Source organism: Cannabis sativa, chromosome 8 (genome assembly GCF_029168945.1).
Source record: "Cannabis sativa cultivar Pink pepper isolate KNU-18-1 chromosome 8, ASM2916894v1, whole genome shotgun sequence".
Classification (NCBI taxonomy): domain Eukaryota; kingdom Viridiplantae; phylum Streptophyta; class Magnoliopsida; order Rosales; family Cannabaceae; genus Cannabis; species Cannabis sativa.
The window spans coordinates 41,569,993-41,714,171 of NC_083608.1; the positions used below are offsets into that span (position 1 = coordinate 41,569,993).

Here is a 144,179-nt window from a genome sequence, read left to right on the forward strand (position 1 = left end):
TTATTTTTTAACTAATATATTTATATTGGGGTTATCTGCTAAGAATTACGGTAGAGCAATTTATGAATGTCTTCGCGGTGGACTTGATTTTACCAAAAATGATGAGAACCTAAATTCTCAACCATTTATGCGTTGGAGAGACCCTTTCTTATTTTGTACAGAAGTAATTTATAAATCATAGGTTGAAACAGAGGAAATCAAAGGACATTACTTGAATGCTACTATGTGGTAATGGTATCTATATTGACTATACAAATTTTACCCCTAATAAAATTATAAAATTACAATAATACTAATATTTTGAACTTCTCTCTTTATAGAAGTTTATCTTGTTTTGTATCTATTAAATGACAACACACTTTTTAATAACACATAAACTATTATTATTATTATTATTATTATTTTGAAATAAAGTGTGTTAATGGTATTTTTATTTTTTTTTTGAGTGTGTGGTAATGGTGTCTAGAGTATTAATTGCTATTAGACACCAGTGCATAGTATCTCTAGACATGTTACTTTGCGATTGGTCAATACAGACCGTTTAAAATTCTCAAGTTCAGTCACAGTTTTAAAAATCTCGGTAGCGATAATAAAATTATAAAATTACAATAATATTAATATTTTTAAACTTTTCTCTTTATAGAAGTTTATTTTGTCTTGTATCTATTAAATGACAACACATTTTTTACTACAATACCCGTTCATAGTATTACAAATTTTCTCTTAGTTTTTTTAAAATGATTACAGGTTAAAAATTTAATAATATATATCGCAGGAAGCTATTCTATGGTGCACTCCCTAAAAAGAATGTATTGATGTACCCCCTTCTAATTTTTTTTCATTGGTCGTGTATATAATAGTTGTTAAAAATATTCTGCAAAATTTTAAGAAATTCAAAATAATTTAGATTATAGAAAGGAGTGTTCAAACAAACTACAATATCTACTTTAATACTTGTTTCTTACTATTCTATCTCCAATATAATAATAAAATATATATTTTGCAACTTGTACTATAATTATAATAAGATGTAAAAATTAAATTATATAAATTTTTGTTATAATTATTTGTAAAATAAAAATTAAACAAATTAAAAAAGAGTAATTTGTAGTATAAATACGTAAGTTTAATTTGCAGTTGCAAATAAATACCTAAATTTATAATTTTGAAACTTTTGTATGTACATGTCTGTTAAATATTAAGTAAATTGCCTCGTGGCAATCCCTGATTGGTTCAAGTCATTAAATTTTTATTTTTTTAAAAAATAGTTTAAATATACCAATAAGAAAATGACACGTGGATAATAAATTAATATTTAATGGTCAGGTACTATAGAGTTCCAGAAATATAACTTAGATATTATTACCGTCAAAAATTAAATTTAGATATTTATTTACAACTAAGAGTTAAAGTTAGATATTTATGTCACAAATTACTCATTAAAATATAAATAACATGAAATAAAGAGAGTGAAACACGTGGAAATTCACTCTGAAGTGACTATTTCCTAGATACACACGTCATAATTTATTTATTTTATTTCAAAAAAATAATAAATAAAAAGGTAATCGATTTAAAAAAAACCTAAAATTAGGGATTTATCAGTAGGTAATGTTGCTCAATTGTTTTTTCCTTTCCATTCACTCATATGTCTTCCGTTTCATCGATTTTTTCTGGATCCTCCTTTTCTTCAGAAAAAAGGGAAGGAGAAGGATCTTCTTCGGTGGATCCCCCTTGTTCTCGTTTAGTCCCCGTTTAGTCCCTTTCGTTTCCGTAAATGTTTGTTGTAAATGGTTTGGATAAACTTTTGCAATCAACATCACAAACATGTACTTAACATTTTTGGTTTGTTGTGATTTTTTTTCTTTCTTGCAAAGAACTATTAAACGAAGGTTATTTAATACTAGAGCAATTTGCGGTGAAACCCGCTTATGTTTTAATTTTTATATACTTAATTTTTTTTATTTTTTTTAGTGGCAAAATCTATTTATATTTTAATTTTTGTATACTTAACTTTCTTATCGTTTTTTGGTGGCAAAACTCTCTTAAGTTTAATTTTCTTTGCAAATTTACCATTAAATATTAATTGGGTTACTATTGTATTGACTTTAAAGTTTTACTGTTACATATACACAAGTATATACAGTGGTCGTCCAGTTGATATTTAACGGTAATATTTAACTGACGTGTCAAATTTACAAAGAAAAATAAACATAAGAGGGTTTTACCACTAAAAAAACATAAGGAGATTAAGTGTATAAAAATTAAAACATAAGAGGGTTTTGCCACTAAAAAAAAATAAGTAGGTTAAGTGTATAAAAAGAGTAATTTGCGGCAAAAATATCTAAGTTTTATCCCTGAGTAGCAGATAAATACCTAAGTCGTACTTTTGGCGGTAAAAATACCTTCCGTCATACTTTTGGAACTTCCGTAGGTACCTCTCTGTTTTCTTCCAGGTAAGTGTCCACGTATCATCCTTTTATTAGTCCACATCATTAATTTTTATTTTTCATTTTAAAATTTATTAAAACTTATTTAAAAATAATTTAAAAATAAAAAATATTTTAAAAATAAAAAATATATATTTAAAATGTATAAAAAAAATAAAAATAAAACTTATTTTTTAAATTAAAAAAATTACAAAATTAAAATACACATAGAACTTAAGTATTTTTATTGAATTAAATTTTTTTAAAAAACTAACCTCTAAATCAGAGAGGAAAGAGAGGAAATAGATTGAATATAGGATTGGTTTTCAAAAAAAAAAAAGAATACGATGGATTTGGGAGAGAGAGATCGAGAAAAGAGAGAGAGAGTGCATGTGACCAACCAAGAACGATTGAGATTGAGAGGAGAGAGAGAGGGAGATCGAGAAAATACAGAGAGAGAGAGAGAGAGAGAGAGAGAGAGAGAGAGAGAGAGAGAGAGAGAGAGAGAGAGATTGAGAGGAGATAGAGGGTAAGAGATTGAAACAGATCTGAGATTGAGAGGAGAGAGAGATCGAGTAAAATAAAGAAAGGGAAAGATGAAGGAGGCCTTAGATTTGATCCAGCGAGGAAGATGACATGTTCTAGCCATAAACGACAGACTTGAAGGAGTTGGGATCGAGGTTTGGCCACTGGCGAAGGGTTGAAGAAGATGAAGATGAAAAAGTAGGTGAAGAGTTGGAGGACTTCAAGAGATCGGCGGAGCACCGACGACGGAGGACGAGATCTGATAAAAGCAACTCGAGGCCAGTAGAAATCTCTCCTTCCAATTTATTTTCATCTTGTAAATATGTTTGGCTATTGGAAAAATGCAGGAAAAAGAATAAGCAAAAAAACTATTTTTTGAGATTTCTGGATTTGTATGTCCTAGTTTTTTTCTAGGTTCTCTTCTGGTTTTGGAACGTTTTTGTTGTTGTTGCTGCCTTGTTTTGGGGTTCTTTAGATTCAGATAAGAGAGAGAGAGAGAGAGAGAGAGAGAGAGAGAGAGAGAGAGAGAGAGAGAGAGAGAGAGAGAGAGAGATTTCTGGGAAAATATATCATTTTTTTGAGATTTTTGAAAACTGCAAATAAAGTATTAATTATGTATGTGATTGTTAGAGTTTGAAGATGAATATGAATTTTAATCTATGTTTTAATTATGTATGTTCTTGTTCATTGTTCATACCCATATTTTTGTGGGATTTTATTAATTGTACGTTTATGTTAACACATTGTTAATCTAATATGTTTAATCAGGGGTTAATTAGAAATTTAAAAATTTAATTGATGAATTTTAATTTTAATTAGTTAAAATATGAATTTCTAAATATCTTTTTTTTCTTTTATTAGATTTTAAATGAATTTATAGATTTTTTAAATAAAAAATAAAAAGTTAATGACATGGACCAATGAATGAGTGACACATGGATACTAATCTGGCACATAACAGAGAGGTACCTACGGAAATTCCAGAAGTGTGACGGAAGGTATTTTTACCGCCAAAAATACGACTTAGGTATTTATCTGCTACTCGGGAGAAAACTTATGTATTTTTGCCGCAAATTACTCGTATAAAAATTAAAATATAAAGAAGTTTTGCCACAAAAAAAAGAGAGTTAATGTATAAAAATTAAAAATTTCACCGCAAATTGCTCCTACTACTATAATATACTTTGTTTACGGGTAAATGTTACAACATATTACTCTACTTAGTATCAAGCGTTAATTCTCATAAAAGAAAAACCTTATTACAATTTAAAAGATAGGCTATAAATTTTTATTATTTTTGCACACATGACACATGCCGGGAGTGGGTGGCTAGGATGGATGACCCAAAGACATCGAATGTTTCGCTGGGTGTACAAATTTGTTTTTAGGATAATTACACAATGCATTTACATTTTTACATTTAATGAATTTTCTTTTACATTTTTACGGTTTTCCGTAAAAACAATACGAAAAAACAAGAAAACTACATAAAAGTAACATGAAAATAACATCTAAATAACATCAAAACAATAATAAAAAATAACATACATATAACAAAAATCAACAACAAATTAACATGAATACAATATAAAAAGACCGTATTTTTTGTAAATAAAATCAAAAAATTCGTAAAAATATTTAAAATTCCGTGAAACCGTATTTTTGTTATTTTTGTGTATTTGTGAAATTATCCCTTTGTTTTCTGTATAATAACTTAATTTTGGGATTTGAATTGATTTTGTGGTTGTTGCCCTTAATTTTGCCCAAAATACGTGGACCAATGTGGCAACGACACGTGGATCCAAGAGGTGTGACTCTTGGATCAATCGACTAAGTCTCTTAGCTTCAGGAGTGTCAAACAAGAATGTACCCTCCCGGAGGAGAGGTAAAGGCTCCACGTACTCCCGGAGACCAGGGGAACGCCAAGGGATCTCCAGGAGGAACAGGACCTTATTCGAACAGTCACCTCTCATTTAATGCCGTATGGGAAAAAACGTATTGGAACTGCCATAAGCAATAATTCTGACGGCGTAACCCCTCTTATACAACTATTACACTATGATTAATAAGGCTAGTAACGACTACTTTATGAGAGATCACATCAATCAAGAAGGGATAAAAAACTATATCCACCTAACCCCTAAGATACCTAAGGTATAGGTCATGTATTTTCTATCCAAGCCATACGGAGCCGCTCACCTCTCTTTTATGTTTTTGGGAATTTGGTTCAAGATTGTATTTCACTTATGCTTTCTTTGCCTTTTGTTAAAATCCGTTTTGTTGAACAATTAACAAAACACCTAGCACATGCTGTTGCTTGGATGTCACGGTCTCTCTCTGGTCGTCTTATTTCTGTGTCTAATGCTCCAGTTTCTATGCTAAATATTTTGTACTCAGAGAGTTAATTTAATGAAGTTGACATTTCATAAAAAAAAAAAAATAGAAATAAAAAATTACAAGTTACAAAAATACCTTTATATAAAATTAATAGAAATAGAGAAATTCATTAAAAGAAAAATAATGTCTAACAATTCCATGAAAATAAAATAACTTTCTATTTGTCCAAAAATCCGAAACATAATAAAAAAAAATATTGAATTCTTGTCTATGACCAAAAAAAAATAAAATAATGCATGTCTATAGAATTTAACCCCACCATGATGAAGCATTTAAAGAATACCTCATTTTTTAAATGATCAAGCATGGTAAAAAATACTCGTAATAAATCATGCTTTGTGGCCAACATATTAGTAGTGTTTACCGAATTTTTTCAAAAATCAATTAAGAAATAGATTGAGCTTAAAGAAAATAAGTAAATATAAAATAGATAAAGATTTTTACGTGGTTAGGATATTAATAAGTCTTACAATATTTAATGCCCAAATATGACTTCTACTAGCGGTGGTTGTAGTATATATCGGGCGGCCGATTCCACAAGAAGGTGATTATGAATAAAAACGTTAGTAGAAAAATAAACACAAAATATTAATAAGAAGTAACAAATAAGTAACCAAATGAGTTTGAAGATTTTTATTTTGGTAATTAATATTAAAATAAAGCAAATAAAAGTGTAATCAATAGTAAAAGAGAGAAAGACTTCAAGAATCATCCATATGCTTGTTTAACTAGTTTGTACATTTAATTCATAAAGTTGACATAAATAATGTAACATTAAAAATCATTATATTTTGAGTATACAAGTTCTTAAAAGAAATGATTTAATTTTACGTAGAACCTAAGAATGACATTATACATCAAGCAATAATACAATAAAAGATTAAACACAAAACTAAACATCAATATTATTTTTACTAAATAGTAACACATAGAAAGAGCATGACTAATCATATAGTAAAAATAATATAACAAAGAGATAGAGATAGAGATGGTGGTGATAGTGAAGGAAATGAATATTAATATTACTTTTTTTTCTGTTAATTTTTAGACACATAAGAAGAGCATAACTAAACTTATATGTTTAACAAAGAGTAAATAAAAATGAATATGATAGATAGAACATGGGCAATACTACCATTAATATAATCACTAAATAAAAATATATAAAAAGTATGACTACAATATCATATATAGTAATATAGATGGACGAAGAACATAAAAATAAAAATGGAATGAAAACTTGCATTACTCAAATAAATATTACAACAAGTGAATCGAAGATATAAAATAACCTCACTTTGCATATGCAATCATCCCTAACATTCAAAGGAATATTAGGCCATTATACTCAGCATTCTCATAAAAATTCTAGAAAGAAATATGAGAAAAAAAAATGAAGAGAGATTTTGCTATAATTTTTTCACTCTAAAAATTACCCTCTCACTACTAAAATGAGCTCCTATTGTTAGAGTCATAAAAAGACTAAAAATAAATAAAAGAAAGTTTTGGATTATAAAATAAATATTAATATTAAATTTGACATTTGAAATTTTAAAAAAATTAATATTATTTATGTTATTATTGCTATTTTGTCTTCTAATATTTAGATGAAGATTGAGTGTGAAAGAGAAAAATAGAGTTGATGATGACCTATAGGAGTGTTCATTGGACCACATCTAATGTTTTTAGGCATATCCAGATCCGATCAAATTATATATTGGATGTTAGATTTTACCATCCGATCCGATCCAATTAATTTCAGTCATCCAATCGATCCAACATCTATTGGATTGGATTGGTTCTATCCGTTGGATGTATTTCATATATATTTATTAGTTTAATTTGAGTTTATTTAATTTTTTAGACATAGTATTTTTTGGATCGGATCGGATCCATCCAATATTTTAGGTCTAGTATGTATTGGATTGGATTGGATCCATCCAATTCAAGAAAAAAAGAGTAAAATTTTAATATTAATTTTTATATATACATATATATTTTACGTATAACAATATAAAATTTAATTATTCATTCAAACTAAATGAAAATATTAATTAATTCGATTGGATGTTGGATGTATTAGATTTTTGGACACCCCATCCAACATCCGATCCGATCCAATTGGGTAATAAAAAATAACATACGATCTGATCTGATCACAATTTGATATCTAATGTTTGACGGTCGATTATAATTGGATCGGTCGGTTGTCATTGAATTGGATCAATTTATGCACACCCCTACCTAGATGACTTAGACTTGTCATCATTGCATCACATGCTTTGGAAGAGAGAAAATTGATGATGGGCTTCATGGGCTAGGCTTGGCCTTTTTGGGTTGGGTTGCTTTGGACTTCAACAAAAATGTCATTTTTTTCTTCTTTTCTTTTCAACTTTGCTTATTTTTCTTTCTTTCAGCAAAAATACAACTTAATTCCTATAAGAAAATCATAAATTGAATCAAAATTAAATATTTTCATTTATAAAATATATTACAATAATTTCATGAAAATATCAACTAAATCTTAACTTATTTTATCATTTATAATAAATAAAAGTGTATTTTAACCACTAATCACAACTCTCAACTAGCTTATTGCTAGTTCTTAGCAATTCAAGCAGAGAAAAATAATTATCGAGTTGAATAAACAAATAAATCAAGCAAAAACATCCAGGCATTTTAAAAATATAAAGTAGAGAGTCAAAAATTACTATTAATGTTACTTCAGTTGTAACTCCAGAGTAGTTGTGTGTGTGCACCAAAGTTTATCCATTTCTTTATTTTTTAAAGTCATAATAAATGTGTCAACTCCAATTTTCTCTCAGGTATAAAGTATTTATAAAAAGAAAGATGACACTTGTTGGAGTTAGAAATGTTGCAATTAACGCACAAATGAGAAAGGATAATTTTTTTAGGACAAACAATTTGAATAAATATTGACCACAAGATAAACATATCAAACCAAAAAAATTTCAATGACAAACAACCTTTAGGATTTACATGAAAAATTTACAAAATAAAGAGCCAACTAGCTAAATAAATAAATACAATAACAATTTATGGAATCAGAGAGTTGAGTTGTTAAAAATATGTTAATTGTATAAAAAATTCATTAAAAATAGACTTGTAGGCCTTGATTCAAAGATTATTGCACTCATTGATAAGGAGTGGATAAGAGTAATTTGCGGCATAATCTTTATAAGTGCCTAATTTATTGCAACTAACCTTCAATTCTAAATTTTTGGTAGTAAAACCCCCTAAACTCATGTTTTATTAGCACTTAGCCATTTTCATCTATTTTTGGTAGTTAACTGTCATGTAAGGATGTCCATGTGTACACATACTATTGCTCACATTGACACAATGTACACATGACATTATATTATTAGCCCACCTAAAAAATATTTAAAAATAAAATAAATTAATTTAAAAATAAAAATAAATTACAAAAAATTTAAAATAAATAAATAAATTTACTAAAAAAATTATTTATTTTTTCTTTTTTCTTTCCTTCCCTCCTCTTTCTTTTTTTCTTTTTTTTTTGGAAACTCTTTCTCCTGCTTGCGCACGAACCATCTCTGCCAAGCTTTTTTTTTTTTTAATCTACTCCATGGTCACCAGTGACCTCTCTCTCATCTCTTTTCACGCCAGTGACACACTCACGCGAGCCCCGCCTAACACCTCACCCATGCGAGCCTTGCCTGCCCAATCAAAGTCTTGGCTCCGAAACCTCTAAATTAATTTTTGGGCGTGATTTTAACACTATTTCTCACAGTAAGCGGTACGGTTAAGCTCATGAGCTATTGGAGAATAAAACCCCTCTAAAAGTTGAGCTTGACGATCATTGGAATCAAATCTAAATGTTCGTTGAAATCCACAGAATCTGAGATATTCCACTCCGATCCAATGGCTTTTTTACCTCCTATTGACAAATAGACTCTAGATTTGTGTTCTCCTTGGAATGGGCTTCTCGATCTCACGTTTCACTACTCATTTCATCATTGTCAAATTTGGGCAGCACCGCACGTGGTGGTTCGATGGTCGTTCTCCAGTGATGGACCTGATGTCGAGTAAGCTGTCTCTCTCTCTCTCACCTAGATCTGGATTTCAAAATTTCTCTTTTGGTCTAAGATTTTTCTCTTGTGGATTTTAATTAGTTTTTTTTTTTTTGGGATATTTGGATGTGAGATTGTGGCAAGTGTTTACTGTTTTAAGTTTTTTTTTATTGTGTTTGTATTTGAAATGTGGGGTTGTGGTGGAGGTGCGGCAGGGCCGGCCCTGAAAATCAAAAGATGAGTATTATGAGATTTGATCCCATGACCTTAGACATTATGCCATCTACCTCAACCAACTAAGCTATTAATATTTGTTGCTTATAATACACTTAAATTTTACTTAAATAAAGCCTAATAATTTTTTTTATTTTTTTATTTTGGGCCCCCGGAAAGTGTGGGCCCTAGGCATGGGCCTAGCCTGCCTATGCCTAGGGCCGGCCCTGAGGTGCGATAGTTGTGGTTGTTTTGGATCTGAAAAAGAAGTTGAGGTACTGGTGGTGTCGGGCAATTGTGGTTTCGGTTGAGGTGGATGGTGGTGGTGGTAATATTTTTGATGAAGAATGAGAGTAAAAAAAATCTGGCGGAACAAAAAATATGAAATGAAATGAAAGAAAGATGGTGGAAGAAAGAAAAAATTAATTGTTTTAATTTTTTTGTAATTTAATTATTTTTATTTTAAAATTAATTTATTTTTATTTTTAAATATTTTTTAGGTGGGTTAATAATATAATGTCATGTGTACATTGTGTCCATGTGGGCAATACTCTGTGTATACATGGACATGCCCACATGGCAGTTAACTTGTAAAAATGGATGGAAAAGGTTAAGTGCTAACAGAACATGGGTTTAGGAAATTTTACTACCAAAATTTTAAAATTGAGAATTAGTTGTAATAAACTAGACACTAATAGGAGTTATGCCGCAAATTACTCAGATAATGCAACTCTAAATAGTTAGAAACTTATGTTGCACGCATGAGCAAGGTGGTGCTTAGTTTTGTAAATGTTCAAAGTTAGTAATACAATTTTGTGATTTATAAAAAAAAATCAAATTTTATATATTTGTATATATATATTTTTTTTATTTATAAATAATATAAGAAAAACCACGCTAAAAAAATATTATGAAACAACATTATACACAAGACAAAAAATAAAATTATGTATTAGAAAAGAAAGTAAAAATGAAGAACTAAATCATATCAAATAATTACTATATTAATTAAATAATTAAAATTATTTTTGGCAAATAATTACACAATATAATTAGAATTAGAGAGTAATTGAGACCTTTTAATTATATAATTAATGTGAAATTACTTCCAATTATGCCAAACTATATAATTATCTTCACTTATATCTAATTCCAATTCTCAGCGGCTTTTCAAACAAACTCCAAATAAAATATTATAGTAAAGTAATTTGTATATATTTTTTCATCACATGAAAAAATGAATTGTCATGGTTTTCATTATTTTCAAATTTACCCATGATCCTAATGAAAGGGACGATTCGTAAAGCAGAAGCTATTATATACATTGAAATGAAACGAAGAGAAAAAGAATTAGAGGCGTTTGGTTAGGAGGAATGAAAATATAGGAATAGAAATGAGAATGGGAATAAGAATAGGAATGCAATGGAATAAAATTTGAAATGTATAAAAAAAAATTGATAAAAAAATAATTAAATTTTTTTTCTTGTTATCATTCCTTCCTTTTTAAAATGGAATAACCATTCTACCAAAATGGTGGAAAGAGCATTCCATTGCAATGCCATTCCAATACTTTAAAATGCAACCAAACAAAGGAATGGAATGAAAATTATTTACTTTCTATTCCATTCCATTTTATTACCTCCAACCAAACGCCTAAGTTCCAAAACCTGTTCAACCAAATGCTTAAGTAAACTAATCAGCCATTCAGCCAATGATCCAGAGACACAATATTTTGTTTTTTTTTCTTTCTTTTTTTGCTTGACGAGACACAATATTATTTTGTTATGTCTCAGAATTTGGTGTAAACTAATAATTATTTGATTCGTCTAAATATGTCGTGACAACTTATATAACATTTATTATTTAATATGACTCAAATCGTTAATAATGACATTATGATAACTCTGAAGTAGTATAGTAGACTAGTAGTAGTAGGTACTAGGTGGCAAACGGAGATTTGGCAAACTACCAATTTTTAGAAGTATCATTTTACAATTAATTAGCGTACTCTTTAAAAATTATTACATTAAACTACATGGACGATAGACACCAACAATCCCTTTTAACATTCATCATAAAAGAGTGCTCATAGATAAAAGCTGACTCATCTTTTTGGATACGTGAATTTGAGGCAATAATGTTTGCGTGCCTCAACTGCTTAAAGTTGGCTATTCATATTTGATTGATAGTGAATTTTTTTTAGTTTCTTTCTTCACACATTATATTTTAAGTTACTTCAGTCTTTCAGAGCCAATAAAGATTAATGTTAAATAGCTAATATTAGATTGAAATAATTAACGAATATATCTGGGCATCTCTAAATTTATTTATATTCATTCCTATATATGATACATATATTACAACATAAATTCAATTACATAAAACAAAAAGCCACAAATTAAACTCAGAAGACGAATGGTGTAGGTGAGAAAGCTGGAACGATCACCGGTGCAGAGTTTGTCCTGATATAATTAACCAAAATTAAATTAGTTGAACCAAAAAGTGATAATTAAGACACAAAATTAAAACTAATTCTTTTCGTAGATCATTAAATATTTTCCAAAAATTATTAACAATAGACAAACAAACAAACAAATATATAAACCGAAAAAGAGTTGTATTAATAAATATCCAGAAAAGAAAGTAGTTTCACCTTGAGTCATTACGAGAAGAAGTGTCACTCCCACGAGCCTTATGAATGGGCCTAGGCCCAGATTTAGGCCCATCTTTGCTGGAAGATTTGTTCTGAATCTTCTGCTGATTAGTAGAATGATCTTCCGAGATGGCATGGAGGCCCGGCCGCCAATGCGTCGCCGAATTACACCTTCTGCGCTTGGAAGAAGACACGTGGCGGCCACTGTTGGTAGCCACGTGGACGTTAGTAGTCTCCTCCGGCGGTGGCGCTGCCCGGCAGCAAGAACCCAGCTCCGAGAAATTGAAGAACTTCATATTTTGTAAGGTACTTGCCTTAGATCCCACGTAAACTAAAGTTAATAAATTAGGTGTAGATGAAAAATGTGCTCTTTTTTTTCTCTTTATTGGGTATGAACTAAAGAGGTAAAGGTAAGGGTGGTAGTTTATGAATCATTTTCTTTTTCATTCTTTTATTCCTATTTATACATATAAAAAGTCTAGGTCATCACTCCAATTTATTTATTTATTTATTTATTTTTGTGATAAATACGTAACGGACGTGTATCAGTGAAGCCAAAGAAAGTAGTTCGTCCTTATCTGAACTTTTGAGTAGTGTTAACTAATTATCAGTTACACAAATTATATGGGCAGTTTTATTATCTGTGGGCGTTATTATTATTATTATTTGAAAGGATTATTTGTATTACTAGTATTCGATAAATTGTTTATAATAATGTTCTCAACTGTAACATCTCCATTTAATACCTGAACCCCACAACATTAACTAGTGAAAGCATATATAATTTTCAGCGTCACCATCTACTTCAACCAATTTTTTGTGTTTGGTCATTTTCTATTTATGAAATAAATTGTAATTTTTTTATTTTGTGGCAAAAATTAATCGCAAATGAAAAATCTAGAACATGGACAAATATTTTGGAAAACTTGTAGAAATTAAAGCATATAAAAACGGTGAGCATCACTCTAGATTAATGACTCATCGCGGTGGAGGAAAATACCAACAATTCTCTAAAATTAACGAAAATGAACAAAGCAAGAACACATGGGTTGAGAATTACAGGTATTTTACTCTCCACGATTGATCAGTTTATGGCTTCAAGATCTCTCAGCCCAGAGAATTACTTTCCAACAATGGAAGCCAATCAAAAATATTGAAACAATAATTTATAATAATGAGTTGTTGTTAATTATATAATAAAGTATTATATAGTATAAAATTATTGTGAATAATATAATAACGAGAAACAGAAAAAGTAGAAGAAATGAAGATATATAGAAAGAGAAAGTAAAATGAGAATTTCTAACTCTGAGGTGAATCCTATATACACAAAATATGAAAAAAAAAATTAAGAACTAAATTAAAAAATTATATTGATAGTCACTTTAATAATTTTATATATTTTAATTTTATTTTTATTTCTATATTTTTTAAAATATACCAACTTTTATAGATAATATTCCCATTATACCTCTAGATCAATACAAATTATGTGTTATGCTTAAGTAGAAGGTGAGAGTATATTGAGCAACTCACTCATAAAAGGGTATATTTTAATGAAAAATAATTTGAAGGTATTTTTGATTAATAAATACAAGAATTAATTTAGAAATTTAACTTGGTGATTTGAACATTCAAATATATTATTTATAACACGCAGGGCCGACCTTAAAATTTAGTGGGTCATAGGAAAAAAATTATTTTTGGGCCCTTATTTAGAAAAAAAAAATGGTATTTCTCAAAATTAGCAAGAAATTGTATAATTTTAAAAGGAGAAGATTTTTTGGGCTCCTAGACTAGGTGGACCCTACGCACAGACCTAGCCTGACTATGCCCAAGGTCGAGCTTGATAACACCCTTCCATGAATGTTCATAATAATTGTCTCATTAAAAATGTTATTAGAAAACACAATAGGACAAAAAATTGGTTGAGGAAAAAGGAGTGCAATTTGTATTTACTCCCCCTTATTATGGCATTCCTAGATATCCTTTAGTTGATGCATTCTCATCTTGTGCGCGTACCATCTTTTTGAATGTTGATGTTGATAATTACTTTGTGAATAACTTTATAAGATTGACACTTGATTTAATATATTGGACAACAATATAGTTATTCTCTTGAAGATCACATGGGAATTTAGTGAAAATGTATTTGGTTCTATCTCCTTCATTGTAACTTTAGATGAGCAATGCATTTCGTATCATCTTCATTGAGAATTTTTGATGTTGATACTTCATTAGTATAATTTATAGTTTTTTTGAATATGTTGTGCTAATGATTTCAGTCACACACATTCTCTACTTACTTTATGAATTACAAATGTGTTAGTATGATTTCAAAATTGTCTCATTAAAAACTTTGTTAAGAAAACTCAGTAGGAGAAAATCTAAACTAAGGTAAAAAGAGTGTAAGATGAATATGTTTCTTCCTCATGTACGTAACTTATAAGATTATTGTTATCACTTTTAAAATATCGCTATATTATCTATGACCATATATATTATAATTATTCAGGAGTATGTGTGGACTTCTTAATTATGGATGAGGGGCTCTTAGAATATCAATATTTATCAAACTTATTGAATCATTCATGTGTGTGTATACAATATCCTTCATACTAAAGTTTGTAATTTTAAGTAGATATAGACAAAATACATTGACGATAATAATATAAATTTTTATTTGTGATAATGATAGTATTGCAAGACCAGGCATATATTCTATTCTCATTATATGATTTTAATTTTTAAATCAAATGTTCATATATCTGAAAGTTTTGATGCATGTGATGTACTTTAGGATTTTTATACAAATATTTATTATGAACAAACTACATACATTTAATATTTTTCAATATATAAAAACAAATAAAAATTTTGCTCTTTAGTATTTTACAATATAATCAAAAACTTTTAAAAGTCTATTACAACATATAATTTATGAATTTATATTGTATAGACAATTCTACTTGTATTTTCAAATAATAATTTAATTATATGTTTTTATTAATTTCATACAAATATATTTGTTATATAGCACGGACAACTTTGAATTTATATCTATTAAGACACGTATCAAAATTATTTTTTAGATAAGATATTTACAATTTTTAATATATTATGGGAGCTCCAAATAAATAATTTTTGTTGCAACATTTATGTGATGCTTATAAATTCTCATAAAGTATATTTCAGGTTATAATCAAATCATGATTATATTTTCTCAATATATAAACCTTATTTCAATCAATCTCATGTTTATGTAAATTTATACAACAATTCACTTTGTGTACAAATATGTAAATATGCAATTTTCTCATTAGAAATTCATATTATTGTACAAATATTTATTTGCAAACCCTATAAGTTTTACTTTACTTTATGTGAGTAAACTTGCCTAGACTGCGTCATATTATTTTGGCCAAAAATAAAATGTATGCTGGTAATTTTTAACACATTTAATATGATGATCTTTGCTATCTCATATTAATTATTGCATATGCTAACTTTAGTACTATTATTGACAATAATTTTATAGATGATAATTTTCTCCCATATTAACATAACTTATTGAGATCTTTTATTTTACTTATTTATTTATTTTTGAAAGTAATAGACAAATCTATTGAAAATATAATAACGCCATCCATACTAGTTATGAATACTATACATCTCATGTTTATCAAAGAAATCCTACACATGCCATGATCTTTAAAATAATACTAAACATCCTACAAAAAATATGAATATTCATCTAGCCAAACAAAAGTTGTTCATCCATCTAAAGAACATGTGCAACTAATTCATGAGCAACACAGATTAGGGACACTCTTAGAAATCTATATACAAAATTTGTAAAAACTTCTTACAATGATCTTAAAGTTATTAGAGTAGGGAACTCTGGTTTAGTAAAAGCAATCACATTTGTAAAATCATGGTAACAATTTCCAATCAATACCATCATCAGCGTCATACAATTTGTTTTAAAAACTCATTATCATTTCTCTAAAAGCTTGAAGGAACAATAGTATTTTAACTACACATAAACAAATTATATATTAGTTGGATTAAAAAATAAATATAATAAATAAATAAATATTGTTGCAAATTTATACTTTATTTTTACTACAAATAAACAAAATAAGCATGGATTACATAGAAATTAGGGGTTTTTTTTTTTATTTTTTTCAGTTTTAACAAAAAAAAATAACAATATTATAAAAAATACTTTTAGCTGGCCAAATAAACAAATATACAACCCAAATAATTTTTTTTACACAAATACTACTTACACACATTTTCAACCTAGGATCCATACTTCCTGGGCAACTATCGCGCAACCACGTAGTAACTCAACACAACCGAAATGAAAATTCAACCAGAAAGAGAATCACCATTAATTCTTGCGATTTTACATGAGAAGACGACCAAAATCAATCAAAAATATGGACTGTTTCAAAAAAAGTGTAGAAAAACTTCTACAAAACTAAAATTTAACCGGAAATCCAGTTTAATTTGCATAAAACTAATGTCCTAACTTCAATTTTTAGATCCATGAAAAAAATTAGGGGCTTTTTCATTTTTACACTTCAAAATAGTTTTTTTTTTTTTGCATGCTTACGAAATTCTACTTGCAACTAGCACTGTAACTTAAATTGCAATAAAAAATCGTATGAAAACCCCTATTGCAACTAGCGCTGCAACCACTTTAGAAACTCAAACCGTAAATTTGAAAACAAAAGGTTAAAAAAAATAGTATATGGGGTAATTATAAGGAAAATATAAAATGATTTATCTTGTCAAATACAATTACTATATGTATAGATCTAATTATTATAACTTCAATAACGTTAATAACTTTATAACAAATAACTAATAACTTAAAATTGTTTAATAATAAAAATAATAAAACAATTACTACCTCATGTAACAATATAAAATATAAATATACTATGATTAAGTAATTTAAAATAAATATTATTATATAAATAATGAATAAATTAATACTTTTTAAAGGCTAGTTAAAAATAATAATAAAAAAAAGGCTAGTTAATTGAAATAAATTATGAGCAATAATATATAATATAAGATATATACATTAATTCATTATTTTTTAAAAAGTTTGGCATAGATAAGAATTTAATTGAAATTATGCATATGTTATAATTTCAAACATAGAGATTGATAAAATAAAATATGTATTAATTTAGAAAAAAAAGTAAAGGAACTTCAACAAACAATGTTTTAGAGATCAATTTTCATTGGAGGTTTTAAAAAATAAAACAAAATAATATAATTAAAATAACTTTCACCAACTTTTCTTGCCGCCAAAGTTTGGACATGTCCAAACAAAACTTTTCCGATGATCAAGTCCACTACTATGTTTGGAGGAGAAAATGAAGGAGATAGATAGAGCAACAATAAATCAATGTTAAAATAATGAAAATGCAAGCCTATTTTAAAACCAGATCAACAAATGAAAAAATCATTTTAAAGAAAGAAAGGTTGAAAGAAAAAACCTGTAAAGCCATATGGATCTCCTTGCATATTAATTTTTATCCAACTTTCAATACACGAGACATAATTTTCATATAAAAGAAAAATACAAGACATAATTTAGTAATAAATAAATGGTATCAAACTCAAAAGCTCACATGGAGAAATTTCCTAAACCAAGAAAAACCACCACAAAACCATCTCAATCTCCATTGGCAAACCCACCCATTTCATAACCCATCAGCATCAACCCCACACATTGGCCCAGTTCCAAAAACAAAATGATAACCAACCCCATATCTCTTGTAAACGCATATCAAAATATCTTCTCCGTGACTTAAGGATTATACATTTTAATTTTAAAAGCTGTATAACTATATTGATCATGAGACCCAACTAATGAAAATAATCATTAAAAGATAGAAAAAAGTCAAAAAAAAAAAAAATGCTAAAATCAGAAAAAAATCAAAACTTTAAGTATGGATCTTAGTAAAACATGTTAAGGAACATAGTTAATTATGGTTGTTAAGATTGGTTATTTTCTGTTAGTTAGTTTCTGAGCTGTCATAACAAACTCCTTTACTTGTTTTGCTACTGTAATTGTGTATATAAACTCATCTCTTGTAATCAGTTCATTTTAATGGTTGAATAACAGAATTCCTTTCTTGAGTTTCTTTCTCTCTTTCTCTGTTATTTTACCTTGTCATGGTATTAGAGCTTTTTCGTTCTTCTTCTTCGTCTTAACACAGCTGCACAAAAATGGGTTTTTAAAACAGTTTCAATCTTTATTGGATTAAAGAAATTTGAAGAAAACAAACGGGGACTCAAACAAATTTCAAATAAAAAATCAACAATTATTACAAATAGAAATTACAAAAAGATTAAAAATAGTAAAAAATCAAAAATTTATTGCAAAAAATAAAAAACTTGAACCTTACATATTTAATATGAGATTAAAAAAAACTAACAATTGTAAAAAATGAAAAAAAAAAAAAAATTTCAAAATTAAAAATTCTTGAATAAAATTAAATAAATGAGTTCGATAATGTAAAAATTGTTAATATATATAAAAATTAATATTAACTATAATAATAATAATAATAATAATAATAATAATAATAATAATAATAATAATCAATTAACGCAGTAAAATGAAAAATCAGAAAAAAATGGAAAACTTATCAATAAATTAAAGATTTTGAAATGTGATTGTTGAATGCATGTGATTGTGTCTCCGATAATGATCACCATTGGCACCATTTTTTCCGACTCTAGAGTGTCCCCTCCTAACGCCAAAAACAGAGTACGACTCGACAACTGCAATAGTAGTTCTTCAAAGTTGTGTCTCCTCCCTAACTACAATACAACAATGATCTTAATGTGAGAAAATGCTACATGAAGAATTTGAGAGATAAAGAGAAATTTGAGAATATATATATATATATCCAAGTGGGCGTCTATGAAGTAGAAATTGCTTTGGTACATGTTATGACATTCTTGCAATATAGTTAGACATATATGTAATAACTAGTAAAAAGCTTGCACCGATACTAAATTTTAATTTGCTTTTTATTTTATTTAAAAGTGATACATTTAAAAATTAAAAAAAATATATATTATTAGTTATAATTAGATGAGATTATTTTTATGTATATTTAAATAATATAATTTATAATTTTGATAAATTAAAAGTAAATACTAAATGCAACATATTAGTGTTTAAGAAAGTTGATAATTTAAATATGTTCCTAAGATAATCCAAAAATAAATTAAAAATTGATGTTCAAATACTTAAGAATACACAACTTAAATTGTGTGTAAGATAAAAAAGAAAATTAAAAATCAATCTCTAAATTATTGATAGTTGAAGATAACACCTGTCTAAAAATTGTAGATAAGAAAAATAATGATACTCATGAGTGGATTTTAATCTTCCTTTACTTCGACATAGACAATAGTTTAATTTATGTATTTTGTACTTTTCATGTAAAAAATGAGAAAATAGATGAATAGATATTAAATAATTAAAAGTAGTTGAATTTACTGATATATAAAAAAAACCATTTATTTCTTTTATATAAAAAAAAATAAAAACATTGCAAAAAATCGTTAAAACAAGAATTTGCAGCTGCAAAAAATATGAAATGACTTATCTTGTTAAATGCAATTAGTAATTGAAGAAGATTCACGAGCACTAATTCAATCATTTAAATAACTATTATAACTTTAATAACTTTATAGCTCAAATAACTAATAACTTAAATTATATTTGTAGTAATTTAATTAAAACTACTTTAGATAAAAAGATTTAATGATGAAAAAATATTTTAAAAAGAATATACAATCTCAAAAAAAATTCAAAATGATTGATAGGAAAAATATATCTCTATGATTGAAAGGAAAAACTATTTATCATTCAATCCTTTTTATAAAAAATAATAATAAAAAAATAATATTATAGTATTAAAAAAAATTAAATTAGCCGCACGAGAAACAGCTATATTACTTAAATGTTATTATAAATGCATTTCATTAAAAAATTGAAATACGTAACTATAATTTAAGTATATACATTATAAAAATAAATGAAATAGAAAATCAATTTACAACATTTTAAACGATCAATAAATATATATTCAGTAGACTTTTTAATGAATAGCAAATTCAATAAGAAACTAGTACAGTAGAACCTCTATTTAAGAATACTCTATTCAACAATAACCTCTAATTTGTTATAAAAAAATTAAGTCCCAATTTGGGCCAGTTATAAATAAGAATAACCTCTAAATTGTAATTAGTTATACATTTTCTAAGTCCCGTATTAACAAAGCATACCTTTATATAGGAATAATTACATCTTTATAAAATATATACATATATTTTGTAAATTTATTTACATAAAATTAATAATTTTATTCCAAATTGTAATATATGTATTAACATTATATTTACTTTAAAACAATTCTATTATAATATAGTATTAATAATTATTTATTGTTACATTGATATTTTTTGTTATTTTAATTTTTTTTTTCTAGGGTAACTTTATTTAGTTATAACCTCTCAATTAGAATATAATTTGCTTAGTCCCAAGTGTATTCTTAAATAGAGGTTCTACTGTATTAATAATAATAAACACAACTACAAAATAATTTAAGAAACAGATTATATAATAATTATAGAAATAATTTAAAAATAACATAATTTGCGCTCATTATAACAGCTATCACACCCCTCATTGTTGATCGCTGATGACGAAGCTTCCTAGCTCTCTTGACCGACTTCTGATTATATATATACTCTTGACGAATGAATTCTTCAATGGCTCTGCTCATGGAATCCAGCCAGGCATGATCCAGCTAGGTATTTGAAACCATTCAAGACTGAAAATTTTAGAACCCTTCCGCATTCAATATACAGACAAACTCTTAATCGCCGTGATGAGGAAATAATTATATGCACAATAACATGTTTATCCAAATTACATATTTTGTATAGTTGGCAAATTACACAGAAAAAAAAAATTAAGTTTTTACACAAAAGCATAATTAACAGATACAATATAATACAACTCTAAATTAGGGGAAAATCAATCTCAAAATCAAAATTGAATACCTATTGGAGTTTGGAGGAGTACCAAAATTTCTGAAACGGAAACAAATGTGAAATCCTTGCTAATGATCCTGAACTCAAATCCAAAGTACCCAAAATTAACTCAGTGCCAACTCTTCAAAGTTTAATTAGACAAATCAATACTCAAAACTTTCTCAACGAATTACATCAATAAACCCAAACTAAAACAAAATAATAAACTCTACTTACTCAAACATTGATTCAAGCATAAAAAAAAAATGAGATTATAATTATAATATTCAAAATAATGCGATTCATGAGACGGAGGCCGGATGAGAGAAAAGAAGAAACAGAGGAGAGAGAAAGGTGGATCGAGAGATGAGATTATAATTATAATATTTATTTCTTTATTTTTAAAATAAGATTATAATTATTTTGAATTTACATATTTGTTAATTTATATTCAAGGGTTAAAGAATATTTTGTTAATTAATAGTATATTCTGTTAAAGTTAATTTGGGGATTTAACCCCGTTAACCTTAGCCAAAAAAAAAAAAAACTATTAGTTTTGAATAGAAAACATTAAAAAAAAAGTCACCCAATAATTTTTCATAAACTAAGAATTCTCACTACTACAAAAATGGGTTTTCCCGACGTTTTTAAAATAGTCGTTTAAAGTATTCCTATCGGTTTGTATAACCGTCACCTATACGACCGTTGTAAAACGGGCATGTAAAAAAAAAAAAAAAATACAAATTTTTTTGCCATATATTTTCTCCCATTTTTTTTCCTCCATTAGCTTTATAATTTTACCTAAATTAAAATAAAACAACTAATTAATTTTATTACAATAACAACTAACTTTAAAACACATTAAATTTATACAATAACAAAATAAATATATATAATAAAAATAAATGTATTTATACCGAGCTTGGAGAGAGAGAGAAAGAGAGAGGGAGACGGGCGAGAGGTGGTGGTGGTCCGACGTATGAGACGAAGATGAGAGGGACACTAACGGGAGGTGGTGGTGGTCCGACGTATGCGACGAAGAGTAGATAGACTGACGGGAGGAGGGGTGGGTGGAGATCGATGGACGAGAGAGACAAGAAGAAATGGAGATCGAGAGAGGGAGGAAGACGGCGAAAGAGGAGGGCGATGGTGCGAAGACGTGGGTGGGGTTTTGGAGAGTTAAGATTTTCGTTTTAAGGTGTGGGAAATGGAGAAGAAACAGGTGAGAAGATATAGGTGGGCATGTGGGAAATAGAAAAAAAAAAAATAGGTGGGTACATGGGAAATGTGGCAAGAAGTAGGTGATGATTTTTCAATGGGCCCTTATAGGCGACGATTTTTAACTGTCGCCTATAAAGGACCATTAAAAAATTGCATTTTATTAAAAAACGTCGCCTATTTTGTTTACTACAATTTTAAACCGTCGGGAATACTAAATTTTTCCCGACGATTTTAAATAGTTACTTAATTCTTTTAGCAATGGTCCCCGAAAAAAATCGTTTTTAGGACCGTCGCGAATTCTGATATTTGTAGTAGGGGTGAGCATAAAATTTAGAAAACCGAAAAAACCGTTCAAACTGACCTACCGAACACCGTTAGAATCAAAAACTGAAAAAGCCGCTAACGGTTAAAACTGCCATTAACCGGTCGGTTTTTTTTTTTGGTAATAAACCTACCAAAAAAAACTGAAACTGACAGTTATACATATATATATTAATTTATTAAGTTTTTTTTCATTAATTATGGTTACTAATAATATAAAAAAAATACTATATTATTTTTTTTATTCATATTAAAGTTAAAAGAATAAAATAATTAGTTTTTGAACAATTAATTTGTATGTTTGTAGTTGTAAAATGTAGAATAATATATGTATAAAATAAATTGGATTTTTTTTTTTAAAAAAAAACGTTCGGTTTGGGTGGTTTAAACCGACCAAACTGAGGTTCAAAACAGTTGGTTTTAATATAAGTTCTGGATTGGTCGGTCGGTTTTCGGATTGCACCAATCCAAACCGAAAACTGAATTTCAAATTTTTATATAGAAAAAAATCAACCAAATCGACCGATGCTTACCCCTAATTTGTAGTAGTGTCTGTTATATAGCCACATTTTATATAGAATAGATATATGTGTTCTTGACCTTGCTAATCAACAGTCACTTAATGCAATGAGATAATAGATAATAAATAATATAATTAAGCAATAAGAATACAACATTTATAGATGTTCGACCTTATGATTATGGTAATAGTCTACTCTTCTTTTTCTTATATCAATTTAAAGAATTAATAAGATTACAAGGAGCTTACTAAGTAAGTTTCTTAACAATTCTTAATAAAAAATGCTTACAATTATTTGACAACGTAAGAACTCTCAAGAATATGAAATTTCAAATTTCTGAACAATGGAATGACTCCACTATTTGTAGGATAAAAATACAATAATTAGGTTTCCCAAAATAGATGAAACTAAAAAGGGAAATTAGGAAGGTATTCTATTATATCTTGTCGGTGCAAGTCAATTCCACAAAATTAGGGATTTGATTGAGATGTAAATGCTGGATCATTTATGGAAAGTATCTCTGAAGATCTTCTTATGCCGAACTACTCTGCTCGAAAGACTCGACATTTCTAGATAGTGAGGATCTGCGCAGACAATTAAGTACAAATTCTATCTGGATGATCCCTACTAAAGGTGTAAACTTGATAGTTTTAATTATAGGATTCTTTGGTCGAGTCATCACTACTACAAATATCAAAATTTTCGACGGTCCTAAAAATAATTTTTTCTGAGGACCGTCGCTAAAAAAAATTAAGTAACTATTTAAAATTGTCGGGAATACTAGGTTTAAAATCGTAGTAAACAAAATAGGTGACATTTTTTAATAAAATGTGATTTTTTTAATACCCTTATACTCGTTGGGTATAAGGGTCCATTAAAAAATCATTACCTACTTCTCGCCATATTTCCCACGTAAACCCCACCCACGCCTCCGCACCATCGCCCTCCTCTCTCATTGTCTTCCTCCCTCTCTCGATCTCCCTTTCTTCTCGTCTCTCCCGTCCATCGATCTCCACCCATCCCTCCTCCCATAAGTCTCCCTCTACTACGTTGCACCACCACCACCTCCCGTCTGGCTCCCTCTCCGAGCTCGGTATAAATATATTAATTTATTTATATACTTTTTTTTTTATTTATTATAAATATTTGTTTTATTATTGTATAAATTTAATGTGTGTTAAATGCTAAAATACTACATATTTTATAGTGTAAAAATACAAAATAAAATTAATTCTTTATAATATTTTCATGAAATTAATACAATATATTTTTATATTGAAAATATTTTATTTAAGATTAATTTTATCTTTGTTTATAAATAATAATAGTATTTATGGCATAATAGAGAAAAAGAAATAAAAAGTTAAGAAAATGCATTGTTTTTATTTAAAGAAATACAAATTAATTAGATTTTAAATAAATATTTTTCATTAAAATTATTATGATATATTTCATGTTGAAAATATTTTATTTGGATTTAATGTTGTTTGTGTTTGATTGAAAAATAGCATTATTAAAAGAAAAGAAAAGAAATAAAAAATGACAAAAATAAAGCCCAAAGCTATAAAATTGGTATTTTTGAAGCCCAAAAGAGAGCACAAAAGGACAAAAGCCCATTTGGCCCTCTTCTTCTCCCCTGCCGACATCAGCGCCACGTGGCGCTCTCCCATTGGCTCGGAAAAAGCAGCAGCAGCCCCTCTGCTCACACGGGCGCGTGACGCGCACGGCTTCTCCTTGGCCGTGCGTGCGCGCCACCTTCCAGGCGTGCGAGTGGGCCTCGTCCCACCTTGTTCACCAAGCTTCAAAAAGGAAGCTTTCTCCTCTTTTCTGCATGCGCCAAGTGTCACTCAAAGGCTCAATTTGCTATTTTTTCAGCCAACAGAAGCTTGCCACGTGGCACCGCCTTGCCCAAGTCAGCCAATCAAAATGCGACACGTGGCACTCCGATTTTAATTATTTGTATTTACATTTTTACCCACATGCAATTTGTAATAAGTTTAATTGCACATTAGTCCTTTTACCCTTCTATAAATAGAAGCTTAGGATTTTAGAATTCAGTTACAGTTTCAGTTTCAGACAGAAAAATCCAGAGAAAACGCTCAGAGCGCTCAGTGTTAGTTTACCGTTTTCTTAGTTAATTTTCTTATGGGTTTCTAAGTTCCCTTATTATTAAGGAGGACGATGAAACCTAGTGTATTTAATTAAGTATTTATTTTTATTTTGATTCTCAGTACAATATATGCTTATGATTTTCGCTTCTTAAAATAATTTCTTTCATCTTTAATATCAAGTATTTTTTATAGTTAGAAATTATTTATGCTTGGTTCCATATTTTATTAAAAATAATATTCTTTGATTTTTTGTATTTACATTAAATTGTTTCACATTTAATGCTTAGAAGTTATAATTTTAAAGCGAAGGAAAATCTATTTTTTATTAGAAAATAATTGGTTTGATTACTGATTAAATTATGAGAATCAATATAAACATAAATATTTTTATATACACTTAAGTGGATTCTGAACCCTTAATAATATCCCAAAATATTTCTGAAAATATCTGTTACTGTCATTTTTATCATTTAAACACTTTATTTTATTTTGTTACCAAAAACCTCACCATTTTCGGAACTAGGTTAGAGTTTTATTAGCTTAGATTAAATAAGTATTTTCTTCGATTTCACGCAATTCCCATGGGTTCGACCTCGTTCTTCACAATCTCCATACTACAATAAAGATTCGTGCGCTTGCGAGTTGATAAATGTAAAACGTACCATTTTGGTATACAACAATGTGTTTTAAAATTAGTTGTTATTGTAACAAAATTAATTAGTTGTTTCATTTTAATTTAGGTAAAATTATAAAACTAATGCAGGTAAAAAAAGGGGGAAAATGCAGATTTTTCTGCCATTAATGGCAGAAAATTTGGTATTTCTCTCTCTCTCTCTCTCTCTCTCTCTCTCTCTCTCTCTCTCACTCTCTCTCTCTCTCTCTCATTTTTTTTATAATCCTGACAGTTTAAAACTGTCGCCTATACCCTATTATAGGCGACAGTTTCAAACTGTCAGGAAGTCCACATTAGCGATGATTTTTAACTGTCGCCTATTTTACCCGTTATGCGACAGTCATATAGGCGACGATTATTGAAACCGACGGGAATAGTTTAAATGACTATTTAAAAACGTTAAGAAAAACTATTTTTGTAGTAGTATGTTGAGGGAAAATTACCGGTTCTGAATTCTCAATGTTCTCCATGTGTCATCATGCTGGATGCCACATCACCTTGTACAGAATTTAGGACTAACTAGTTATACAGCAACAGTTTAGTCCAAAACCATGTAAATTATCACAAAGCTATTTTAATTGGAGTTCGTTACTTGTGCCTAAACACAGATTTATCTTATGACAAGTGATGAACTCCCACTGTCTCACAAGGGACAAGTTGAGTCGGTTTCACATTGAGCTGAGATCTGGGTATTTTATTTATTTTATTTGTTGAACAATCTTTACTTTTAGGCTTTTCGATTTGAACACTCTATTTATCACTAAAATTATTTCTTTTATAATGGGGGTTTCTATATATGAAAATTTGTAAGAATTATATGAAAACTTGTTTATGCCACAAATGTTTAACAAAGTCCAACAATAATTCAACAAGAATACATAACCGTAAAACACATAATAATATTAACTTCAACATTCATTTTTAACCTTGGTAGGTGCAAGTGCTTCTGTTGTGCCCCTTGGCACATCACTTGCCACAATTTCGTGGTATGATAATCCTTTCACCATTACAAGAAGTTTGGTTTGACTTAATTCTTCCAACCTTTTGCTTCTTGGGTCGCCCTACTGGTTGCTTCTCAGCAAGCACTCCAACTGTCATGTTCTATATGTCATCAGGCAATTCCCAATCATCCTCGTCACTAACTGGCATAATTATGCCTTCATATGTGCTCCTCCAATATTTTGTTGTGTAATATGGCGAGCATAGCGCATACATGCTAATACTTTATTGTTGAGCTGCAACACATGCATGAAGAAGAAAACTTCATGATTTGGAATAAACCGCAAGTGCAAGTCTATTCCTGCAGGTCCACCACGCCACCAGTCTCAATTTTTTCTCCAGGGTGAACCTGCAACGTGTAAGGTCCACATGTGTCAACGTTCAAATACTGAGATTTTTCAAAATGCAATGCCAAATCCTCCTCTATTTCTGGTGCTAGGGTTTTTGTCCACTTGTCAGCTTTTTCTTTTCACGTAGCAAATCACTGTTGGACTTTTGACCTCGGGAATGCTACAACAGCAGTGATCAAAAAGCCTCTTGCGTTCTTAGTTGTGTTGTTGAAGCTCTCAGCCCAGGTACTCGTCATTACATTGTAATGTACCCCTAGAAAGTACGACCGAACCCATTTATCAAATCCAATTTCCTCAAGATATTGTGCAATTGCAACATTCATTGCTCGAATGTTCTCAAATTCTCTGTGAAACTCTGATTTTGAATACTTGTAGGCACTTGTGTAAATATAATTTGTCAAGACATCAGTCTTGAACTTGTGGTTGACGTTCATAATAATGTGGTGGTAGCATGCACCGTAGTGTGCATCAGGGAACACGGTCTCCAAAGCATGAACAATGTTTTGATGCCTATCAGACAAGAAGGCTAATTTCTCAACATCAGCAATCGCTTCTTTCAATTTTCTCGTAGAATAGGTCCAAGAATTATGGTTTTTGCTGTCAACTACAACGAAATCTATCCGAAAAATATGGTTGCCTGCATCTAGTGCCACTGCACATAACATTTTCCCACCATACCTAGTCTTCAAGAAAGAACCATCAACGCATACAACAGGTCGGCAAAACCTAAACCCACGCCTACAAGGACCCAGAAGGAAGAAACAATACTTAAAGCGACCATCCTTTACCACAAAATTCATGATGCTACTTGGATTTCTCAACTGTAGGATGTGCATGTAATAAGGTAATTTCGAGTATGAACCTTCAGGTGTACCTCGAACTAGGTGTAGTGCCTTCTCTCTGCACCTCCAAGCCTTTTTATAACTTATTTGGATCATGTAATCCTTTTGCATATCTTTCCTTATATTAGAGGCCAAATGATCCGAGCCGTTAGTTGCGAACTTATCCTTAATTAGATGCGCAACTATCAAAGGTGATGCTTGACAGTTATCTTTTCCTCGAAATGTAGTCACATTAAACATGTTAGAAAATACGTTCTTCTTCGCTCTTAATCTCCACCCACAATCTGTATCCTTACATGTAATGTACCAAATAGTAGTACCGGACTTCCTAACGAAGTAGTCAAACCCTTTCTTCATTGCATACAAGCCAACAACCATTTTTAAATATTCTTTGTCTCTAAAAAACTTTCCTACATGTAACTCCCCGCCTGGTATGCCACCCATAGATATATAATGACTATAATCCTCAATATCTTCTCTTGTAAACATTTTCTCCTTGAATTTATAGTAACTTGTCAAAGAAAAAAAATGGATCGTTGAATCCAGTCTCATTGGTTCCTCTAGCATCATTAGGACCACTAGCATCATTGGTCTCTATAGCATTAATAGGACATGTACCGTCAGTGGTCTGTCTAACTTCACTGGTTCTTCTAGCTTCATTAGGACCTCTACCATCAGTGGTTCCTCTAGCATTACTGGTTTTGCATGGACGACTACTACTAGTACTAAGTGTTTTGGCGATTTTCTCTACGGGGCATTCTTTTTCGTGTCGATGGCCTGGGTGGTATTTGGTACAATAGTGGAGTCAAGTTCAAAGCTACAGCAGTAGGGACTTCTGTATCTTGGTCATCTCTTACGTCATCATTGCCCTCAACATATCATTCAGGGTCTGGACCATCAAAAAACCATCAATGAAGGGAATTTATGCTACAATGTCAGCACTCAGCATCTTAGTGTTTAATTCAGGTAACATATCGGCAACCAAAATCTTTAGATTTATATCTGGAACAAAACTCCCGACCTCGCTACGAGTGTCCTTAACAGTACTTGGTGTGGGACTAGGATCGATACAGACATTCTTCTTTAACAAAATCATAAACAAGGGTGTAAATTCATCTGGCTTCTTCGCAAGTGCAGACAAAAAGAACCTTGCACGCTAATCATTTTTAATAACTTCAGGGCAATACATTATGTAACACCCTAACTATTTTAGGCGTATTACGTGATTTTTGAACGTACTGTGCAGCTCGTTGCTAATCAACGAGGTTTATGGAAAAAAACGTGATTAATTAAAATTTTGCTTTTTCATTAAACTTATAAACCATTTTGCAAAAAGTCTCGGGATCCCGATTTATAAAAATATTTACAAACGTTTTTACTGTTCAACTTTTACATCAAAATAAAGTCGTCTAACGACAGTTACAAAATCTCGGCCGTCGTCCCGAGGATCGTACGCTCCAGGCCTAACCGCCCCGACATGTACAATCTCATATGCTCGGTCACGGTCCATCGGCATACGACCTTGCCTTTACCTACACATGAACATAAACTGTGAGTCGACAGACTCAGTAAGAAAAGCATAATAATATCATACATAAAACTGACTGCCGTGTCCAACACGATACTGAGTCCCGCTACTGCCATGTCCAACATGGTACTGAGCACTACTGCCATGTCCAACATGGTACTGAGTTTTGAACGTTCAGGGGACGGTACTATTGACAAGTATCCTCCTGATCGGTCGAACCGGTCATACTCCGCCGCCGGTCATACTCCGGCTGTACCGACGGGATAGGTCAATAGCACCGAACCACCAACCAAGTGTCGGCTGATCGGTCAAACCGGTCATACTCCGCCGCTTGGTCATACTCCAGCCTGTACCGACGTGACAGGGTTGGATGGTTCGAAGCCTAAATACATATCTAATGTAATCTAACAGGCTTCCTACATGCACGCTAAACATGTAATCTACATATGCATACTGTTATACTAATCTTACCTGGATTCCGATTTCGTGTGTCTTGCCAACCCGACCGGAATCCGAAGCTGAACGGCGGATTACTGGCTCCTAAACCATAAAAATCACAACGCTATAAGTGACACGCTAAATCACTTCCCGGGGACTAAAACTTGAAACTAAAAGTTTCCCTATCGATAAAAAGCATGGCAATACCCCTAAAAACCCAAAAACGAGGAAAACTAGGGTTCTGAAAAATCCCCAACCGGCAGACCGGTTGCCCAACCGAATTCGGTTCGGGAAATTCTGAACCCCCATCCGGAATTCCGGATGCTCAACCGGAATTCCGGTTCCTCGCAGGCAGCAACCATAAAATCTCATAACTTGACCAATTCGACCCCAATTGGTCCCAAACTTTCCAGACCTGTTCTATATGCCCCAAATAACAATTCTAGAGCATCAAACCTACCCAGAAACCACATAAGCAAAATTCACCATTGGAGCTCAAGCTTTGAGTTCCAAACTCAAGCTTGAGCAAAACCACCTAACATGCATCCTAACCTATTTAATTCTACTCAAGTAAGCATATAATCATCTCTGAAAACAAGCAGAAACATCCAGCAATTCACAGAAACAAAACATAGCATTTTCCCTCAAAAATCACATATTTTAACATAGAAATTAAAAGCTTTGGACACCCTATCTAGCATGCTTCAAACAACTCAATTAACATCACATACACATGCTTTGATCCTCATAAATCAACAACAAAAGACAGCAGCAACAATCACATGGAAATCCAACATGCATCATCATTTTTTTCAAGAAATTTAAAGAGAAAGGAACTAGGGAGCACATACCACAACAAGGGATCACTAAAGTTGCAATCTAGGGCTTGAATCACCACCAAAAATCCCAGCTTTTGAACCCTAAGTCTCAGCCGAAAGTGAGAGGAAAAGAGAGAGAGTTTTTCTATTTTGAAATTTCTAACTTTTGACTAAGTGTTGAAAAATGAGAGAAAAAGGATTTTCATGCATATAATACCATTTTATTAAATCCATTTCAGCCAAAAAGATTATTTAAAAATAAACATTTAATTCATTTATTAAATCATATAAGACAAAACACTAATGGGGCAAAAAGACCATTTTGCCCCTCCACCATAAAATCACATAAATCATACTAAAGGGGTATTTTTGGGACATTCTAAATTCCCGGCCATTCCCGACATTCCCAATGTCTAACACCCGTCCCCAAAATACTAACATACTAAGTTGTGATTTCTACTGAGCCAAACGCCGCGTTCCAAAATACCGGACACCGGAAATGCGAAATATAAAAGCTACTGATAACATACTCATGCATATCTGAATTCCATAATAAACTATTTAAATGGCTATAAATAATTTCATGATTAAACATAAACAACTGCTAATTTCCAAATTAACTAAGCGGGCTTTACAACTATCCCCCCCTTAAAAGGATTTCGTCCCCGAAATCTAACCTGAATAACTCTGGATATTGAGCTCGCATAACTGATTCTAGCTCCCAGGTGGCTTCTTCCACCTTACTGTTTCTCCAGAGAACCTTGACCAACGCTATGGTCTTATTCCGAAGGACTTTATCCTTTCTATCCAGGATCTGCACTGGCTGTTCCTCATAAGACATATCCGATCGGCGAAGGCTCTCATAACCGAGTATATGAGAGGGGTCCGAAACGTATTTTCTCAACATTGAGACATGAAATACGTTGTGCACTCGTCGATAAGGCTGGAGGCAATGCTAACCGATATGCCACTTGACCTATCTTCTCGAGAATCTCGAAAGGTCCTGTAAATCTAGGGCATAACTTGCCTCTTTTCCCGAAACGTTTAATCCCCTTCATCGGAGATACTCGCAAAAACACATGGTCCCCTACTCGGAACTCAACATCCCTACGTTTCGGATCTGCGTAACTCTTCCATCCGCTCCGGGAGGCAAGCATTCTAGCTTTAATCTTCTCTATTGCCTCATTGGTCCGCTGAACTGACTCTGGACCTAGGTATTTCCTCTCCCCTGTCTCATCCCAGTGGATAGGGGATCTACATTTCCTACCGTACAACAGTTCGTAGGGTGCCATCCCTATCGTACTCTGGTAACTGTTGTTGTATGAAAATTCTATTAACGGTAGATATTTACTCCATGAACCCTCAAAGTCCATAACACAGGCTCTCAGCATATCCTCCAATATCTGAATTGTCCTTTCGGACTGACCGTCTGTCTGAGGATGAAATGCTGTACTGAATTTTAGTTTCGTACCCATTGCCCGTTGCAAACTCTGCCAAAATTTGGAGGTGAATTTCGGATCCCTGTCCGACACTATAGACTTCGGTACCCCGTGAAGTCTCACTATCTCTTTGACGTACAGTTCTGCCAACTGATCCACTGTAAATGTTGTTCTAACCGGCAGAAAATGAGCAGATTTCGTAAATCGATCCACCACTACCCAGATGGAGTCATACATACCCGTGGTCCTAGGTAACCCGACCACAAAATCCATCGTAATATCCTCCCATTTCCATTCTGGTAGGGTTAGAGGCTGCAACAACCCTGCTGGTCTCTGATGTTCAGCCTTGATCTTCTGACACGTGAGGCATCTCGAAACGAATTCTACCAAATTCTTCTTCATACCGTTCCACCAGAAGTACGGTTTCAAGTCTTGGTACATCTTGGTGGTGCCGGGATGCAGAGAATATGGAGTAGAATGAGCCTCCTCAAAGATCTCGTTTCTCAAGTCCACACTGTTCGGGACACAAACCCTGGCTTTATACAAAAGTATCCCACTGTCTGACACTGAAAAGTCTTTGGCTTGACCAGCCAATACCTCATCTCGGATCTTCACTAACTCCGGATCTGTTGTCTGAGCAACCTTTATTCTTTCTAACAGATCAGATTGCAGCGTTAAGTTGTGAAGTTGACCTACCACAAACTCAATGCTGGATCTAACCATATCCTCTGCTAGCTGAGGTGAGATCTGAACCATGCTATCTACTTGCCCGGGACCCTTTCTGCTCAGGGCATCGGCCACTACATTGGCTTTCCCGGGATGGTAAAGGATCTCACAATCATAATCCTTCACTAATTCCAACCAACGCCTTTGTCTCATGTTCAAATCTTTCTGAGTAAAGAAATACTTGAGACTTTTATGGTCGGTATAGATCTCGCACTTCTCCCCATACAAGTAATGCCGCCAAATCTTCAGTGCAAAAACCACTGCGGCTAATTCTAAATCATGAGTCGGGTATCGCTGTTCATAATCCTTTAACTGACGGGAGGCATAAGCGATAACCCGATCGGCTTGCATCAATACGCACCCCAAACCCTGTTTGGATGCGTCACAATAGACCACGAACTTCTCCTCGTCCGCAGGCAAAGCTAGTACCGGAGCAGTAATCAATCTCTGTTTCAGCTCCTGAAAACTAGCTTCGCATTTATCTGTCCAGATAAATCGCTGATTCTTCTTTGTAAGCTCGGTTAGGGGCATTGAAATTTTGGAGAACCCCTCCACGAACCTACGGTAGTACCCAGCTAATCCCAAAAAGCTTCTGATCTCTGTCACTGTCTTCGGTCTCGGCCAATCCCTGACGGATTCAATCTTCCCGGGATCCACCTTGATCCCATCTTTACTTACAATGTGCCCTAGGAAGGACACCTGAGACAACCAGAACTCACATTTCTTGAACTTGGCGTAGAGTCTATGTTCTCGAAGTCGTTGCAGTACCATCTGCAGATGTAACTCATGCTCCTCTTCTGATTGAGAGTACACGAGGATGTCGTCGATAAACACAATCACACAGATATCGAGGAAATCCTTGAATACTCTGTTCATCAGGTCCATGAATGCTGCAGGAGCGTTGGTTAGTCCGAATGACATAACCAGAAACTCGTAGTGTCCATACCTAGTGCGGAAAGCCGTCTTTGGAATGTCCTCCTCTCGGATCCTCAACTGATGATAACCCGAACGGAGATCAATCTTAGAAAAGACCGTCTTCCCTTGAAGCTGATCGAACAAGTCATCGATCCTAGGTAATGGATATTTATTCTTCACCGTCAGCTTGTTCAACTCTCTGTAGTCGATGCACATTCTCATAGATCCATCCTTCTTCTTCACGAATAAAACCGGGGCTCCCCAAGGTGACACACTGGGCCGAATGAACCCTATGTCAAGCAACCCTTGGAGCTGAATCTTCAATTCCTTAAGTTCAGCTGGAGCCATCCTATACGGGGCTTTAGAAACCGGATCCACCCCTGGTGCCAAGTCAATCACGAAGTCAATCTCCCGATGAGGTGGTAACCCTGGAAGTTCTTCGGGAAAAACGTCCAAAAATTCCCGAACCACTCTGATGTCCTCTGGCCGAATGGTGTCTGGCCGAGTGGTGTCCACCACCACGGCCAGAAACCCTAAGCACCCACCGTGCAGTAATTCTCTCGCTGACATAGCCGAGATCACCGGGATCCGAGATCCCTGAACCGAACCCACAAATACGAATGGTTCTTTACTTTCCGGTTGGAAGACCACCATCTTCCTCTTACAATCAATGCTCCCCGAATATTTAGATAGGAAATCCATTCCTAAAATAATATCAAATTCGACTAAGCTCATCTCTATCAGATCAGCGCTTAACTCTCTACCATCTATCGTGATCGGCATAGATCTAATCCACCTATTGGAGATAACCAATTCTCCGCTGTAATGTGGTTCCAAACCCCGATTCATATCTATCAAAGTGGTCTACCCAACTTACTAAAGACTCGGCCGCCACATAAGAATGCGTAGCCCCGAATCAAACAAAGATCGAATAAAACGAGTTGTTAATAAAGAGCCGACCCGTAACAACCGATGGGCCGGCATCCGCATCGGCTGCGTGATAGCGAATACCCCCTGGAGTGGGTATCGCCGGAGCTCTCGGTGCCTACGGCGGAGCCGGGGACATTCCCTCTTGAAGTGCCGGGCATGCCACAATGGAAGCATCCCCGCCGCACTCGCCCCGATGGTGCCTCTTGCGGTAGGGCACTCGGGATAGGAGAATCGGGTCTCATTACCACCAGACGACTCCTCTCGTTCGGTTCCCCCGAACCTCTTGTTCGACTCGAGCCGCCGGAAGCGGTGGGTGCCCTCTTCCTCGATCAATGGCCGAACCACTACTCCCCGCCGAAGCCCGATGCGGAGGGGTAGGAGCTCCGCCACTAACCGAGTACCGGGCCGATTCCCGACATACACCCCACTGCGCCCTCAGCTCGCAGTGCCTTCTCCACCATCTGAGCATAGGTGGTGCTGTCGTCAGTGGTAATCATCAGGTCATGCCTGATCTTGGGACTCAACCCGTCCAGATACTTCTCCTTCCTACTGAAGTCGGTCGGCACAATTCCCGAGGCTAACCTCGCCAACCGGTCAAACTGAGTAGTATACTCAGTGACACTCATGTTCTCCCGCTGGGTCAGGTGAACGAACTCTTTCCTCTTGGCGCTTCTGACCGCCTCATTATAGTATTTCGCATTGAAGAGTTCCTGGAACCTTTCCTGTGTCATGGTGGTGACATCGTGAATCCGAGACACCATGTCCCACCATACTGTGGCATCCTCCCGGAACCGGAATGTGGCGCACACCACTTTCTGTCATTACGGTGACACCCATGAAGTTCAAAATTGGGTGATCACCGTCGGCCCACCGGCGGCTTTCGACACATCTGGACCTCCCAGGAATACCGGAGGTGCTTGTTTCCGGAACCGCTCATACCAAGGTTCCAATCTATGGGCCGCCACTACCATCTCGGCACAGGCGGCGAGGCGGGTGCCACCGGAACTGCGGCAGGGCTGCGGGAGCACCCCGCCGTCTCAACCTCTCGAATCTCGAGGTCTTGTTCTTCGATCCGGGCTTGCATCTCCGCAAACCGCAACTCCCGATTCGGGGCTCCCCGATCGGGGGGAGCACAGGCGACTGTGGCGGGTCCTCAACACCCCGACCACGAGCCCTGCCTCGGGGACTTCTACCTCGGCCCCTAGCAGGTGGGGGAAACCGAGCTCCCTCTCCCTGATTCGACCCCACGGAGTTGCCCCGACTCCTGGTAGTCCGCCTGGCGTCCATCTAATTAGAACCGCCTGCGAAACCAAGAGTTGGCATATCAGGTCGTATTCAAGGCGAGCTTACTAATGCCGCTTAATTTGGAAATTAGAAATGAAACATGCGCCTATTCTACTATCAGGCTACTAACATGCTTCCTAACAGGCTTTTCTTTTTCATAACTGAATAAAATAAACTACTAAAGCAATAAAGGCTTACTGAACCGTGAACCGAGCTAACTGCTGATGATGATTGTACATGTCGTGACGATCTTCGGAAGACAACCTGGCGGCTCTGATACCAAATTGTAACACCCTAACTATTTTAGGCGTATTACGTGATTTTTGAACGTACTGTGCAGCTCGTTGCTAATCAACGAGGTTTATGGAAAAAAACGTGATTAATTAAAATTTTGCTTTTTCATTAAACTTATAAACCATTTTGCAAAAAGTCTCGGGATCCCGATTTATAAAAATATTTACAAACGTTTTTACTGTTCAACTTTTACATCAAAATAAAGTCGTCTAACGACAGTTACAAAATCTCAGCCTCGTCCCGAGGATCGTACGCTCCAGCCTAACCGCCCCGACATGTACAATCTCATATGCTCGGTCACGGTCCATCGCCTACGACCTTGCCTTTACCTACACATGAACATAAGCCGTGAGTCGACGGACTCGCAAGAAAAGCATAATAATATCATACATAAAACCGATCGCCGTGTCCAACACGATACCGAGTCCCGCCATCGCCATGTCCAACATGGTGCCGAGCACTACCGCCATGTCCAACATGGTACCGAGTTTTGAACGTTCGGGGGACGGTACTATTGACAAGTATCCTCCCGATCGGCCGAACCGGTCATACTCCGCCGTCGGTCATACTCCACTGTACCGACGGGATAGGTCAATAAGATCGAACCACCAACCAAGTGTCACTGATCGGCCAAACCGGCCATACTCCGCCGTCGGTCATACTCCACTCGTACCGACGTGACGGGGTTGGATGGTTCGAAGCCTAAATACATATCTAATGTAATCTAACGTGCTTCCTACATGCACGCTAAACATGTAATCTACATATGCATACTGTTATACTAATCTTACCCGGATTCCGATTTCGTGTGTGCGTCAACTCGACGAACCGAAGCCGAACGGACGGATCGGCTCCTAAACCATAAAAATCACAACGCTATAAGTGACACGCTAAAATCACTTCCCGGGGACTAAACTTGAAAACTAAAGTTTCCCTATCGATAAAAAGCATGGCAATACCCCTAAAAACCCAAAAACGAGGAAAACTAGGGTTCTGAAAAATCCCCAACCTGACAGACGGTTGCCCAACCGAATTCCGGTTCGGGAAATTTCGAACCCCCATCCGAATTCCGGATGCTCAACCGAATTCGGTTCCTCGCAGCAAAGAACCATAAAATCTCATAACTTGACCAATTCGACCCCAATTGGTCCCAAACTTTCCAGACCTGTTCTATATGCCCCAAATAACAATTCTAGAGCATCAAACCTACCCAGAAACCACATAAGCAAAATTCACCATTGGAGCTCAAGCTTTGAGTTCCAAACTCAAGCTTGAGCAAAACCACCTAACATGCATCCTAACCTATTTAATTCTACTCAAGTAAGCATATAATCATCTCTGAAAACAAGCAGAAACATCCAGCAATTCACAGAAACAAAACATAGCATTTTCCCTCAAAAATCACATATTTTAACATAGAAATTAAAAGCTTTGGACACCCTATCTAGCATGCTTCAAACAACTCAATTAACATCACATACACATGCTTTGATCCTCATAAATCAACAACAAAAGACAGCAGCAACAATCACATGGAAATCCAACATGCATCATCATTTTTTTCAAGAAATTTAAAGAGAAAGGAACTAGGGAGCACATACCACAACAAGGGATCACTAAAGTTGCAATCTAGGGCTTGAATCACCACCAAAAATCCCAGCTTTTGAACCCTAAGTCTCAGCCGAAAGTGAGAGGAAAAGAGAGAGAGTTTTTCTATTTTGAAATTTCTAACTTTTGACTAAGTGTTGAAAAATGAGAGAAAAAGGATTTTCATGCATATAATACCATTTTATTAAATCCATTTCAGCCAAAAAGATTATTTAAAAATAAACATTTAATTCATTTATTAAATCATATAAGACAAAACACTAATGGGGCAAAAAGACCATTTTGCCCCTCCACCATAAAATCACATAAATCATACTAAAGGGGTATTTTTGGGACATTCTAAATTCCCGGCCATTCCCGACATTCCCAATGTCTAACACCCGTCCCCAAAATACTAACATACTAAGTTGTGATTTCTACTGAGCCAAACGCCGCGTTCCAAAATACCGGACACCGGAAATGCGAAATATAAAAGCTACTGATAACATACTCATGCATATCTGAATTCCATAATAAACTATTTAAATGGCTATAAATAATTTCATGATTAAACATAAACAACTGCTAATTTCCAAATTAACTAAGCGGGCTTTACACATTAAGTCTTTCACGTACTTATAATTTACTTCTAATTTTAAGTCATACTGCACTTTGTCAACATTGAGTTCTTCGCACAAAAAATCAACCAAACCTGAGTAGTTTATGTTCGTATCAATCTCAAATGTCAAATTTTTAGCCTGGTTATAAACTCAATCTCTACCTTCAAGCTCTTAAACACTATTATACATAACAACTGCATCAACAGTTAAACCTGTCACATATATTAAAAATAAAATATAATTACAATTTAGAACAAATATCTCACTATAAAGCAATAAAATTCTTGAAAATGCCATAAATATGTAAACCATCAGACAATCATCGGGCCCCAATCAGGCCAATATCTGGCTCATCAAAAATCAAAGTTCCCAACCCCATATTGGACAACCATTGGGCCCCTATTGGGCCCATTAAAAATCAAAAATCCCCAACCCGATATCGGACAACAATCGGGCCCCAATCAGGCCAATATTAGGCCCATCAAAAATCAAAATCCCCAATCCCATATTGGACAAAAATTAGGCCCCAATCGAGCCAATAGTAGGCCTATCAAAAATCAAAGTGCCCAATCCCCTATCGGACAATCATTGGGCCCCTATTGGGCCCATCAAAAATCAAAATCTCCAACCCCATATTGTACAACCATCAGGCCCCAATCGGGCCAATATTGGGCCCATCAAAAATCAAAGTCCCCAAACCCCATATCAGACAACCATCGGGCCCCTATCAACCCATATCGGGCCAATAAAAAATCAAAATCCCCAACCCCATATCGAAAAACCATTGAGCCCCAATTGGGCCAATATCGGGCCCATCAAAAGTTAAAGTCCCCAACCCCATATTGGACAACAATCGGGGCCCATTGGGCTTACATCCCTGTCATGATACCAAGTATGGTATCGAACCACCATCGGGGCCACATCAAACCCCATCGGACTAAACTAAAAAAATCGCAAAACTAGAAAAAATACAGTATTCACAGACAACACCTATTTCAATACGCAAAATAGTAAAATAACAGCAAAAACCCAAGATCAAGCATCAAAATAACATTCTAAATTAAATATAACAACAACCAACATGATTACACAAAAAAAAAAAAAATTACCCATCAGCTATATATGTGTATAATCCTCCGTCCAAAAATGAGAGAAAATATGTAGCTTGTAGTGTAGTAGCTTGTGGCGTAGTGAAGTGAAGAGAATGAATGAAAAGAAGAAAAAATTTTGTTTCTTTGTGGTGGTGGAGGAGTGCTTGGGCATTAGACAGACTGAGGGAAAGAGAGAAGAGAGAGCTCTGTTTTTGCACCAAAAAAGTCTGTCTTTTCTTTTTTTTTTCTTTTTTATTATGAAAGAAAAAAAGGAAACAAGATCTGTAAACATCTCATTTTTATGTATAAATAAGAATATGGTTCTGGGCAATTCAGTTTCTATTTTAACTTTACTAAAAAGCTAAGTTTGATAATATATATATATATATATTTTTTTATTATAGAAAATCTCAAACACAAAAAAATCAAAGAATTCCACACTGTGGAAAATTTTAACTCAGAATAATTAGCATAGATAAGTTGGGAACAAATGCTAACCTCTTCGTAGCACGAACGGATTTATGTGCGGAGATGCTTCGTGGTCGTCGTCATGGCCGGAGAGGGAACAAATCGGGGTTGGGCGATGCCTCCGACGAGATGAGAATGAGATTGGTTCGTGCATGGGATTGGTTTTGTATAAGGGGCTAGCTGATGGATTTTTTAGAGCTGATGGGTTTTTTAGGGCAACTGGGGTTTTTTTATTTCAAGAGAAAAAAAAATAATAGAGGCGGGAGATGAAAAGTGATAGAGGCGGGGCTTTGTTATTTTCATTTTGGTATATAATACCTTTTTGGCCTCGGTTTATAACTGAGACTAAAGGTGTTTTTAAACTTTTAAATTTCAGTTATTAAGTGACACCATAAAGGCGGGACTTTGTTATATTTTTTATTTTGGTATATAATACCTTTTTGGTCTTGGTTTATAACTGAGAGTTAAGGGGTTTTTAAACTTTTAAGTCTCAGTTATTAACTGACACCATAGAGGCATTTGGTTTTTTTTTTTAGCTCTTTTAATTTCAGTTTAGCCTTTGGTCTCAGTTAATTACCTGATACCATTGCTTTTTTTAAGTGTCAGTTATAAACCGACACATTAAAATTGAGCTACACTATGGTGTCAGTTTTTTTAAATTAAATGATACCGAAACTGACACCAAAAGTGTTTTTGTAGTAGTGGAGGGAGGTGATGTAATGGAGATGATATTTTGGGGATAATACAAATGTTTGCATATGCTATAAATATTGGGTATTATATAAGTTTAGAAAATTAATTAAACTAATGTATATAAAAATTCAAATTTTCTTATTTTTATTTTTGTATTTGCATGCATACTACGTACTATATAATTATTTTAATCAGAATTATAGAGAAAATGACTTATAGTATCAGACAATAACCAATGGTTTTTAACTTATTTCTAACCAAATATATAGAGATTAATATAAATGTATAGATAAAAAAATTGTCATTAAATAAATATTCTTTGTATGTCTTTTTTTGGGGAGAAGAGGTCTAAATTGTCTTATCTAGTGGCATGGGTTGGCACAAGCAACCAAGTTGATCTCTCTCATAGATATCGTAATGTGACATGATCAGAATGAATGGTGACCATCAAACTCTGAACTTAATCATCAACAACTTAAGAATATAATTAATTAGTTAAATATAAAATTTGGTTTTGTCACAAAGTGCATTCCTTTATAATTAATTATTCCATCATGATCAGTAGAGAGATTAGACAAAAAAAAATTTGCCGGCAAAGGCAGCTTGTTTAACCTACTCTTTGCTAGGTTTATATGTATAGGAATTGAGAGTGTGATGCAATTACTATTGAACAGTCAAAATTAGCTTAAATTATATATTGCATATATATATTTATATAATACATAAATAAGATCAATTCATGCGCTAAAGTATAATTAATAATATTAACCTCATCATACAAATCAGTAAACATATTATAAGTGTTGATTAACTGACCATGATACGTACGTAGTAATATATTATGTACAGACCGATAAAAAGTTCAATTATATATACTACTTAATTAAAATAAAATGTGTTATATAAGTAAGATACTCAGTACAAAATGTTACTAACTACTGTTAGTTAGTTGATTACCTAATTCAAATTTAACCACGCACGAGGGATCAGTTGGAATTTATTTACATTTTTCTGTTTTGGTACAGTGGTCAAATTGGTCTGAACATAAGCTTCTCAGAAAAATAAGACATATATGCCACCCTACGTCCGTATATATGTACTTCGAATGACACAAATATATATATATATTATTTATATATATGCCACCACTGGTATCTGAATTAAATTTCACCTTGTTGTGATTTATATTCTAATTTAATAAATAATATAAAAAACCGTTAAATATTCCTATCCCGCTATGTAGGTATGTAAATATCCCTGGCCGGATATATATGGATACATAAGTCATACAACAAAATCACTCAAAGGCAAGCTTTCAAGTTCAATTTAAAATAATCAAAGGTGTACTCGTGAGGAACTTTTTTTTTGTCATTTTATTATCCTTACTCAAATTTCGTTTTAAAATACATTTGTCTTCTTTTGGATTATTTTTATGTGTATATCTGGATAACTTGCTCAACAGAGACCTCTCACTTGTATATATATATACCCACATAGTTGGCAGAAACTATGAACTAGCTCTCTCTCTCTCTCTCTCTCTCTCTCTCTCTCTCTCTCTCTCTCTCTCTCTCTCATTACATATTTAAAACGAGCTAGCTAGACTATATAGTGCCATGAAATTAAAAATCTCCAACATGTACCATGTTTTCTCAATCTGAAAATTTCAGTCTCCAATAGATAAAACTACCCTAGCTTCTTCAATATCCTAATCACCAATATCAAGAAGACGCGTGTAAAAAACCCACAAAAGAAAACAAATTTAGATATAGCTACTCGATATCTCCAAAGCTTTACTTTCCCTCTTCTTTAATTCTCATTCTTCACTATTCTCTCCCTATTATAATATCATCATCCTCGATCCGCCTCTTAATTTGTGGCTCAAAAAGTGAGAAAGCAAAAGAAAATAAACCCTAATTACTTTCTCCCTTGGCCATGAAAACCGAATTAAGAGGAAGCACTTCAACAACTTCTGTTTCTCTACAAAGCCCTAATAACACTAATAATGTGTTCATTAACAGTACTCCTCAAGGGTCTCTAGCTGGGGCTGCCCTTAGAGGATGTCTAGGAAGCCTTGATGGGGATTGTATAGAGAAGCTTTTGCTTCACTGTGCGAGTGCTTTAGAGAGAAACGACGTCACTTTGGCCCAACAAGTGATGTGGGTTCTCAACAATGTGGCCTCTTCAGTGGGTGATCCTAACCAAAGGCTCACCTCTTGGTTTCTAAAGGCACTAATCTCAAGGGCATCAAGGATTTGCCCTAGTACTAGTACTACCACTACTACTACTCCTTCTACTACAACAAGTACAGATATGTCAAACGGCGTCGTTCAGAGTACGAGGTTGATGTCGGTAACTGAATTAGCTGGCCGGTATGTTGACCTAATCCCTTGGCACCGGTTTGGATATTGTGCTTCAAATAGTCTCATTTTCAAGGCAATTCAAGGCTACAATAAAGTTCATATATTAGATTTTAGCATCACTTACTGTATGCAGTGGCCTACTTTGATAGATGCCTTAGCTAAAAGGCCTGAAGGCCCTCCTTCCCTTAAAATTACCGTCCCTTCATTCCGGCCACCAGTCCCTCCTTTGCTCAATATATCTTCTCATGAAGTTGGCCTCCGTTTAGCAAATTTCTCAAAGTTTAGAGAAGTACCCTTTGAATTCAATGTTATTGGAAATGTTATACACTCATCATCATCACCACCTAATTATTATAATTCCTCTCCTGTTGAAAATACTACTAGTCATCATGATAATGAAGAATATAACTCTTCTACCTTTCAATTTGAATTGCTTCTAACTCATCTCAATGCTTCTTCACTAAACCTCCAAGATGATGAAGCTTTGGTTGTAAATTTCCAGAACTGGCTACGATATTTGCCTGACAATAATGACAATAACAGCAACTCTTTACGTGACAGTTTTCTCAACACGATTAAAGGCCTAAACCCAAGAATTGTAGTGGTGGTTGATGAAGACTCTGACCTAAACTCCTCAAGTCTCTCATCAAGGATAACAACATGTTTCAACTATCTATGGATACCCTTTGATGCCTTGGAAACTTTCTTACCAAAAGACAGTTGCCAGAGGATGGAATACGAGTCGGATATCGGTCACAAGATCCAAAACATCATCGGCTTTGAAGGGTTCCAAAGAATAGAGAGGTTGGAGTCCGGTGCTACATTGTCCCAAAGAATGAGAAACGCTGGCTTTTTGAGCATTCCATTTGGTGAAGATACAATTAAAGAAGTAAAGGCTTTGCTTGATGAACATGCAAGTGGGTGGGGGATGAAGAAGGAGGAAGAAGATCATATGTTGGTGCTCACTTGGAAGGGTCACAGCTCAGTTTTTTCTACTGCTTGGGTCCCCATAATCACTAACTTGGATGCTGATGATGAGGATGATTAAATTAATATGGGCTAATATATTTGTGGCCTGTATATATAGCTAGCTAGTGTCTTATATTAATTAATTGAAAAATGTTCACACATGTGGGATTAATTAGTAGTGACTAGTAGCTAATGTATTCTTCATTTGTGGTCCATAATCTTGGTAGAGGAAATGACAATGTAACAAGTTTGTCTAATTTTGGTTAAATTGTCAGGAAAAAGAGAAAGGAAAAAAAGCAGTACAAAAGGCCAGTTTGTAACGAGTTATGTTCATTTGCTGTGTATATATATGAGCATATATATGAAATGGAAAGAAGAGAGATTACACGTCTTCTAATATAATATTGTATAAGTATATATTGGATGAGATGAGACAAATGGAGTCATATAGGCATGCATGTATATTTTGTCTGTTCATGATCATTACTGTGAAGTGTGAGTAGTAGCTTTTTTTGTTTTTCAGTTTTCCTATTATCTTTCCGTTTTTTGTATTTTTGTTTTTTGTTTTTTCGGTTTTCCTATTAAGTAATGACGACATAGCCATATATAGTCCTTATTACATTTGTCAAACTATTTTAGGCATTACATTGTTAAGTGGAAATATATTTCTAAATAAAGTATATAAGATATTTATACATATGATGAAATGACATTGGAATGGACCGATTTTTCAATTACCATTTGGGAAATTTGATTTTTTATACTTACATCTATTTAATATTTTATTTCTAAACTAATACATATCATCATTGAAAATATATGACCACTTTATCTAAAACCCAAAAATACCCCTCTCAAATTTCTATTGAACCTCAAAGTTTATGTTTTTATGTGATCGCAGCATCAAAAAGAAAGTCTGAATTTTCCACGATACTTTTTTTTAGTGCAAAAACATAAAAAAAAAAAAATTGGTAGTCTGATGGGGTCCGATGGTAGTCCGATGGTTACCTGATGCTACTTTTGTATGTACAAAAACATAAAAAAAAAAAAAAATTAGTAGCGGATTTAGTCCGATAGTAGTCAGATGATCACCTGATGCTAATGTATTCTTCATTTGTGGTCCATTTTCATTCCACTAGGTTAATTATAGTCATGCATATCCGCTCAATCATGTGGGACGGTGCATGCATTTATGTTAACCAACAAATAATTAAAAATAAAACTCTTGTGATTATAAATTTAATTTTATATATTTGTATAATTTAAATTAAAAAGAAATAATATATATTAACCAAAATTTTAACCACTGCTTAATCATATCTGATATCTCTATCCAAGGAATTATAAGATCCTGTGGTTTGAAAAAAAAAATAAAAGAAGATGTATCCGACCTGCCGGATTCGAACCAGCGACCTAAGGATAGCTTTCAGGATTAACCAACTACAGTCCTCCGCTCTGCCAACTGAGCTAAGGTCGGTTCTCTTGATTTGTTACTAGAATTAAATATCTATTACTATCAATAATACTAAGGGCATATCTATTTTTCCTATTTATTAATTAATTTCTATATGCTGTATGTATGCTTTTCACTCTTAGTGTGAGAACTTAAATATAGTCCTTAGTGGAAAATCTGCCAATTTAGGAGAAGGAGACTGGTATGGAAGAGATCAATTTGAGAAGGGCCCAATTTGAAAGAAAAAAAATAATGTCACTAGAAGAGTATCACATGTGAGGTTGCCTGTTTCTCAATTCACGTGTCTTTCAAGCTTCAACCCCCAACAAACACCACAACTTTTTTTTTTTTTGGTTAGCAAAAAGATAACAAAAATTTCAAGTAGGAAAAAATCATCCTATATTGAGACATCTATGTCACCCGGCTATAACGTCTCTCACTTTCATCGTTTATAATTTTTTATTATTTTTTAGTTTTGATAAATATTATCTATTAATTGTTACTAAATAAATTTAATTATATATATTAATTTTAAAAATATTAAATACATATTTAATTGGGAAAAAAACAGAAAAATACAAAAAAGGAAAAAAAAAATTTACAAAAATACTATGGGCCGGCCCATTAAACATTTATACAGTCCACATATAAATATTTACAAAAATACCACATGCACTAAGCCTTCAGCTGTACAGAGCGAACGTTGAAGATGAACATACCTCGATCGTTTCAAAACCGCAAAACAACTAAAATGAAACCAAAACGAGGAAAATACAACCATTAATTCTAGCGAAATCAACTGGAAAAGAAGACCCTCAATAATCTAAACAGAAAATAACGAAAAAAAATCAGAAAAACTGTGAAGAAACTGAAATTACACATTTATTTTCTGTTTTATTCGATCAAAACAACTCCCCCTAATATCGAAATTCAGATTCATGAAATGTAGATCTGTAACAAACAGATCTGGAGCTCCCACCAAATCCAAAACAATGTATGATGTGAATTTTTTTAAAAAAAACTCATGAATAATACATCTACGTTATATACAGTTGCATTTTGATTGATTACTGGTTTCTAATATAAATATATTTTCTTAGAAACACAATAAGAAGAGTAAAACTGAATTAAGGTACAACCAGTTACGTATAAGTCTGTTTATTTTTTATTTTGGTTGCCTTATAGTTGCATTATCGTTTTATGATAATTTATATATTATGCAAGTAGCAAAACTATAATAAAACTACAAAACAACTGTAAACAAACTAAAATACAGAAAAAAAAAATTTGAACATCAACATCCATGATAAATCAAATTGTTACCTATTTATGATATAAAAATGGACAGGAAACAACTAGACAAAAATATATTAAAAAAAACACATACAGAACGTGTTTACACTATTAAAAAACTATGAAAAAACTAATACAAACCGAGAATAGATCAAATGAAGAAACTAAAATGAAAAACAATAAAACATCTGGAAAAACAAAAAGAGGAAAAAAAAAGACACAAAATGAAACAGAAATTAAGACTAAATAAACGAAAATGAAAAACCCATAAAAAGAACAAATAAATTAAACTAAAAAAATAGAAGTCCTAAAAAACCAAACGAAATGCTAAATTGAATAAAAACCTAGAATAGTACAAGCGAAAAACACAAGACACACAAATGGAAAATACAAACAAATTTTAAATAGGGGCGAAACCAAAAAGAAACTAAAATCAAACCTTATACCGAAGACCAACTCCATCTTGATTATTTTTTTGAGCATCATCTTGAGGAATTTTTTCATGGGCAGCCACCTTTGATTTCTTCTTTAGAGGAGCTCGCCCATGTTTCGACAATTAATGGAGGAGCGAAATCAGAGTCATCCTCCTCAACAACAGTTCATTTACCCTTGTTCCTATTAGCTAAAGATTTCAACTCCATTTTAGAATTTTTTGTTTGAATAGGGGAAGGAGTTGATGAAGAACAAGTTACAGCCATATCTATAAATGGATTAAGAGAAAAATTAAAAGATGAAAAATGATTATGAAATTCAGTTAATGGGAGTTGAAAAAAAAATTGAAGAACAAAAAAAAAAAAGAGGGAAAATAGAGTTGGGATTGTGGAGAATAAAATATTCAGCTATGGAGGTTACTATTTAAAAAAATTGAAAAGAAATGGAAAAAAAAAAGAAAAAAAGGGAGAAATGATGGATGGTTGATTGATAGGGGTCATATAGGTCAGCACGTGAACCGATGCTTTGAATGAGTGTGCATGTGGAAAAATAGTAATAAAATAAAGAAGAAGAGTAAAAAAGTTGATATAGCCGTGTAGTGGTATTGGTGTAATAAAGATTGCATTTTGTATTTTTGATGTAAAAATTTCTATTTAATTATACATATTTAAATGCATACACTGTGAGCTTCTCTCTGAAACTCCTTTCTTCTGGCGATCTATTTTCAAGTTGAGGTTATGGCTAAGACAAGGGCGAAGATGCAGGGGAAGCTGAATCATGACGCGAAAAATCCACGGAAGACAAAGAAGAAGGGTCATGTTAGAGATTTATTACAATGGAAGAAAATTAAGATGTACTACAACTCTATTGTAAAATAATACAAGGATCAACAAAGAGATTAAATAAATGTTACAATACATAATATACAATATATATACTATATATATTATATATAAAAAAGTAGAAAAAATGAATAAATTACACAATATTATAGCACATATATATAATATGAAGAAGAAAAAAAATCACTCACTCACAACCTTGAGTGTAGAATAGTGGGGATTATCATGACTTGAACAAAGTATTACATTTTTATCCAAAAGCTTATTTACCCATACCTCTAAACACTGGCGTTTGGTTGGAAGTAATGAAATGGAATGGAAAGGAAAGGAAACAAATTCCTTTGTTTGGCTGCACATTAAAGTGTTGGAATGCCATTCCAATGTAATGGCCTTTCCACCATTTTGGTGGAATGACAATTCCATTTTGAAATGGAAGGAAAGACCATTCCAATGCATGATGAAAAAAAATTTAATAATTTTTTTATCAATTTTTTTATGCATTTTAAATTTTATTCCATTCCATTCCTATTCTCATTCCCATTCCTATGTTTTCATTCCTCCCAACCAAACGTCACCTAAGGAAACTCTCATGTAAATAGCTTTTTGGGAATTATCATGCCTTTTAGGATTTTTTAGCAAAGTGATTTCTTGATAGAAAATATGATCTCTCTTACTCCCAAATGAGCACCAAAGACCTCCTTTTATAATGTATAGGTGACCACACTAAGAATTCAAATACACAACACCTCATTTCTCTCATATAAATGAGTATTAATATACTTTGTAACAATTATATTTCATAACATTTGAATTCCATCATCAATTGTGTAACATCTCTTTTATTACACAAAATATGACCAACCAAAAGAAGTTACAAAAATAATTAATCTTGTAACTCCTCTCCATATTACAAAGTATAAGTTACAATTTTAGGTTAAATAAATTATATGTTACACAATTTATTTACCAAACACTTAATATATATTATTCACATGATAATATATATTACCACATTTTAATCTACATATTATATTATTAAATTATATAACAGGTCCTACATCCACGACTGATGTGAGGAAAACTAAGAGGATTGAAGAAGTTCTTGAAGTCGAACCTAAGGAATTCTCGGAGGATGAAGATGACATTCATGCTCTAAGAACTGCGAAACTGGACGAGGAAGACTTATTCCGACCTCCATTATCACCTAGATCGCCTCTACACCAGATCAAACTACAGGAGGAAATTCAAGCTGATTTTGATTTCTTCCTTTCAGCAAATCGGAGGCGTGCCACCTCAATTGCTCAAGGTAATTCTAATACTCCCCTTGTTTTGCGATCTGGCAGTGTGGTTAGAAATCTGGAAAATTCTTTTAAGAATTCTGAGCAGGATACTAAAGCAAAAGTAAAGATCACAATGGAGGACATAAAAGATGAGGTGGAATTTCGGAGACATTCCATAGTTTGCTATGTGTTAGGAGCCATCTTCCTTTATCAGTGATAGAGGGCTTTATTCGAAGGGTTTGGAAGGGAGAAGTTGATATAGTGGGAATGCTCACTTATGGAGTATTTCTAGTGAGATTTGGTAGAGAGTTTGTGATAGCTATTCAATGGCGATGGACCTCAAAGTCTGTGTTGTAGTAGGATGGGATTAGAAGGAGCTTAACGTAAGTGGCTATGGTTAAGAACCACCAAATCCCTAAAATGGGGTTCTTTCGGTTGCTCTGTTCTTCTATGGAGCTAAAGTATTGAGAAAATGTGTACAATGAAGAAGAAAGGTTCCATTTTTCTATATAGTTTGGTGGTTGGTTGGCAAGATGGGGACTGGGAGTGGGTACTCAGGTTTGGGGTGGAGATGAAGATGGGTTGGGGATGGAAATGAAGACGACGAAGAAGAATAAAGAAGAAAAGAAAAAAAAAGAGAAGAAAAGAGAAAAAGAAATCATTTTCAAATAATTTATTTATTTGCTTATTTTTTAAAATTAAAATAATAATTTGGACCAATAATATTTCAACACGTGGCAATTTTAAATAAGTAAACGGAACAGTTAAAATTAGGACTAACGGACAAAAAAAAGGATGACCTTGAGGACTATTGCCGCTATTTCTGGAGGTTGTGGACTAATCTGCATCAAAGTGACTTTTTTGGGGATTTTTGCTGCAAATTTTCCTAACCTAAAATCATCAATTAATATACATAGTATGTTCAATCAAACCGACGGGTTAGGAATTGTGTAACCAACGGGATAGTCCATTCTGGCCAAAAAAACAAGGTTGGTCCATTAATTACCCTATATATTAACTTTTGTTTTTTTAAGTTTACAAAATTTTAACATTTATACTTTTTCTTCTTAGGGTGTTCTTTCAAATTAATCTATATTATTTTGCTTATAGTGTATTTGTATTAAGTGCGGATTTCATATTTTGATCAAATTCAACTCGCATAGTAATTCAAATCTAATCAAATTCAATAGATAAACTAAATTATTTTTTTAGGAAAAAATTTCATCCACCAAACACCTAGAGCAACGAGCACTCAACAAAAGTGAAGGTGAGGGTTTATTTTATTCAAAGATAGCATTCACTATCAATATGTTCTGAATAAAACAACAAATTAAAAAAAAAAAAACAAATTCAAGTGAAGAAAAAACATATATGTATAAAAATGTTTAATTTTATTTTAAATTATATTTTTTTTTATAAATAAGAATGGAATATACATTTGTTTTACTAAGTTTCAAAATTGGTATCATATGTATTAGATTTTAAAATTACTATAATTAAAATATTAATTATATATATAATTTTTTAAACTATATAAATATACGAAGATTAAATTATATCAGTTAGTTTTACTTGTTAATTAATATTTAATGTAATTTAAATTTTCTAATTAAATTTAGAAACATTTACACCAAAAATACAAATTATACACTTTATTACATATAAACCTACACACGGTCAAATCAACTTTTTTACCTTTTCTCAATATTTTATTACACATATACCACATACACATCACATCTATGCACCAGTCACGTCAACTCACCTATCAACCATCATGCATCCCTCAATCACTTCCCTCTCTCTTTTTCTTTTGTTTTCCTTTGATTTTTTTATTTCATTTCAGTTTTTTTTTTTTTTTTGAAATAACAAATAATAACATTTTCTCTAAACCATCCCATAACATTTTCTCTAAACCATCCCTCAATCACGATTCCTCAACCATTTTCCCTCTCATTTTTGTTCTTCAAAATTTTTTCAACTCCCTCTAAACCATCCCATAACATTTTTCTCTCTTTCTTTTTGTTTCTCAATCTTTATATAAAATGGATGTGACCCGTTCTTCTTCATCTCCTTCTCCTGTTCAAAAAAAAAATTCAAAATGGGTTTGAAATCACTAGCTAATAAAGCTAAGGGAAAACGTCCTTTTATTGAGGAGGAAGACTCTGATTTTGCTCCTCCATTAACGAAGCGTGGGAGAGCTCCTCCTAAGAAGAAAACAAAGGTCCGTGTGCAAGAAAAAATGGCTGAAGATGTTTATGGGAAAAACAATAATGTTGGTGTTGCTGTTCGAACCGAGGTTTGTTTTCGGTTTCATTTTCGTTTCCCCCCAGTTTAAACATTTTCTTGTATTTCCATTTCATCGTTTTGGTTTTTTCTGGTTTGTGATATTTTAGGTTTTTCATTTTAAAATTTCGTTTGGTTTTCTTTGGATTTTTAGGACTTTAATTTTCTTTAATCAATTTTATTTTGTTCTTGGGTTTGGCATTTTAGTTTGTTTCTTATTAGTTTCGTTTCATTTTTGTTGTGTTTTATGTTCTGTTTGTGTTTCTAGTTTTTTTTAGATATTTTGAAACATTTGTTTTTGTTTTAGTGTCTCTAATCAGTGGGTTTTAGTTTTTTTTTTTCTAGTTTTTTAATAGTTTAATATGTTTATGTATGATGTGTTTTGGGAATATTATTAGGTATAGTTGTTTGCTGTTCTTTTTTAAGTAACAATTCGATTTAGATGTTTGTATTTTATATTCGTAGAGTTGTTTCTGCTTGTCAGTTTGTTTTTAGTTTTTTTATAGTTTTATTATAGTTTGTATACTTGTTTATTTACAATTTATATTTATTGCTGTTAATAAACTATAATAAAACTAAAATGAAACTATTAAGAAACGTTTAAATTTATTTCAGAAACTAACTATTTCTCAAAGTGTTTTCTCCTTTTCTTATTTCCAAAATAAATTCTTGCAAACAATTGAATTAAACTAATATAAAATAATGATGCAACTGTAAATCAACTTGAAAAGCCACAACACTTAATTCAATTAAATATAGTTGTGGTCATTGTGCTTTTTCATCAGTTTTATTTGAATCAGATCAATTGAATTAATAGTTGTATTTTTCTCGTTTTGGTTTCATTTTGGTTGTTTTGCAGTTTTGAAACGAGCGCGTATTTTCATCTTTATGGTTCGCTCTGTACAGCTGAAGGCTTAGTGCATGTGGTATTTTTGTAAATATTTGTATGTGGACTGTATAAATGTTTAATGGGCCGGCCCAAAGTATTTTTGTAATTTTTTTTCCTTTTTTGTATTTTTTTGTTTTTTTCCCTTAAATTTAATCTAATTAGTGCAAGTGCAAATTAAATTAGATTCAATATTTTACGAATACTTCTAATTCTGAAATTTATATGTTGGGGACAACAAATTAGGGCTGAACATCGGGCGGGTTTACCGGGTTTTGGGTTGGCGGGTTTCGGGTTCACGGGTTTCGGGTTCAAAAAATTGAAACCGAACCCGGACCCGAATAGGGCATGGGTTGGCGGGTTGGCGGGTCACGGGTTGGCGGGTTTCGGTTGGTCGGGTTTAGCGGGTTGGCGGGTTGACCCGGTCAACTCAGTCAACTTGGTCAACTCTTTAAAAAAAATTAATTTTTTATTCAAATAATTATTTTTTTTTTATTTTTTTTATTTATTAAATTAAGCATATATAATATAACAATTTGTTCATAGTATCTATTATTGAAGAAAAAAATACATAATCAATCCAACCAACAAACAAACAACCTATTTATCAAAGATTCAAATCAAACTTCATATTCATGTTCATGAATCATGATAAAAGTGAAAACTAAAATATTTCAAAATACATCCATATCCAATATTCATAGTCCATAAAAATCTAAAGTCCATATTACATATATATATATATATATAAAAAGAGTAATAAAAGAAATATATATAATATATTTATAAACCGGGTTGGCGGGCGGGTTCGCGGGTTCAACCCGAAACCCGGTACCCCTAAAATCTCAACCCGCCAACCCACCCGAAGGGTACCGGGTTGAACCCAACCCGCCCGAAACTTTTTTAAAAAATTTTTTTTGCGGGTTCACTAGTTCGGGTTCGGGCGGGTTGCTCGGGTTCGGGTCAAACCCGTTCAAAATGTTCAGCCCTACAACAAATAATAATTATTGTATGAATTCTAATTAGTAAAAGTGAAAAATTTGCTACAACGTTGGTACTTTGACGCAAGAGAATGGTCGAAATGGGTAATTTAGTAATTGAACCAAAATGGCAGTAAACTATTGGGTGGGGGCAGGTACGGTAGTGGTGGGTGCACAGCCACAAATGACTCTCTCTCTCTCTCTCGTCGCAGCGATGAAGCTGGAACAAAATCAATTATAAACAATGTTAATCTAAACTAAACAAAGACAGCCATAAAGCTTTAGACTTAAGCTTATTCTTGTTCCTTGTTTTGCTTGTCCCCAAAATAAAGAGAGATTTTTATTTTTTATTTGACAAGAGTATACACCTCTTCATTTTCTGTATTAAACTATATGTTGTTTCTGGAGAATGTCAGATTGAGCCTGGTGGTCACTCACAAGACATAGCAACACACACTCTCTCTCTCTCTCTCTCTCTCTCTCTCACTCTCTCTCTCTCTCACTAACTGCTTCAACAGGAATATTATATGATACTTGTTTGTCTTTATTCTCCTTGTTCTGTTCTCATTTTTTCTCAACACTCTTTTTCTGTTTGTTTTCTCTGTATAATATATCTCAGTTGAAAACCACATTGCCTACTCCTTCTCTACAATTAGATAGAGACTATACATTGAAGAACCAAGGTGGTGACACACCTCTTTTGTGCTTGTCTTCTTCTCTTTCCTAGAATATGGACTTGTGTTCTCCCCTCAATTCCTGTTATTAGTGTTCTTTATCTCTATGATTTGTTCTTCTTCTTCTGAGTACTAATACAGATTCCCAAAAAGTTATAAAAAGCGAATTTTGGTCTAATTAGTGGGTTTTGGATTGTCCCTTTTTCCTTTTCCTTTCTTGGGTCATGGAGATTTGCTGTGACCTCGAAGTTGATGTTAATGGAGAAGAAACTTTCATGGTGGAGAAGGTAAATCTGAGTTTCTCCTTCCTAGTGTGACTGTTAGTTTTTTCCATCAAGGTGGGCTGATTTTAATTATCATATTTCTTGAAAAATTGGAATGTTTGGATGTTGGTGCCAATTCTCAGGCTCCAATTTGTGATGCTAGTAAATGAACAATGAACATTGATATTTTTTTGGTAACTTTTTTATGGTGTCATACTTTTTTACATGCTCTAATAATTTCTCTGTAACTTTTTTCATGTCTTATGATTTTTCCCTTCTCTGAACATCATTAATTTCACACCTGTATAGCATTGATGTGGGTCATGGTGAGTGATAACCATAGCTTTTGCTTAGATGTTGTCTGTCGCCGTTTTCACAAACTGCACACCGAGTGGCAAAGCATTCTCTTTTGTTTCTTTTCTCTCATTTAATGCTTGGTGTGTTATGGGGTTCAAACGTTTTATATCTTTACTTGTTTTATTCACTCCTTTTGAGAGGGACTAAAGGGTTGCTTTCATTGCCATTTAATAATTTTATTTACTTATTTTTTTCCTTTTTAATGAGCTGATTAGCAAACATCTTTTCGGATTTGCCCTTACTCCAATTTATTACATATAACGACTTCTCACCATTCTTTTGCAGGTTCTGTTGTAGATTCCTACTTTTAATCCCATCTTTTTGTTTTGTTCCCTTGTTAAGAAGTTCATTCTTTTGGTTCCTCAATTTGTTCTACCGTGGAGTTGATTAATGTTTTGTCTTTATCCCTTGAATAGTTGAATTTGCTATATTCTCTTCTACTTTGCTAGGTGAAAAAAACTTGTCCTTTAGTTCCTTTTGCTGTATGTTTGAATTGGTTTTTTCTTTTCCTTTATGAAATGGCTTGATGTTAGAACCTTCTTGTCTTGAAGAATTCTAATCTGTTTTCTCTTGACCATTTGTAGAATATAATAGCTTCATATTCAGGAAGGTTGAATAAATTATTTGGCAAGTCCAAAGGTACAACAAGTAGTCTAAAAATAGTACTCCATGACTTTCCGGGTGGGGCAGAGTGTTTTGAGCTGATGTTGAAGTTCTGCTACAGCACCGGTATGACTCAGATAACCCCTACAAATATTACCCCTCTGCGTTGTGCGGCTGAGTTCATGGAGATGAAGAGTTCTGTGTCTGGAACAGGTAATTTGATGGAACAAACAGAGAAATCTTTTGAAGATATGAGATACTGGTCTTGGTCTGAGCTTCTTATGGTTGTGAAGCAATGTCAAAGCTTACTTCCAGCCTCAGAGTCTTCAGGAGTACTTGAGAGATGCTTGGATTCTCTTGTTGGGAGACTGTCTTTGACAAGCGAAGCGAGTCCTTGTCCATCTACTTCTTCTCCAGACAGCTCCGGGGTTCGGTTTTCATGTGACTCTAAAAGCACCGAGAGTTTAAAGACAGTCTTTTCAAGGGCCTCTTGGTGGTTTGAAGATCTTATATTTATGAGTCCTGTTTTGGTTGAAATGCTGGCCAAGACTATGGTTTCTCGAAAATTTGACCATGCCCTTCTTAGTAGATTCCTTTTTTACTACCACAAATCAAAGCTTTACACTGTCTCATCCAGTGAGAAGTGCAAAATTGTGGATACCGTGGTTGACATGCTTTACATTCTTGATCAAAGCTGTGTATCCTGCAAAAGTTTGTTTGAGATTCACCGGGTTTCCCTGAATTTGAAGATAGCTAAAAGTAGCAGAAACAAGTTGGAGGATATGATTGGTTCACAGTTGGATCAAGCAACATTAGATAATTTGCTTGTTTCATCCCCTCATGGAGCAAATTACTTGTATGATGTGAATCTTGTTCTGAGATTATTCAAGGCATTTCTGCGTGGAGGGTTGTGTCAAGCATCTGCTATGAGGTTGAGTAAGGTTGCTAGCTTGATGGATTTGTATATTGCTGAAGTGGCCCCGGATCCTTATTTAAAACCTTCAAAATTCTTGGCTTTGATCATGGCCCTGCCAGAATCTGCTCGAGACTCTTATAATGAGGTTTATCGCGCTGTGGACATGTATCTAGAGGTATTGCATTGATCTCGAAACTCGTTTACATTTCTCCATTTTTCCATAACCTTTGAATTAAACTTGAACTAGTTATCCTAGTTCTATGTTCCTTTTCTAAACTTTATGATGGATCTGTTTATTATAGGTTCATTCAGGATTGTCTGAAGAAGAAAAGACGAAAATATGCTGTGCATTGAAATATGAGAAGCTCTCAGCCGAAATCTGCATACATCTTTCTCAGAATAAGAAATTTCCATCGAAAACTGTGGCTCAAGCTTTAATATCACAGCAATTAAAGCTTAAAAGTTTACTCCATGCCACCAGCAACACCAATATTTCATGTCCTGGCTCACCTTGTAGAGCCATAGAAGTAAAAAATGCTACGAAAAAGGACAAAGAATCTGAAGAACAAGTTATCCTCTATGCAGGCAAACTCGATCTTCCAACCGATAACAAAAATCTAAGAGAACATTTGCAAGGAATGCAATGGAGGGTGATGGAGTTAGAAAAAGTATGTAGGAAAATGCAAATTCAAATGGCAAAGATTATGAAGTCAAGATCACCAAGCCAAAGTCATACAAGATCATTGCCTAGACTTTGTTCATAATTTTATAGTTTTTCATTTTACATTGTTTTTTGTATTTTAAAGAAAATTAGCTTCGTATTTGTATAGCACAAGAGAATGAGATTTTGTTCGCTGTTTCTTTTTACATATTCTGCCCTTTAGTTACTTTTTTCCTCTCTTTACTTCTTGGCTCAACTAAAGGCATATGATGAGTTGTTTCTTACTTACTTTTAACAGAGATCGAATCTTTGTTGTACAGTTATGAAAGAAAACTTTAGTAGAGGTTTTATTGTTGGTGGTGAGGGAGTGGTCCCTCACTGCTAAAAAATACTTAGGTAGTATTTTCGATAAAAGATACATTTCTTCTAAAGTCTTTTTCAACCTTCACTATTGTTTGTAGTAGTAGTAGTAGTGGGCCATCTTCTTTCTGCAACTGCAAGCTGGCAATCTGTGTGTGTGTGAAATGAATAAAACTAAAAGTGTTGTGGACTGTGAATCAATCAAATGTCAATGTTTATTTTATCTTACAAAATTAATCAATCCTTAAACTACCACATTTTGACAGAAGGAACCTGTCTTTTGCATATTCTATTTCAGCATTGTTCTTACTTTTATTAAAAATATTAAAGCTGTGGGAATTCCATTCCATCATATCATCATGAGTCAACTCATGAAACAAACTCAACAACTATTTACCATTATTAAGTTTTTAAGGGTCAATGAAAGTGGTTAATATCAAATTATATATGGAAGTTTCTTTCATTGACTGCACTGTAAATCCCCCACTACTACCCCCCATGACTTGGTCCTTAACTACTCGGTAATTTTTCCTCAAAAAAATAAAAGGTTATAACTTATAATGGAAAGAAAGAGCAAAAAAGAAGAAAAGGGCAAATTTGACGAGTTTGAATTCAATATTAATATGGGGCTAAGGTATCTTGTTTTGTTACCTCCAATCTACTAATGACATAACGTAACATGCAGGTTTTATTTTGCGTGTTAATCACAAAATAAATAATATTAGTATTCACTCTACATGTGCCTAGTCGAACAAAATGGTATACTATTCATCAACTTAAGATCGGTCCAAATCCAAATGAAGTGTTTAGTACTGATTTTGGTTGAACCAAGACAAGAGATTTCATATTAAATATTAATGACTAGACAAAATTCCCAGAAGCCAATTTTCCTTAGACGCCACTCTTCTTTTCTTCTTATATTTCTCACTCACTCTTCTTAATTGACTTTCCAAAGTCTTTCGTTTATGCATTGTTATATTATTATAATTAATTATTATTATTGCTCCAAACTACGATGTTTAGTTAAACCGAACATCCCGACTTATCAAGTTAGCTTTTAATTCTACAACTTTACATTACACGAGGATTACGAATGAAGGAATGAATTAGATTTCTTCCTTATTGCCACGTGTATAGGAATATATTGGAATGATGCAAATTAACCAACCATATCTTTGACCATTTCAACTCTTTGTTACGACCTTTTTTATATATGCAAGGTTCTTAGTTGAATGAAAGAATGAAATGATGAAGAAAAATGTCAGTTTAATTTGGTTAGAGGATGGGGAAACATCATATGATGGAAGCCAGGCTGCAAAGTACAAAACCTTTTTTTGGTTTGGTTAGCTAAATAATGTGTGACAGCAGTGAGAATTAATTAATTTCTTAAGTGGTTTTTATTGGCATTGGTCGATGGTGAGTTACTATTTTAGTCTTTCTTAATTACGTGAAAGTCTTATACTTTTTAATGACTCCTCTCCCTGGCTGGCTACTTGGCTAGGTAGGGACCAATCATGCATTATGCCCTATTGCCTTGTACTATGCCTGAAAATATGTACTGCTTCTTATTTATTGGATCAAAATGGCAAAAGTTATTTTGGTTGGGCAACTATAGGTAGAATTAGTCTGTCTCTTGGCAGCCGTGTACATATTTGATTAAAATTTGTGATTCCACTATTGTTGCATGAAGTGTTGAAAAAAAAAGCTAAACTTCAAGTTCAATAGAATAATAAAAAAAAAATGGGAACAAAATAAAAAACATATTTGGTAATTATATGTCAATACTATCAAAAAATTCACAACACAATCAAATAAAGGGAAATTTACACCCTATACTGATTTTTTTCATTTTATTTCTTTTTTACTGTCACACGGCAATTATAACAATTTTACTGTGTATATATATATCTTTTTTTTTTTTGAATTTTAAGCAAGTCTATTTAATTTAGCTTAATAATATATATGTGTATATACATAAAAAAAAGTTTTCAAAATTGATTGATGATTTTATGTCACTTTCATGTCAGATTTTTTATTTCTTTTTTAAACTTAAATTTAAAATTTAAGTCCAACGTGAGTGATCCCATTCTTAAAAATTGTAATATGTGTTTATATATATATGACTTTTTACATGTGTTTAGTTGATTGATGTGATAAATTATTTTTTACTTAAATTTAAAATTAGGAATAACCCACCCACGCCCCATTCTCAAGTTTATATATATTTTGTTTCTATCTCTTTCTATCTCTTTTGTGAGTTGTGTCTGTAAAAAAATTTTGGAGATTGGTGTCTAAAATAAAGTCCATCAACCAAGGACTTTACATAAAACCCATCTCTATTCTTCACTGTTTCAAAAACTTACAAAATTTGCTCATTTCATTCATTTTTTACTTGAGTTTTGAGAGAGAAAAACAAGATATACATAGAGAAAGTTTTTGTGGGCGTGCTGAGAGAGAGAGAGAGAGAGAGAGAGAGAGAGAGAGAGAGAGAGAGAGAGAGAGAGAGAGAGAGAGAGAGAGAGAGAGAGAGAGAGAGAGAGAGAGAAAGAGAGAACTTGAAACATGTTGATGAAGGAGTGTGGAGGCTCTCTTGGTGAAGAGAGTCTATCCCGTGAGAATATCTTCAAGAAGAACAATATAGAGGAAGAAGAAGAACAACAGACAACTCAAATTTTCTAAGTAAAAAAATTTCTTTTTTTCTTTATTTATTTTTTCTAGAACGACATAAATTTTAATGGGTTTTTGTTGTTATTACTAATTATGTTTTTTTTTTTTTTGGGTTTATAGTTAGCTCTGATTTTGTGAGTGGTGATGTTGTATCGTTTAATGGCTCTTATGGCTTATTTTGTTATTGTTTTATTATTGTTCTGATGTTGTTTTATTGTTGTTTTCTTTCATTTTTTTTATCACATTTTTTAAAATATTATTGTACTGCTCTATTTTTAATAGTAATAGGGAAATAATAAAATTTGTATGTAAGTTATTTTCTTCACTATCATATGCTCCAATATATGTTTAGTTTTCCTTTATTGTTCTACTGTTGTTTTTTAGTTGTTCTCCTTCTTTTCATTTTTGATGTCTTCTCCTGTATGTTCTTTTGTTGTGCCCTAACTTTCCACATTTGCTGCATTTGTTATGTTGTTTTTTTTCCCAGCACGCTTTCATCCTCTCTTTTTTTTTTTGTCTTCTAGATTTCACCACTTTAATAGAAGATAAAACTATTTCTGTCCATGATTCTTTCACTATGGTTACCTCAAATAAATATTTAGTGGTTGATTTAACGTGTGTAATTTAAAACCAACATTTGTTAAACATACAAAACAATAGTGGAACAGCCAAAAATAACATTAGAAAACCATGACAGCCCCAACATTAATGGTTTTAATACTTTTGCTTCATCTCACCGGATTTAATGGTTATTTTTTGGTTGTTCTGGTATTGTTGTGGTGGTTCTGTCTGTGGGTGTAGAAGATAGAGACCTTGTTTTTTATTTTCAGTGTTTACAGTATAAAAGAAAAAAAAAATCCCAAGGCAGTATAAGAGTTACTTTTGTCGTGTGACAGTATTTTTGTAAAAATTGAGTCAAAATCCAGTATTTTTGTAAATTACCCTCAAATAAATGGGTAATTCTAGATAAAACCAGGCGGCATTCCTTTGTTCTATTTTAGTCACCTAACCATATGTCAAAATTAAGACAAACAATTCAAATAATATGCAATATTTTTTTTTTCTCTTAAATATATTTTCACCACATATGAATATTTAAAATATTCAATTATTCTGTATATATATATATAAATAATTATTATATATACTAGTTTATTCACTACTACAAAAAATATTATTATCTAATAGCATACCCGATGGTTTTAAACCGTGGAGAATAAACCCAAAATTTTATCATTTTGTTCAAACATTCAGATTTTGCTCCCTCTCCCTCATCTTTAAACTCGCGATGGAACCCACCACCACCATGGATCTCTCTCTCTCTCTCTCTCTCTCTCTCTCTCTCTCTCTCTCTCTCTCTCTCTCTCTCTCTCTCTCTCTCTCTAAGTCACACCGTCTCCACCTCGAAGTCCCGAAATCCATGAGCTCAACTACCCTGAAATCCCCACCCATCGCCGGATTTCTTAACCCATCACTCATTTTCTGCGCCTGTTTTTTCTCATTTTCTAATTTTTTGCGATATTTTGCAATATTTAGTGATATATTTGCAATGATAGATCAATTGATCAAATTTGAGGTTATGGGTGAAGTTTAGCGATGATTAGCGATGTTTAGTGATCTTTTGTGTATTTAGCGATGTATTTGCGATATCAAACTACAAAATACATAGCACATCACTAAACATTGCTAATCATGGTAAAAACTTGAGTGTGGTTTAACGACATTTAACGATGTGTTAGCGATTTAGTGACATTTAGGATGTTAAGCGACATCGTGAAAACCAAAAGAAAAAAAATGCAGAAAATAAGAGATGGGTTGAAAACTCTGGCGATTGGTGTAGATTTCAAGGGTTTTGGAGTGGTTGAGCTTGTGAATTTTGGGGCTTCGGGGTGGAGACGAGGAGACTTATTTAGAGTAAGAGAGTTAGAGAGAGAGGTTTTTTTCAAATGTAAGAGTAGTTTTGAGAGAAAAAGATATTAAAAGTATAGATACTATATTTTTAATTGGATGGTATATTAAAAGACCATACTTTACATTTAGAAGATCTTACAAAAATACCCTATTTTTTGTCATTTTTACTGCTACACTTTTTTTTGTATACATTTTTACTGTATCAGGTTTTAAAAAATATTGTGTTTCAATAAAATAAAAAATAACTGTAAAAAAACTTAACATATAACATGAAAACAACTATAAAACAACAAACAAATAACTACAAAGCAATAAAAAATAACAAATAATGACCTAATTGCAATATGCAAAACAATATCAACTCCTCAATATATTTTTTGTATTACGATTTTTTTTTACTTAGTTTTGACAACTTGATTATCTTTTTGTACTAATACACTATTTTTTCATGGAATTTGTTGTTACAATTTCATACTTTAAACTTTTTTTTTCTCTTTTTCTTTTTGAGTTAGTGGCAGTTAAAATGATAATTTAATTTTTAAAAGTTAAATAAATAATTACATTAATAATAGAAATAATAAAACCTTATGATTTCAAAATGGAGTATATAGTATAATGGGTAATATCTTTATGTATTAAAAGTGTTTATCTAACGACATTTCTGGTTTAACAGAATTTATTGGTTTAACAGAATATACTTTAAAAATAAAAGAATATTCTGTTAAATTTAACGATTCCCGTTAACAAATAAACCCAATAATTAAACAAAAAAATAAGCACTCTTTTCTTTTAAATTAAAAAATATTTGATCCTAAATATTTGAGATTTTACCAATAATTCCTCCGTTAACCCTAAGAAAAAAAAAATATAACCAATCAATAAATCTTCTAACCCTAAACTATCAAAAACTAATCAGATGGTTCTGATCCTAATTTCTCTCTCAATAACAATAACTTTAATATTCTTCCATTGCAGACACCAAAATTTCATGTTTATTGCAGAAAAAAGGAGAAAAACAGAGAATTTCCACTCTTATAAAATAATCAAAGGCTTTACAATCTATGTTACCTACTATACATTTCTCACACCATGGTTTTTATTTGACCATTTTCTATTTAGGAACTATCTTTATTTGTTCCTACTATATATTGGAAGCTTTACAAATTTGAAGAGCACTGTAGGTTCTATTTTTATATGGGAATTGTTGGTTGTTTGGCTTATTTTCTCAGAAAATTTGGATCTTTCCTTACACTGTTTCGTCAGATATTTTTATTTTAGAGAAACTGGTGAAAGAGCAAGCTTCCGTGAAGACAGATCTAGACATGGCGGTACCTCTCTTTGTTTCTCCCTGTGTCTGTCGATGCTTTCGTTTAATTTGTTCGATCAAGCTCGCACACAAGAATTTTTTACCAATATATGATCGTTATTAAATTAAAATTATTGAAAGAAAAAGAATGCTAATTGTAGTTTCCTTCTTTTAATAGCTGAGAAAGATAAGGAGTTATTTGAAGGCAAACTGTCTGCAAATGCAAATGTTCTTGATGATTTGAATCAGCAAGTGAATCAATTTGTTGCAAAATTATCCAATATAGGTTATGATACCACTGATTTTGTAAATTATTGGACGAATTTTTAATTTTCTCTTAATTATTGCTACTATATATTTGTGTTTGTTGGGGGAATAACTTCCATGGTTGTTTTTTATCCTGTTTCATGATTGGATTAGATGTAATTAGAATATTTATGATCAACTTTCTTCTGCTATATATCTTTGCCAAAGTATCATTTTTTTTCTTTTTAGTTTTTGCTTGCTTTAGATGGAAACTAGGAAGGTAAAAGTTTCCTTTAGTTTTTGATTACTTATTTCTGTATCACCCACTAATTAATATTGTTTGTATTATAGAGGGAGTAAGAGAAGAATCACATCTTTTAGTTTTATAAGATTTGTTTTTGTATTAGTCACAATGGTGTTTTTCTGATATAGATTCTTGGATAAGAGTCATTAGACATAATTTTTTGAGTATTTCATTTCAGATTGAAGAAAGTAGACTACATCAATGATGACTCTGTTGGCTTAAAAGAAACAGTGTGTTGAAGCATAATATTGGAACTTGAAAAGCTTGTCCCTTCAATCTAGGTATTATATTGCTCTAACTATAAGCATTTTTACTCTATATTTGTGCTTAGTGCTGTGAACGTTTGGCTTACTATGTGATTTCGACTAATCTTGTTACTTATCTTATGAAAAAGCTGCACGAAAGAAATGTCTCGGCAGCAAGAAATGGTACCACTTGGGGAGGAACTTGCTACCTTTCACCATGGCAAATGCTTATGGGAAAAAATATTGGACTATTTTACTTTATTCAACTTTTTTTCAATCTAAAACCCATGTACCTGTATGCTTTGAGGACACTTATATCACATGCTGTCATTTTCATTCCAACATTGAATATAATAAATTCTCCAACTTATTTTATGATTATGATTATGATTATGATTCATTAAAATTAATTCTCAAATTAACAATCATCAATATAAATATTCAAGTATGAATAAATCAAAATAATTCAAAATCAGAACAAATAAATATTCAAGTATTTCAATAAATTCATAAATAAATAAATCTGAACAATTCAAAATCTCAAATCAAGAAAATTAAAATTTTAGATTTATAATCTTTACAAATATAAAAAACTTAAATAGATCTATCTACCATTGTTGTTGCCGTTGCTTAGTTACTGAATTCTTAAACAAAAACCACTAGAACTTATATAAAACTAATATTTACGTGGCTCGCCACGTAACTCACATCTAGTATAATTAATATGTCAATATCTACTATCATTGTGTCAATTAAAAACACAAAAAATCTTATCATTTTATTTTAATAAAATGTGTCAAAAAATAAGGACAAATATCATTTTAGACCCTGTATTTTGTAAAAGTTACTAATTGGATCTTCTGTTTTGTTAAATGATAAAATAGACCCTGTAATTTCTAAAATTATACAAATAGGATCCTGAACTGATTTTTTGTCAAAATAAAACTCAAAGATAATCTAATCTAAAGATGTTATGACAATTGAGCTAAGTGTCCTATTTTTACCATTTTGGATAATAGGTTTACAAAAATATGACACATCAAATGCCATAAAAAGTCTTAAATGTGAAAAAATGCCATAGAAAAGTGAAACCTATAAATGCCATATTTTTGTAACTTTTTTACAAAATCTCATATTTCATGTAATTTTCAAAAAAAAAAAAAAAATAGATATGTGAATGTGTACACATATTGTGATTTAGTTTTCGGTGAAAGTTATGCTTATTTTTGTTAGCAGTGTAAAAAACATGGTATATTTGAAAGACACAAGTTCTATGAGGATCAAAATATCATTATGTTCTGTCCAACAATACTAGGGCTCTATTAGGCCCAAAAGGAAAAGGGCAATCTGGTAAAATAAGATTACATATAAACCCTAGCTTCATCACTCTATTTCTTCAAGCAGCGAGGTGTCTCATTTCTTAGTCGCCGCCCAAAAAAACCTAACTCTCAGAAATGGGACGAGTCATTCGTGCGCAGCGTAAGGGTGCGGGGTCAGTCTTCAAGTCCCACACCCACCACCGTAAGGGTCCGGCCAGGTTCAGGTCTCTCGACTTCGGAGAGCGCAATGGTTACCTGAAAGGTGTGGTCACTGACATCATCCACGACCCAGGAAGAGGTGCCCCACTGGCCCGAGTCACCTTCCGTCACCCTTTCCGGTACAAGCACCAGAAGGAGCTTTTCATCGCCGCCGAGGGTTTGTACTCTGGTCAATTCATCTACTGTGGAAAGAAGGCCAATCTCGTCGTGGGTAATGTTCTTCCTCTCAGATCTCTCCCTGAAGGTACCGTCATTTGCAACGTCGAGCACCACGTCGGTGACCGTGGTGTCCTTGCTAGGGCTTCTGGGGACTACGCCGTCGTTATCAGCCATAACCCGGATAATGGAACCTCAAGGTATCTCAGTACTTATTTTTTATTTTTTAAATTTTAATTAATACTAGTTTCAGCTGTTTATGTACAAATTTATTTAATGTAATTACTTGCTGTTTGTCTAAACATAATCTTGTATAGAAATTGAAAGTTCTAAAAAGATTTATGCTTTGGTCCATTTCCATAATAAATAGGTTAGGTGCACATGTTTATCTTGTTAATTAAATATGAATTTCTCATGGGGTCGAATGATGTTTTGTTTAGATTTGAACAGCATGCTTTAATTTTTATAATACTCAACTTCGACATTTGATGCTGAAAATGTAGTCAATTTTGTCATATTGTAATATATGTTATTTGTTGAGGTTATCTTTTTTCATTGTGTATTTGAAATTAGCTATTAAATATTCATTAGACTCTCGTAGTAAGTAAGCTGAATATGGTTTTTATTACATTGATGTTGGAAATGTGTAGAGTTAAACTTCCATCTGGCGCCAAGAAGATTTTGCCAAGTGGTTGCAGAGCTATGATTGGTCAGGTTGCAGGAGGAGGCAGAACTGAGAAACCTATGTTGAAGGCAGGAAATGCTTATCACAAATTCAGAGTCAAGAGGAACAGTTGGCCTAAGGTTCGTGGTGTTGCTATGAACCCTGTTGAGCATCCCCATGGTGGTGGTAACCATCAACATATTGGTCACGCCAGTACCATTGCTAGAGACGCTTGTCCCGGTCAAAAGGTTGGTCTCATTGCTGCCAGGAGGACTGGTCGTCTTAGAGGACAAGCTGCTGCTGCTGCATCGAAGTCCGACTAGGGTTCTTAGACATTGTCCAGTTTTATTTGCCTATGAAAATCTTTCATTGTGGGCATTTCTATCAAATCGATACAACTATTTTATTAGTCTACTTAGGATTGCATTTCTGTTTCTGGATCAGAACTACAATTTTGCATTATGATAATCATTTGTGTTTTATTGTTTTGCTTTTGTTGGAAATTACTGTTGAGCTAAAATATTTTTTTGCTTTATGCCATCTTACTTATTATATGAATGTACTATGAGTTTTGCTAGTTGTTCCAGTTTATAATACTCTGCTCTGATTTCTCGTTCGCAATTTTGCACCAATTGAAAGCTTTTCGTGAGAATCATAATCATGTTTGTTGAATTGCTGAAAAATTATTTGAAACCTACTTCTGAGTGCTTATAAGTAGTAGAAGGAACCTAATTTGTCTGAGAACCTAATTTGTCGGATTATCCATGGGCTTGTCTTAAGCTATTTAGCCAACTTCTCATTCACCTTTATTCAAATTTCTACTTTGTTTGTCTTCAGCCATTAAAGGATTGCCCCATTGATTTAAGTTAGGCTTTCATTGATTTATGTTGGGATTTAGGCCAGGCTGAGATGAGTTGCTTATCTCTCCAAATCATTCATAGGACAAATGAGAATAACAATTTACAATTTGACATGTATATGCTTTATTTTTAGAGTTTTAAATACCTTGGCCTGAAATTGTCCATATCTCATTGAAATGTTTGATTTTATAACTTAAGAACTGTTTTTAGTTTTTAAAAACAAAAAATAGCTTTCAAAAGCTAATAGGGGTTTTTGATCAAATTTTTTAAAAATAGTTTTTTAAAAATTGAATTTTTTAGAACTAGAAAATAAAAAGCATCCAAAAACATTTTTGCCCACATACTCAAATCCTACACCGAAACCATGGAACCTAGATCCGGGCGTGGACCTGGACCTTGACCCCGGACTTCGACCCCGACCCGGACACAAACACAGACCCAGACCTCACTTGAACATCGAACCCCGACCTCAGATCCCAACCTAACCCGCATCAGGACCCTGACCGTGAAATTGGACCCCGACCCAAGTTCGGGTCTGGGGCGAGGGCCGAATTTGGGGGTTTGGGACTGGATTCATGTTTGGGTATGGGTCTGGGTTCAGGCTGGGGTTCGGGTTCGAGTTTTGGTTCAGGATTGGATGGGTTTATGTCATGGTATTGTGTAGAATATTGATTTTTTAAAAATAGTTTTAAAAAATCTAAGCCAAACACCATTAAATTTTAAATATGATAAAAAATTATTTTTTATTCTTATTTTTAAAAACATGATACTCACAACTATTGACAACTTTATAAGGGTAGATATAAGCGTATAAATAAGTAAGTGGATAGTTTGGTACGCCGTATAAGGGTCGTATTGTATTAAATACTAAATAACACTATGTTTGAATAAAACAATGTATTGTATTAACTATTACAACCTGTATTATTTCTTAAATACATAACAAATAGTCCGTATTAGCTTGTATTATAATATTTACAAAAGATTTGGGGTCAACACCAATCTCCGACCCGGACCGAGACCCGGGACCCGGACCCGGACCTAGACCCGGACCAGAACAGACCTGGACTCGGACCCCAAACCTCGGACCTGAACCCCAGACCTGAACCCTAAACATGGACCCGAGACCCGGGACGGGGACCCAGACCCGGACCCGGGACTTGGGACCCGAGCTGGACCCAGACTCAGACCCAAGACTCGGGACCCACACCCCGGTCCCGGACCGAGATTCGGGACTCAAGACGCGGACTTGTAGTTGGTGTTGGGATCGAGTGTATTGAAAATATATTATAACTTTACACAATCTATTAATACAAGTCAATATCAAACATAGTATTGTATTAAATAATACTAATACAATACAGTACAACAAAATCCAACACAATACAATACAATACAACATACCAAACGAGCTCTAAGGGTATTATTGTCATTAAAATTATTATCCAAACACCACATTTTTATAATAGTAAGATATGTTTTTTTGGTAAGGTACTACACTAAAATATATTTACTTTGATTTTATTTTTATTTTTTGGTAAGAATATTTACATTGATTTTAGGTTTCCAAAGAAAACTCATTTTATTTTTCATTATATAAATATATAAATATATATATATATATATATCCACTTTGCTTTCAAATACACTTATATTTATATATACACATTTATCCAATTAATTAAGGGACATCATATTCTCTCAAAAATAAAAAAAAAATTAACATCATATTCTTATTCTACTTCTTTTTATGCATCCCTCTTTCTGAAAAATAAAAAGTGATAATAAACTAATTTGAAAGAACTTTGTTGATATAAGTGAGACGGGCCTTAGCTTTCTTAAAAGTATTTTCACTAAACAGGTTTAGAGAATCTATAATCATCTTATCTCGTTTGTTGCTTAGGTTCTAAAAGGTTTTTATTTCTCCAACTCTTCCTTTCTCCTCAAAATGAATGCATTTTTCCTTATATCCTTTACGCATATAGTTGATGTAAGAAATCAATATTTGTTATAATTAATGGATCCCAAGGAGGAAAGGTTTACTATTGACTTCTCGAATAGTTCTACCTCTTTAAGCAATAGTTGATTCTTTGATGAATTGGAATAGTATTTGGAACTGAGTATTGGTGCGTAGTGCTTTAAATAAATAAGAAGCAGATGATGTTGTCTCATTTGCTAAGATAGCTTTATTATTTTTTTTTTATTTAAGCGTTTATATATTACAATCATGTTTTACTTGGGACTCGAACCCAAGACTTTCAACATACACACCCACCTAAGATAGCTTTATTTGGCATCATATATAATAGTTCAATGTGGAATATTGTGAAGAGTTGCTATTGGTTGACTGCATGAATAACCGTCATCTTCGCCAAAGGGTTCTTGTTGGTGAACAAAATTTTATAAGCTTAATGAGCCAACCAAAGTGATGGATATGTCATAAATTGTCAAACCTCTGCTGAGTTCTGGAACACCTTCAATCAATTATTCATCACAAGATCCAGAGCTTGACTACTTCAGATTCGAGGATATCTCGAATACACCAAGAAAGGCTAATAGTTTGGAGATGATCTAGCTGCTTCTGGCCGACCAATCTATGATGAAGATTTAATCCTATCTTGAATTTGAATACGAAGTTGTTATTGTCAATCTTACATCTCGATCTGAATCTTTTGATTTGCAAGAAGTTTAATTCATACTCCACAACCAAAAAATGAGAATAAATCAACACTCCACAAATTCTCTAGTCAATGTTATCATAAACTTACTGTTATATCTTTCTAAGTCAATATCAATGGTTGATCTTAGGTCAATAGATCTTAATCCTGAGATGGTTAGGTTCAATCTTAATTGTATTATTTATGTTCTTCAATTTGCTCGTTAAAGTCGACCAATTGGATTTTCTCGTGACATACAGATTAAGGACATGGTAGTTCAATTAAGTGGGAGCGCTAATCATAGATATGGAATCTATAACTTCTATAAGTATTTAGAAGTGAAACGATGATTTCTTTCGAGCTTAGCTTGATAGAGATAAATGATTGATGTCTCATTTCAGTAATTATATTAGTTTACTGAAATATCATTTATATGTAGCTAAGTATTTTAAGGATAAAATACATTGAAGGGTAGAACGGTAAATTTATCCCTATCCGATGTAGATCATCTATAGAGGATCTTTGACTATTTGGATTGTAACAATGAATAATTCATAACATATCTATATCTTGGTACATATAGAGTGTTTATGCAATTCTGAATCTATAGTGGTGCAAGGAAGAATTAATAAGTTAGAGAATTTACTTTGTAAATTCTAGTTCTACTTATTGGAAGTTTGATTATATAGGCCTATGGTCCCCACACTAATTGAGATAATACTGTTTGTAGACTCAGTTAATTGGTTTTAATTAATCAATTATAATTCTAAAGTTAGACTGTCTTATTTCACCAAGAGCTTAATTGTGAAGAAAAGATATTTTAGGATTAATTTATTTATTAGGAGACTTTGTTAAGTCTAATTAATAAATAATATAAATGATAATTTTATTTGATAATTAATTATAATTATTAAGGGTGTGTTTGGAAGTAACTGTGTAATTACTAGGGATGGTAATTACTGGGGTAGTAAATACACAGTTGAGTAATTACACTATATTTTAAAATGCAAGGTGTGTTTGGATATGAGGTGATAATTACATATAAAATCCTAATATCTTATTTGGCAAAACAGTTAGTAATTACATGGGAAAAAATATTTTTTAATAACTAATGTTTAATGGTCATGGGGGCCATGAGAATTGGAGGGTGTAATTGGAACCCCCAATTACTTCCAATTACACAGTTACAGTGTAATTATATGGTCAGACAAAAATACTAAATTGTATAATTACTTCCAATTACACACAAATCTAATTATATTGTGACTTTCTAAACGCACCCTAAATAAATAGTTTTGAGATATATGAGATTGAAATTGAAAGAAGAATAAATAGTTTAAATAAAGTGACAAAATTATAAGGGAGGCCTATGATATCACTTAAAATTTATCCATTATTTTATTTTATTTTAATCCATATAATTAAATTTAGTTGAAATAATATAAAAAGGACATCCTCTCCAAACCCAACTCCTTTATATAATCACTACGGTCACCATTGATAAACCCTAGCAACCTTCTCTTCGGTTCTGTAAAACCCTAATTCCTCTGCGGCTTCAGTCTCTTTTCTCTTCAACGAAAATGAGACCTCCAAGAGGTAATTAATTAATTTCACTCTTCCCATTTCGATTACTATCCAATAACCCTTTTGTATTGTACTAACGGTTTTGATTTTCCAGGACGTGGTGGCGGTGGATTCGGCGGTGGCGGCGGTGGATTCAGAGGAGGCCGTGGCGATGGAGGAGGTCGTGGAAGAGGAGGAGGAAGGTCATTTGGGGGTTCCAGAGGAGGACGTGATGGTGGCCGTGGAAGAGGAAGAGGAGGACCAGGCCGTGGTCGTGGAGGACCTGGTGGAATGAAAGGTGGTAGCAAAGTTGTGGTTGAGCCTCATAGACATGAGGGTGTGTTCATTGCTAAGGGTAAGGAAGATGCTCTTGTTACTAGAAATATGGTTCCTGGTGAGGCTGTGTACAATGAAAAGAGAATCTCTGTTCAGAAAGAAGATGGAACTAAGATTGAATACAGGGTTTGGAACCCTTTCCGTTCTAAGTTGGCTGCTGCTATTCTTGGTGGTGTTGATGAGATTTGGATTGTAAGTATAGCTTTTATGATTTGGGTTCTACTTATACTTCAGTAAAGTTTTTATCTTCTATGAATTGGGTTTTGTTTATTGTTCTGTAAAGTTTTAATTTTTATTGGTTTTGTTGAATGTTTGTAATGTAGAAACCTGGAGCTCGTGTTCTATATCTTGGAGCTGCTTCTGGGACCACAGTTTCTCATGTGTCTGATGTTGTTGGACCTGTAAGTATTTAATTTAGTCCTTTTTATTGTTCAGTTCATGTTGGAAGAGAAGAGAATAAATTTGTAGTTTTTTTGTAGTGTTAACTTTAAATCTTTGTTTTTTTTTAGGAAGGATTGGTTTATGCTGTTGAGTTTTCACACAGAAGTGGTAGAGATTTGGTTAACATGGCCAAAAAGAGGACTAATGTCATTCCCATTATTGAAGATGCTAGACACCCTGCTAAGTACAGGATGTTAGTTGGGATGGTTGATGTTATCTTTTCCGATGTTGCTCAACCTGATCAGGTTTGATTGCTTGTTCAATGAGGAACACCCCTTTCACGTTTCTATTTTAACATTGAGTATTATTATAATGATTCTAAAATTTTTTAAACAACTCGTATAGCTTATTGTACATTTCTGCATATGATGATATACTCGGATTCCCCTACACGATGTAATGAATGATGTAACTCGAGTTTTCTGATGCGTATTTTGTTGTTTTTTTTCGACAATCAGATGCCCCTGTGTTTATTTGCCTGTGTTTTATGCTTTATGTTTTTGGTTTGTATTTTGTGTTTCTGAAAAATTGAGCTTGTGATGAGTTTCTCGGATTCCCCATCAAGACATTGCGAGTGATGTTAACCCGAGACTCTGATGCTCAAACCAGACTTGCATCATACTCTGTGATTTGCTTTTCAGTTTGTTAGCCTTTTCCTATTATTAAGTTCGGTTTGGCAATGTGGAAAATGAGAATTATAATCATTTGATGAAACATAAGAACTACAATGAATCATGAATGGTTAACTATCTTCTAATCTCAACCATTGGAGGAAAGCATGGTTGGAACTTCCAGTGTTCTTTTGTATCTCAAGTATTGATCAACTTTGCAGGCAAGGATTCTAGCATTGAATGCTAGTTACTTTTTAAAAGCTGGGGGTCATTTTGTAATCTCCATCAAGGTTTGTTTTTTTGCAACTAAATCCATTTTGTTGGCTCTTACCGTTAGATAAATGACTGGTTGTGTTGATGGTTCTATTGTGTTTGATTTTTCAGGCCAACTGCATAGACTCTACAGTTCCCGCCGAGGCTGTGTTCCAACAAGAAGTTAAGAAGCTTCAAGCCGAGCAATTCAAGCCCTTCGAGCAAGTGACTCTTGAGCCCTTTGAGCGTGACCATGCTTGTGTTGTTGGTGGCTACCGTATGCCAAAGAAACAAAAGCCTGTTGCTTAAACATTTATAGCTTTTAGGCTTTAGACTTGAAATTAATCATAATAGGCTTTTAGGCTTTAGACTTAAAATTAATCATAATATGTATCAGTTGAAGAAGCAAAGTTAGCAGAACTTTTTTGATTTGTTTTTTATTTTCTTTCTTGTTGGATTGTAATTGCTGAGCATAGCGTTTTGACTTATGAGTTGAGATCATTATATATTCACTTAATCAGTTTGCTTAGTATGTTCTGTTTATGATTCATTATATAATCATTTAATCAGTTTGCGTAGTATTGCTGAGCATAGCGTTTTTGGCTTCATCATTCATGATTGATTTTCAAAAAGCTCACTATATGCAATATGGAGATTATGGATTCATCTGTCATCGCTATACTTGTATTATGTGGGTTATTTGGACGGAAAGGAACTGCGTTCTCCGTGGTGGTTCAATCAACTTAGCTTCCCAAGCCGGTAAAGGGAGTCCTATGGAAGCCACCTGATCTAAATGCCTTAAAACTGAATGTTGATGCTACGGTCATTATGAACACCAAAACCTTGAGTATTGGAGCTGTTATTCAAGATCACAATGGGTTTGTTATTGCTGCCTTATCTAAATTAGTCCAAGATTGTTTTCGATAAGACGAGATGGAAGCAAAAACCTTTTTTCATAGTATCAATTGGGCAAGTTAACTACAAATTTCTATCACGTTCATTTAAACTGATGCTTTACGAGTTTCTATTGCATTATTTGCAACATCTTTAGATTTGTCTTCCTTTTCTTATTTAATAGCTGATGTTTGTTATCTTTTATTTTCTCTGTAGAATTATTGTTTCTCATGTTCGGAGACATGTTAATCAAGCTGCACATGAGTTAGTAAAATATGCTCTAATGTTAGATGAAGATGTATGTTGGATTGGTGAAATTCTTCATTTTATTTTCTTCATTGTTTGTTGTCAATGACAATTGTTTTATAATAATAGTGAATATTTTATCTCAAAAAAAGAAGTATATATAAATTTTGGGTAATGTGTAAAAAGAATAATTACACATTTTCAATGTTTTTCGTGATCGAGTACAAAAATACGACACTATCCATAACTTTCCAATTTATAGGTCTAAGACAGTGAGTTGATATTTAGATTGTTTTTTTTTTGATAAGTTGATATTTAGATTGTAATCGAGTATTTTATTTCTTCATCATTTCAACTGTATTGGGTAGATCCTGACAAAAAAAAAGAAAAGGAAAAGAAAAACTGTATTAGGTATTTCAGATATATGTATACATATTGTTGTAAAAAAGAATAGATATATGTACATATATGGTTATTTTGTTAGAGTGTAAAAACATGGTATATTTGAAAAACAATCTCAGTTTCTACAGTGTTCAATAGGCTCGTTCTGTACAATATTATTAGGGCTCACTTAGGCCCAAAAGAAAAAGGTTAATCTGGTCAAATAATATTACATATAAACCCTAGCTCCATTACTGTAGAGTTATATTTGCACTGTACAGGTTTTTTTTTTTTTTCTTACATTGTTTTTGTGTTAATTTTAATGAATTTTTTTATTTTATATATATTTTTTAAAATTATGTATAACTTTTTAATAAAATTTTTATATAATTTTTTATTTTATTTTGTTATAATATTTAAAATATAATTTATTTTTATTTGATAAATGTATTTTTAATAATATAAATTAAAAAATAAAATTGATTAAATTGAGGATGTATGTATTTATAAGTTTTTGTCTATTTGTCGAAGCAGGGAGGGAGGTGTGTCATTTCTTAGTTACTGCCCAAAAAAACCTAACTCTCAGAAATGGGACGAGTTATTCGTGCGCAGCGTAAGGGTGCGGGGTCGGTCTTTAAGTCCCATACCCACCACCGTAAGGGTCCGGCCAGGTTCAGGTCTCTCGACTTCGGCGAGCGCAATGGTTACCTGAAAGGTGTGGTCACTGACATCATCCACGACCCAGGAAGAGGTGCCCCACTGGCCCGAGTCACCTTCCGTCACCCTTTCCGGTACAAGCACCAGAAGGAGCTTTTCATCGCCGCCGAGGGTTTGTACTCTGGTCAATTCATCTACTGTGGAAAGAAGGCCAATCTCGTTGTGGGTAATGTTCTTCCTCTCAGATCTCTCCCTGAAGGTACCGTTATTTGCAACGTCGAGCACCACGTCGGTGACCGTGGTGTCCTTGCTAGGGCTTCTGGGGACTACGCCGTCGTTATCAGCCATAACCCGGATAATGGAACCTCAAGGTATCTCAATACTTATTTTTTACCTTTTAATTTTTAATAGAAGTTTCAGCTGTTTATGTACAAATTTATTTAATGTAATTACTTGCTGTTTGTCTAAACATAATTTTGTATAGAAATTGAAAGTTCTAAAAAGATTTATGCTTTGGTCCATTTCCATAATCAATAGGTTAGGTGCACACGTTTATCTTGTTAATTAAATATGAATTTCTTATGGGGTCGAATGATGTTTTGTTTAGATTTGAACAGCATGCTTTAATTTTTGTAATACTCAACTTCGACATTTGATGCTGAAAATGTAGTCAATTTTGTCATATTGTAATATATGTTATTTGTTGAGGTTATCTTTTTTCATTGTGTATTTGAAATTAGCTATTAAATATTCATTAGACTCTCGTAGAAAGTAAGCTGAATATGGTTCTTATTACATTGATGTTGGAAATGTGTAGAGTTAAACTTCCATCTGGTGCCAAGAAGATTTTGCCAAGTGGTTGCAGAGCTATGATTGGTCAGGTTGCAGGAGGAGGCAGAACTGAGAAACCTATGTTGAAGGCAGGAAATGCTTATCACAAATTCAGAGTCAAGAGGAACAGTTGGCCTAAGGTTCGTGGTGTTGCTATGAACCCTGTTGAGCATCCCCATGGTGGTGGTAACCATCAACATATTGGTCACGCCAGTACCATTGCTAGAGACGCTTGTCCCGGGCAAAAGGTTGGTCTCATTGCCGCCAGGAGGACTGGTCGTCTTAGAGGACAAGCTGCTGCTGCTGCATCAAAGTCCGACTAGAGTTCTTAGACATTGTCAAGTTTTAATTTCCTATGTGGGCATTTTTATCTCATCGATACTACTATTTTATTAGTCTACTTAGGATTGAATTTCTGTTTCTGGATCAGAACTACAATTTTGCATTATGATAATCATTTGTGTTTTATTGTTTTGCTTTTGTTGGAAAGTACTGTTGAGTTAAAATGTTTTTTTTTTTGGTTTATGCCATCTTAGGTTTGCTTTGGCATTTTTATAATTTATTTGAATGCACTATGAGTTTTGCCAGATGTTCCAGTTTATAATACTCTGCTCTGATTTCTTGTTCTCAATTTTGCACCAACTGAAGCTTTCGTAAGAATCATAATCATATTTGTTGAATTGCTGAAAAATTAGTTGAAACGTACTTCTAAGTGCTTATAAAGATATATGCTATAGTTTGTAGAAAGAACCTAACTTGTCTGATCATCCATGGCCCATGGGTTTGTCTTAAGCTATTTAGCCAACTTTTTCATTCCCCTTTATTCAAATTGCTAGTTTGTTTGTCTTCAGCTATGAACGGATTGCACCATTGATTTAAGTTAGGTTTTCATTGATTTATGTTGAGATTTAGGCCAGGCTGAGATGAGTTGCTCATCCCTCCAAATCATTCATAGAACACATCACAGTGTTCTTTGAAACCTTTGAGAATAACAATTCACAATTTGACATCTATACTCTTTGCTTTTTCAGTTTTCAATACTCTGCTCTGAATTCTCGTCTAAGCTAAGTATTCCTACCAATGTGTTTATTGCAACGTTGCATAAGGAAAAAACATACAAGACATTTGTTTTGTTTTTTGTTTTTCTTGCAAAGAACATACAAGACATTTGTTGAAAACTGCTTTATAACGTGTTAACTGCATTAAAATATATTTACAGTGATTTAGGTTTCCAAAGAAAACTTATTTTATTTTCATTATATACATTGGCTTTGCTTTCCTTACTTTAAGATTTTTTTTTTGTTTAGAAAAGATTGCATAGGATCATAAGGGTGGCAAATATATTAATATGTATACACACATTTATCAAACTAATAAACATCATATTCTAGTTCTAAATCTGACAGTTTTGGGCCAGAGAGGCCTTTTAACATGTCCCTAATTTAATCCAACGGTACTTGTACAAATAGATATGATGCGGTGGACACTTGTTCGAATGACCTTTCTTGGCCAAGCTGATGCCCTTGGCCGGCCAGCCCTTCGCTAAACAATTGTCCTTGGTTGGTTAGCCCTTAGCTAGGTAGCTGGTTTTGGACGACCAGCCCTAGTTGGATATGGCCGGCCAGTCCTAGGCTGGTTAGTCTCCATTGGCCGGCCAAACTGGCCAGATTCTCCTGGCTGGTCTGCAGGTTAATGGGAGGTTGTTAAGGTTTGGTGGATCCACCTACTTGAAATTATTGTTCAGTGGTGGAACAAAATCACTTCGGATCTCGCTCCTCGAATTATTGTGGTCCTATGCGTTTTCACTTATCCCAGGATCTAGTATGTTAAAAATGGGCCTTAGAACGACTTGTTCTCGAATATTCTGGGGGGAGCATCACTATGCTGGTTGGGCCAAAGACTGGTCTATTGGTGATGCCTCTGCTCTAGGAATGTTTGCTTGTCCCCCAACGGATCCTGGTGCTATGGATTGGCTATTACTGCTGCATAATCTATTTGGCAAGATATGACCGTCATCAGACAGGGAAAGGTCTGTCCACGTGCTCGAGGGACCTAGTTGGACAGTTTGTCCAATGTCTACCTGCCTCAAGACCTACCTGACCTGTCGATGAGCCTTCCTTGTAAGAGTTCTCTTATAAAATCATGGCTCCTTCCGGCAGTTCTCTCATTGAACCACCTGATTGTCAGGTCACTAGCTTCCATGTTACGGCAGTTCAGCTCTACCTAATGGGCTCGGAGGATGGTCTTTTAGTCATCCATCCATCTTAGGAATTCACATTTCTGTTGGGCGAAAGCATCACAACCAACAATGCGCGGTTCTTCTATTTGAGTGACCTGGCCTACAACTTCTCTAAACCTGGCCAGCTCAATATCCTCTCCTAGGTCCACATGAGGTTCGCCAATAGCTGGTTCGCCAATTCCTGGTCCTATTTCTCCTGCATAATATTGGGGAACAGTCCCAGTTGTGCTCCGTGGAGGCTGTTTCGTGTTGACAAGATCTTTTGTTCGAGGTGTTGTTGGTGGATCTGTCCTGGGCGGCAAAGGCTTATCATTAAGATTCACTTGGTTAGTAGGATCAATAGGATTAGTGGTATTGGTTGAATTTGTTGGGTTTGCAAAATTGGCAGGATTGACGGTGTTAGTCAGATTAGTAGGACCTTTCGTGGTGGGAGGAACACGAACATCGGGATTAGCCATCATAGGATCTTGAGGAAGACCCGAGAAGTGGATGTAGTGGTTCTCCTAGTTACAATCATGATGATTGATCAGAAGGACAAACAATGCTCTCAGTGAAAGTACCAAAATATTAACCTTGGATTTGGTCAACTAACAGTATAGCCTTATATAATTATTATTGATAATCACCACGTGTAAAGTGTAAAAGCAAATGATAAAATTGACACAACGATCTATAGAGATTCGACCCCCTTATTTGGTGGGTAGTGGCCTACTCTCTTGTTAGTTGTATTAATCCTAGAGATAATACTATGTAGATTACATGCTTTTGCCTTGTAATTTATAGCTATGACTTTCTTTGAATGTTACAATGGTGAGAACTGATGGATGAAAAATTCTGAACAAGTGAGATGAGAAAATAGACTAAGTGTCAATAAAGAGGAAGTGGCTGTTGCTGAAATTTATAAACACTACGCAAGTGCACGCAATCAAGTAGTATACTCACGCAAGTGAGGTCGAACCACAGGGAATTAGATTAATTACTACTAAACTATACTTATAATTCTATTTGGCAAATCAAAAGTATTTATGATTTAAAAAGAATGAAAGTAATTTAGAAAACTTAAATAACACAATTGAAAGTTTAGCAAGATGATATAATAGGGAGGAGAATCCTGTTGTATGTTTACCTAAATTGTTAATGCCTAATTGCTATCCTTTTCTTGAAGTGAATGACAGATTATAAATTAACCTAGCTCTTTTCAGATCTTCTAGATTCTAAATCTCTTGTTCTCTAATTAATCTCTTAATTAAACTAACATGAAATCAGCATTAAGCAATAATCTACTTGTCACATAAGTCATGTGAATACTCTCGTTTCACATAGAACATCGATTATCCAATTTTAGCATTCTTAATTCTCACTTTTCAGATTTCGAACTGAGATCATAAAACATGCACAAGGTGATCAATCTTAAACATGAAATTAAGAACAAATTAAGATAATTTCACAAATAAGAATGGAGGAATGGCAATTAAACATTAACTAGGCGAAACATTAAACAACAATCATCATCCTCCCTAAATGGGAAATTTAGTTCAGAAACAAATCCATAACCATTCCTATGACAATATTCAACATAAAGAAATTAAAGAGGAATAGAGAAAGAAACTGTTGGTGGATTGACTCTGGATCTTCACTTTGAATTACTATGCTCTTTTTGCCACTTTCTGCTGTGTTTTAGGGTTCCAAATCGCTTCCCTTGACTTCCAATCGCAGTTTTCTATTTATATCTAATTTTTAGGGTTCGTCGGACAAAAATACCCCTGACCGTACGGACGCTCGCCGCGGCCAAAAGTGGTCTCGCCGCGGCCAAAAGTGCATCAAAAAACCACGTTTCTGCCCAGACTTTCTAGCCGCGGCCATGGAAATCTCGCCGCGGCGAGATGGAATTTCTGCTTCGATCTCTTTTAGCAAAATGGGCATAACTTTTTCATACGAACTCCAAATGGGCTGATTCAAGATGCGTTGGAAAGATAAAAAAGAGATATAAAACTTTTATGTTTTGATTTTTTCCAAAATATGATCAGAACATAGTCAAATTTAGGCTTGAAGTTTTAGCTTTATTCTCTTTCAAAATTTTCTCGATTTTATAGATCACTGTTTTTCGAAATTTGTCCAATTTCTACATTCCAAGTGTAGAAACCTGAAACCAAAGAAAACAAGCGTAATTTTATTCCAAAAATAATAATAAAGAAGAAAAACAACTATAAAATGTGACCCAAAACCTAGGCTAAAAATAGCCTAACAGTGGCATGAGTGAGAGGGAGTGAGAGAGCTCAAGGGCTTAAGAGATCAGAATTCATGTCCCTTTTCACTTTGCCTAATCCTCTTTATATAGTTTTAGGACTTACAAAAGATTAGCATTCAAATAAGTAAATATCCATTCAAAATAGGGAAAACAACTCTTTTATGACATATTTAAGTTATAAAATAGCTAATTGATATCTTTAAAAGATATGTAGATATTTTGAGATTGAATTTCTAATTTCATGGGTTGTAAGAATTGTCCCACAACTGAAACCAAGTTGTGACCCGTCCAGAGAGATGGTTATGGACCCCATCATTCAATCGAAGTCCCCTTGATGCTCTTTGTTTGTGCTTGTCAGCCTACCCTTTTCTGAGGGCCTGGCCGACATATGGGTTCCCTTGGCCGGCTAGGGTTATGGTCCGACCAAACCCTCCTGGTTGGTCATTTTCTTGTAACTTGGTCTCACCTGAGTATTTGCAAACCTTGTCAATCGACGTGTTGTGCAAGGTGACTTTGTTCACTCTACTGACATGTTGTATTCCACGTGGCCTTAATCTTGCCCATATAGGCATTCCTTGTTAGGTAGATAAAATTTAGGATAACATATATATATGTTATTGCGCATAAATTATTATATTTAACTTTCAATAGTTCAACTCAGTGTTACAGCAAAGACAGAGAATAATACAAGTAATATTATACATACATATATAAAATACATATACATATCTTAAATATAATGTAACACTTAATTGTTAAAAGGTATGTATATAGTATACTTTCTTAAAAGGTTAATTTGGTAGATTTTATATCTGTTTCGGCATATTTTAAAAACAAATTAATACTTAATTTTTGAAGGGCATATCTATAATTGTTAAACCCGAAATTCAGCTATGTGCCAGAGGATGACACGTGTCCTACAAAAGGAATGTAAATCAACTCGAAGAATATAATAATTAATAATGTTGTATCATTAAATACAATTAAATAACTTGTCACAATTATATATAAGTTTGATAGAAAATATTCAAACTCATTGACTGTTTAGTCTTATGCGAGACAAAAGTAATAACTATTAAACTGGTATTAACGAGACATATATCTGCCTCAAGATAAATTTAGTTAAATAAAGAGGATATTTTCCTACCTGAGCAGAATAGAAGTAGCATATTAAACTGCCTCGTGTTACACATATAGTGTGATGATCACCTCACATTGCTAATATTAATGAAGGGATATAACAAGATGAGTTATTTTTCAACACTTAGCGTTTTTCCTATTTGAATGGACACGAAGGAGAACTCATCATGTTGGACGAGATGTAACCTTTTAAGTCAGCAATAACTTTCTATGGATTCTGTCCCTATTTATAGGAATATAAGTTGACAGTTATTCCTTTTAGAATAATTCATTTACAACTATTAATGAAACATGAACATTCTTCTCATTTCATTTATTCACACATTCCTCATTTTTATCCTCTAGACGAATTTGAGAGAAAAATATTTATTCAAAGACTAATATTGTATTCTTTATTTCAGAAAATATCCATAATAATAATAAGGATTTGTGAAATATATAAATTTTAACTTCAAAATCACGTAAAATATTTAGTGTTATTAATTATGTGTTTATTTCTATAGTATATTTATTAAAAAAAAAGACTATTAATTTGGTTAATAAAAATCTGTATATTGTTAAATCTTATATCTTTTTCGGTATCGAGAGGTGCAATAAATAGTATTTTTAAATGTTTAAAATTATATTGAAACAGTTTTTCTAACTAATTAAAGATCCTTTACCGATTATTAAAAGTTTTAATTTTTGTTATGATATATATTTCAAAGCAAACCAAAATGGAATATATTATATATTTGACCAAATAATTGAGATCTCAATTCCATCCAAGTTGAAGAGAAGACCACAAAATCAAGATCAACAACAATAATGGATGTGTTTCGTGACTTGCGCTACATCAAACAACTTTGGTGTCTAATTATATATATAGTTAGTTCCTAAAAAAAATATATAATTAGTTTTGTACGGCATATTAAATATTTTGTATTATTATATTAAATTATATTTTATATAATTTTTTATGTAAAGTTATATGTAGTTTTAATTTTTAGGGTTTTTTTTTAAAAAATTTTTACATTTCAAGACAGTTTTTTTTTTTTTGCATTTTTACAGAATTTTACATAGAAACTCCTATTGCAACTAGCGCTGCAACCTAAATTATAACAAAAAATCGTACAGAAACCCATATTGCAACTAGCCCTGCAACCACTTTAGAAACCCAAACCGTAAATTTGAAAAAAAAGTTAAAAAAAAATAGTATATGGGGTAATTCCCCTAATTTTTATATGTATATAATAATATATATAGGCTAATTAAGATTTTTGTCCCCCAAATTTTAATATATTTATGTACCAAATTATATTTTTTTGAACATATAAGACCGTTAAAAATTTCTCCTGGATTATTGAAATTGTTGGATGTAAAAACTTTTTGTCCAATTATATAGTAAAGAAAATCTAGCATGAATCAAAGTTCACTAGACATGATTTGGTATGTTTCAAAGTTTGAGGGACATGATTTGGTAGATATTAAAGTCTAAAAAGCATAATTTAGTACATGAACAATCACCGAATTAGTAAAATTGAATGAAATTGGACAAAAGTGCTTAAATCTAACAATTTCAATAGTTCAAAGAGAATTTTTAATTGACAGAGAAATTCAGAGAATATAATTTAAAACATGTCAAAATCCAGAAAATAAAAATCTTATTTAGTCTAATATATAATAATTTAATACAAATTAAAATTTATCAAAATATATTATATAGAAATATAATATATAACTCAATCTATTATTATATAACACAAAACGAGTCAATATGCTTTCTTAATTTTATATTATAATATAGATTTCTTATTTTACGGTATTCTCTTGTCCATAATGCATTTGCAAGTTGAATAATATAAAAATATTAATTTGTACAGTTTATTGGTTGGTTTTTGACCACTATTAAAATGTATGCTGTCATAATGCATGCATAATTGCATCTATATATAAATTTATGGAGCTTGTAGTAATTAAAACTCAGCATACAGAAGAAGAATATAGAAATAATGCAAATGGCAGGAGTGAAGTTCATTAGCTACTCATCTTTATACTCGGCTACTTTCTCAAAGAGGCCATCGGTTATTAGAGAAGTTTATTCACTGAAGAAGAAGAAGAATTATAAGCTTCCTCGTTTTGGTAATCCATTATTCATGTCAACAAAATGCCAGAGTATATCATCATCATCATCACCACCACCATTATTGTCAATAGATCATGATCCAGGGGTACGTAACTATATAAATATATACTAATATATGTAGGAAATATTTAGTTTCATTATTTTTCTAATTTATGACATAGAATGGATTTTATTGTATGAATAATTAGATGGTCGCTGATTATTATGACAATTATAAGAGTACTACCTCGGAAGAGCTGTTGATCAAAAAGGTTGAAATGGCATTACGAAAACCTACTGATGATCAAAGTTACAAAATGAGGCTCATAGATAGCATCCAACGGTTGGGAGTTGGCCATTATTTCGAAGAAGAAATCAAAGTAATCCTTCAGATGTTGTCAGATTTCAATTCCGGCCAAGATGACCTCTTTAACACGGGGCTTCGTTTTCGGCTACTCAGGCATAATGGCTTTCCAACTACCTCAGGTATATTGTAATTGTAGTAAATGTTTTATGAAATAATTTATAAAATAAAATCAGTCATGGCAATAGAGTTTAGTGTAAAACTAATATGATTTATCAAAGTGAATTAACATGTACAAGGATGTTCCTAACGAATTGGGACACTCAACAAAACTAAATATGGGGCTTCTCTAACATATTTAATTTAAAGAGATATTTTTATAAATATCCAAAAATAATAAAAAATTAAATGACAAAAATATGAATTTACAATTTGTTTAAAATTATGGACGCGCGGTTGTTTTCACAAAAAATTATATTTGTATTGAATTATATGTTATTTTTATGGTTCACTCTAGTAAAATAAAATATTTAGGGCTCGTTTGGAACGCCGTATTAGGTCGTATTGTATTGTATTATATTGAATTGGATTATATATCATATTTTTATATAATACTATGTTAAACTTTAATTTATACTAAAATATTATATATTTAGGTGTCCATAAAAGTTAATACCACATATAGTTTTACATAAAAATATTGCATAAAATGCAATTCAATATAATACAATACAATACGACCTAATACGGCGTTCCAAACGAGCCCATATAAAATAATAAAAAGAAATGTAATTTGAAGCACTTTGTGTAAAAATATCTTAATTTAGAGCTTAATTTGTTTAGACCTTCTGAAATGGGAACGTCCACCTCTAACAAATATTTTCCTTTTCAAAACAAAGAAAACTCAATTTTCTTAGGACCAGGAAAGGATCCTGTCCAAATTTCCTATCAATTTTTCTGTCTATCTAATTAAATATTGCCACGTTAATTAATAAATTAACTACACCGTTAATTTATTAAGCTTCTTCCGTTATATCACTCCACACATTCCTTATTAAATCAATTCTTGTTTTCTTAAATGCATATGCAGCAGGACCCACTAAGCATTAGGCCATTTCTAATGGGATTGCAAAAAACTCAAATATATAGTGTAATTTTTATAGAAAAATATTCTAATTTAACTTTAAATGCTATCTTATATATATAAGGGAGTCTAATTTTAGTGGGTCTTTAAAGATTCACACATTTAAGAAAAATTAAAAACTACGTTCAGAATAAAAAAAAAAAGTTTTAAGAAAAAAAAATGAAAAACCAAAAATAAATGTGCAGTGTGGAGTCAATGTTCGTCCCAATATATTACATTTTTTTTTAAAAAAAATGAAAATTAATATTTAATGAGTATGTGTACAATGATGTAACGGAAGTTATGCTGTGAATTTATTTATTTAATTGTGTAGATAGAGAAATAGATAGAAAATTTAGACAGAGGATCTGGATTCATTTTCTTAGACCATTATTATTATGTACAGATGTTTTTGACAAATTCATCAACCAAAAAGGAGAAATAGAGGATGTAATAATGGGCCAAGACACATTGGGTATGCTGAGCTTGTATGAGGCATCCTACCTTGCAGCAAATTGTGAAGAATCATTGGTGAAGGCAATGGAATTCACAAGATCTCATCTGAAAAGTTCGATGCCTTTCATAACCCAAAAGCTACAAAATGAAGTTGCCAAAGCCTTGGAGCTCCCTAGACACCTGAGGATGGCACCATTAGAAGCTCGAAACTACATCGACGAATATGGCAAAGAATTAAACCACTGCCCTGCTCTTCTTGACTTAGCCAAGTTAGAATTTAACGAGCTTCAGTCACTCCACAAAAGAGAATTAACCGAGATCATAAGGTAATAAATTTATGTACGTTATTAGTTATTTGAATTATTGCATATATTCCAGCAGTCCCAACTCATTAAATCTAAATATATAGCTTACTTCATTTTCTTATTAGCTACATTTAGATGAAAGTGAGCTAAACACATTTTAAAAATTTAAAATATATATTTGTTTATTTTTTTGGTTTATAAATAAAATATTTAGAGATATAATATTTAACCATGTAGAGAAAAATATAGAAAAATGTTATTATAGTAAAAGTAAAAGTTTGAAGTAACATAAAAAAAGTGAGGTTTAGTAAAATGGCATTAGTACTAGCTTGGTTCAGAGGAGATATTTAAGGTTTAATATATTTTGCTTTTTTTTTAAAAAAAAAAGAAATGCAAAATTTATTAAAAAAATTTTGTTGTTATAGAAGAATTTAAAATTCAGGACAAACCTTTGTCCAAACACACTTTTTTATACTAGTAACAGTGGTTGTTAGACGTAGAGCAACACTATTCGCTGATCGCGGAATAATACTGCAAGAAAACCACTACCAATAACAGCAGCTAATAAAAAATACATATTTCATAAAATAGTTTGAAAACTAAAATTAATGTAAAGCTTATTAATCCAACTAATGGAATCACTATTAATAATGTAGATTTTGAAACTAAACTGATGCACAAGAACCAAGTCCAAAAGAATGGCAAGTAGCACGCCAAATTAGCTGAGAAATCACCTAATAACACACCTGATAACCACGCCAACCAAACCACACCCTCTTCATCGATCCCATATCACTCCCCTCAATCCAACAGAGCAAAGGATTAAGGTTTAATATATTAATGTAACGAGGATGATATTGTGTTTTTGTTTCAGGTGGTGGAAACAGTTGGGTCTGGTTGAGAAACTTGGTTTTGCAAGAGATCGACCCTTAGAATGTTTTCTATGGGTAGTGGGAATATTCCCTGGGAAATGCTATTCCAACGTCCGGATTGAGCTGGCCAAAACTGTTTCAATCTTACTAGTCATTGATGATATCTACGACACTTACGGATCTTTGGATGAACTCCACTTGTTCAATCATGCAATTCTAAGGTTGCATATACAATAAACTAATACATAAAAACATACATAACAGTTTGAGTATCAGTGCTAATTTTGCTTTGTTCTCTATTATATATTTTTTTTATTAGATGGGATCTTGGTGCAATGGACAAGCTTCCTGAGTACATGAAAATATGTTACATGGTATTAGGAGATCTGTTGTCAGAGTCGGTTAGTAAGTTGTTATTACTGTTCAGAGGTTGTTATTTCAGTTAGATTAAGCTTGCTTCATTTCAATCTGTACTGGTATGTACTCTATATAAATTGACTCTGCTCTTGTATCAAATTCATTAAGACAATAATACAAACAGATCTCTTTCCTTCTTTCTTTCTCTTTCCCTGATCTTTCTCTGATCTTTCTCTTCTCTTTCACTTTGCTACTGCTATGATCTTCAAGCATGAATAGAAGGATTAACAATCCTAATATGGTATCAGAACTTGATTTTCCTCCGTTGAGTGCTAACATGGCGACTGTTGGAACTCAGAATCAAGCAAATCAATCGAACCTGGGAAACACTACGAATTCGTATCCTGCACCTCAAAGAAATCGAAACCGAGCTTCAGATGAGTTCTCCCCTGTCTATTTTTCTCACAATCTTTCTGTAAAGCTTAACGATCACAATTTCTTGCTCTGGAAACAGCAGGTTCTTGCTGCTATTCGTGGAAATCGCCTATTGAAGTTCATCGAAGATGTTGCTCCACCTCCACAATTCTTAAGTGATGCAGATCGTGCCTCCAAAACGTATAATCCTGAGTTTCTTGACTGGGATGTTCAGGATCAGCTACTGGTTTCTTGGATCCTTTCGTCGATGTCCGAAAGCCTGCTTACTCGAATGGTGGGGTGCCATACAGCTAGACAGATTTGGTCTACCTTGGAAAAACACTTCACGTTGCAAGTATCATCCAAGATTCTTGAGTTCAGAACCAAATTGCAAAATCTAAGGAAAGGTACTCAATCTCTCAATGATTACTTACTTAAAGTCAAGCAACACGTCGATCTTCTTGCCTCTGTTGGTGAAATTCTCAGTGATCGCGATCACATTGCTGCGATCTTCAAGGGGCTTCCAAGTGCCTATGACACGTTTGTCATTTCGACTAATACTCGCATTGAGGGATACACTGTGGGGGAGATTGAAGCTCTGCTTCTTGCCTCAGAGTCCAGGATTGAGAAGACTGACCAAGAACCTGATCTTAATGTCAATCTTGCTGTCACTGATGCTGATCCACAACAACCAGAAGCAAATATGGCCTATCAGAATCGATCGAGACCAAGTTTTCCTCCTGGTTTTTCTCCAAGAAGTAATATGCAATTTGGATCTTATGTTCCCCATTTCTCTGGTTCAAGAAGCAATTCCACTCCCAGAGGCACTCCATATTTTCCAAATATGTTTACTCCCAGGGGATTCAACTACAATCTGCCCCAATATAATCCTTCTCAATTCCCTCAATCTAACCGAGGGGGTAATAATCGTGGAGGCAGGGTTGGTTCTTCTTCAGGTCGTCCCCAATGCCAACTCTGTCATAAAGTTGGTCACACAGTGGTGGATTGCTTCTACAGATTCGATAAGAGTTTCACCGGGGTGTCACCAAACAACACTACATCTCCCCAAGCTCACCTGCTGCATACTATGAATCAGAATGACACCAATTGGTACCCAGATTCTGGTGCCACGAATCATTGCACCCCTGATGCTCAGAATCTTGCTTCTTGCACAGTCTATGAGGGCCCAGAACAGCTGTTTGTTGGGGATGGTACAGGTTTGTCCATCAACCATATTGGCCATTCTTTCATTTCTAATTCCTCCAACTCTTCTCCTCTTTTGTTAAATAATTTGCTCCATGTTCCTGCTTTAACTAAGAATTTACTTAGTGTATCCAAATTTGCTAGAGATAACCATGTGTTTTTTGAGTTTCACCCTGATGTGTGCTATGTCAAAGATCAGGTCCATCATCAGGTGCTCTTGACTGGGACGTACCGGAATGGCCTGTATTCCTTTGACTCATCCGAGGTCCATCTCAGTCCCTCTCCTTCCACTCCTGCTGTGTTTTCCACTCCTTCACATCAGTCACAAGTTCAGCCACAAATCTTGACTGCTTCGGCTTCTATTTCACCTCAGTGTACTGATTCCACTTTCATCAAAACACAGCCTTGTATGTCTTCCTTTGATATTTGGCACAATCGACTTGGCCATCCTTCTGAAAGGATAGTCAAGTCTGTGCTCAATGCATGTAATCTGCCAAGTGTTAATAAAAGTTCTAATTCCATTTGTTCAGCTTGTTGTTTGGGCAAAATTCATAAATTTCCCTTTCCCAAAACTTCTGCTACTACATATACTAAGCCTCTTGAGCTTGTTGTTTCAGATCTATGGGGACCCTCTTTTACTCCTTCAGTCAATGGTTATAAGTACTATGTCCACTTTGTTGATGCATATTCAAGATTTACATGGATCTATATGCTTAAAACCAAAGATGAAGCCTTAAAAACCTTTCAACACTTTAAAGCTGAATCTGAATTACAACTTGGCACTAAGATAAAGGTGCTTCAAACAGATTGGGGGGGAGAGTATAGGTCATTCACTAATACACTACAAGAAGCTGGTATTGTCCATAGGCACCCGTGTCCCACCACTCATGAACAAAATGGCTTAGCTGAGCGCAAACATAGGCACATTGTTGAAAATGGCCTCACTTTACTTGCCCAAGCATCCATGCCCTTAAAGTTTTGGGATGAAGCATTTAGGACAGCTGTTTATATTCATAACCGATTGCCTACACCTGTCCTTATGCATAAATCTCCCATAGAAGCACTCTTCAATGTTAAACCCGATTACAATAGCTTTAAGACATTTGGATGCTCTTGCTATCCAAACATTAGACCCTACAATAAACATAAGCTCCAATTTAGGTCCTCTCCATGTACCTTCATTGGTTATAGCTTAAATCATAAGGGATATAAATGTTTAGATGCATCGGGTAGAGTTTATATTTCGAGGGATGTTATCTTTGATGAGTGCACTTTTCCCCATGCTTCCCAAAATCACACTCCTATAACATCTGATGTTATGTCATCCTTCTATCCCTCTGCTACCATTCCTACTGTGTCTACTCCAACTTCCCAGTCAACAGATGCATCTCCCACTGATCATGGCTCTGTCACTAATGATTTTCTATGCAGCTCTTACATGCCTTTGCAGGTTCCCACCATTCCTACTGTGTCTCCACCAACAACAACAGCTGTTCCTCGCTCAGTTACTGATGCTGAACCAATATCTGCTACTGCAGACACTTCATCAGCACCAACACAGGAGCCTAATGTCTGCTCAGCCACTAATCGGTCTGCTTCTGACACTGTTGTTGTGCCTCCAAGAGCAGAACCCACATCTGCTACTGCTGCCTCTAATATACCTGATCCTAACAACAACACAGCAGCCTCTCAAAATACTCATTCTATGCAGACTCGTGCCAAGTCTGGTATAAGGAAAATGAAAGTTTATTTGGCTACCAAAGAGCCAACAAGTGTCAAACAAGCTTTGCAAAGTGCTCAATGGAATGGTGCTATGTCTGATGAAATGGTGGCTTTAAAGAAAAATAAAACATGGACATATGTTGTGTTACCTGAAGGGAGAGAGGCCATTGGTTGTAAGTGGGTTTATCGCAAGAAAGAGAATCCTGATGGAACCACATCCAAGTACAAAGCTCGTCTTGTGGCTAAAGGTTTTCATCAGCAACCCGGTTTCGATTTTACTGAAACCTTTAGCCCCGTGGTTAAGCCAGTCACCATTCGTGTGGTTCTGTCCATTGCTATATCTCGAGGATGGAATATTAAGCAATTGGACGTTAATAATGCATTTCTCAATGGAGATTTGCATGAGGAAGTTTACATGCACCAGCCCCCCGGGTTTGTTCTTCCTGATGCTCCTCACCTTGTGTGCAAGCTTCACAAGGCCTTGTATGGGCTCAAACAGGCTCCACGGGCTTGGTTTGACAAGTTACACACCAGTCTTCTTGCTCTTGGGTTTACATCCTCAAAATCTGACAGGTCTTTGTTCATTTTACACACATCCTCCTCTACTACATTCATCTTGGTTTATGTAGATGATATAGTCATCACCGGCAGTGACTCCACTCTCATAACCACCATCATCAACTCTCTGAATTCTCAGTTTTCTCTCAAGGATCTTGGCAATCTAACATATTTTCTGGGTATTGAAGTTCAGACCACACCTCACGGGTTGCACTTATCTCAGTCAAAGTATATTCGTGACCTTCTTATTAAAGCTCAAATGGAGGATGCTAAGCCTCTGCCAACTCCCATGGTAAGTGGTTTAAAACTATCTGCTCATGGTCATGAACCATTTGACAATCCTCAGCTTTATAGGTCGATTGTGGGGGCTTTACAATACTTGCTAATTACTCGGCCTGAACTCTCCTATAGTGTAAACAAAGTCTGTCAGTTCATGAAATCTCCTTTACAACCTCATTGGCAAGCTGTAAAGCGTATCCTTCGATACCTCAGTGGCACTATAGATTATGGTTTGCACTTCCATAAGTCTCTCTCAACTGATCTAGTTGCCTTTTGTGATGCTGATTGGGCATCGGATCCTGATGACAGGCGCTCTACTTCTGGATTTGCTATCTTTTTAGGAGGCAACTTAATTACTTGGCAATGCAAGAAGCAACAAACAATCAGCCGTTCCAGCACTGAAGCAGAGTATCGCAGCCTTGCTAATGTCGTCTCTGAACTCACCTGGCTTCAATCACTCTTTACTGAGCTTCAGATTACTCAATCCACAGCTCCGGTTGTTTGGTGTGACAACCTCAGCACCGTTCTACTTGCTGCAAACCCTGTCTTACATGCTCGCACAAAACACATTGAGCTTGATCTTTACTTTGTGCGAGAAAAGGTTCTTCGGCAACAAGTGCAAGTGAAACATGTTCCTGCCTTGGATCAACTTGCTGATGGCCTTACTAAACCAGTTTCTACTCAAAGTTTTTCTGGTTTTCGATCCAAACTCACAATTGATAGACCTACCAATTCTGAGTTTGCGGGGAGGTATTAGGAGATCTGTTGTCAGAGTCGGTTAGTAAGTTGTTATTACTGTTCAGAGGTTGTTATTTCAGTTAGATTAAGCTTGCTTCATTTCAATCTGTACTGGTATGTACTCTATATAAATTGACTCTGCTCTTGTATCAAATTCATTAAGACAATAATACAAACAGATCTCTTTCCTTCTTTCTTTCTCTTTCCCTGATCTTTCTCTGATCTTTCTCTTCTCTTTCACTTTGCTACTGCTATGATCTTCAAGCATGAATAGAAGGATTAACAATCCTAATACATGGCACTATACAATACTACTAATGAAATTGGCTACAGAGTTCTCAAAGAACATGGATTATGCGTTACACAACACTTAAAGAAAGTGGTACGTTCGTATTTATAATATTATGTATATGTCTTTAAAATTTTACCAAATATAAGCTAAAGATACAGTAGTTTGACAAGTTTGTATAATATTTGTTGTTGTTATACAGTGGTTAGACATATTTGATGCATTTCTAACCGAAGCAGAATGGTTCGACAAAAAATACACTCCAACTCTAGAGCAATATTTAACAAACGGCGTAACTAGTGGAGGATCCTACATGGCCTTAGTGCACTCATTTTTCCTCATAGGTCATGGTATTACAGACCAAACTATATCAATGATGCACCCATATCCTGAGATCTTCTCCCACTCAGGCAAAATTCTAAGACTTTGGGATGATTTGGGAACAGCCAAGGTACATAAAATTTTATTTAAAATTTAGTATATTTATATATTAAAAAAATATTAAATTATACTCGATATTATGTAGGAGGAGCAAGAGAGAGGAGATGTTGCTTCTAGCATAGATTGTTATATGAAAGAAGAGAATATTGAATCGGAAGATGAGGCCAGAAAACACATCAAGAAACTGATTAGAAGCTCGTGGATAGAGCTAAACGGAGAGTTGAAGGCTCCTAGTGCATTGCCTCGGTCGATCACCACGGCCTGTTTTGACCTTGCTAGAACAGCCCAAGTCATCTATCAACATGGAGATGATCAAAGCTTTTTAAGCGTAGAAGATCATGTACAATCTTTGTTTTTTCGACCCTGTCAATGATTTTTCATCAAAACCATATATATGTATAATAATACAACATTAGCATCATACACGAAGTTTTTACCATTAAAAAAATGAATGGAAAATGCAAAAATAGAATTCCATTCAAGAACTTCGAGACCCAACAAATTACGCAATTTAATCATGTCATATCTAAATTCAGTTGGAGTTGGGATTTAGGGACTAATACAAAATTTGATATAATAATAATTACATTAAATAAAATTGTACTGTTTTTTCTTTTCTTTTTTTTTTTTACTATAAAAAATTGGGGACATTATAAGAAAACCAAAAAGTTCTGGCCTCCTCTTGTTTATTGCTTATTGTTTTGTGTTTAATGTTGTTAAATTATGTTGTTCTGTGATTGTGATCAGTTATCGAATATAAGGCCTCCTTTATTTCTTCCCCTGTATATTGTTGTAACAGAGCTTGAATTTGGAAGTCCTTAAGGACAGGCCCCACACGAACAATACCTCTAAGAACTTTCCTCCTTTGAACCAGATTAGTGCCCAACAACTGATTATAGAAATTTAAGAGCGCTTTGTTCACTACCCATACTTAATTCATAAGCCCAAAATCCATTGGCATCATTCATAGCATAGACAGAATTCTGCAATATCCTCATACACAAGCTATTATGAAACATCCTTGAATTATTATCACCCTCATTAAGCCATGCCATTTTAGCTTTTTGCTTCATGAAAGAGTAATACGCCTAAGAAACAGTAGCAAATTCTTTTCTAGCTAGCTGAAACTTCTGTAGCTAAGTACTCAGTGTTTAACGGGTCGTTGTTTACCTCTTTTTCACAGTCAAGAAGTCTCTCTCTAGCTATCTTTTCCTTAACAACTATGTCACCAAAACTAGATTGGTCTATCTCCTTCAGAACGCATTTGAGTCTCTTAAGTTTCTGACAGAGACAAAACATAGGAGTTTTCTTCACCAGTACACCTGCCCAATCTCTTGCCAACCTACTTTGATACTCTAGATATTGACTATGAAAGAAACGAAGTGGTTTGTGACCAACAACCCTAATTGGGTAGACAGAAAAGTGATCAAAATTCCCTTCAGGTAAAAAGTTAGCTGCAACACTTGGAAATTCATCCATCCAAATCGGATTTGCAAGCATTCTCTCTAACTTTGTGTAATATCCTAAAGATTTGTGAGGGTTAGCAACCTTAAACAACTTGATTATGTGTTCATATGGGATTGTAATTATATAATCCAACATGAATCATCATATTTGTAAATTATTGACTCTAAGTTCCCCTTTATGTGTTTAGGAATATGTTCATAATTTGAGGTAAATTTGTAACTATCACTATATTTCTACTAATAGACTACATTATTATAACATAGAACACAATAATAAGATATAATAATTAGGTATGTGTACCTGATTGATCCATAGCAATTATCTCTGATTGATCCACAGCAGATACTCCAATTCGATAGTGCAATACTATCAACTAAGTCTTCCTCCCTAGATCTCTAAATCAGAAGCAGTTTGTTTTATCTGATTATCAAAAGGTATACAATTGTGATGAGACAATATGTATTTATAGAGTTAGGGAGGGGACTTAGCTACAAAACCCTAGTGGCCGGGCTCGCTCATCAAAGGCTTCAGTCAACTAGAAAAGCCCACACTTCTGCTTCACCTAGACTTTACTCACAGATGCTAAGCCCATTAACAATTGATCACCAACAACATGGGCTAACACAGCAAAGAACTATCCAATCAACCCAAGTTTTAATAAAACCAATAAAATTTAATGTAAGCCCAAATAAAAGTCTAACATTCTCCCACTTGGGCTACATTGATTTTAATACATATATATTATATATCAAAATAATTTGTTTGAAAACGACTCATGGGTTGAACAACAGGAAAACATTTGTGGCCACTTTAAAAAATGATAGTTCTCTGATAGCATCTCAACATACCGGTCCAATTTAACCTTTGATAATGAACTATGACAATCATATTGTTTTTAACTCAACAAAAGACATTCATAATCACAAATACCAAAGTATTAAATCGACACGGTCAATAAGTCTAGTAGTGTGGTAAGGAATTATGTTCAACATGTGATCAATTTAAAATAACATAATATCCTTATCAGTCCTCAATTTCACTAATACCGTGATGCTTAATAAATAAGCCAGTGAAATTAAACATACACCACTTAAAATAAGTAAGTGTCACTAAACTTGCATAAAGAATTAAGCCAACAACATATCATTGTCAATAAGCAAATAAATTTAAAAGACAATGATCACAACAATATGAACCACATGCTTTCAATTCAATCATTCCCGAGAATATAACAAAACATAATTGAAAACATATCCATTCAATAATAAAATATTGAAACATAAAATGTAGTTCATAACTTTATTAAGAAAATTATAAATAATAATTTCTAAAAACAAACAGAAAACAAAACTCTCACTAACCCAAAAGATCAAAAGATTCTAAAATGCCCATATTAACAACATGTTTATTAAACAACACGGCACTTAACCCTTTGGTTAGAGGATCTGCTAACATCGACTCGGTCTTGCAATTTTCAATAACAATGTCTCATTTCTTGACCAAATCTCTGACAGTGAGATACTTTATTTCCATATGTTTAGAAGCACTACTAATCTTGTTATTCTTTGAAAAGAAAACAGCAGCATTATTATCACAATAGATTAGCATAGGTGTGGAAATAGAATCAACCACTCGTATCTCCGAAATAAAATTCTTCAGCCACAAAGCTTGCAAAGATGCCCCATAACATGCAACAAACTCAGCATACATAGTAGATGACGTGATCAAAGTCTGTTTGACACTCTTCCAAGAAATAGCAGCACCTGCCAAGGTGAAAATATAGCCAGAAGTTGACTTTAAATCATCTACACAACCACCAAAATCTGAATCTGAATAACCAACAACTCGAAGAATGTCAACATGCTTATACACAAGCATAAAACTCTTCGTTCTTTGCAAATATCTCAAAACTTTCTTGGCTGCAACCCAATGATCAAGGCCAGGATCAGATAAATATCTCCCAAGAACATTGACTACGAAAGCTATGTCAGGTCGAGTGCAAACCTGAGCATACATCAAACTCCCTACTACACTTGCATAAGGGATGTTCTTCATTGCTCCTCTTTCCAAGTCGTTCTTAGGACATTGCTGCTTAGTGAACTTGTCCTCTTTTAGAATAGGAACAGAACCAGCTTTACACAAATCCATGTTGAACCTTTTGAGCACACGATTAATGTAAGCTTCTTGAGATAAGCCAAGAACTTTTCAATTCCTGTCACGATGGATCTCAATCCCCAAAACATAGGATGCCTCTCCAAGATCTTTCATATCAAAATTGGAAGACAGAAAATTTTTGGTCTCATTTAGTAGTGACAAATCACTGCTGGCAAGTAAAATGTCATCTACATAAAGAACAAGAAAAATATAACGACTCCCACTGATCTTCATATAAATACACTGATCAAACTTGTTCTCTACGAAACCAAACGATGTCACAACCTTGTCAAACTTCAAGTACCCTTTGGCGAGATGCTGTTTGAGACCATAAATGGATCGTTTCAACTTGCAAACTAAGTGTTCTTTTCCTTTCTCCTTGTAGCCTTCAAAGTTGAGACATATAGACTTCCTCATTCAATTCTCCATTCGAAAAGCGCTTTTAACATCCATTTGATGCAACTCTAAATCAAAATGTGCAACTAAGGCCATAATAATTCTGAATGAATCTTTAGTGGAAACAGGTGAGAAAGTTTCAGTGTAATCAATACCTTCTCTTTGAGTAAAGCCTTTAGCCACTAAACGCGCTTTAAACCTTTCAATCTGTCCCTTTTTATCCCTTTTAGCCTTTAAAATCCACTTACAACCTATTGGTTTAAAACCATCAGGTAATAAAACTAGCTCCCATACACCATTTTTCTTCATGGAGTCGATCTCATCATCCGTGTTCGTTAACCATTTTGAAGATTGTGGACTATTAAGTGCTTCACTAAAAGTGACAGGATCCACAAAATGATCAATATCATATTCTCCTTCTCCAAGATAAACAAAATTATCATGACACTTTGTTGACTTCTTTTGTCTCTGAGATCTTCTTAGAGGAGGTACTTCTGGAATAACTTCTCTTTGTTGATCATTGTTTTGAATAACATCTTCCACAACTGGAATTTCTTCAATAACAGGATTCTCATTAACAATAGGAGCTTCATCATTAATAGGCCCTTCATCAATAATAGGACCTTCATCATCTTCGATATCGGGAGCAATGTATTCATCAACAATGGGAGCATTACCAACTGGAGTAGGATGGAGACTACTATTATCATCTCTTGAAAATGACATAGGAATACAAATTCCTAAAGAGGACTCCCCCATTTCAAGAGATGTTGAAGGAATTTTTTCAGCAACATCAAATTCCAGAAATTTAGCAGTCTGAGATTCAACAATTCGCGTACCACGAGTGGGACAGTAAAAGCGATAGCCTTTTGAGCGCATTGGATAACCAATGAAATAACAACGATTTGTTCTCGGATCTAACTTTTTCAAATTAGGATCATAAATCTTTACTTCAGCTGGACAACCCCATACACGAAGATGATTCAGACTAGGCTTCCGCCCAGTCCATAACTCAAAAGGGGTTTTGGGAAATCGCATTTACTGGGAACACGATTTAAAATATAAGTTGCAGTCATAAGTGCTTCACCCCATAAAAACTCTGGAAGATTTGTTCTACTCATCATACTTCTAACCATATCCATGAGAGTGCGATTTCTCCTTTCAGCAACGCCATTTTGCTCTGGTGAACCATGCATAGTGTATTGAGCAACTCTACCATTTTCTTGTAAGTACTCTGCAAAAAGCCCCATGTGTTGTCCAGATTCTGTATAACGACCATAATATTCTCCTCCACGATCAGAATGAACAACTTTGATGACTCTTCCTAATTGTTTCTCAACCTCATTTCGAAAAATTTTGAGTTTATCAAGGGCGTCAGATTTTTCTTTAATTAAATAGGTGAATCCATAACGAGAAAAATCATCGATAAAAGTTATAAAATACTTATTTCTGCACAACGTGGTGGAATAAGGACCACTGATGTCCGTGTGGATAATTTCCAATAAAGATTGACTGCGGTTTGCAGTCTTCTTTCTTGTTTTAGTCAATTTTCCACGAGTACAATCAACACAAGTATCTTAATCAGAAGCATCAAGAGGAGGAAGTATTTCAGATTTAATTAAACGATCAACCCTTTCTCTGGAAATATGACCCAATCTTTTGTGCCATAAAAATAAGGATGTTTCCTTAATATGAGGTCTTTTACCCACAATATTCACAACATTAAAAGAGGAATCTAAAGGAGCCAATGACAACTTGTAAAGACCATCAGAATAAAAGCAATTTCCAATAATTCGAGAGTCAAGCATAATGTCAACATTATCATTTGCAAAATGAAAAGAATATCCTTGTTTAACCAAAAGCGGAAGCGAAACTAAATTCCTTTTAAAAGTAGGAACATAAAAAGTATTGTTCAGAATAATCTTATCACGAGACTGTAATTCAAGAATAAATGTTCCAACATAGATAACGTCAACTCCAACATCATTGCCCACTTTAAGCTTGGACTCCCTCTCACTTGGCTTCCTGAGATCCCTTAGCCCCTGTAAGGAAGCAGAAACATGAACAGTAGCACCACTGTCTAACCACCAAGAATCAATAGGAACATCAACTAGATTAGATTCAAAACAAACACATGCTAATGGATTACCTGATTGTGCTTGCTTCTTTTCTAACCAAGTCTTAAATTTGTGACAGTCCGTTCTCCGATGCCCCAATTTTTCACAAAAGTAACACTTCACATTAGAGTATTTGGACTTTCCATTGTTATTCTTCTGTTTATTCTTATGCTCCTTACCATTACCATTCTGTTTAGTAGCACCATCATTTTTATTCTTGAATTTTCCTTTTCCTTTGTTGGGCTTGAGGTGAGAAACATAGTTAGCAGATTCATTCTTCTCCCTTTTAAGCTTGCTTTCTTCAGCTACACACTGAGAAATTAGGTCGCTGATAGTCCATGTTTGATTGTAAGTGTTGTAGGCTGTCTTGATAAGGCTGAAAGAGGCAGGAAGAGCATGAAGAGCTCGATGAATAATGAAAGAGTCAGGAAGGGGAATATTATGATCTTTCAACTTGGACTGAACATTCACCAATTTCAGAATAAAATCTCGCACTCCTTTTAATTCATCATACTTAATTGTTGTCATTTCATCCATAAGATGTCCAGCTTCAGCGTTTTCTCCAGTGTCGTATAATTTTTCTACAGCATTGAAAAACTCTTTGGCATTTGTAGTGTCTGGCAAACCACTTAATAGATGTTCAGGAATGGATCTTTTCATAGTAAGAAGACTAAGACGACTAGACATTTCCCATTGTGCATGATGAGTTCTCTCGGCAGCTGTACTGGAGTCAGTAAGATCAGCAGGTTTTTCTTCTCGTAGGCACAAGTCCATATCCATTATGCCTAAAGTAAATTCCACATCTCGTTTCCATGTCTTGTAGTTGGAAGCATTTAAAATATGGATGGAAGCATTATTGTTGTTCACAGAAAAGGAGACTGAAAAATTCAAAAAATTAAAACTTGAATAAGCAATATGAGCAATGTATTAGAAAATATTGTAGAATCAACTGGTCATTATAAACTCCCCTTTGGGGTGAGAATATAACACACACATGATCTACCTTCATGAAGTTAACAACAAAGAAAAAAATACATATCATTTAAGAATTTTATTACCTTTGGGCAAATAAATTTCTTAAAAATATGTATTAATTCAAACAAAAAATAATAATAAATTTATATATTTAAATTATTACCTTTGGGCAAATAATTAAAATATATATATATATTTAATATTAACGCACTTCATGGAATGTGAACTAATATATGTAAATACTACCTTTGGGCAAGTAATTACACATATAGTCAACCAAAAGATATAATATTTTCTTCAACATTTGAAATTTGGTGATAAAACTATCATTGAAAATTAATAATTTTCAACCAAATTTCCAAAAGAGATATATAATCGCTTTTATTATAGTGATAATCAAAAAATAAAGTGTCCACCATAACACATTATTTTTGTATCAAACAACCAAGTTTTATAACTTTAGAACAACAAATAATCAAAAGATATGAATATAAGAAAATTGGTGGAGACTACATAGTCAAAATAAATTAAATAAGAGAGTGACTATGTTTTATGGAACGAGAAGAAACCCAAAAAATTTTCTATGATCGATAGATTTCGAAAAATCATCAAAAAAATTTTTTTAATAATTTTTTAACTACATAATTATCATTAAAATAATAATAATTATTAAACGGAGTCAAAAAATTAATTAAAAATCATAGAAAAATCAGAAATTGAATTTTAAGCACGCTGAAAAAAAAAACGTCGAAAAAGGACCTCGGACGTGGCCCCACGCGCCCCACGCGCCACCTGCCGCGAGTGGGCTTCGCTGGCTGGAACCTTCTTCTTCCTTCAGCCGGTTCCTGCAAACGGGTCACGCGACCCGGTTCGTGCAGTCGGGTCTGCAAGTGTTTTCCGGCCAAAAAATCGACGAAAACACCGAATTTTGAATGGGTTTTGTTCGGGTATCGATTTCTAGTCAATCTTTGTCTCTAATTTCGGCTATTAATTGCTAAAAAACAATAGATCTAAAGAAAAGCTATCCAAAAAATAAAGAACATAAAAAAATTGATTTGGAATATCAATCTTGATCAAAATACAAAATTAATCATTGAAGAACATTCATAAACAATTAAGAATGAGATATCTATAATCAATTTTAGATCAAAAACAATAAAATCAAAATACACAAATTATAATTTCATATTATAATCATATAAACCCTAAAACTTTAAAGTTAAAATTCTCTTAATATACACAATGATTTCATGCATATAATATATCAATAGAACGAGAATTTAATGATAAACAAAACCCCTAAAGTTTTAAGATTTAAAAACAAAAAATTCAACATAAAATAATAACGAAATTCATATGTAATTATGGATAATTAACATGTGCAAATTAATTATACTAATTATAGGTTCTAAATCATATACAATAGGCAATCTGATACCACATGTTAGATAAATTAACAATTAACCCAAGATCTATTTGTATATAACATAGAACACAATAATAAGATATAATAATTAGGTATGTGTACCTGATTGATCCATAGCAATTATCTCTGATTGATCCACAACAGATACTCCAATTCGATAGTGCAATACTATCAACTAAGTCTTCCTCCCTAGATCTCTAAATCAGAAGCAGTTTATTTTATCTGATTATCAAAAGGTATACAATTGTGATGAGACAATATGTATTTATAGAGTTAGGGAGGGGACTTAGCTACAAAACCCTAGTTGAAATTTGGGCCTGCTCATCAAAGGCTTCAGTCAACTAGAAAAGCCCACACTTCTGCTTCACCTAGACTTTACTCACAGATGCTAAGCCCATTAACAATTGATCACCAACAACATGTGCTAACACAGCAAAGAACTATCCAATCAACCCAAGTTTTAATAAAACCAATAAAATTTAATGTAAGCCCAAATAAAAGTCTAACAATCTTTTCCTTAACAACTATGTCACCAAAACTAGATTGGTTCATCTCCTTCAGAACGCATTTGAGTCTCTTAAGTTTCTGACAGAGACAAAACATAGGAGTTTTCTTCACCAGTACACCTGCCCAATCTCTTGCCAACCTACTTTGATACTCTAGATATTGACTATGAAAGAAACGAAGTGGTTTGTGACCAACAACCCTAATTGGGTAGACAGAAAAGTGATCAAAATTCCCTTCAGGTAAAAAGTTAGCTGCTAACACTTGGAAATTCATCCATCCAAATCGAATTTGCAAGCATTCTCTCTAACTTTGTGTAATATCCTAAAGATTTGTGAGGGTTAGCAACCTTAAACAACTTGATTATGTGTTCATATGGGATTGTAATTATATAATCCAATATGAATCATCATATTTGTAAATTATTGACTCTAAGTTCCCCTTTATATGTTTAGGAATATGTTCATAATTTGAGGTAAATTTGTAACTATCACTATATTTCTACTAATAGACTACATTATTATGTAGTAAAATTTATTTATTGTGTTACAGGTGACTCTCGTCGAGTTAATGCGATGGGGTTACAATGAATATTTTAGCTTGGACTGAGTTCGGAGTCCAATATTGTGTTTATTAAAGTTCTGAATAATTATTATAAGTGGTATTTTTAGAATAAATACCCTTTTATAGAATTAATTAGAAGTAGAGTTTATTATTTGTAACTAGTGATGCATTAATTTATTACTTGTTGTGAAATATTTAACATGCAAGAGAACATTAGGTGGGTTTTTCTGGTGCAAATTTTGAGTGTGAATCGAACCCACTTGTTTGGGAGTGCGAGTTTTCAAGTTTCGGGTGCAGGTTGGGACGGATTTGGTTGGGGTGGGCAAATTTTGCATTGGACTGGGCTAATAATTTTTTCCAAAACAAAAATATATATATAATATAAATCTTTATTTGTCATTTTGAACTTGAAGCACCAAAGGGCAAGGAGAAGGAGCTACCACTGCCAACGTCTTGAAGCTTCTGCACACGGTCGAAGATCGAGGGAAGGTGTTACGAAAATTGTAAAATCAATACGCAAGTACACGCAATTAAGTAGTAAATTCACGCAAGTGAGGTCGAACCACAGAGAATTGAATTAATTACCACTAAATTATATTTATGATTCTATTTGGCAAATCAATACTTTTTACGATTTCAAAAGAATAAAATAACTCAAGAAACTTAAATAAACAAGTGAATATTAATCAAGATGAGAGAATAGGGAGGAGAATCTTGTTGCTTGTTTACCCAATCATTAATGCCTAATTGCTATCCTTTTCTTGAAGTGAATGACAGATTATAATTAACCTAACTCTTTTCAGATCTTTTAGGTTCTAAATCACATGTTCTCTAATTAATCCCTTAATTAAACTAACATGAAATCAGCATTGAGCAATAATCTAATTGTCACATAAGTCATGCAAATACTTTCGTTTCACATAGAACCTCGATTATCCAATTTTAGCATTCTCAATTCTCACTTTTCAAATTTAGAATTGAGATCATAGAACATGTAGAAGGTGATCTAGGTTACACATGTAATCAAACACAAATATAGATAATTTCACAATAAAGATGGAGGAATGACAATTATTCATTAACTAGGCAAAAACTTTAAACAACATTCATCATCCTCCCTAAATGGGAAATTTAGCTCATAAAAACAATAATAAAAACATCCATGATTAATTCTAAAACAAAACTAGACATAAAAGATAGATAGAGGGTAAAAGAAAGAAATTAAAAGGTGATATCGCTCCGGGTCTTCAAGATTGCTTCCTCTCCTCTTTCATTCACTTTTCAGGTCTGTTCTTGCTTGCTTTGACCTTCTGAATCGTGTTCCTTATATAGGAATGAAAGGTGTGCCTCCCATTGGAAAAAAAAATCTGAATTAGGTCAAAAATCGCGTTTTCCGTACCTGGTTGCGACCAACTTAAAGGCTGGTCGCGACTACAAGCAAAACTCAAAATACCAAGGTTCTGCCAAATCTCCAAGTCGCGACCATGGTCGCGACCAGAGAAAAGGGTCGCGACCTGGCTCTTTGCTAGTCGCGACTAGTGACACCCAATGAGCAACTTTGGCCGATTTTTCACCAGTTTGTCCCGTCTTTTCGTCAATTGACTGAATTTGAACTTTAATACCCTGGGAACCTGAAACAAGGAAAATCAAGCGTAAAACCGCTCCAAAAGACACCAATAACTGAGAAAATGCTTACTTATTAGACCCGTAACATAAGCTAAATATAACCTAACAAAAAAAGAAGAAGAAGAAGAAGAATATTATAATCTAGTAGTGGCTTGGGGTCTCGCTGTCGCCGGACCTACTCGGGGTGGGACTCGTCATCGATAGAAGAAGAGGAAAAAGAGAAGCAAGGGGGAGGGTTGGGCGCCGTCAATTTTGTTTTTTTTTTTTTTTCTTATGATTCTTTTATTTTTAGCCTAAAAGTTTTAGGGCGGGTGGTTCGATAAGTATAAAATTAAGGGTATGAAAAAATTTAATAATGTACAACCGAATTTCATGTGGGATGTAACTCAAGTTTTAGAATTGTGTAATTCCTTACTCTCGAACCTGGCTTGGTTTGGTACCAGATTTTACCTATCATTTTTCAAAATCCAATTTTTTTTGGGGAATACAGGTGGGTACGTTTTTTGGTACAAATGTTCTACCCTAAGTGCACGTGTTGGTGTTGTTACAAGTAATAACTCATGCAAATGAGGTCAATCCCACAAGAACTGTAACTAAGTACTAACAAATTGAATATTTGTTTCTATTTAGCAAAATAAAACTTTAGTTTGAGAAAAGATTATTGATGTTTTATAAAAGAAAACTCAAGAAGGTTATTCCTAAGAAAATAATCTTTTATTTTTGATTTGCTTAGTGTCAATGAACTTTTAAATTAAATGTTTAAAAATTATTACAAACTAAATATGTAATATCCCAGAAAATATAATGATATTTAATTGGACATATTTTATTAAATATGTGATTGTATTAAGATTGGGGTAAGAATATGATCCTACTTAGGCTAAATGTGTGAAAATTAGCGTAATCTAATTAATGATTAAATAAAGCTTAATTTATTAATTACAGAAATTTTATTGGGTTATGTGGGTAGAGTAGCTACCACTTTTGAAATAAAAGATTTTTGGATATTGTCGACCTTGGAATTCAGTAGAGTGGTTAGAAATGTCACGACAATTAAGTTGTGTTGTATTGGGTTTATACCGGACTAGTTGAGAAGTTTAAGTTAACTATTTGACGAGAATGAATAGAAAAGACTAAATTACCCTTAGGTTTTATTTAAGTTTTAAGTTTTAAAGAGGGGCAAAGTGGTCATTTTGGTGGAGTATTAGAATTTTTGTCCTGAGTGCTTTTAGGCTGAAATTATGTTTAAATAAATAAGTTTTATTTCTTTCTTTTATTAATTTTTATCAAATAGAATAAATGAGAAAATAAGAAACCAAGAAAAGTAAAAAAAAAAAAAAACCTCTCATTCTCTTTCCCTTCTCTCGACAACCCTAGAAAACAAGTCAAAACCAAAAATTTAACTCCATTCCTAGCAGAGATTGATTGTAGTAGCAAGGTGAAGAAGCTGAACAACTTGGAGGTAAGTATTCTTTCTAGTTCATAGTATTTTACCATGGTTTGGATTAGGTTTGGGATATGAACTTTGTGATTTTGGGATTGTAGCGCCAAATTAAGTTTGGATTATGTTATTAGGATTGATTTAGAATTTAATTAAGCTTAGATTATATGATTTGAGTGGATGTTGTGTTCAAATTGAAGAATTGAGCTTAGAACACAATTTTAAGGTTCTATCATGGTGATTTTTGTAATTGGATGAATTATTGTAAATGAATGCTTTGAACATGCTGTATTCATGTTATAGAACTGTTTTGTGAAGTTTGGGAACAATTGGTTAGGTTTGGAGCAAGTTTTGGGACTTTAAAGATCTAAAATTTTCGAGTTTCTGGTGTGGACCGGAATTCCGGATGGTACATGGCTGCACCAACCGGAATTCTGGATGGTCAATTTTCAAGAATCGTCGATTTTCGTATTTTAGCCATAAGTTTTTACTCGGGTGTCCGTTTTAGACATTCTATATACCATTTCGAAGCTTATAAAGAGCTCTACAGTATGAGACATAAATTAGAGCCAAAAGATATATTTTATTTTAGGGTGTTTTTACCATAAGATTTGGTAAAAAAACCCTAGGTTATTTTATGCCGGTTTTAGACAGTATTTTGGAATAGACCCTTATTGATTTACCTTTGTCGTGACATAGGACCCGATATTGTCGAGCATCATTCCACTTAGGTCGGCCCACATACTTGACTTTGGACTTGAGGTAAGAAAAGTATTATGCACCGTTTATGGTTAATGACTATAATTGTGATAGTCTCGATTGTGATAAAGATTCTGACATGTGTTTAATGTGACTCGATTATGACCGAGGGAAATGTTATGAAACGATTATCATCATTGTGACTCGATTATGATCGAGGGAAAAAGATATGAAACGATTGTCATCATTGTGACTCGATTATGATCGAGGGAAATGATATGAAACGATATTATCATTGTGACTCGATTATGATCGAGTAAAAGATACGGTCATTACCGTTATGAGTAATTACTTGTTGAAACCGCGGATAGGTTTCTTACTTATCGTTCGCGTTATCGGGCAACGGTAGTGACATATATAGCTCGTTGATAACGAGTGGTAAGGGTGCTTTATGAAGCACTGAGTTTAGGTGATTATGGTATTGTATAAGTAGAGTGCTTAACGAAGCAATGAAATTATGTGATTACAATGATGTATGACTAGAGTGCTTTACAAAGCACTGAGATTATATGGTTATGGATTGGATGAATGTCTATTTAGTGAAAAGATTAAATTGTTAATTATGAGTTACTATGGTTATTATTATAATGAGAAATATGAATGTGTTTGCTTGGATGTTAAGTTGAATACACCTGAGCATGGTGAATGTGTAATGATCCACTGGTATGTATTATGATATTAATGCTAGTACTTTCTATGCTTTCTGTCAAGTAGCTTTTCTTGCTGAGTATTTGTGACTCACGGGTGCTTCATGGTGTAGGTAAAAAGAATAGCAGATATCGTTCGACCATGAGTCAGAGGTCTCCCAGCAGTGTACATATCAGCGGTAGTGTCTTGGCTTCTGGGAAGCAAGATCAACCCTTTTTTTTTATATATATTTGGAAATGTAACTTTGATTTTGTAATAGTCTTTTTGTAAATTAGTTGTAAAAATATTTATAAACAGGGGATCCCCGTATTATGGTATTTAGTATGAAAGTTTTATTTCAACTTAATTAAAAAGTTTTTAATTAAACTACACTTTTATTTTCTAAACCAATAGATAAGTAAGAAAGAAAAAAAAGTTTGTAAAAGCACATCACTATAAAAAAAATTTACTTTTAGTCACAATAAATTTTGTGATTAAAGATAAAAAAGTTGTGGCTAATTATAAATTATTATTATTGTGTTGTAACTAAAATATCTGTGACTAAAAATATTAGTCACAAAAATTACGATTTGTTGTGACTAAATGTACTTTTAGTCACAATATTTTTTGTGAGTAAAACTAAATTAGTAACAAATTGTAATTAAATACTATGTTTTAGTCTCAAATAACTTTTTGTAAAAATCACATTTAGTCAAAAAAAAAAATTATGTTGTGATTAAAAAGTTATCACTAAATGTAGCAATTTTTTGTAATGCATACCTGATATCCTTGAGAGTCAGGGCGTTACAAAATACTATAAAAAAAAATAAATAGAAAAAATGCTATTTTATTATAATCATCACGTGTGTGGTGTAAGGATTTTTATTTTCCCTTTCCTTTTTGGCATTATTCTTCCGAATTTCAACAAAACAGCCGTCACCTCCATCAACCCATATCTCAATTTTCACGTGCTCCCTCTTCTACCACTTCTACCATGCTAAACCCTTAGATACGCACCAACTACAAGGACCCAAGTCCGCATCCTACAATCACATGCTACGTGTAAGTATTTGATTGGATAGTCACAGAGGTGAGTAGATAATGTTCCCCCAATACACATACCAAAACAATAATAGAAGCCATAATAGAAAATAATAACTTTAGAAGAGAGACTGTAAGTACTAAAGGCATCATGATCGATAAGACATGTTAGCGTCATTATGCGTGTACTCTACTCTACCACCAATATATACTTTTGTTTACATCTACAGATCTCTACTATTTTATTTTTTAAATTAATTTTTTATTTATTGTATACTTTGTTGTAATTCTACTTTATTTTTCTCTATATTACGATAAAATAAAAGTAAAATATGAACCCATAAAGAAAAGCTCTAGTCTATTTAATTAGTAGTATTTTAGAACTCACATGTAAAATGCAATATTGGGATACAGAGTAAAGTAGACATAAGTCACTGTCCAATTATAAAATAACGAACAATGCAGCTCAAACTACTAAAAGCCTTAAAGGGAATCCAAAATAAAAGGGTCAACAAAAGTAATACTACTCTTATTATTATACGAAATTAAGTAATGATTTAAAATATTGCACATAATGATGCAGTAGTTTTTTCTAACTAATATTAATGTTTCGCTAATTAGTGGCTTAAATTTCATAGTAAAATCTTTACTGAAACCTACACTTTCAAAGTTTGGTTATATCTCGTGTGTTACAAAGTTTGTGTTTTGGTTTGCTTTTTATACATCCTAGTCAAATTTCTCTGTAGATTTTTGGATGAACTTCAACTACTCTCTAATTCTAAAGAAAAATAGACATAAGAAATGAAGCTGTGAGGACCCCACGTAAAATTATAGAGCACTATAGTAAAGTGCACTACCTATATGTTATTATTATATAGGCCCTGAAAATGTGATGAAATATGGTAATCATCTTAAGCCTTGTTGCATCATTATTCATGATTAATGATCGATCTATAAATATACCCACTGCTACTGCAACTCAACTGACAGAAGAAATCATCCAATCAATACAATTATCAAAGTGTGGTTCAGTCACACCAAATTGACAGTCTGTAAGGAAGGCCGCTTTAAATGTTATCCGCAAAAGCCAAAGAAAAGAAAAGAAAAAGAAAATTGAAAGCTAAAGAAGTTTGAGAATGGAGATTTTAATTTTAAACCAGTCAAGGCCATGCCAGGCTCCAGCTGTACCAATTATATCCAACGGCACACTGTACTGGAAATAGGCCCACAAAATAATACCCTCTCTCTCTCACGTGAAATCTTTATGCATATTTCCATCTCTTTTTTCTTTTCTTTTTCCATATTTCTTTGGTTGTTGTCTCTTTTTCAAAATTATACCAATGTGAAATTTCTCTTTTAATGTTTGCACTACTTAATAATAAAAAAATTACTTTCTAGGGGTGTGTGCAACACTTCTGCTTCACTCTTCAGCTTGCGATGCAAGTAAAATTTGTGCAACAGGCTAAAAGACATCATATGGAAGATATTTATTTATGTGAAAGATATTTTTTACATTTTCGATATTTTTACTTGACAAGATATTTTATTTATTTATTTTATCTTCAATTTAGTATGCCCCAATTAGGCAGGATTTTATAAGTTTTCATTTTTTGGGTTCAACTATGGAGTAGGGATGTCAAAAAAAATTATTTAGTTGGAGCAGGTAAGACTTTCGATTCGACGGATCACTTCTAATTTAAAATATTTAGATACTTATTGAATTTTGGATCAGATTTATTCCGCCCCGCCTAATCTTTTTTCGAATCGAATTTGATCCGATCCGATTTCAATATATTAAAAAAAAATTAATTCAAGACTTGGACCACAAACCCGCCCGAGATTCGAATTCGGACCCGAACCTGGACCCAGACTCGGGACCCGGACCCAAACCGGGACTCGGGCCTGAACCTGGATCCAATCCGGGCCAGGATCCAAACCCAACCAGGACTCGGACCCGGACCTAGGACTGGACCCGAACTCAGACTCGGACTTGGGACCTAACCCGAGACCCAGACCGAGACTCGGGACCCAGATTGGGATCTAAGACCCAAACAGACTCAGACCATAGACCCGGGACCCAAACTCAGACTCGTGACCCAAACTTGTACCTGAAACTCGGACGGGACACGGGACCCAAACATGGACTTGGATCCAGACCCAAACACGGGACCCGGATCATGACCTAGACCCGTACCCGAACTTAGGATCGGGACCGGGACTCGGACCTGGACCTGGACCCGGACCCAGACCCGAACCCAAACCTAGACCAAGACCCAAACCCAAACTTGGAACCCGAACCTAGACTCGGGACCCGAACCCAAACCAGGACCCAGGACTCGGAGGGAACTCGAGACCCAAACTTGGACCCAGACCCGAACCCAAACCAAGACCCAAACCAAGACCCACACCCGAGACTCGGGACCCGTGACCTTGACCTGTGACCTAAGACCCGGAGCGAGACCCAAATCAGGACCCAAATCGAGACTCGAGACCTCGACCCGAAACTCAGACTCGAACCTGAACTTGGGACTCAGATGAGACCCGAGACCCGAACTTGAACCCGGACCTGAACCGGAACACAAGACAAAAACCTGGACCCAGACCCATATCCAAACCCGAGACCCAAGACCTGGGACCCTGACCTGAGACCTGAACCGAGACGCGGACCAAGACGTGAACTGGGACCCAAACCTAGAATTCGAACCTAAACCCAGACTTGGGACCAAGACCCGGACCCAGACCTAGGACTGGGACCCAGACCAGAACTCAGATCCTGAACTCGAACCTCGACCTAGGACCCAAACCCAAACCGAGACTCGGACGGGACCCGAACCCAAACTTGGACCCGAGACTCGGACGGAACACAAGATCTAGACTTGGACTCGAACCCAAACCCAGACACGAGACCCAAACCCGGACCCGAGCCCAGACCCAAGACTTGGGACCCAAACCGAGACCCGGACCCCGAACCTGGACTCGAACTCGGACCCAAACTAAGACTCGGACCCAGGCTTTGACCGTGACTGGATCTTGGATCGAGATCCGGACCAGGACCCAAACCTTGAATCCAGATAGGGACCCAGACCCGGGACCTAGACCCGCGACCAAGACCCAAACCTAGACCTAGGACTGGCACCTGGACTTGGACTCAAACACAAGACTCGAACCTAGACTCGGACCCGAACCTAGACTTAGGACCTAGGACCTGAGATCCTAACCCGAACCCAGGACTAGGGATGCACATTTTCTTCATGGGGATGGGGCCCCGCAGGGACTTGCCCCTAATGGGGGTGGGAATTCCGTGTCTAAATGGGGAACGAGGCGGGACAGCAATTACTTTTTGTCCCTGAATGTTAAACGGGACGGGGACGAAAATCATACTCCCGGCCCCGACTGGGACCCATTTAGTATTTTATTTTATATTTCTAATAATATTTTATATTTTATAATTTATATTTGTATTTTTTAGTATATTAATATCTTTTTTTTTTTTTTTGAATTTTAAGTTGTGTTGTGGATAATATTAGTTTATTGAATAACAACTAATGTGTAATATTTTACTTTTTAATATTTTTATATACTTAAATTTTTATTATAAACTTTATAGTTTTATTAGGGAATTCTCCGCCCCGTCCCTGCCCCATAGAGGATTCTTTGCCCCATCCCCCATGGGTAATAAACGGGTATGGGGATTAAAAGTCTTAATGGGGATGGGGATGGGGATGGGGATGGGGGGAGCACTCTCCGTCAATTTTCCACCTCGTATGCATCCCTACCAGGACCTAGGATTTGGGACCCAGACTGAGACCTAGATCAGGACTCGAACGCAAACCCAGACTCCGACCCCAAACCCGAACTCGAACCTAGACCCAGGATTGTGACCCGAACCCCAAACCAGGACCCAGGATCGGAACCCAGACTTGGGATTGCAACTCACACCCATGATTGAGACCTGGACGTAGGACTCAAATTTGGACCCGAGACTGGCACAAAGACCCTGGACTCGAACTCGGGACCTAAGACCCTGGCTCGAGTCAAGACTTAGGGCCCAAACTCGGGACCGAGACCCGGACCCAAACCTGGGTGCAGGCCCCAAACCTAGACCTAGACCTGGGCCCGAGATTAGGACTAAGACCCGACCCAAACTCGGGATCTAGACCCAAACCTATAACCAGACCCGGGACCCAGACCCAGGACCTAGACCTAGACCTGAGGTGAAAGACCTGGACCTGGACCTTACTCGTAGATGGTATTAGGGTCGAGTTTATTGAAAATATATTAATTTTACACAATCTATTGAAAATATAGTATTGTATTAAATAATAATAATACAAAATAAATATAGATATAAAATTATAAGCCTAGATAAAAAAATAAAAAAGGTCGGGTAAGATTAGATCGGATCCAAATCAATCAGGTCGAATTTGATCCGATTGGAGTCTCTGATTCTAGTGGGCCAGGGCGGGGTGGATCCTTACATGATTCAGATCAGGTCACATCATAGCTGGATCAGATTAGACCCGAGCCATTTAAACTCTTACTTTTCGGGTGTGTGAGAGTTGTATATCATACTCGCCTATTTTTAGGTTTCGAATGCGAGTGAGTTAGGTCGGATTGGGATGGGTCTGGGTGAGTTAGGACCGGGTACAGGTTAAGTTAGGCTTATTGGGTATTGTTTTTTTTTCTTTAGCAAAATGCCACTTTTAACATCCTTTTCTTTTAAAAAACTATTCAATATAGAAAATAAAATCCAAATATATCTACGTTACAAACCAAATATCATATCTACATCACACAAATACAAATTATTCAATAATAACACAACCAAAAACCATCAGTATTTTGATTATCATCATGTTTCATGATTTTCAAAGAAAATATTATTTAATTGTTGTAAATTGATTATGTAATACTATAAATTCTCCACACAACATGAACATTTATTTTTGGTGATAGAGCATTTATTTTTAGTAAGGCAGTACTGGTTGGAATAGGTGAGCACTTGGACTGAACTTGAATGTCAGAGGCATCAAAAGTATGCATGCCATTCCTGTGTGTCCCCTTTACAAGAGTAGCTTGAATTGCTTGGTGAATTCTTCATGAAATCGAAAGTAAACCATATTTTCCCTTACAAACTTAAATACATTCAGTAAATTCTTTATTAGATCAGGAACATGTAATAAATTTTTCAAGATTAACGGTTGATCAAAAAAATTAGAAGTGATAAAGGAATGACCTATTAACTGCATGGGCAAACCTATTTTGCCTCCCACAAACATCTGATCTGGTCAATTATAGTTTGAGCAGACTGCAATAGTAGAAGCATATGAAGTGTAGTGATTAGTTGCACCAAAGTCAGTATACCAATTAGTCTCCCAGCTATTGTTATTAGTAAGCACATTTGCTTGAACCTAATAATTATGAGGACTAGTAGGCCTACTATTGGCACCCATGAAGCTTTTATCAAACCTATCAAAATTGATTAAAGTGGTATGCCAATTTTAAAGCAAACTTGGCATTATGATCGGTTGTCAAGATTATAGAATCTACCTCTTTTCGTAGGATTGAAAGCACCTCTAATATTGGTTGGAAATTGAGAGTTGGGAGACTCACCTTGATTTCCATAGCCACGAAAACCTCCTTTGTTAGGTGTTGTTGAGATTATGATTGTTGCCAAACCTGTTCCATTGAGTTTGAGATGAAGAGATCGAAAGTTATCTTAACCATAGTTGGTTAAGTTTGCATCAAGAGAAGCTGCTTGTGATTCAGCAGCAATGTGAGTTGTCATGTCAACCTCCTTGTCACTCTTCTCAATGCGAGTTTCAGAGGTGAGAAAAAGATCTTTGATTTCAACCATATGGTACTGTTCAATTCTGGTATTAGTGGATATGACAAAAGTATCATATTCACTTGGAAAACCTTTGAATATTGCTGCTATGTGATCCTTTACAGATAAGACTTCACCCACCGAAGCAAGTAGATCCACATTTTCTTTAATCTTGAGATGATATTCATTGAATGATGATGAGCCTTTCTTGAGATTCTGTAGATTAGTACAAAATTTCAGAATCTCTTGGCACGAACTTGAAGAGTAAAGAAGTTTTCAAGAGTTGACCAAGTCTAGCTTGAAGAATCACATCCAACCATTCGTGCTAAGTGATTTGGCGTCATCGAGGATAGTAGCCAAGAAACAAAAGGCTGATCTTGAGCTTCCTAATCAAGAAAGGTTATATTGATTTTGTTGAGAGCACAATCTTCAACATGAAGGAATTTTAATACAGGATTCTGTAGCTATGCAACCAATTCTCAAGAATTGCAGCTAGAACTTGTTGCTTTCACAACAAAAAATTGTAATCGTTGATGAAAAACCGTGTTTTTGCAAATGTCAGTTGTATATAAGAAAATATAAAAACTGTAAGCGTTTGCGACGAAAAGTAATTCTCACAAAGAAATCCGAACGGGCGAGTAATATAAAATATTTGCAGAAAAGTAAATAACTTGACACAAGAGATTTATACGTGGTATCAGTGTTCTCACGAACACTCCTAGTCCACGGGGCCACGCCCAGAGAATGAAATCAATTAATAAAGTATCAAAATTACAAAGACAATTGACTTAAACAAGTTTAGACTCCCTCTAAAGTATTGCCGCAATCCTTTGTAATCCACTTTATGAATCTGACTTCTTGAAACACCTTCAAGCCCGAACTCCCTTCGTCTTTGAAGTGTGAGTGCTTACTTCCTCCCGAAGTAAGGCTTTAGCAAGTCTTCTCCCGAAGACCAAGTGCTTACTTCCTCCCGAAGTAAGGCTTTATCAAGTCTTCTCACGAAGACCAATCTCTTGTTCAGTCAAGTAGTTCTTCACAACCTCTAGGATAGAGTAAGACCAGAAATAGAACAACTAGAACCTAGGTGAACAACTAGGCTCTCAGAAAACAAAGAAACACTCTCTTCTCACAAAAGATAAATGCAAAAAATGAATAATGGAAGAGGTAATTCGAATGGTTGCTCTCTAGGCTCTATTTATAGATCATAGAAACCAAAGAGGCAACCACAAGATCGAATTAGCAGCTGTACAAAGACTTTCCAAAAACAAACACGATCTGCTACATCAGATTCGGTTGTTGACGAAGCAGATACGCCTGAAACGGAAACTTACTAAAATCGGGTCCGATCTTCTTTCAAAGCTTGATTCCCGCCAAAAAGCATTAGATATTCTGATTGTATCAAGATACAATCGAAAATAATAAGGAAAAGGCAATAATCAAAGTTTCCCTTAAAAGGACAACTTTCCAAAAGAGAATTCCTTCTCTTTTGAGAAGTTTTCAACAAAGGAAAGTTCAGCTGAAAGTGCAACTTTCCAAACAAGGAAAATGGCAACTAAAAACCGAATAAAAGAGGTAAGATTTCGAAAATGAATGCATAGCAATCTTACCATAAAAAGGAAAAATTATTTTGTCACCTAACTTGCCAAAAAAGGACTTTACAATCTCCCCCTTTGGCACTTTAGATGAACAAAATAATTTTTACCATAAAGTACCTGCAATGCAAAGTTAGCAAGAGCAAACGATACTACTCCCCCTGAGTAACACAATCGAATATCACAATAAAAACAAAGAACATGCTAACTTTAAACATTAAGTTCACAAGAACTAACAAACCACAACTCCCCCTGAAAAAAAGGGTCCAGAGTTGGGCAACACAAACCAAAAAATAAATATCTCTCCCCCTTTTTGTTTATCGGAGTGCCAAAGTAAACAAAGAACAAAAATAAACCAAAGTTTAAGTAAAAAGAAACAAACTATAACACTTTAATGTTTGTAGAGTTGAATCAAGGTGGACAGTTGCCTGGACATGTCATGCTGGACATCAGCCATTGCTTCAAGACGAGTGTACACATTCTGAAGTTCAGACTTGACTTCCAGGAGCTGCGGCGGCGGAGCACGAACTTGCACCGGCGAAGCGACGGCGGCCTCCGGCCTTTGGCCGTTTTTGGAACACACCATCAAAATATTCAGAAGGTTGGAATGTAGGGCCAGTGATGGGAGGCTCAAGTGTTTCATGTGCTTGGGCCACATTCTTCTGAGAGGATAAAACCTTATAGATTAGATTTGGAAACACAAGTTTGAAGGTTGGCTTTTTACCTCTTCGAAAGGAGACAATCTGGTTGAGAATATGAGAGGCTAGATCAATGGAAGTTCCAGAGGTGATGCGGTATAGGAGTGTAGCCACTTCTTGAGACACCACGGTCTTGTTCGAATTTGGAACCCAATTGCTTAGTGCAAACCGCATAAGGGAAGCATGAGCAAAAGTGAGGAGAGTAATTCGAAGACTCTCCCCTGGTTTCAATTCTGAACGAGCTCCAGTGAGTTCAGAGTGCATCAAGTCACGATCCATGGACATCACAGCATTGGAAACATTCTCAGGCAATTGCAGAGCCTGAGCAATGTCCTTTTCAGAAAATGAGAACCAGTGACCTCTAACATACACTCTTCTATACAGTCTAGAGTTCTCATCAAGGAAATCATCAGTAAGATTAGCATAAAACTCTTTAACAATGTTAGCAATGAATCCAATAAAACCAGTAAGAGTGTGTTCCCATTGATGAAATTGAATGAACTTTACAATACCATACACACGATGGGCATGCAAATCATAATTCCTCTCACTTTCAAACTTACGAGTTGCATAAAGATTCCAGTCACGCTCATTGTCTCGATAGTAAAAAGTTGGACGACGAGAGATAGAGGAAGGGATATTACCGGATGGAGGATCTTCCATGGGCCGCTTGCCTTTGGCGGCGACGAGAGGCCTTTCTTTGCGAAGCGAGTTTTGAACGAGGAGGTTCGGCTCGAGTTACGTGTCTTCCTTGTCCTTCTCGGTATGCGGAGATGCGGATTTGTACGAAGAGACTTCCATTGGATCCTCTTCTTCGAACCGGAACTCGAGGAAGCCGAGGAGGATTAGTCTTGAGTTTCTTCTTGGGCTGGAGGAGCGATCTTCTCTCGAGATTGAGAGGCTTGAAGAGCTTTCTCGGCGAGGCTTCTTTGGGCTCGAGTTCGAGTGGAAGGGCTCGTTGGAGTGGTGCCGGCCATTGATGCGGCGGGAGGAGGAACGGCCAATGGAGGAGGAGATTCCTTCGAGGATTCGAAGAGGAAGTCCGGGTGCGATAGGGCCTTACGGATTTGCGAGCAACTTGCTTGGGTGGACGTTTTGGCTTCACGGCTTGAGATTCACGGCGGGGAAGCGATGAATCTCCGAGCTTTGCAACGGCGGGAGGAGGAGCCGAGGCGGCGGGGGTGCACTAGAAGGAGTTGGAACGGTTTCTTCTAATTTTTTAGAGTGCCCTACATTCTTGGTTCTCACCATTTTGAAACTGAAAGAGAAGATGAATAGTGTTTGACAGAGAAACAAGAAAGGGGGTTCGGGTAGGTGGTGAAATAAGTGACAAAATTTGGTTTATATAACCTTAGAATCAAAACAAGAAAAAGGAAACCAATTTTGAAAATTCAAAAGGAAACCGCCAGCCCATGAACCAAAAGAGGAAACCGCCCACTTCTCAACTCCTTTCCCTTTTTTTTTTTTTTTTTAAAAAAATAAAAGGAAACTAGAAATATCAACAAATTTTTCCAAAAATAAAGCAATCTTTCAAGAATAAAGACACATTACCATATAAAGATTAATCTTTACTTGGAAAAATATCATAATAAATCAAAGAAAGAATGAATGTTGATACTTACCATTTATGCACAAGATTTTCCTTGACCCATGAAGCAAGTCACACGCCTCCCTTTTTTTTTTTTTTTTTTTTTTATTTTAAAATAAAACCGAAACTAAAAAAATAATGTGTACGATGAGTATATGTGATTCGAATCAAGCGAGAGAAATCAAATATCATTGACAATTGTCAAAGTAGATTACATGTTATGCTTTCAAGGAAAATAACTAATTAGAATCTCATGAGATGATCATACTTAATTGATGTTGAGGAAAAAGATATGCATGTTGCCGAGAATTGTGAACCGGGATTATTAATTTAATTTTAATAGAGGAGACTTACGAGTTGAACACACTTGTCAGACATAAGTGTGTGCAGTGAAACTAGGATCATTGTCCTTGGCATGATTTTTCATTTTCGCCTTTTTCAAATTGATCCCGCAATCGGATGCTTTCACACCATACCGAAGGTAGCCCTTTTCTATGGTAGTGCATCCTCATCATAGTTGCTAATTACAATGTTCCGGCTTACTCATCGGATGGCTTTCACACTTCGGTATGGGTAGCTCTATTCCAAAGCAAGGGCCCGACAAGCATGAAACAAAAATTGCTCAACTACGTATAAGAACATTATTTAATCCCGTACACAAATAAAGAGTAACATGAATCTTTTAACACAACATCACAAAGTATGATCAGACAGAGATCCTAACTAATTATATTCCAAAAGCATAAACATGATTTGTCAAAAACAATGATAGAAGATTTAGAGCTAGAGAAGAATCACACAACACTATTGTACACGAATGATGAACAGATAAAATTAAACAATGCAAACTCCCAAAGACTTTCTGAGGGAGTCAAAGCGACTTGCATCTAGGGCCTTTGTGAAAATATCAGCTAATTGTTTTTCAGTATCAACATATTCTAATTGCAATGATTTATTTTCAACAAGTTCCCTAATAAAGTGGTGTCTTATATCAATGTGCTTTGTTCTAGAGTGTTGAACAGGATTTTTGGAAATATTTATGGCACTAGTATTGTCACAAAAAATAGTCAAAACACCCAAATCAAACCCATAATCAATCAACATTTGTTTCAACCACAATAGTTGAGTGCAACAAGCTGCCAAGCGGCTATGTACTCAGCTTCGGCAGTGGATAAGGAGATGGAATTCTGTTTCTTGCTATGCCAAGATACTAGGTTATTCCCAAGAAAGAAGCACCCTCCACTTGTGCTCTTTCGATCATCAGCATTTCCTGCCCAATCTGCATCACTAAAACAAGCAAGATTTGAATTGGTATCTTTCGAGTACCAAATTCCATAATCAGGAGTGCTATTAACATATCTAATAATCCTTTTTACAGCTGATACATGAGATTCCATAGGATTACTTTGATATCTAGCACACACTCCCACACTGTAACATATATCAGGACGACTAGCAGTTAAATACAAGAGACTTCCAATCATGCTACGATAGAGTGTAGTGTCTACCTTTACTCCATTCTCATCTTTTGTTAATTTCAGAGTGGTGCTCATAGAGTACTTACCTGCTTAGCCGATTCAAGGCCAAATTTCTTGACAAGGTTCTTAGCATACTTGCTTTGAGATACAAATGTACCTCCTTCCATTTGTCTCACTTGAAGACCCAGAAAGAAATTAAGCTCACCAACCATGCTCATTTCAAATTCACTTTTCATTTGATCAACAAATACCTGCACTTCATGGTTAGATGTAGAACCAAAAACTATATCATCAACATAAATTTGAGCAATGATAAAATCAGATTTTATATGTTTGATGAAAAGAGTTTTATCCACACTACCTCTGTGATAGCCATGAGAAAGTAAAAATTGAGTCAACCTTTCATACCAAGCTCGAGGGGCTTGTTTCAGACCATACAAAGCTTTTTCTAGTTTGTATACATGGTCTGGAAATTGAGGATCTTCGAATCCTTTTGGTTGCTCAACATAAACTTCCTCATTCAAAATACCATTTAGGAAGGCAGATTTCACATCCATTTGGAACAGTTTAATTTTAAGAATACAAGCAATACATAAAAGTAAACGTATTGATTCTAATCTTGCAACAGGAGCAAAAGTTTCATCAAAATCAATACCTTCTACCTGAGTGTACCCTTGTGCCACCAAACGAGCCTTGTTTCTCACAATTGTACCGAACTCATCACTTTTATTTTTAAATAACCACTTTGTTCCAATAACATTTATACCTTTTGGTCTTCGGACCAAAATCCATACCTTGTTGCGAACAAATTGGTTGAGTTCCTCTTGCATTGCATTGAGCCATTCCTCAAAGGTCATGGCTTCCTTCACATTTTTCGGTTCATATTGAGAAACAAAGCAAAGAAAGCTGATTAAATTAATGTACCTTCTGCGAGTTACCATGCTTTCTTCAGGATTTCCAAGGATGAGATCTTTTGGATGATTCAGTTTGACTCTGGTGCTTGGTTCTTTCTGAATAGAGTCAGTGATGATGTTTGGATGAGTCAAGATAGACGGTTACGGTTCTCCGGTTTCGGTTGCGGCGACGGATTCGTCATTTGCAGCATCAGTAATGGGTTCTGCTGCATCAGGATCTGTTGTTACAACTTTTGGAGGAATATCCATGAAACTATCTATCTTGGCTTCTGTGGAAAACTCTGAAAAATCTCTAAAATCATCAACAACCACATTAGCTGATTCCAAAACAGTTTGAGTTCTCATGTTATAAACACGATAAGCTCTACTGTTTAAGGAATATCCAATAAACACACCAACATCACTTTTAGCATCAAATTTACCAATATGCTCACGATCTCTATAGACATAACACACACATCCAAAAACATGAAAATGACTTACATTGGGGCGCTTACCTTTCCGCATTTCATAAGATGTTTTTGAGGTACTCGGACGAATAAACACTCGTTTATTATGTAGCAAGCTGTGTTAATAGCTTCAGCCCATAATCGCTTTGTCAACTTCTTGCTATTTATCATCACTCTTGCCATTTCCGCGCAAAGTTCGATTCTTCCTCTCAACAACTCCATTTTGTTGAGGAGTTTTGGGAGCCGAAAATTCATGAGTTATACACGTAGACTTGCAAAAATCATCATACACGAATTTTCAAACTCCTTACCATGATCACTTCGAATTCGAACAATTTTCCCAATATTACAACCTTTCTCAACTCTTAATCTCAGACAAAGAGTTTTAAAGGCATCAAAAGTGTCAGATTTTTCTCTTAAGAAATCTACCCAAGTAAAAAGAGAGAAATCATCAACACACACAAAGATATATCGTTTACCATTCAAACTTTCAACTTGGATTGGACCCATAAGATCCATGTGAAGCAATTCCAATACCTTTGAGGTATTGATATCGAACACGAGCTTGTGAGTGATTTTTAATTGCTTCCCAAGTTGACACGGTTCACACTTACCTTCACTTTCCTTACCAAGCTTGGGAAGACCTCGAACAATACTCGCATTTGACAGTTTTTCGGGTTTTTAAAATTAATATGCCCAAGCTTGGCATGCCACGTATCCGTGGTGTTGTTGATAGGCGAGTGACAAGTAAACACGGGGGTTAGAGTGTAACGGTTATCATTGGATCGAAATCCTTGCAAGATACATTCATTGTCATCATTCATAACATAACAATGATCACTATCAAAAGAAACAAGAAACCCTTGATCACGCATTTGGTCGATGCTAAGTAAATTAGGCCTCAGTCCTTCAACTAACATCACATTTTTCAGTCTAGGTAACCCTTCAAAATTTAGAGTTCCCATACCAACAACTTTTCCTGATAAGCCATTACCAAAAGTGACTTCTCCACATTGCATAGGTCGTATGTTAGTCAAAAAATCCTTGTCACTGTCATATGTCTAGAGCAACCACTCGTCAAAATACCACATTTGAGATGCGGCGGTTTATCGGAAAAACCGGCTAGACACTTCTTTTTCACCCATATTTGTTTCAAACCTTTATGTTTCTTTTGAGATTTTTTCAAATTATCAAAATAATTTGTTTTAAACGAGTTGTTCAATGTGAAACATTTAGGTACCGATATGTCCTTTTCTACCACAAAAATGACAAATGGGAACAAATCTTTTTACCCGAGATCTTACCCTTTTCGAAAATCCCGGAGATTTTGCGGCATCGGAAGTTCTTCTTGCCACAGTCGTGAAAGCCGTTACGGCAGAGTTTGTAGCCTCATGGTGATTCGTTGGAACACTAGCTTTTACAAACTTCGTGACTCCAGAACTTTCCATTCCATTAGAACCAAGGCCTGCAAAGCCTCTCTGACCTGCATTCTGAGCTTTTTCAAAAATAGAAGATCCAGGATTAAGCATTTGAACATTTTTCTTAAAGTTTTCAAGTTCCTTCTTCAATAGAGAGATTTTTTCATCTTTATCACAAACACTTGTCTCATATTCTTTTATTTTCAACTCACACATTTCAATCGATGAGACAATTTTTTATTCAATTTATTCAACTCTCTATTTTCGAAGCAACTCGAATCCATTTTTCATACATGACTTTGTATGATTCGGCAAGAGATTCTTCACGGATTTCGGACTCATCCGAATCCGATTCCTCTTGTTTGGTGGTATTATTCGGACATACCAATCTATCTTTCACCCGTGAATCACACAACACATTAGTCATAACAGAGGTTAGGGCAACATTTTCAGTAATATCTTCATCACTTTCGGTTTCATCATCACTCCAAGTGACATTGAAACTTTTCTTATTCTTTTTCAAAGTGTTTGCACACTCAGATTGAATATGCCCAAAACCTTCACATTCCCTGCACTGAACTCCCTTTTTGTTAGAGACAGATGGTTTAATGAAAGTATTACCTTTTGAACCTTTCGAAATATTCTTTTTATTTCCCATCTTTTTCATATATTTCTGAAAATTCTTAGTTAATAAAGCAATCTCATCATCATATTCACTATCAGAATTTTCATTATCAGCAACTTTCAAAGCAATACTTTTACCTTTATCAGCAATGGATTTGGGTTTGTCCTTTTGTTTAATCTGTTGATTTAATTCAAAAGTACGTAAGGAACCCATCAATTCTTCCACTTTCATAGTGCTAAAATCTTTAGCTTCCTCCATAGCCAAAAGTTTCGTATCAAATCTTTCAGGAAGAACTCTAACAATTTTTCTCACAAGAACAGAGTCATCAAGCTTTTCTCCAAGAGCAAAATATTCATTAGCAATGTCAGATAATTTTTCATAGAATTCAGTTAAAGTTTCATTATCAGACATTCTAAGTTCATCAAATTTAGTTTGAAGCATGATAAATCTAGATCTTTTCACATCAGAAGTTCCTTCAAATTGAGTTTGAAGAATCTCCCAAGCTTCCTTAGCAGAAACACAAGATGATATAAGTTTAATGTAACCCTCACCTACACCATTAAAGATAGCATGCAAGGCTTTGCTATTGTAGGCAGATAGTTTATCATCTTCAATAGACCATTCCGGTTCGGATTTTATAATAGTATTACACGAAGAATCTGTCTCAACCTGGAGGAGACCAACCTGATAGAACCATTCTCCACGCCTTCTCATCTTGAGATTTGATGAAGGCTCTCATTCTAACTTTCCAGTAAGGATAGTTAGAGTCATTAAGCAATGGTGGTCTAGAAATAGAACTTCCTTCTGCAAAAAATGACATTCTAACAAAAACGTTATAGGACCACACTAAGAGTTTAGTGTCCCGCTCTGATACCAATTGAAAAACCGTGTTTTTGCAAATGTCAATTGTATATAAGAAAATATAAAAGCGCAAGCGTTTGCGGCGGCAGAAAGTAATCGCTGCAAAGAACCGAACAGGCAGAATATAAAATATTTGCAGAAAAGTAAATAACTTGACACAAGAGATTTATACGTGGTATCAGTGTTCTCACGAACACTCCTAGTCCACGGGGCCACGCCCAGAGAATGAAATCAATTAATAAAGTATCAAAATTACAAAGACAATTGACTTAAACAAGTTTAGACTCCCTCAAAGTATTGCGCAATCCTTTGTAATCCACTTTATGAATCGACTTCTTGAAACACCTTCAAGCCCGAACTCCCTTCGTCTTTGAAGTGTGAGTGCTTACTTCCTCCCGAAGTAAGGCTTTAGCAAGTCTTCTCCCGAAGACCAAGTGCTTACTTCCTCCCGAAGTAAGGCTTTATCAAGTCTTCTCACGAAGACCAATCTCTTGTTCAGTCAAGTAGTTCTTCACAACCTCTAGGATAGAGTAAGAACAGAAATAGAACAACTAGAACCTAGGTGAACAACTAGGCTCTCACAAAACAAAGAAACACTCTCTTCTCACAAAAGATAAATGCAAAAAATGAATAATGGAAGAGGTAATTCGAATGGTTGCTCTCTAGGCTCTATTTATAGATCATAGAAACCAAAGAGGCAACCACAAGATCGAATTAGCAGCTGTACAAAGACTTTCCAAAAACAAACACGATCTGCTACATCAGATTCGGTTCTTCGACGAAACGGATACCGCCGAAACGGGAAACTTACTAAAATCGGGTCCGATCTTCTTTCAAAGCTTGATTCCTGCCAAAAACAGATTAGATATTCTGATTGTATCAAGATACAATCGAAAATAATAAGGAAAAGGCAATAATCAAAGTTTCCCTTAAAAGGACAACTTTCCAAAAGAGAATTCCTTCTCTTTTGAGAAGTTTTCAACAAAGGAAAGTTCAGCTGAAAGTGCAACTTTCCAAACAAGGAAAATGGCAACTAAAAACCGAATAAAAGAGGTAAGATTTCGAAAATGAATGCATAGCAATCTTACCATAAAAAGGAAAAATTATTTTGTCACCTAACTTGCCAAAAAAGGACTTTACAGTTGAGCTTGATGGATAAGCTGTGATTGAAATACATAAGAGAAAAAAAATCATTCACATTATTTCTCGGAGACATAATTGTTGTTTGTACGCCACTGACACCAGAGTATGAAGGATCACTGGAGTTGGTAACAACATTCGCCGTCAACAGAGGCCAATGGTATTTTGATACTATGTTAGATTTTCTAGACATTCTTGTAATCAAAGAAAAGAAAGAAGGGAAGGAAAGTAGGGAGAAAGATAGAGAAAGGTGAAGAATTCAATTGTGAATTTCTTAGAGTAAATGTACTATAATGGTAACTTAAATACAATGTATACAACAAATTATGAGTTTAAAATCTTAACAAACTAACAACTTGACAGCTAATACAACTAACTAATAAATTGTTAAGCATAAGTTAACTATAATAACTGATTCTCGTTCACATTAAGTTTAACAAATCATAAGATTTTTGTTATTTTTTTCTTAGCTATACATGAGATTAGAGGCTATGTAAAGAAAAATAAATTGGTCTCTAACTTTGGTACACTCTTTTATTGAACTTGATTTTATGAATTATGAAATGAAAATTCTATTGTCCCATGTTAAGAAACTGTGGATGGCCAAGGCAACTTGGCTAATTAAAATTATCTTCACACATTTTGAGATGAATCATGCAAAGTTATCTACCCAAAAAGTTAATAAATAAAACCTTTCAAAAAGAAAAGTTAATAAATAAACAAAGTAAACATTTTTCATTATTTGCTGTGTGGAGCATATGACTTTATGGGTTGCCAAATCTGTCACATCCCAGTCATGCAGACCCACTCACCCACTTCTCAACATCCTTGCCGTCTGCAAAAGTTTGTATTGGTCTATTAGAGAATTGAAAACCCATATTCTATCATAAATATTCCCAATAATGTTCCACATCTCCCCAAAATTATAATTTTCTGTATAGTAAATCGAAATTTTAAAATGATTTTTATTAAATGTTAATCTCAAGAAACAATTATAATTTGCATCAAAAAAAAAAAAAAAAGAAACAATTATAATTGATAAAAATATTCTATGTTTTTTTTAATTTTTTTTCTGATTTAACAATAATAATAATAAATGTAAAATGTGTGCGGCAATGTACAGTGCGATCCAACTATACAGCTGGCACTTCTTTTTCTCTCACTCCCCAAAGTAAAAACAAATTACAAAGAAGATAAAGCGATACGACACTGTTGTTGGCCCACCTGCTTCGCACTGCTACTGTTTCCTCCACTCGCCATAAAACGCTCGTCGTTTCAATGGCGCGTCGTTTTCTCACGGCGAGTACGTAAATATCTCTACTCGCGCATGGATTGGTCATAGTATTCCATAGACATGCAGCAGAAGCTTTGCGAGGAAAAGTGGGAGCTCCTTTTAACTCGTATCGCCACTGACAATTGAACAGCCTGGCCAACCAGCTGTGAATCGCAACGTGGAGCCCTATCATTGGTTACAATCTGCACTCATTGTTCTGAGCTGAGTGCCGTACGCTGTGCCCACTCGCACAGTACCCAGCTTTTGTCCAGCTAAGTGGGGAATTTGGTAACGGCTATATTTTTTTAAGTTTTATTTCTTTGTGACCCTTCTCAGATTTTTTTCCCTTATCTTACGGGAACTTGTGTTCTACGTGGTTGTCCAGCTGGGACATAGCTCGATGACGTGGCCAATGAGATGGCTAATTTGACAAGAGAGAGAAATCAAAGGGCTTGTGAAACAAGCCAATAGAATTGGCTATAAAAGCCGGGTGTTGTTGCTTGTCCCTACAGATCAACTTGTAGTAGTAGAATTTCTTCTCTCTGCTCGGCATTTTCACCCCTCCCTCTTCTCTACATTTTCTTTCTTCTCTTTCTTCTCCTCTAATGGCAACTTTAGTTGCTTTGTTAGTGGGTCTTGTGGTTTTGGTTGGTTCTGTTAGCTCAGCAAAGTTCGATGAGCTATTCCAGCCTAGTTGGGCGTTAGACCATTTCGCCTATGAAGGAGAGCTTCTCAAGCTCAAACTTGACAACTATTCCGGTACTTTAACCGCAAACCATTGAAAATGTTTTTAGTAAAATAATACTTAATAAGTTCAAAGCCTCTCAAATCTTCATGTGCTACCCATTGAAAATGTTTTTAGTAATATAAACCTTTCAAGTTTTCGTTTTTAACCATGTGCCGTGTTTGTTTCGGTTTGATCACTCTTAAACTGACTAAATTATTCTGTTGCTGGGTTTTACAGGAGCTGGGTTTCAATCAAAGAACAAGTATTTGTTTGGGAAAGTTACTATTCAGATAAAGCTCGTAGAGGGTGATTCTGCAGGAACCGTTACTGCTTTCTATGTAAGCATATATAAAACGTAATTTTGTGTTAATCTTTCTATAATGCTATTATCATTATATTAATTAGAATAGTTGGCCTCTTTTATTAGTGTTACCATATTTGAGTACAGTACAGTAATTATTCTTGAATAGACCGGTCGTTCTCATTTTGTAATGTTGTCAACACAGCTCAGCCAATAGTTAGTAAAGTTACTTTAGGGAGTCATATAGATGACTTGGTGGGGTCCCCCAGTTAAATTATTTACAAACAGAGTGCACTCTATTGCATTGAATCATTTTACTTTTCCCCGTTACAGACAATTTTACCTTTGGATTTGTTTAATAATGAGTAGGGCTACTACAACCATTATTATTATGCTACTAGAGCCTACCTGCCTTAATTTTTTTCTACTCGTGAATCTCTGTACTAACTTAAATACAGCATTTAATACTATTTATTGATATTGTATTCACCTGTAATTATCAACAAGTACCATAAATCTTATATAATTGTGACTGATTAGTGAACTATCGATGTATCTACTTAATAATACATATTGTAAACTGATGATCATTTTTTAACATATATATATTTTTTGTTTTTTGAATGTAGATGTCATCAGAAGGTCCAACTCACAATGAGTTTGATTTCGAGTTTTTGGGAAACTCTACTGGAGAACCTTACTCAGTTCAGACCAATCTCTACGTGAATGGAGTTGGTAACAGAGAACAGAGATTGAACCTCTGGTTTGACCCCACCACAGAATTTCATTCCTACTCCATCTTCTGGAACGAGCGCCATGTTGTGTAAGCCCTTTCTCTCAATATCTCAAATATGCATTTTTAGGTATAAATGAGAGCCTTTTTCTTTAGGGTGAATGTCACATCAATTTGTGAATGGTGGGTTCTACTGCTGCTTCAAATGCCATTTGAAAAAGAAAAAAAATGGAATCTTGTGTACGAATGTATAGAGAGGTCCCCTACCTAATACCTATTTCTCTGATGCCACCAGGCTGTACAACCAAAACCATTTTTTATTATAATGATTTCACGAACTAAATTATCCAAAAATGGTTCAATTGTGTACTGTTTCGATATTCAATCTGAAATATATATTTCTTTTTAACGTTTCAGGTTTATGATAGATGAGACCCCAATTAGAGTGCACGCTAACTTGGAAGAAAAGGGTATTCCTTTCCCAAAAGACCAAGCCATGGGGGTGTACAGCTCTATATGGAACGCAGACGACTGGGCCACACAAGGGGGTCGGGTCAAGACTGACTGGTCCCATGCTCCATTCGTAGCTACCTACAAGGGTTTCGAAATCAATGCCTGTGAATGCCCTGCATCGGTCACAGCAGATGACATTGCTAAAAAGTGCCGGAGCTCAACCGAGAAGAGGTACTGGTGGGACGAGCCAGTGTTGTCCGAACTTAACTTGCACCAGAGCCACCAGCTCATGTGGGTTCGGGCCAACCACATGGTCTATGACTACTGCTCTGATACCGCTAGGTTCCCAACCGTTCCCACTGAATGTGTCCACCACCACCACTAGTCCATGATGGTCTGGTTTGGTGTGTGACAATGTAAAAAGAAGAAAGATGGAGAAAATGAAAAATGAAAAAAAAAAAAAAGTATGGAGCTTGGTGGGAAGTTATGCATGTTTGTGTATAAAAACATGTTCTCCATGTTTTTTAATTTTTGGTTTATGTTCGTTCTTTTGTTCGTTTACTCTTATTTCCTTCAGGGTGTATGATATGATTAGTTTTCAATATGATTTAGTTTCTACTTACAAAAGATTTTAGATATTGGTCACTAACTTCTTTTTAAAGAAGGTCACTAACTTATTATAATCGTTAAGTGAAAACAATCTCACACCAATAAATCCATCAAATTTAATAACAATAATAACATTAACTGACCAATAAATTACCTAAATATTTTAATTGTGATTATTAGATGTTATTTTGAATCGGATAGCAATGGTTGGATGTTCGAATATCTAAATTAAATGTATATTCAATTGAATTAATTAATATTATTATTATTTAATTTTAATGAATAATTAAATTGTAAATGTGGTTCCATCAAATTTAATAACAATAATAACATTAACTGACCAATAAATTACCTAAATATTTTAATTGTGATTATAAGATGTTATTTTGAATCGGATAGCAATGGTTGGATGTTCGAATATCTAAATTACATGTATATTCAATTGAATTAATTAATATTATTATTATTTAATTTTAATGAATAATTAAATTGTAAATGTGGTTCCATAAACACCAAATTATGGGGAGAGACCACACAATAAGAGGAAAATATAGTTAATGGGGTAGGTGGGGGAGAGATGGATATGATGCACTGAAAGAGGGGAAGAAATTAGGCAGAGTGGTCCGATAATGTTAAAATGGACGTCATTTTTTTCTTTTGGGTGGGGATACATAGCCCCCTTTAAAGAGAACTTATTATTTTGGCAGAGATAATTAGAGGACACAAACCCCACGAAGATAAGATAACTCCAAACATATTTTCCCAAGAAAGCAAAATTGTCCAAAAAATATACGAGCCTTGGAAAATGAGGGACCCTGAAAAATTGGAAATATTGTTTATGTTTTTATATAGTACATGGATATTATTTGAGTAAAACTAGTAAATGCATTCGGCCATTCATATTTGATTATGAGTGTAGTGATCTGTCTTTTCCCGCTTTGCTAGATCAGTTATCTAGATCTGATTAAATTTGACTCAATTTTTTTTTTTTAAGAATTTTAATTTATATCTAAACTTATAATTTTATATCTATTTTAATTTTATATTAGTATTATTGAATAGACTAATTAGGTTTTTTATCCTGAATTTTGACATGTACCAGATCATGCTTCTTGAACTTTTAACATCGTTAAAAATGCTCCCTGAACTATTAAGATTGTTAGATTTAAGAACTTTTATCCAATTTTAGTAAAAAAATCTAACTTGGATGAAAATTCAGGGGGCGTGATTTTTAGTATATGTCAAAGTTCGAGAGCATGATTTGATACATGTCAAAGTTCAGGGGATATGAATCCTAATTAGCCTATTTAGTATAATACTATGTTTAGTATTGACTTGTATTAATAGATTGTGTAAAGTTATAATATATTTTCAATAAACTCGACCCGAACACTAACTATGGGTTGGGTTTGGGTCTCGAGTCTCGAGTCCAAGGTCATGGGTCTCGAGTTAGGGTTTGGGTCTGAATTTGGATCCTGGGTCCTTGGTTCCGGGTCTGAGTCTCAGGTTCGGATCCAGGGTTATGGGTCCTAGATTCGGGTCCTAAGTCTGGACCCTAAGTTCGAGTTCGAGTCTCGGGTCTGGGTCTGGGTCTCGGGATCCAAGTTAAGTTTTTTTTAATATAATGAAACCAAATCGGATTAGATCCGATCAAGAAAAAAAAATTGCGAAGCGGAGCGAATCTGATCTGAGATCCAATAACTATCCGAATGTTTCGGATCAGAACTCCAACCCGATCCAAGTAATTAAATCTTTTTGACATACCTATATTTGATAACCATTGATATTTATTGTTTTAAGATGGATATCACACTCCATCATCAATCAATTCGTAATTGTAATATGGTTCAAATCAATAAATTATAAAAGTACTTTAATGTGTTACACATTATTAAAGAAAAATAAATGGCTCATACTAATTTTTCCTCTGAAGAGTCAGTCGGATTTCGGGTATAACAGAAGGAGAAATAATTCCAATGTAACATGAGAAAAAATTTAATGATTTTGATCAATTTTTTTTTTTTTGCATTTTAAATTTAATATTATTCTCATTCCTATTCCCATTCCCCTGAACCCTGAACCCAAAACAAAAACCCCTAAATCCCTAAACCCTAAAATCCTAAAACCTAAATACCCTAAACTCTAAATCCTAAACCCCAAAACCCAAACCCCAAACCCCAAACCCTAACCCCAACACCCTAATTCCCTGGCCCATTTCCATTCTCATTCCCATTCCCATCCCAATTCCAATTCTCGTTCCCATCCCCATTCGCATTCCCATTCCCCGGCCCATTCCCATTTTTATTTCCATTCCTATTCCCATTCCCATTCCCCAAACCCCAAAATCCCAAACGCCAAAATTTGAAAACTCCAAACCCCAAACCACAAACACCAAAACCCTATTCCCATTCCCATTCCCATTCCCATTCCCATTCCCATCCCCATTCCCATTCCCATTCGCATTCCTATTCCCATTCCCATTTTAAACTATTCCCATTCCCATTCCTATTCCAATTCTCATTCCTATTCACATTCCCATTCCCATTCCCATTCTCTAGCCTATTCCCATTCTAATTCCCATTCCCATCCCCGACCCATTCCCATTCCCAATCCCGACCCATTCCCATTCCTATTCCCATTCCCATTCCCCTTCCCATTCCCATTTCCATTCCCAAGCCCATTCTCATTCCCATTCCTATTCCCATTCCCCGACCCATTCCAATTCCATGGCTCATTCCCATTTCCATTCTCGTTCCCAATCCCATTCCCCGTCGTATTCCCATTCCCATTCCCATTCCTGATCCCTAATCCCCATTCCCATTCCCATTCCCATTCCCTGACCCATGCCCAATCCAATTCCCATTCCCCATCCCATTCCCATAACAATTCCCAAAACCCTAAACGCCAAAACTGCAAACCCCAAACCCCAAACCCTGAACCCAACACCCAACACCCTGAACCTTAAACCCTAACCCCTGAACATAGACCCTTAGGTGGCTTTTGGTTAGAGGTAATAAAATGGAAGGAAAAAGAAATAAGTTTTGTTCCATTCTTTTGTTTAGTTGCATTTTAAAGTATTAGATTGTCATTCCAATAGAATGCCCATTCCACCATTTTGGTGGAATGAATATTCTATTTTGAAATGGAAGGAAACACCATTATCATGTAACACGAGAAATTTTTTAATGATTTTATCAATTTTTTTTATGAATTTTAAATTTTATTTTATTCAATTCTCATTCCCATTCCCCTAAACCCTAACCCCTAAACCCTAACCCCTGACCCCTGATCCCAAACCCCTACCCATACCCCAACCCTGCCCCTAACTTTAACCTCTAACCCGTAAACCCCAACCCCAACCCCAACCCATCCCTTAACCCAAAACTCTAAACTAAAACCCCAAACCCCAATTCCCATTCCTAATCCCATTTCCCGACCCATTCCCCCTCCCATTCCCATTCCAATTGCCATTCCCATTCCCATTCCCATTCCCATTCCCATTCCCATTCCTATCCCCATTCCCATTCGCATTCCTATTCGCATTCCCTTCGCATTCCCATTCCCATTCCCATTCCCATTCCCATTCCAATTCTCATTCCTATTCACATTCCCATTCCCATTCCCATTCTCATTCCCATTCCCCATTCGCATTCGCAATCCCATTCCCATTCCCTGGCCCATTCCAATTCCCATTGCCTGGCCCATTCCCATTCCCATTCTCCGGCCCATTCCAATTTCTATTTCCATTCCTATTCCCATTTCCATTCCCATTCCTCGACCCATTCCTATTTCTATTCCCATTCCCATTGCCCAGCCCATTCCCATTTCCAATCGCCATTCCCATTCCCCGACCCATGCACATTTCCATTCCCATTCCCATTGCCCAGACCATTCCCATTCCCATTCCCATTCCCCAAACCCCGAAATCCCAAATACCAATGGCACGTTTACTATACAGTATTCAGAATCGGAATAAATTAATAGAGAAATGTAACGGAATAAATAAAAAGAAATACAAATTAATATTTGTAATATGTTGTTTACTAAATTGTTTTAGAAATGGAATAGTTGTGATTTATCTTGTTTACTTTAATAGGAAACGTAATGAGAATGGTTAAATTGACTAAATTATCCTTTTGAGCTAAACTATATTATATGATAGTTATTTTGTAAAATATATATTTTAAAAAACAAAATTGTCATTATATATTTAATATTAAAAAATAAAATAAAAATAACTAAAATCCATTACCCTTAATGTCATTCCTTACAAAATTGGTGGGGGAAGTTCTCCCTTTCTTTTCTCCTATATTTAATCAAGTTTCCCCTTTCGTTATTTAAATAATGTAAGTAAACAAATCTAAGAGAATGATTACCTTACCATTGATTCCCATTACTTATTAGTAAACATGCCATAATGAGAATAGGAATGTGAATGCAAATGGGAATGGGATTGGGCCAGGGAATGGGAATGGTGTAGGATTTGGGTTTTGAGGTTTGGGGTTTACAGTTTAGGATTTAGGTTTAGGGGTTAGATGTTAGGGTTAGAGGGTAGGGGTATGGGTAGGGGTTTGGGGTTAGGGGTTAGGGTTCAGGGTTTATGGCATGTTTACTAATAAGTAATGGGAATCAATAGTAATGTAATTATTCCCTTATATTTGTTTACTTACATCATTAAAATTAGAAAATGGAGAACTTGATTAAATGAGGGAGAAAATGGTAATGGATTTTAATTATTTTTATATTATATTTTAATATATAATATATAATGACAATTTTATCTTTTAAAATATATCTTACAAAATAACTATCATATAATATAGTTTAACTCAAAAGGGCAATTTAGTCAATTTAAGGATTATGATTACGTTTCCTAATAAAGTAAACAAGATAAATCACAACTATTATATTTTCATATAAATTCAGTAAACAACATATTACAAAGATTGATTGTGATTATTTTCTATTTATTCCGGTACATTTCTCTATTAATTTATTCTGATTCTAAATACTGTATAGTAAACATGCCATTAACGGCATTCCTTACAAAATTGGTGGGGAAAGTCCTCCCTTTCTTTTCTCCCTTATTTAATCAAGATCTCCCTTTCCTAATTTTAAAAATGTAAGTAAACAAATGTAAGGGAATCATTACCATACCATTGATTCCCATTACTTATTAGTTTACATGCCATTAGGGTTTTGTGATTTTGGCGTTTGGGGTTTTAAGGTTTGGGGAATGGGATTGGGAACGGACTAGGAAAGGGATGAGAATAGGAATGGGCATGGGTCAGGGAATTGGAATGGGAATGGGCCAGGGAATGGGAATGGCAATGAGCCGGGGAATGGGAATGTGCCAGGAAATGGGAATGAGATTGGGAATGGGAATGAGTATGTGAATAGCAGTGGGAATAGGAATGGGAAAGGTTCGAGAGAATGAGAATGGGAATGAGAATGGAAATGGATAAGGGATTGGGAATTGGAATGCGAATGGGAACGGGCCAGGGAATGGGAATGGGGATGGGAATGGTGATGGGAATGGGAATGGGAATGGGAATAGGAATGGCAATTGGCTGGGGAATGGGAATGAGAATAGGAATGTGAATGCAAATGGGAATGGGAATGGACCGGGGAATGGGAATTGTGTAGGATTTGAGTTTTGAGGTTTGGGGTTTCGGGTTTAGGTTTTGGGTTTAGGGGTTAGATGTTAGGGTAAGAGGGTAGCGGTATGGGTAGGGGTTAGGGGTTAAGGGTTAGGGTTCAGGGTTTATGGCATGTTTACTAATAAGTTATGGGAAACAATGGTAAGGTAATGATTCCCTTACATTTTTTTACTTACATTATTAGAATTAGAAATGGGAGAGGTTGATTAAATAAGGGAGAAAAGATAGGGAGAACTTTCCCCACTTATTTTGTAAGGAATGCCATTAAGGGTTATTAATTTAATTATTTTTATTGTATTTTTTAATATTAAATATATAATGACAATGTTGTCTTTTAAAATATATCATATAAAATAACTACCATATAATATAGTTTAACTAAAACGGGTAATTTAGTCCATTTAAACATTCCAATTACGTTTCCTAATAAAGTAAACAAGAGAAATGACAATTATTCCATTTCCAAAAAAATTTAGTAAACAACATATTGTAAATATTGATTCTGACTATTTTTTTTATTTATTCCGTTACATTTCTCCATGAATTTATTCTTTGTCTTAATACTGTATAGTATACATGCCATTAATGGCATTATTTACAAAATTGGTGGGGAAAGTTCTCCCTTTCTTTTCTCCCTTATTAAATCAAGTTCTCCATTTCCTAAATTTAGTAATGTAAGTAAACAAATGTAATGGAATCATTACCTTACCATTGATTCCCATTACTTATTAGTTTTCATGCCATTAGGGTTTTGTGATTTTGGCGCTTGGGGTTTTAGGGTTTGGGGAATGGGAATGGGAACAGACTCGGAATGGAATGAGAATACGAATGGGCATGGGTCGGGGAATGGGAATGGGCATGGGGATTGGGAATGGAAATGGGCTGGGGAATGGGAATGAGAATGGGCTGGAGAATGGGAATGGGGGTGGGAATGGGGATAGGAATTGCAATGGGAATGGCAATAGGAATAGCAATTGGGTGGGTAATGGGAATGAGAATAGGAATGTGAATGCAAATGGGAATGGGAATGGGTCGTGGAATGGGAATGGGAATGGGGAAGGGAATGGGAATGAGAATTGGCTGGGATTTGGGATTTGAGGTTTGGGGTTTGGGGTAGGGCTCTTCATATAAATCGAGAAACTGCGGTTTAAATTCGGACAACTACAATCCGAACCATTGTAAACCGTAATCGGGGAAACCGTTTTTGGTGGTTTTGTCAATCTGGACCGTTTACGTCGTAATGGTTCGATTGCGGTTCGTAATATATAATTAAAGGTTAAACCAGACCGGACCGTTTATAATAAATAATTAATTTATATATTTTTTTATACATGACTATATGTATAATTTAGAACTTTTTTGTGTGTCAAGTTTTTTATTGCCTAAATTTTGATTTTTATGTTATGTTTGACTTTTGAGAATATTTTTATATCATTATTTATATCTTATAGATCTATTACTTATCATGTTAAATATATATTTTGAAAAATAAAATTTAAAACTTAGTAAAAATAGTACAATTACTAAAAAAATATGAATAATTATTAATTCTACATAAACCGTGGTTTCGAACCAAACCAAACCGTTCTTAATGGTTTGGTTTGAGAAATTTTTTGGTCTGGTTTGGTTTCTAATATTGAAAAAACCTTCATACTGGTTTGGTTCGAAAATTATGAAAATCCAGACCAAACCAATCCGTGAACACCCCTAGTTTGGGGTTTAGGGTTGGGGTTTAGGGGTTAGATGTTAGGGTTAGAGGGTAGGGGTATGGGTAAGGGTTTGGGGTCAGGGTCAGGGTTCAGGGTTTATGGCATGTTTACTAATAAATAATGGGAATCAATAGTAAGATAATCATTCCCTTACATTTGTTTACTTACATTATTAAAATTAGATAAGGGAGAACTTTATTAAATAAGAGAGAAAAGAAGGGGAGAACTTCCCCCACTAATTTTGTAAGGAATGCCATTAATGGCACGTTTACTATACAGTAATCAGAATCAGAATAAATTAATGGAGAAATGTAACGGAATAAATGAAAAATAATCGGAATCAATATTTGTAATATGGTTTTTACTAAATTTTTTTAGAAATGGAATAATTGTGATTTATCTTGTTTACTTTATTAGGAAACGTAATCGGAATGCTTAAATTGACTAAATTACCCTTTTGAGTTAAACTATATTATATGGTAGTTATTTTGCAAGACATATTTTAAAGGACAAAATTGTCATTATATATTTAATATTAAAAAATAAAATAAAAATAATAAAAATCCATTACCCTTAATGGCATTCCTTACAAAATTGGTGGGGGAAGTTCTCCCTTTCTTTTCTCCCTTATTTAATCAACTTCTCCATTTCCTAATTTTAATAATGCAAGTAAACAAATGTAAGGGAATGATTACCTTACTATTGATTCCCATTACTTATTAGTAAACATGCCATAAGGGTAATGGATTTTAATTATTTTTATTTTATTTTTTAATATTAAATATATAATGACAATTTTGTCTTTAAAAATATATCTTACAAAATAACTACCATATAACATAGTTTAACTCAAAAGGATAATTTAGTCAATTTAAGCATTCTGATTACGTTTCCTAATAAAGTAAACAAGATAAATCGCAACTATTCTATTTTTTTTTTTTTAAAAAAAAGTAAACAACATATTACAAATATTGATTCCGATTATTTTTCATTTATTCCGTTACATTTCTCTATTAATTTATTATGATTTTGAATATTGTATAGTAAACGTGCCATTAATGGCATCCCTTACAAAATTGGTTGGGAAAGTTCTGCCTTTCTTTTCTCCCTTATTTTATCAAGTTCTCCCTTTTCTAATTTTAATAATGTGACTAAATAAATGTGAGGGAATGATTACCTTACCATTGCTTCCCATTACTCATCAGTAAACATGCCATTAGGGTTTTATGATTTTGGCGTTTGGGGAACGGGATTGGGAACGGGCTGGGAATGGGAATGGGAATGGGCATGGGTCGAGGAATGGGAATGGGCATGGTGATTGAGATTGGGAATGGGAATGGGCCGTGGAATGGGAATGGGAATGAGAATAGGAATGGGAATGGGAATGGGAATGAGATTGGGAATGGGAATGGGAATGAGAATGGGAATGGGAATGGGAATGGCTAAGGGATTGGGAATTGGAATGCGAATGGGAATGGGCCAGGGAATGGGAATGGGGATGGGAATGGGAATGGGAATGAGATTTTGAATGGGAATGGGAATAGGAATGGTAATGGGTTGGGGAATGGGAATGAGAATAGGAATGTGAATGCAAATGGGAATGGGAATATGTCGGGGAATGGGAATGAGAATGGGGAAGGGAATGGAAATGGGAATGGGCTGGGATTTGGGTTTTGAGGTTTGGGGTTTAAGGTTTAGGGTTTAGATGTTACGATTAGAAGGTAGGGGTATGGGTACGGGTTTGGGGTCAGGGATCAGGGTTTAATCAAGTTATCCATTTCCTTATTTTAATAATGTAAGTAAAAAAAATGTAAAGGAATGATTACCTTAGCATTGATTCCCATTACTTATTAGTAAACATGCCATAATTTTGTAAGGAATGCCATTAAGGGTAATAGATTTTAATGATTTTTATTTTATTTTTTTATTATTAAGTATATAATGATAATTTTGTCTTTAAAATTTATCTTACAAAATAACTATCATATAATATAGTTTAACTCAAAAGGACTATTTACTCAATTTAAGCATTCCGATTACGTTTTCTAACAAAATAAACAAGATAAATCACAACTATTCCATTTCCAAAAACTTTTAGTAAACAACATATTACAAATATTGATTTGGATTATTTTTCATTTATTCTGTTACATTTTTCCATTAATTTATTATGATTATGAATATTCTGTTACAAAATAAACGTGCCATTAGGGTTTATAGGAATGGGAATGGGCCAAGGAATGTGAATGTGAATGGGAATGGGAATGGGAATGGGTATGGAAATAGGTATGGGAATGGGAATGGGAATGAGAATGCGAATGGGAATGGGAATTGAAATGGGCTAGGGAATGGGAATGGGAATGCAAAAGCGAATGGGAATTGGCCAGGGAATGGGAATGGGCCCGGGAATGGGAATGGGCCCGGGAATGGGAATGGGAATAGGAATGCAAATGCAAATGGGAATGGGAATGGGCCACGAAACAGCAATGGGATTGGGAATGGGCGGGGAATGAAAATTGGAATAGGAATGGGAATGGGGGTGGGAATGGGAATGGGAATGGGAATGAGAATGAGAATGGGAATGGGCATGGGCCAGGGAATGCTATTAAGGGTAATGAATTTTAATTATTTTTATTTTATTTTTCAATATTAAATATTAATGACAATTTTATCCTTTAAAATATATCTTACAAAATAATTACCATATAATATAGTTTAACTCAAAAGGGCAATTTAGTCAATTTAAGCACTCTGTTTATGTTTCCAAATAAAGTAAATTAGATAAATCACAATTATTCCATTTCTAAAAAATTTTAGTAAACAGCATATTACAAATATTGATTCTGATTATTTTTCATTTATTCTGTTATATTTTTCCATTAATTTATTCTGATTATGAATATTGTATAGTTGTTGGAAATTTATTTTACGAGGATCTTAGATCTACTTACAAGTATGTTGTTTAAACTCCCTAAATATGAACTTTCTAAAACGATTAAATAAACACATATAAAGTTAAGAAAACCTTACATTGATGCAGCGGAATTAATGTCTCCTTCCACTCAGATCTCTAACCCTTGATTCCTTTTTGTAGCAGAGTATAATCAAGATCTGAGCCCGAATGTCCTTCTTCTTCAAGTTTTGATCCTTCACAGTCTTCCAATCTATGATTGAGTTACTGCTTGCTGTGTGTGGGCACTTACTCTTTCACTAGGGTCACGAAAAAGATGAAGGGAAAAGAGAGAGGGATTTCGGCCAGGTATAGAAAGTGGGGAAGGCTCAGTTTTTCTGAAGAGAGAAATTTCTGTCAGATTACTAATGAAAGCATGTTATGTGACTGAGCCATCACTTTCTATTTACAGGCAACTACTAGGTTTAGGTTAGGATTTATTTGGCATTAAAATAATGAAAATATTAATTTGAAAAAACACATTAAGTGGCCGGCCATGGTGTAGTAATGGGCCTCACTTAATTTTGCAATTTTATCAAATTTTATCTCTATTTTCTCAAAAACGCCAATTTTCCAATTCTAACCTTTTAAATGCCAAAACTAATTATTTAATAACTAAAATAGATTATTAAATAATATTGTCATTTAATTTAATTATTAATTAGACATATAAAGTCCATTAATAAATAAATAAACCTAGAAACTCTTTTCTTTACAATTTCACCCCTGCTTAGTGAAAATTCATAAAATTAGACATAGTCTAACTTTAGAATTATAATTGATCAATCACGAATCAATTAATGAGTCTTACAAGCAGAATGTTCTCAACTAGAATGGGGACCATGGATCTATATGCTGAGCTTCCAATAAGTGAACCAAATTTACCAAGTAAATTCCTACTTATTAATTCTTCGTTGAATCCACTCTTAGAACTTAGAATTGCACTCTCAGACTTATATAGAGCATATTGTATGTTCCACGATATCAATATACTATCTCATTTAACCATTGTTATTATCTTATTGTGATTTAAAGATCCTCTATATAGATGATCTACATCGAGATGGGATTTCTTTACCGTTCTCACCCCTCAATGTATTTTGCCCCTTAAAACACTTAGCTACCTGTAAATGGTGTTTAGTGATCTAATAATTAGTCAGTTAAACAAGAGCTCATCCATTTACTTCTATTTGCTAAGCTCGAAGGGAATCATCACTTGACTTCTATACACCAGTAGAAGCTATAGATTCCATATTTATGTTCAGCACTCCCACTCAATCATACTATCATGTTCCCAAAATATACGTATCACCCTGACCCAAAAGTAGGCTTAACTAATAAATCTAAGAACATGAATAGCACTCCTGAGTTGAGCCCAAGCATATCAGGATTTAGATTCTTTTAATCTTAAGATCAACTACTGATATTGACTTGGAAAGATATGTATAACGGTAAGTTTGTAATATCTTAACTTAGTTGCAATATCGGTCCAGTCCAATGTATACTCCATACATTCGAAACTAGTATACTTTACTAATGTCCTGGAAAGAACATAACACTTACTCCAAGTGTAAGTACACATCATCACTGATTATCACATTAGTGTAAATCCAATAACACTGATGAAACAGGGACCAAAACTTTTGATACATATGATCACAATCACATTCCACTGTGTTGACGATACTGTAATTGTGAATAAACATATGATCTGGATTTAACTGATTTTGTGTGTATGAATATAATAAACATATTAAACATATTAAACCATTAGCATGTAAAATTCATGCAAACATCAATCACTTCAAATTTCTTATATTGATAACTAATCAGATTGTAAAGAGTTTTATTTAGGGCATAAAACCCAACATAGTAACCATGCTAAGAAATTGGAATGGGCTAGGAAATAGGAATGGGAATAGGAATGGGAATGGGAATGGGAATGGGCCAAGGAATGGGAATAGGGGTTTGGTGTTTGTGGTTTGGGGTTCTTCGAATTTTTGTGCTTGGGGGATTTTGGGGTTTGGGGAATGGGAATAGGAATGGGGATTGAGAATGGGAATGGGAATAGGAATAGGAAAGGAAATAGTATTGGGAATGGGCCAAAGAATGGGAATGGGAATGGGGATGGCAATGGGAATTGGAATGGGAATAGGAATGGGAATGGGAATGGGCCAGGGAATGGGAATGAGAATAGGGGTTTGGTGTTTGTGGTTTGGTGTTTGGGGTTTTCGAATTTTGTGGCATGTTTACTAATAAATAATGGGAATCAATGGTAAGGTAATCATTCTCTTACATTTGTTTACTTACATTATTAAAATTAGGAAAGAGAGAACTTGATTAAATATGGGAGAAAAGAAAGGGAGAACTTCCCCCACCAATTTTGTAAGGAATGCCATTAAGGGTAATGGATTTTAATTATTTTTATTTTATTCATTAGTATTAAATATATAATGACAATTTTGTCCTTGAAAATATATCTTACAAAATAACTATCATATAATATAGTTTAGCTCAAAAGGATAATTTAGTCAATTTAACCCTTCCCATTACGTTTCCTAATAAAGTAAACAAGATAAATCACAACTATTTCATTTCTAAAAAAATTTAGTAAACAACATATTACAAATATTGATTTCAGTTATTTTTTATTTATTCCGTTACATTTCGCCTTTAATTTATTTCGATTATGAATACTGTACAGTAAACGTGCCATTGGCGTTTGGGATTTTGGGGTTTGGGGAATGGGAATGGTCTGGGGAATGGGAATGGGGATTGGAAATGGGAATGGGCTGGGGAATGGGAATGGGTCGGAGAATTGGAATGGGAATAGAAATTGGAATGGGTCGAGGAATGGGAATGGAAATGGGAGTGGGAATAGGAATAGGAACGGAAATAGAAATAGGAATGGTCCAGGGAATGGGATTGGGAATGGGCCAGGGAATGGGAATGCGAATGCGGATGGGGAATGGGAATGTGAATGGCTGGGGAATGGGAATGAGAATGGGAATAGGAATGGGAATGGGAATGGGAATGGGAATGGGAATGGGAATGGGATGGGAATGGGAATGGGAGTGGGAATGGGAATCGGAATGGGAATGGGAATGGGCCAGGGAATGGGTATGGGAATGGGAATGGGAATGAGAATGGGAATAGGAATGGGAATGGGTTGGGGAATGGGAATGGGAATAGGAATGGGAATGGGAATGGGAATGCGAAGGGAATGGGAATAGGGATGGGAATGGGAATGGGAATGGAAATGGGAATGGCAATTGGAATGGGAATGGAATTTGGAATGGGAATGGGAATGGGAATAGGAATAGGAATAGGAATGGAAATAAAAATGGGAATGGGCAGGAGAATGGGAATGAGAATGGGGATGGGAATGGGAATGGGAATAGGGGTTTGGTGCTTGTGGTTTGGGGTTTTCGAATTTTGAACCTTGACCGATGACTCCAAACCCCTACCCTCTAACCCTAACATCTAACCCCTAAACCCCAACACTAAACCCTAAACCCCAAACCCAAACCTCAAAACCCAAATCCCACCCAATTCTCATTCCCATTCCCTTCCCCATTCCCATTCCCATTCCACGACCCATTCCCATTCCCATTTTCATTCACATTGCTATTCTTATTCCCATTCCCCAGCCCATTGCTATTCCTATTGCCATTCCCATTCCCATTCCCATTCTCATTCCCATTCCCATTCCCATTCCCATTCCCATCCCCATTCCCATTCCCTGGCCCATTCCCATTCCCATTCTCATTCACATTCCAATTCCCATTCCCTGAGCCATTCCTATTCTCATTCCCACTCCCATTCCCATTCCCATTCTCTCGCCCATTCCCATTCCCATTCTCATTCCCATTCCCATTCCCATTCTCATTCCCATTCCCTGAGCCATTCCCTGAGCCATTCCCATTCCCATTCTCTCAACCATTCCCATTCCTATTCCAATTCCCATTCCCATACTCATTCCCATTCCCATTCCCTGGCTCAATCCCATTCCCATTCCACGACCCATTCCCATTCCGCAGCCCATTCCCATTCCCATTCCCCAGCCCATTTTCATTCCCAATCCCCATGCCCATTCCCATTCCCCGACCCATGCCCATTCCTATTCTCATTCCATTCCCATTCCCCAAACCCTAAAACCCCAAACGCCAAAATCACAAAACCCTAAACGCATGCTAACTAATAAGTAATGGGAATCAATGGTAAGGTAATGATTCCCTTACATTTGTTTACTTACATTACTAAATATAAGAAATGGAGAACTTGATTAAATAAGGGAGAAAAGAAAGGGAGAACTTTCCCCACCAATTTTGTAAGGAATGCCGTTAATGGCACGTTTACTATACAATATTAAGACAAAGAATAAATTCATGAAGAAATGTAATGGAATAAATAAAAAGTAATCTGAATCAATATTTTTAATATGTTGTTTACTAAATTTTTTTGGAAATGGAATAGTTGTGATTTATATTGTTTGCTTTTTTAGGAAACGTAATCGGAATGTTTAAATTGACTAAATTACCCTTTTTAATTAAACTATATTATATGGTAGTTATTTTATTTGATATATTTTAAAAGAGAAAATTGTCATTATATATTAAATATTAAATAATAACATAAAAATAATTAAAATCAATAACCTTTAATGGCATTCCTTACAAAAT

At 34.3% G+C, this 144,179-nt stretch overlaps 9 protein-coding genes, 1 long non-coding RNA gene and 3 other non-coding genes across 13 annotated transcripts; 9 read left to right on the forward strand and 4 right to left on the reverse strand.

Annotated features, from left to right (window-relative positions):
* Positions 1 to 11,927: 11,927 nt before the first annotated feature.
* LOC115698880 (uncharacterized) lies at positions 11,928 to 12,724 on the reverse strand. The gene is made up of 2 exons (XM_030626084.2): positions 12,273 to 12,724; positions 11,928 to 12,081 (listed from the first exon to the last, which is right to left on the reverse strand). Exons 1-2 carry the CDS (start codon positions 12,566 to 12,568, stop codon positions 12,024 to 12,026), a joined length of 354 nt encoding a protein of 117 aa, XP_030481944.1. The 5' UTR covers positions 12,569 to 12,724; the 3' UTR covers positions 11,928 to 12,023.
* An 8,166-nt stretch (positions 12,725 to 20,890) lies between these two features.
* LOC115701403 (uncharacterized) lies at positions 20,891 to 22,070 on the reverse strand. The gene is made up of 3 exons (XR_009683873.1): positions 21,591 to 22,070; positions 21,384 to 21,451; positions 20,891 to 21,151 (listed from the first exon to the last, which is right to left on the reverse strand). It is a non-coding gene; the product is annotated as an uncharacterized LOC115701403 (long non-coding RNA).
* A 5,610-nt stretch (positions 22,071 to 27,680) lies between these two features.
* LOC115700272 (uncharacterized) lies at positions 27,681 to 28,835 on the reverse strand. Its single transcript, XM_030627841.2, has one exon. The coding sequence runs from the start codon at positions 28,833 to 28,835 to the stop codon at positions 27,681 to 27,683; it is 1,155 nt and encodes a 384-aa protein (XP_030483701.2).
* Positions 28,836 to 42,418: 13,583 nt separating this feature from the next.
* On the forward strand, positions 42,419 to 44,950 carry LOC115698980 (scarecrow-like protein 32). The gene has a single exon (XM_030626193.2). It carries the CDS (start codon positions 43,155 to 43,157, stop codon positions 44,628 to 44,630), a length of 1,476 nt encoding a protein of 491 aa, XP_030482053.2. The 5' UTR covers positions 42,419 to 43,154; the 3' UTR covers positions 44,631 to 44,950.
* A 986-nt stretch (positions 44,951 to 45,936) lies between these two features.
* TRNAY-GUA (transfer RNA tyrosine (anticodon GUA)) lies at positions 45,937 to 46,028 on the reverse strand. Its single transcript is given in 2 exon segments — positions 45,937 to 45,972; positions 45,992 to 46,028. It is a non-coding gene; the product is annotated as a tRNA-Tyr (tRNA).
* Positions 46,029 to 54,143: 8,115 nt separating this feature from the next.
* Positions 54,144 to 57,683, forward strand: LOC115701325 (BTB/POZ domain-containing protein At3g22104). The gene is made up of 3 exons (XM_030629084.2): positions 54,144 to 54,964; positions 55,882 to 56,991; positions 57,119 to 57,683. Exons 1-3 carry the CDS (start codon positions 54,902 to 54,904, stop codon positions 57,578 to 57,580), a joined length of 1,635 nt encoding a protein of 544 aa, XP_030484944.2. The 5' UTR covers positions 54,144 to 54,901; the 3' UTR covers positions 57,581 to 57,683.
* An 8,164-nt stretch (positions 57,684 to 65,847) lies between these two features.
* LOC115699358 (large ribosomal subunit protein uL2z-like) lies at positions 65,848 to 67,451 on the forward strand. Its single transcript, XM_030626715.2, has 2 exons — positions 65,848 to 66,410; positions 66,861 to 67,451. The coding sequence occupies exons 1-2, from the start codon at positions 65,971 to 65,973 to the stop codon at positions 67,195 to 67,197; spliced, it is 777 nt and encodes a 258-aa protein (XP_030482575.1). The 5' UTR covers positions 65,848 to 65,970; the 3' UTR covers positions 67,198 to 67,451.
* Positions 67,452 to 71,806: 4,355 nt separating this feature from the next.
* Positions 71,807 to 74,126, forward strand: LOC115699675 (rRNA 2'-O-methyltransferase fibrillarin 1). The gene is made up of 6 exons (XM_030627197.2): positions 71,807 to 71,987; positions 72,070 to 72,482; positions 72,614 to 72,691; positions 72,800 to 72,976; positions 73,564 to 73,632; positions 73,727 to 74,126. The coding sequence occupies exons 1-6, from the start codon at positions 71,972 to 71,974 to the stop codon at positions 73,901 to 73,903; spliced, it is 930 nt and encodes a 309-aa protein (XP_030483057.1). The 5' UTR covers positions 71,807 to 71,971; the 3' UTR covers positions 73,904 to 74,126.
* Positions 73,091 to 73,161, forward strand: LOC115701717 (small nucleolar RNA snoR60). The gene has a single exon (XR_004008704.1). It is a non-coding gene; the product is annotated as a small nucleolar RNA snoR60 (small nucleolar RNA).
* On the forward strand, positions 73,262 to 73,332 carry LOC115701718 (small nucleolar RNA snoR60). Its single transcript, XR_004008705.1, has one exon. It is a non-coding gene; the product is annotated as a small nucleolar RNA snoR60 (small nucleolar RNA).
* Positions 74,127 to 75,597: 1,471 nt separating the features above from the next.
* Positions 75,598 to 77,190, forward strand: LOC115699584 (large ribosomal subunit protein uL2z-like). The gene is made up of 2 exons (XM_030627071.2): positions 75,598 to 76,143; positions 76,590 to 77,190. The coding sequence occupies exons 1-2, from the start codon at positions 75,704 to 75,706 to the stop codon at positions 76,924 to 76,926; spliced, it is 777 nt and encodes a 258-aa protein (XP_030482931.1). The 5' UTR covers positions 75,598 to 75,703; the 3' UTR covers positions 76,927 to 77,190.
* Positions 77,191 to 84,170: 6,980 nt separating this feature from the next.
* Positions 84,171 to 94,072, forward strand: LOC115699029 (probable terpene synthase 11). The gene is made up of 8 exons (XM_061101947.1): positions 84,171 to 84,440; positions 84,544 to 84,820; positions 86,168 to 86,543; positions 87,397 to 87,615; positions 87,714 to 87,762; positions 92,958 to 93,047; positions 93,157 to 93,405; positions 93,481 to 94,072. The coding sequence occupies exons 1-8, from the start codon at positions 84,222 to 84,224 to the stop codon at positions 93,766 to 93,768; spliced, it is 1,767 nt and encodes a 588-aa protein (XP_060957930.1). The 5' UTR covers positions 84,171 to 84,221; the 3' UTR covers positions 93,769 to 94,072.
* Positions 94,073 to 126,588: 32,516 nt separating this feature from the next.
* LOC115699297 (xyloglucan endotransglucosylase protein 6) lies at positions 126,589 to 129,196 on the forward strand. Its single transcript, XM_030626633.2, has 4 exons — positions 126,589 to 127,114; positions 127,320 to 127,420; positions 128,013 to 128,206; positions 128,534 to 129,196. Exons 1-4 carry the CDS (start codon positions 126,961 to 126,963, stop codon positions 128,952 to 128,954), a joined length of 870 nt encoding a protein of 289 aa, XP_030482493.2. The 5' UTR covers positions 126,589 to 126,960; the 3' UTR covers positions 128,955 to 129,196.
* The last annotated feature ends 14,983 nt before the right edge of the window (positions 129,197 to 144,179 follow it).

What these genes read in the sequence shown, in the direction of transcription:
- LOC115698880 (XM_030626084.2), bottom strand. Translation starts at nt 12,568, where the DNA reads ATGAAGTTCTTCAATTTCTCGGAGCTGGGTTCTTGCTGCCGGGCAGCG. An exon ending in TCTTCTCGTAATGACTCAAG is followed by an intron (nt 12,082 to 12,272) that starts GTGAAACTACTT and finishes TAATTATATCAG; the next exon opens with GACAAACTCTGCACCGGTGA.
- LOC115700272 (XM_030627841.2), bottom strand. Translation starts at nt 28,835, where the DNA reads ATGGGTGGCATACCAGGCGGGGAGTTACATGTAGGAAAGTTTTTTAGA.
- LOC115698980 (XM_030626193.2), top strand. Translation starts at nt 43,155, where the DNA reads ATGAAAACCGAATTAAGAGGAAGCACTTCAACAACTTCTGTTTCTCTA.
- LOC115701325 (XM_030629084.2), top strand. Translation starts at nt 54,902, where the DNA reads ATGGAGATTTGCTGTGACCTCGAAGTTGATGTTAATGGAGAAGAAACT. An exon ending in AAACTTTCATGGTGGAGAAG is followed by an intron (nt 54,965 to 55,881) that starts GTAAATCTGAGT and finishes GACCATTTGTAG; the next exon opens with AATATAATAGCTTCATATTC. An exon ending in CTGTGGACATGTATCTAGAG is followed by an intron (nt 56,992 to 57,118) that starts GTATTGCATTGA and finishes TGTTTATTATAG; the next exon opens with GTTCATTCAGGATTGTCTGA.
- LOC115699358 (XM_030626715.2), top strand. Translation starts at nt 65,971, where the DNA reads ATGGGACGAGTCATTCGTGCGCAGCGTAAGGGTGCGGGGTCAGTCTTC. An exon ending in CCGGATAATGGAACCTCAAG is followed by an intron (nt 66,411 to 66,860) that starts GTATCTCAGTAC and finishes GGAAATGTGTAG; the next exon opens with AGTTAAACTTCCATCTGGCG.
- LOC115699675 (XM_030627197.2), top strand. An exon ending in TGTCTGATGTTGTTGGACCT is followed by an intron (nt 72,692 to 72,799) that starts GTAAGTATTTAA and finishes GTTTTTTTTTAG; the next exon opens with GAAGGATTGGTTTATGCTGT. An exon ending in ATGTTGCTCAACCTGATCAG is followed by an intron (nt 72,977 to 73,563) that starts GTTTGATTGCTT and finishes TCAACTTTGCAG; the next exon opens with GCAAGGATTCTAGCATTGAA.
- LOC115699584 (XM_030627071.2), top strand. Translation starts at nt 75,704, where the DNA reads ATGGGACGAGTTATTCGTGCGCAGCGTAAGGGTGCGGGGTCGGTCTTT. An exon ending in CCGGATAATGGAACCTCAAG is followed by an intron (nt 76,144 to 76,589) that starts GTATCTCAATAC and finishes GGAAATGTGTAG; the next exon opens with AGTTAAACTTCCATCTGGTG.
- LOC115699029 (XM_061101947.1), top strand. Translation starts at nt 84,222, where the DNA reads ATGCAAATGGCAGGAGTGAAGTTCATTAGCTACTCATCTTTATACTCG. An exon ending in TGGCTTTCCAACTACCTCAG is followed by an intron (nt 84,821 to 86,167) that starts GTATATTGTAAT and finishes TATTATGTACAG; the next exon opens with ATGTTTTTGACAAATTCATC. An exon ending in CTGAGTACATGAAAATATGT is followed by an intron (nt 87,763 to 92,957) that starts TACATGGTATTA and finishes TAACAATCCTAA; the next exon opens with TACATGGCACTATACAATAC.
- LOC115699297 (XM_030626633.2), top strand. Translation starts at nt 126,961, where the DNA reads ATGGCAACTTTAGTTGCTTTGTTAGTGGGTCTTGTGGTTTTGGTTGGT. An exon ending in GAACCGTTACTGCTTTCTAT is followed by an intron (nt 127,421 to 128,012) that starts GTAAGCATATAT and finishes TTTTGAATGTAG; the next exon opens with ATGTCATCAGAAGGTCCAAC. An exon ending in TGGAACGAGCGCCATGTTGT is followed by an intron (nt 128,207 to 128,533) that starts GTAAGCCCTTTC and finishes TTAACGTTTCAG; the next exon opens with GTTTATGATAGATGAGACCC.